The 114,814-nt window shown below is 38.5% G+C and overlaps 7 protein-coding genes across 9 annotated transcripts; 2 read left to right on the forward strand and 5 right to left on the reverse strand.

Annotated features, from left to right (window-relative positions):
* Window positions 1–26,391: 26,391 nt before the first annotated feature.
* Window positions 26,392–27,840, reverse strand: LOC122024228. Its single transcript, XM_042582793.1, has 3 exons — window positions 27,560–27,840; window positions 26,936–27,397; window positions 26,392–26,572 (listed from the first exon to the last, which is right to left on the reverse strand). Exons 1-2 carry the CDS (start codon window positions 27,741–27,743, stop codon window positions 26,949–26,951), a joined length of 633 nt encoding a protein of 210 aa, XP_042438727.1. The 5' UTR covers window positions 27,744–27,840; the 3' UTR covers window positions 26,392–26,572; window positions 26,936–26,948.
* A 592-nt stretch (window positions 27,841–28,432) lies between these two features.
* LOC122023430 (pentatricopeptide repeat-containing protein At4g20740-like) lies at window positions 28,433–34,050 on the reverse strand. 2 transcript variants are annotated; one of them, XM_042581541.1, is made up of 3 exons: window positions 31,751–34,050; window positions 29,009–29,120; window positions 28,433–28,886 (listed from the first exon to the last, which is right to left on the reverse strand). In XM_042581541.1, exon 1 carries the CDS (start codon window positions 33,907–33,909, stop codon window positions 31,771–31,773), a length of 2,139 nt encoding a protein of 712 aa, XP_042437475.1. In that variant the 5' UTR covers window positions 33,910–34,050; the 3' UTR covers window positions 28,433–28,886; window positions 29,009–29,120; window positions 31,751–31,770. The 2 variants fall into 2 exon arrangements, with proteins under 2 accessions (XP_042437475.1, XP_042437474.1); XM_042581540.1 differs by having other exon boundaries at window positions 29,009–34,050.
* A 27,434-nt stretch (window positions 34,051–61,484) lies between these two features.
* On the reverse strand, window positions 61,485–63,703 carry LOC122025047 (beta-1,4-mannosyl-glycoprotein 4-beta-N-acetylglucosaminyltransferase-like). The gene is made up of 2 exons (XM_042583802.1): window positions 63,233–63,703; window positions 61,485–62,931 (listed from the first exon to the last, which is right to left on the reverse strand). The coding sequence occupies exons 1-2, from the start codon at window positions 63,296–63,298 to the stop codon at window positions 61,834–61,836; spliced, it is 1,164 nt and encodes a 387-aa protein (XP_042439736.1). The 5' UTR covers window positions 63,299–63,703; the 3' UTR covers window positions 61,485–61,833.
* Window positions 63,704–70,425: 6,722 nt separating this feature from the next.
* On the reverse strand, window positions 70,426–80,225 carry LOC122025151 (protein-tyrosine-phosphatase MKP1-like). Of its 2 annotated transcripts, XM_042583918.1 has the most exons (3): window positions 78,032–80,225; window positions 71,298–71,393; window positions 70,426–71,165 (listed from the first exon to the last, which is right to left on the reverse strand). In XM_042583918.1, exons 1-2 carry the CDS (start codon window positions 80,054–80,056, stop codon window positions 71,313–71,315), a joined length of 2,106 nt encoding a protein of 701 aa, XP_042439852.1. In that variant the 5' UTR covers window positions 80,057–80,225; the 3' UTR covers window positions 70,426–71,165; window positions 71,298–71,312. The 2 variants fall into 2 exon arrangements, with proteins under 2 accessions (XP_042439852.1, XP_042439851.1); XM_042583917.1 differs by having other exon boundaries at window positions 70,426–71,393.
* Window positions 80,226–88,051: 7,826 nt separating this feature from the next.
* On the forward strand, window positions 88,052–88,940 carry LOC122024456 (high-affinity nitrate transporter-activating protein 2.1-like). Its single transcript, XM_042583089.1, has 2 exons — window positions 88,052–88,223; window positions 88,292–88,940. The coding sequence occupies exons 1-2, from the start codon at window positions 88,091–88,093 to the stop codon at window positions 88,762–88,764; spliced, it is 606 nt and encodes a 201-aa protein (XP_042439023.1). The 5' UTR covers window positions 88,052–88,090; the 3' UTR covers window positions 88,765–88,940.
* Window positions 88,941–89,611: 671 nt separating this feature from the next.
* Window positions 89,612–100,335, forward strand: LOC122023661. Its single transcript, XM_042581910.1, has 6 exons — window positions 89,612–90,062; window positions 90,423–90,752; window positions 90,859–90,964; window positions 91,257–91,377; window positions 91,475–92,206; window positions 98,242–100,335. The coding sequence occupies exons 2-6, from the start codon at window positions 90,554–90,556 to the stop codon at window positions 100,270–100,272; spliced, it is 3,189 nt and encodes a 1,062-aa protein (XP_042437844.1). The 5' UTR covers window positions 89,612–90,062; window positions 90,423–90,553; the 3' UTR covers window positions 100,273–100,335.
* Window positions 100,336–103,148: 2,813 nt separating this feature from the next.
* LOC122022704 (protein-tyrosine-phosphatase MKP1-like) lies at window positions 103,149–109,187 on the reverse strand. The gene has a single exon (XM_042580773.1). The coding sequence runs from the start codon at window positions 109,005–109,007 to the stop codon at window positions 106,953–106,955; it is 2,055 nt and encodes a 684-aa protein (XP_042436707.1). The 5' UTR covers window positions 109,008–109,187; the 3' UTR covers window positions 103,149–106,952.
* Window positions 109,188–114,814: the final 5,627 nt, after the last annotated feature.

Raw genomic sequence — 114,814 nt, forward strand, 5'->3', positions numbered from 1 at the left:
GTTTCGGATTTCCGTTTCGGATTTATTTGGATTTCCGACGATGTTTCTCGGAGTTTTGAGGTCAGAGGTTGGGGACTGGACAGCGATGGAACATCTCCAGACGACAAATAGGTATGATGTTTATTTTATGATAGTTATGACATGTATTAGCACTTTATCTTTAGTACCTGTCTGGTTGTTGTAGCCATATTACATGTGATGGGTTAGCCACTGATCTGGGTCGACTCTCATAGAGATCAAGGATTATAGTCTCTGGTGATTTTTCATATCATACCATCAGTAGTTTTAGCTTCTGTTACTACTACTAGGAGATGAAGGCACATATCAGCCTCTGCTATTGTTAGCTGGGTAATGCATGATACCTATATATTCCTGTGGACTTAGCCAGTAGAGTTTCTTTATACTCGTATCTTTTGGATAATAGGGTATCCGATACGATGAAAATTGGGCATTGGAGAGTTATCATGTTTGATCATTGTTGAGAATGATTTGAGGTTGAGGGATATTGGAAGATAAGATATTGTGATGTGTTGATTTCTAATGATTTATGAGAGTAAATGTTATGTGGTTGTTTGATGATCCATTATTAGATATTTGTTTTGATGATCTATTAGTGGATAACTATTTTGATGATTTATATTTGGGTTGTCATTGATGGTGACATAGTGAGTGTCATTTATGATATTCACAGGTTTGATGATTATGGTTGGTGATCAGATTATAAATTGGGTGCTAGAGAGTTTATGGTGGAGTGTGCCTATGAGATTTTAATAATCTGGTTAGTTGTGGTTAGTTAAAAGGATGATAAAATGATATATGCTTCCTCTGATATTGGACTTCGTGGATAAATAATGATTTGATGTTTTGAATGCTAACTTGCCCTCATGGGGAGTAGAGACTGATTCATCTGATATTATGTGGGCTGATATTTTTGAGGATGAAAATGAGAGTGTCTTGATGTTCCTAAATATTGACTTTTTCTTTTGGGTTGTACACATTTATACATATGATATTATGTGGTTGAATATACCTTAGTTGCTTGTGGAGGATTAAGGTATTCTTGATTAGTTAGTAGATGAATGATTTAGTTTTATTGGGTGATCGGTAGAGGATTGCCATATTCTATTTTTAGAGGTTCAAACCTTTAGGTTATTTGTGCTTAGTTATGTATCTAGAGCACATTTGAGTACATGTTTTGTACTGACGTGAAAATGACTGATTTAGCCATATATCATTATCGGCTTGGATAGGTTATAAAGGATCGATGTATCCTATTCCATGAAGATTTTGACCGTGGATTGTATATACCTGGTGGGATAACTTAGAGGGTGCTTTGGGATATGTGACCCCGCTGGTGTAAGGAAGTGTAGAGCTAATTGCTTAACACTTATGGGATACAATCGTTACTAGTGTAAACTGGGAGAGTACATTTGGATTTATGATGATAAAATTTTTCCCATTGGATATAATCTTGGTAGTGTATGACATTGACTGGCAATGTTATACCACGGTGTGTATATTTTTCTTGTCCGATACCAGTTCCTTTGAACCTAGAGCAGGGTTGTTACTGGATGATTAGGCTGCTTTATTTTGGGTTGCCTTTGATTGATGTATTCATGCTTGATACATATGCATGAATTTTGTTTAGATATACCGGTAACCCATGAGTGTTGGTAGCATAAGGTTGGTCTCTTTGATTGAGCTGGTGTGCTGATTTTGCATGTCTATGTTACATGTATATTATGATTGTTATGTGTTGTAGGAGTCATGTGGTAGACTGCCCATTTGCAAGTAGTATATGTATCCATGTTCTGATATGGTTTGAAGTTTCCTTGTGGATCATAGCTATGTAGTTCGGTGTATGTATCTGGATGTATTATTGAAGATATCTTATTGATTAAATCCGAGTTGTAGTATAAGTACATCGGTGGTGTTTTGATGGAGGCATTTTGTCGATTTAATCTGAGTTATGATATGTACATATGTGTTTGGTGTGGTATCTGAGGTATCTTTTTGATTATATTTGATTTGTGAGTGCGTCTGGGTTTAGTATGTTTTATTGGAAGTATATGTTGATTATACTATATGTTATGTGAGTGTTGTTTGAGCTGTATTGTTGATTTGATCTATGTTGATTTTGCACACGGGTTCGGTATGCATTGATGGAGATATCATGATAATTTATACCTATGTTGTGAGTATGTTTGGTGTGTACTATTGGAGGATTATGTCGATCTACATATGCTGTGTGAGCACGTGTGCCAGGTATATATATATATTGGTAGCAGCATGATGATTCTACTTATGCTGAATGCAGGATGTGGAGTGTCTGCATTATGTCATTTGTTGGATTTACCCATCAACTAATTTTCCTATCAGTGGATGACCCACTAGGATGCTGATAGAGATGATGATGGATTTGATTAGTTTACTAGGTTGTTATAGCCTAGGTTAACCATAGTGATTTGTGGTAGAGAAATCTTGTACAGTCTCTAGCTGGATAGTTAGGTGCCTTGGGGCACTTATGTATTGTTTTGTGGTGGAGCGTTGCTCCCACATATTATGGATTGCTGGTAGCGGAGCATAGCTCCTATATTTATTGCGATACATATTTCAGTCTATTTGTGGTAGAGCGTTGCTCCCACATATGTGATGTTTCTGTGATGGAGCGTTGCTCTCACACTGGAGGATTTATTCTTTAGTGATTTATGTTATTGATGATCAGATTTTTCGACTTATTATCGTAGATCTTATGTATAGGAATGTCTGTGATACGGACATTATGCGTCTTGGTTTTGCCCTATAGGTTTTCAGTGCCTTAGATATTTTCAGGGACTCGATGATCCTGGTATGTCGAGGATGTTTGGATCGGTTTCCATTGTCTTTGTGGACGATGATGTGATCTAATTCGGATCCGCGGTGAGTCACGCACATCACCTTTGCATAGATCTAGAGATGTTTCGATGAGAACGTCTATATGTGATTATCAGTAGTGCTGATTTAGTTGTCTCCTACGAGATGTTTGAGACACACGGTCACCAGTAGTAGTATACCGTGGTTCCACAGGAGATAGAGGTTGTTACCGTTGGGATTAGACAGAATCTGTACAGGAAGCTCGCAACTTCCTCTGTTTGGTTCGATATTTCCGGAGATACGTTGAGGGTTTCTCACAGATTGCTATGTTACTTACACGCTTGACCATGAAGGGCGTGAAGTTTACTTGGATTGAGGATTGCAAGACCAGTTTCTAGGAGCTGAAGCGGAGATTAGTGTCGGCTCTGGTTTTGGTTTTACCCTTCAAAGAGGACAGATTTGTCCTCTACACCGACACGTTTTTACAGGATATGGGTGTTGTTCTGATGCAGCACGGTAGAGTATTCTCATATGTTTCTCGATAGTTGAAGGAGCATGAGAAGAAATAACCAGTTCATGATCTGGTGTTGGCCGCTATTATTTTTGCTATGAAGATTTAGCGGCATTACCTGTATGATATTACATTGAGGTTCTCACTGACCATCCGAATCTCAAATATATGTTTACTCGGAAGGAACTTAATCTTCGATAGAGGAGATGGTTGGAGTTCCTGAAAGATTATGATTTGTACCATTAGCTATCACTGGGGAAAAGCTAATGTGGTTGCCGATTCACTTAGCCAGAAGTCCATAGGGACTTTAGCTTGCCACCGAGTTGTGGTCACAGACTTGATTCAGAGTTTCTCCGAGTTAGACCTTGAGGAGCAGGGATAGACAGAGCAGGGTATTCTTGTTACCATAGTTGCTCAGTCGTCGATCAGGACGAGAATCTGAGAGACCCAGTTGTTGAAACCTCATAGAGCTCAATGTGAGGCAAAGTGGTCCATATTATCAGACAGAGGATGTCAGAGGCATAAGACTGCCAGAAGTGTTATGCTGACCAGAGTCGGAGACCCTTAGAGTTCTCCATTTGCGACCATGTATTTCTGTGAGTTTCACCCACGAAAGGGGTGAAAAGATTGGCCTCAGAGGTAAGCTAGCTCCGCGATACATTGGACCTTTCCAGATCTCGGAAAGGATTGGAGCAGTAGCTTATCGGTGGGCACTATTGCCATCCTTGGCAGGCGTTCACGCTGTATTCCACGTATCTACGTTGAGGAGATACGTACCCGATCTGATACATGTGTTGATAGATAATCTAAGTTCTCCTTTCAGCCTGACGTCACCTATGAGGAGGTTCCGGTATGGATTCTAGACCGGAAAGAATGTCAGTTACGGAACAAGACTATCCGGCTGGTTAAAGTCGGATGGCAGCATCATTCGGACGAGGAGGCTACTTGGGAGCCCGAGGATACGATCCGAGCTCGATATCCCCATCTTTTCACTTGAGGTGTGTGATTTAATTCACCGTTCAGCATTTATAATCGTTACCGGTTATTAGTACTTGCTGATGGTAGATACTGAAATTTGGGGACCAAATTTTTATTAGTGGGGGAGAATGTAAAATACCGGAAATAGGCAAATATTAATAAGGGAATTTTTCGAAATTTTTAGAAATTTTTTCGGGAATTTTTCGGAGCTCGTATGGACGAGTTAACGGGGATAAAAATGAGGTCCAGAAAAGCCTGTTTAGGCTACCCCATTTAAATGAGGAAAAATTGAATTTTCTTAATTCCTTTTTCTTTATTTATTTTGCCTTTTCTTATATTTTTTCGCCGTTCTCTCTTTCTCGCCGAACCCGAGCGCCGAACCCTTTTCTCCCCGACGCCGCTCGCGCCCTCTCCGAGCCCTAACCGCCGGAGCTCTAACCGCCGGCCGCGGCGGTTTTTCCTTCCTTCCTCGTGCTTAAGCGGAGAAGCCGACGCCTCCTCAGCCTCCCGATACTTCTCTTCTATTGTGCCCTAGCGAGCCGTGAGTCACCACTGCCGCACCGGCGCCCTCTCCGATCTCCTCACGGCGCCACCTTTCCTCTGTGCCCTAGCCAGCCCCGGCCGACCAGCGACTTCTCCTCCCTTCCTCTGGTCCGACGAGTTACCGACTCCTTCTGCTCTAGCGCCGGCTGCCACCACCATTGTGGTGCCGACGCCCTCACTGATCCTCACTGTGCCCTAGATTTTCTGCCGGCACAGTTTTGCTTGGGTTGTTTCCGGTCAGGAGCAAGGAGGATTCAAGATATCGCTTCTTCCTCTCTGCCACCTCTCGGCACAGCGCCGCTGGCCACAAGAAACCCTAGTTGAGGTGGGGTGGGGAATTAGGGTTGAGGTATGATTTTGGTTATTGATTTCCAGTTCATGTTCTTCCTCAGTTCTTCTTGTTGCTATTGCCAGTGTAGCCCTAGCCAGTGGTCAACAGCCGCTGGAACCTGTCGCCGAAGAAGGAACTGCTGACTCGAGGAAGCCACAGGGTTCCTGGCAGCAACTTCGCTGTGATTTCGGCAACAAATTTCTAGCAGCAATAGGGGACTGTGATAAATTTAGGTAAGGTGTAGTGTAAATGTTTTCTTATGTTGTAGTGTGTACTGATGTGAAGGAAAGGTTAGGAATGAGATTCGACTCAAAGTTTTATTGAGTTCAGGTTGACTAGGTTAGTAGCAAGATCTAATTTGGAAGGTGAAATGGATTAGGTTTGGAATTAAATTAATGGTATGATTGGGGTTAAAGCTATTAACCCTAAATAATCGTTGGATTTAATTTTGGTAGGATTAATGCTATATGATTAGGGTTTTGCCCTAATTTAGTGTTAGAGATTTTTATTTAGCTATTTATATGAGATGTAGCTAAATAAAAATGTATGTATGTTTGATATCACAGGACCTTGTCGCGAGACGAGTTTCTCGACGTCCGGATTTGGACGGATTGGACCATTTCTTTTGGAGGCGGGTACTTTTGACTTATTGTCTTTGATATGCTTAGTAATTAAATTAACAAGATGCATTAATTGTGTTTCTTACTTGTTTCGGTTAATCACTGCCCAATATATGCTACCTGTTGATTGATTGTTTGTTTGTTTACATCTTGTATGGATATGTACCTGATTCCACATGCTCATGGGTAGTGATATAACCATATTTTACCATGTCAGGACCTAGGTTTGATACCTTATATGATCAGATACCTTGATATGATTCATTCGCTTTGGTGCACATTATGATATGTCCAGAGATTGGTTTAGTATATTACCATGTTTAGTGACATGCACCATTCGCATGATTGCATGCTGAGTGATTGATTGCTCCTTTATTGTCGAGCACTTTGCCAGTTTCATCACTGTTCGGTGCTCCGTTGTGACGCTCATGGGTAGCGGGACACAGCGTGGTAGCACGTCAGTTTGACTCTTCCGGTGCTCCGTTGATCCGCTCATGGGTAGTGTGACGCGTGTAGCACGTTAGAGATTCCTCTCCGTCATAGTGTACCGGGAGATGAGAGCATTGCGCTCCCCCATTTATGATTTGGGGTAGGAGTACGTATGTACTCCGACAGCATCCCGTCCACTCGGTCACTCATCAGGAGTAGTGATGCAGAGTGCACGGTCGTCACAGCCCTACCCACTCGGTCCCACTGTTGTTGTGAGTCGGCTGACTGGCGTCAGGGGTGACCATGACATTGGCATCATATGCATGATGCATTTATTGTTTGTGTTTGTGTTTGTTGCACTTATATGCTGCACATTGCTTGGATACCTTGATTGACATGCATACAGGTCTTCTATACCTTTCGGACTGTTTGTCCTTTTACCGGGTCCTAGTTAGTACAGTTTCTCTCCTGCTTACTTCAGTTTGGTATTTATTCTTTATTCATCAGGAGACTGTACGCATGATTAGTGCTAGGTGTTATTTCTTTACTTTGCATATCAATTGTACCTGCTGAGTGTTGGACTCACCCCGCCTCCATTGTTGATATTTTCAGGTTGATGCTGTCAGGAGGGAGTTCCAGTCGCTAGTCCTCACTGCACGTAGTGCTGGTCCCTGCATACCTCGAGTATATGTTTGGTTTTCTTTGGTTTCTTTTCTGTTCTAGACTGTTTTGAACATGATATGTTTTGGATTATTCTGTTTATGGATATTGTATGGATTTTATTATATCGATGGATTTGGATTTGGTTTTTATTCTACTACATGCCTGCCTGGATGGCAGAAGAGGTGAGTTCGTCGGATTTGAGCTTTACGAGTGTAGTGGAGTAGGGTGGATTTCGAGTCAGAGTATTACTATGTTGTTTTACTGTTTAATTATCTTAACTGCGTGGTTGTGACAGCCAGAGGCTGAATACATATATAAACTGCGTGGTGATTGATTTTATTTTCTGTTATTATTCCAGCCGCCTGTGGCTGAGGTATTTGTGAGATGTAGAAAAGTTTCAGATTGTCCACCGTACAGGGGAGATGCTGTCGAAATTTCTCGGACAGGGACTCCTCTGGGGCGTGACAATTTAGTGGTATCAGAGCACAGGTATACGATCTTTTGTTTTCGTATTTTTGATGTTTGGGATAACCTGATACCAATTTATTTACTTGGTATCAGAGCGCCAAGTTTGGCAATACTTGTTGGATTTTTGTATTTTGGATTTTCGGGATTTATCTGATACCAATTTATTGGTATCAGAGCAGGTTATGGATACCTTCTTTTGGTGTTTTGGAGATTTATCGGATACCTGTTGTTAGTATTCTGGATATTTGGGTTAGCCAGGTTTGCGAGTCAAACTGGGTATTTTCGGATTTTCGATATGGTTATGTTTCGGATTTCCGTTTCGGATTTATTTGGATTTCCGACGATGTTTCTCGTTCGGAGTTTGAGGTCAAAGGTTGGGGACAGGACAGCGACGGAACATCTCCAGACAGCAAATAGGTATGATGTTTATTTTATGATAGTTATGACATGTATTAGCACTTTATCTTTAGTACCTGTCTGGTTGTTGTAGCCATATTACATGTGATGGGTTAGCCACTGATCTGGGTCGACCCTCATAGAGATCAAGGATTATAGTCTCTGGTGATTTTTCATATCATACCATCAGTAGTTTTAGCTTCTGTTACTACTACTAGGAGATGAAGGCACATATCAGCCTCTGCTATTGTTAGCTGGGTAATGCATGATACCTATATATTCCTGTGGACTTAGCCAATAGAGTTTCTTTATACTCGTATCTTTTGGATAATAGGGTATCCGATACGATGAAAATTGGGCATTGGAGAGTTATCATGTTTGATCATTGTTGAGAATGATTTGAGGTTGAGGGATATTGGAAGATAAGATATTGTGATGTGTTGATTTCTAATGATTTATGAGAGTAAATGTTATGTGGTTGTTTGATGATCCATTATTAGATATTTGTTTTGATGATCTATTAGTGGATAACTATTTTGATGATTTATATTTGGGTTGTCATTGATGGTGACATAGTGAGTGTCATTTATGATATTCACAGGTTTGATGATTATGGTTGGTGATCAGATTATAAATTGGGTGCTAGAGAGTTTATGGTGGAGTGTGCCTATGAGATTTTAATAATCTGGTTAGTTGTGGTTAGTTAAAAGGATGATAAAATGATATATGCTTCCTCTGATATTGGACTTCGTGGATAAATAATGATTTGATGTTTTGAATGCTAACTTGCCCTCATGGGGAGTAGAGACTGATTCATCTGATATTATGTGGGCTGATATTTTTGAGGATGAAAATGAGAGTGTCTTGATGTTCCTAAATATTGACTTTTTCTTTTGGGTTGTACACATTTATACATATGATATTATGTGGTTGAATATACCTTAGTTGCTTGTGGAGGATTAAGGTATTCTTGATTAGTTAGTAGATGAATGATTTAGTTTTATTGGGTGATCGGTAGAGGATTGCCATATTCTATTTTTAGAGGTTCAAACCTTTAGGTTATTTGTGCTTAGTTATGTATCTAGAGCACATTTGAGTACATGTTTTGTACTGACGTGAAAATGACTGATTTAGCCATATATCATTATCGGCTTGGATAGGTTATAAAGGATCGATGTATCCTATTCCATGAAGATTTTGACCGTGGATTGTATATACCTGGTGGGATAACTTAGAGGGTGCTTTGGGATATGTGACCCCGCTGGTGTAAGGAAGTGTAGAGCTAATTGCTTAACACTTATGGGATACAATCGTTACTAGTGTAAACTGGGAGAGTACATTTGGATTTATGATGATAAAATTTTTCCCATTGGATATAATCTTGGTAGTGTATGACATTGACTGGCAATGTTATACCACGGTGTGTATATTTTTCTTGTCCGATACTCCTTTGAACCTAGAGCAGGGTTGTTACTGGATGATTAGGCTGCTTTATTTTGGGTTGCCTTTGATTGATGTATTCATGCTTGATACATATGCATGAATTTTGTTTAGATATACCGGTAACCCATGAGTGTTGGTAGCATAAGGTTGGTCTCTTTGATTGAGCTGGTGTGCTGATTTTGCATGTCTATGTTACATGTATATTATGATTGTTATGTGTTGTAGGAGTCATGTGGTAGACTGCCCATTTGCAAGTAGTATATGTATCCATGTTCTGATATGGTTTGAAGTTTCCTTGTGGATCATAGCTATGTAGTTCGGTGTATGTATCTGGATGTATTATTGAAGATATCTTATTGATTAAATCCGAGTTGTAGTATAAGTACATCGGTGGTGTTTTGATGGAGGCATTTTGTCGATTTAATCTGAGTTATGATATGTACATATGTGTTTGGTGTGGTATCTGAGGTATCTTTTTGATTATATTTGATTTGTGAGTGCGTCTGGGTTTAGTATGTTTTATTGGAAGTATATGTTGATTATACTATATGTTATGTGAGTGTTGTTTGAGCTGTATTGTTGATTTGATCTATGTTGATTTTGCACACGGGTTCGGTATGCATTGATGGAGATATCATGATAATTTATACCTATGTTGTGAGTATGTTTAGTGTGTACTATTGGAGGATTATGTCGATCTACATATGCTGTGTGAGCACGTGTGCCAGGTATATATATATATATTGGTAGCAGCATGATGATTCTACTTATGCTGAATGCAGGATGTGGAGTGCCTGCATTATGTCATTTGTTGGATTTACCCATCAACTAATTTTCCTATCAGTGGATGACCCACTAGGATGCTGATAGAGATGATGATGGATTTGATTAGTTTACTAGGTTGTTATAGCCTAGGTTAACCATAGTGATTTGTGGTAGAGAAATCTTGTACAGTCTCTAGCTGGATAGTTAGGTGCCTTGGGGCACTTATGTATTGTTTTGTGGTGGAGCGTTGCTCCCACATATTATGGATTGCTGGTAGCGGAGCATAGCTCCTATATTTATTGCGATACATATTTCAGTCTATTTGTGGTAGAGCGTTGCTCCCACATATGTGATGTTTCTGTGATGGAGCGTTGCTCTCACACTGGAGGATTTATTCTTTAGTGATTTATGTTATTGATGATCAGATTTTTTGACTTATTGTCATAGATCTTATGTATAGGAATGTCTGTGATACGGACATTATGCGTCTTGGTTTTGCCCTATAGGTTTTCAGTGCCTTAGATATTTTCAGGGACTCGATGATCCTGGTATGTCGAGGATGTTTGGATCGGTTTCCATTGTCTTTGTGGACGATGATGTGATCTAATTCGGATCCGCGGTGAGTCACGCACATCACCTTTGCATAGATCTAGAGATGTTTCGATGAGAACGTTTATATGTGATTATCAATAGTGCTGATTTAGTTGTCTCCTACGAGATGTTTGAGACACACGGTCACCAGTAATAGTATACCGTGGTTCCACAGGAGATAGAGGTTGTTACCGTTGGGATTAGACAAAATCTGTACAGGAAGCTCGCAACTTCCTCTGTTTGGTTCGATATTTCCGGAGATACGTTGAGGGTTTCTCACAGATTGCTATGTTACTTACACGCTTGACCATGAAGGGCGTGAAGTTTACTTGGATTGAGGATTGCAAGACCAGTTTCTAGGAGCTGAAGCGGAGATTAGTGTCGGCTCTGGTTTTGGTTTTACCCTTCAAAGAGGACAGATTTGTCCTCTACACCGACACGTTTTTACAGGATATGGGTGTTGTTCTGATGCAGCACGGTAGAGTATTCTCATATGTTTCTCGATAGTTGAAGGAGCATGAGAAGAAATAACCAGTTCATGATCTGGTGTTGGCCGCTATTATTTTTGCTATGAAGATTTAGCGGCATTACCTGTATGATATTACATTGAGGTTCTCACTGACCATCTGAATCTCAAATATATGTTTACTCGGAAGGAACTTAATCTTCGATAGAGGAGATGGTTGGAGTTCCTGAAAGATTATGATTTGTACCATTAGCTATCACTGGGGAAAAGCTAATGTGGTTGCCGATTCACTTAGCCAGAAGTCCATAGGGACTTTAGCTTGCCACCGAGTTGTGGTCACAGACTTGATTCAGAGTTTCTCCGAGTTAGACCTTGAGGAGCAGGGATAGACAGAGCAGGGTATTCTTGTTACCATAGTTGCTCAGTCGTCGATCAGGACGAGAATCTGAGAGACCCAGTTGTTGAGACCTCATAGAGCTCAATGTGAGGCAAAGTGGTCCATATTATCAGACAGAGGATGTCAGAGGCATAAGACTGCCAGAAGTGTTATGCTGACCAGAGTCGGAGACCCTTAGAGTTCTCCATTTGCGACCATGTATTTCTGTGAGTTTCACCCACGAAAGGGGTGAAAAGATTGGCCTCAGAGGTAAGCTAGCTCCGCGATACATTGGACCTTTCCAGATCTCGGAAAGGATTGGAGCAGTAGCTTATCGGTGGGCACTATTGCCATCCTTGGCAGGCGTTCACGCTGTATTCCACGTATCTACGTTGAGGAGATACGTACCCGATCTGATACATGTGTTGATAGATAATCTAAGTTCTCCTTTCAGCCTGACGTCACCTATGAGGAGGTTCCGGTATGGATTCTAGACCGGAAAGAATGTCAGTTACGGAACAAGACTATCCGGCTGGTTAAAGTCGGATGGCAGCATCATTCGGACGAGGAGGCTACTTGGGAGCCCGAGGATACGATCCGAGCTCGATATCCCCATCTTTTCACTTGAGGTGTGTGATTTAATTCACCGTTCAGCATTTATAATCGTTACCGGTTATTAGTACTTGCTGATGGTAGATACTGAAATTTGGGGACCAAATTTTTATTAGTGGGGGAGAATGTAAAATACCGGAAATAGGCAAATATTAATAAGGGAATTTTTCGAAATTTTTAGAAATTTTTTCGGGAATTTTTCGGAGCTCGTATGGACGAGTTAACGGGGATAAAAATGAGGTCCAGAAAAGCCTGTTTAGGCTACCCCATTTAAATGAGGAAAAATTGAATTTTCTTAATTCCTTTTTCTTTATTTATTTTGCCTTTTCTTATATTTTTTCGCCGTTCTCTCTTTCTCGCCGAACCCGAGCGCCGAACCCTTTTCTCCCCGACGCCGCTCGCGCCCTCTCCGAGCCTTAACCGCCGGAGCTCTAACCGCCGGCCGCGGCGGTTTTTCCTTCCTTCCTCGTGCTTAAGCGGAGAAGCCGACGCCTCCTCAGCCTCCCGATACTTCTCTTCTATTGTGCCCTAGCGAGCCGTGAGTCACCACTGCCGCACCGGCGCCCTCTCCGATCTCCTCACGGCGCCACCTTTCCTCTGTGCCCTAGCCAGCCCCGGCTGACCAGCGACTTCTCCTCCCTTCCTCTGGTCCGACGAGTTACCGACTCCTTCTGCTCTAGCGCCGGCTGCCACCACCATTGTGGTGCCGACGCCCTCACTGATCCTCACTGTGCCCTAAATTTTCTGCCGGCACAGTTTTGCTTGGGTTGTTTCCGGTCAGGAGCAAGGAGGATTCAAGATATCGCTTCTTCCTCTCTGCCACCTCTCGGCACAGCGCCGCTGGCCACAAGAAACCCTAGTTGAGGTGGGGAATTAGGGTTGAGGTATGATTTTGGTTATTGATTTCCAGTTCATGTTCTTCCTCAGTTCTTCTTGTTGCTATTGCCAGTGTAGCCCTAGCCAGTGGTCAACAGCCGCTGGAACCTGTCGCCGAAGAAGGAACTGCTGACTCGAGGAAGCCACAGGGTTCCTGGCAGCAACTTCGCTGTGATTTCGGCAACAAATTTCTAGCAGCAATAGGGGACTGTGATAAATTTAGGTAAGGTGTAGTGTAAATGTTTTCTTATGTTGTAGTGTGTACTGATGTGAAGGAAAGGTTAGGAATGAGATTCGACTCAAAGTTTTATTGAGTTCAGGTTGACTAGGTTAGTAGCAAGATCTAATTTGGAAGGTGAAATGGATTAGGTTTGGAATTAAATTAATGGTATGATTGGGGTTAAAGCTATTAACCCTAAATAATCGTTGGATTTAATTTTGGTAGGATTAATGCTATATGATTAGGGTTTTGCCCTAATTTAGTGTTAGAGATTTTTATTTAGCTATTTATATGAGATGTAGCTAAATAAAAATGTATGTATGTTTGATATCACAGGACCTTGTCGCGAGACGAGTTTCTCGATGTCCGGATTTGGACGGATTGGACCATTTCTTTTGGAGGCGGGTACTTTTGACTTATTGTCTTTGATATGCTTAGTAATTAAATTAACAAGATGCATTAATTGTGTTTCTTACTTGTTTCGGTTAATCACTGCCCAATATATGCTACCTGTTGATTGATTGTTTGTTTGTTTACATCTTGTATGGATATGTACCTGATTCCACATGCTCATGGGTAGTGATATAACCATATTTTACCATGTCAGGACCTAGGTTTGATACCTTATATGATCAGATACCTTGATATGATTCATTCGCTTTGGTGCACATTATGATATGTCCAGAGATTGGTTTAGTATATTACCATGTTTAGTGACATGCACCATTCGCATGATTGCATGCTGAGTGATTGATTGCTCCTTTATTGTCGAGCACTTTGCCAGTTTCATCACTGTTCGGTGCTCCGTTGTGACGCTCATGGGTAGCGGGACACAGCGTGGTAGCACGTCAGTTTGACTCTTCCGGTGCTCCGTTGATCCGCTCATGGGTAGTGTGACGCAGCGTGTAGCACGTTAGAGATCCCTCCCCGTCACAGTGTACCGGGAGATGAGAGCATGGCGCTCCCCCATTTATGATTTGGGGTAGGAGTACGTATGTACTCCGACAGCATCCCGTCCACTCGGTCACTCATCAGGAGTAGTGATGCAGAGTGCACGGTTGTCACAGCCCTACCCACTCGGTCCCACTGTTGTTGTGAGTCGGCTGACTGGCGTCAGGGGTGACCATGACATTGGCATCATATGCATGATGCATTTATTGTTTGTGTTTGTGTTTGTTGCACTTATATGCTGCACATTGCTTGGATACCTTGATTGACATGCATACAAGTCTTCTATACCTTTCGGACTGTTTGTCCTTTTACCGGGTCCTGGTTAGTACAGTTTCTCTCCTGCTTACTTCAGTTTGGTATTTATTCTTTATTCATCAGGAGACTGTACGCATGATTAGTGCTAGATGTTATTTCTTTACTTTGCATATCAATTGTACCTGCTGAGTGTTGGACTCGTCCCGCCTCCATTGTTGATATTTTCAGGTTGATGCTGTCAGGAGGGAGTTCCAGTCGCTAGTCCTCACTGCACGTAGTGCTGGTCCCTGCAGACCTCGAGTATATGTTTGGTTTTCTTTGGTTTCTTTTCTGTTCTAGACTGTTTTGAACATGATATGTTTTGGATTATTCTGTTTATGGATATTGTATGGATTTTATTATATCGATGGATTTTGATTTGGTTTTTATTCTACTATATGCCTGCCTGGATGGCAGAAGAGGTGAGTTCGTCGGATTTGAGCTTTACGAGTGTAGTGGAGTAGGGTGGATTTCGAGTCAGAGTATTACTATGTTGTTTTACTGTTTAATTATCTTAACTGCGTGGTTGTGATAGCCAGAGGCTGAATACATATATAAACTGCGTGGTGATTGATTTTATTTTCTGTTATTATTCCAGTCGCCTGTGGCTGAGGTATTTGTGAGATGTAGAAAAGTTTCAGATTGTCCACCGTACAGGGGAGATGCTGCCGAAATTTTCTCGGACAGGGACTCCTCTGGGGCGTGACACATTTGGAGCAGGGATCCTCTGATCTAGGATTCCTGGATCTATCCTAAACCTTTACATGTTCATTGGATAGGTGGATTGTACCCCACCTGTTAAATAGATAAGGTCCAATTCATCCTATCAATAAATATATAGAACCTCTTCTAATCTAAAAAATTTTGAACCAGAAAATCTCACCTCCTATTATTTGACAGCAAGAGGTGTCTTACAACCCAGTAATGAAATAACTATAGACATACCCGTGTACTGCACTACGAGTCTTGCTTGAAACCTGCACCAATAAAAGCATCATGCTGATCCTACAAGCTTCTGAACATGTCTTGTCCTTGTCAGAGTATCCGAGTGTCAGTTTTGACAGGACTAAGTTTTAGTGGCGATATCGTTGGCAGGCTTCCACATTCACATCTGGTATTTTTCACCTGTTTGCTCTTGTTTATGTGAAGTCTCGGGAAAGAACAGACTAACCTTGATTGACCGGATAGCTCACTCGTCATCCTAGCCAACAAAGTACTGATTACTGTAAAATGTACATGCATGTTTTGTCTGTCAAGTTGCTTCCATACTTGTGACACTTGTGAAAGTTTCAGAGAGGTAGTGATGAACAGACGAAAGGTGAACTGAGGTGTTGCTCAATTCTAAGTCTAACTTCACCTAACAATTCCTTATCTAAATCAGCATCCAATAAAAAATGTGATCTGAAACACGCCAAAATAGTCTCACATACGTGCATCAATAGGACAGTGAAGTTTTATCACACTACCATTCATAGAGAACTTTCCTTAAAAAAAACACGCTCTTCTCCCCTGAAAAAATATGATAATTTATCAAAAAAAAAACATATATAGAGATCTAAATTTATCAAAAGACGTATGCTACTTTGACATTTATAAAAAAACGCACCATTTTAAGTAGATTTCCTATTTTATCTTCCTGATAAATCTGATTTTTTTGTTTTTTATTATCGTTTCTCACTTTCTTTTCTATGTACTTTTTCCTATGCATGCAACTAATCTAATTTTTCCTCTCCGCTCTTCTCTTTCCTTTTTTTTTTCTATGGATGCATGCATAACATAGGATATCAGACCCACAATGTTTAGAGTTTAATTGATTTTTTGATAACATTAGAATCATATCAGACCTAATATATAAATCTCTCTTTCTTTCTTTCTTTTTATTCTTTTTTTCTGTTATTAGGTCTGATATCTCCCCATATCAGGCCCACATTGGGCTTGATATGAAGAGATATTAGGCCCACGTTGGGCTTGATATTTCTTTATATCAGGTCTAATAACAAAAAAAAGAAAAAAAAGGAGATATTTAAGTTTTTCAAAACCTCTGGTCTACCACTAGGAATGTCGAAAATAATAATGGAGAGCATATTTGGACTCCTTGAAATTTTAGAAATCCACAGGACCTGAAATGACTGCAATCTGAGGTCTCTGGGTCGATCAGTGAGTTTCGGTCAAAACCCACTGATGGACCTAGAGAGCTCTGATTGCACCCATTTCAGTTCCTGTGGATTTTTAATATTGCAAGAAGTTCAAATATGCTCTCCATTATTATTTTCGACATTCTTAGTGGTGGACCAGAGGTTTTGAAAAACCTAAAACGTATAGAGCTTATTTTGTTGATCTTTCTTATTATATTTTAACATATTTTAGAAGTTGAAATAAATAATAGATAGCATATTTAAACTCTTTGCAACATCAGAAATCTACATAAACTGAAATGGGTACAATCAGAGCTTTCTAGGTCCATCAGTGGGTTTTGACCGAAATCCACTAATCGACCTAGAGACCTCAAATTGCAGCCATTTCAGGTCATATGGATTTCTAAAATTGTAATGAGTCCAAATATGCTCTCCATTGTTATTTTTTGACATTCCTAGTGGTGGACCAGAGATTTAAGTTAGAGATTTTGAAAAACTTAAATCTCTCTCCCTCTTTCTTTCTTAAATCAAATAGAGTAAAAAATTCTTTAAAATTATTTCATGCTTACATAAAAAGTTATCTACTTCTGAAGACCTAATAAATGAACTTAGCAAAGAAAATGTAGAACTCAAAAGAACAAACTTAAATCAAACCCAACAACTAAACTAAGTTAATATGAAAATTCAACTCAAGTTGCTAAACTTGAAGAAGAAAACTCAACCATAAAATCTAAAGTTGTAAACCTTAAAACCTTACTTGAAAATTTTACAACAAGATCCAAAAACTTATACCTTATACTTGGATCACAAAGAGTTATCTATAACAAATCTGGATTCAAATATAAAAATATCTCAAATAAAATATTTAAATTATTTTTCAGTCAAAATAAAAAATAAACCAAAGCTAGGGTTTCAAAAACTTGTCTAACCAAGCAAGTAGGACTAAACTAATATTTTATACCTAAAAATGAAATTCACCACATGTAACAAAACGAATTAATCTAAAGTCAAACCTAAAAACAAAATTTAAACTTGTTAATCCTAATCTAAATCCAAACCTAAAATCTAAACCAAATAAATCAAATTCAAATAAAACCCCTAAATTTAAATAAAATAACTACAAATTTAACCTAAACCCAAGCTATACTCAAGTTTATTTCAATTATAAAATAAATTGACATAAACCTAAAACTTAAACCTTCATAAACCTTGAAGATACCCTCCTTAAGGCATGGAAGGTGCCTTCCATTTGCTTGAAGGCGCATTCCAAGCTTGATTTTAACAGTGAATAGAGGATCCTCTATTTACAAAAATCGATGCTTTCCAGCCTATTCCTACCAATTTTTCCACCTTTTTTCTCCACCCTTCACCTGTAAAACTCCAAATATGCCTCCTAGGTACCCTCTAACTTGATCTATATAGTTATGTCTTTATATTTGTGTGTTTTTCTTGAATAATTGCATGTAAATATTACTTTAGGAAATGACGGAACATTAATCCGTCCCTAGCTAGTTCTAGTGGGGAAGTAGTATCCCCTCTGCCGATGTCAAATTCCATATTGAGCTTCTTAGGCTAGATTTTTTGAATCGTACATATATTGCATTAAAATTTAGATACCTAAGTAGGATATTTTTTTCTCGTTATTGTACCCCTATTATAGAAGTTATGGACTACTATAAGTTAGATAGATTGGTTTAGTGTAGTTATTCAGTCAACTTAGACTTATGTGCCCAATTTTATAACAACTTAGTTAAAATAGATGACTTGACATACTCTACCAGAGTATGTGGTAAGGACTTTAGGTTCTCACCCACTCTACCGTATGATAGTTTGGGATTTAGGCAGTCTGCATGCCCGTTTTGGTATTACCCTAGTAGGAAACTACCATTTGACAAACCCTACTCCCATATTACATTGAATATCATCCATATGTATTTTTTTAGGGATGAGAGAGTACTTATTGTGACTGACTTCATATTTCTCTCTCAGGGTTCAGGACTATATCTTGTATAGAGTTCTTACCACTTGTTTTTTATCGATCACATCTTGCGATATTGCAATGATGTGACCCTCACATTCTTTCTTCTTTTATGCACTATGTCAGCAACTAGACATCGACATTGTATTACATATATTTCAGAATGACATTCATGCATCCAGTCTCATCACTAGGGGACGAGTTCATATGCCCTACTGTCACATTTTGACTTTTATATTTTCGACTATAGAGGTAGACATGACCCATGATACGCTTACTTCCCTTAGCTTGTATAATGAGATTGGTCAATGTCAGCTTGCATTAGTGCATATAGAGGTTATAGCTCAAGGGAGACTGACTTAGAGAGGGGTCCTCAGACAGTCGTTCTGGATGAGGTCGGTGAGGGCATCCCACCAGTCATTCCAGTCGAGGTCGACGAGGCAACAATGGCTACGGAGGAAGAGATGCCATAGTTTACATTTGATAAGTACTTTGCACCTCTTCCAACCATGACCCAACCTTCGACCTCACTTTCCATAGACGATCGTCTTGCTAGACTTGAGGAGTCTTTCGCACAGATCTGACAGTCAGTCTCAGACGAATTCACCTCTCTCTGGGGTGAGATGACCACTGGATTTAGGTAGTTAGACCTACATATGTATGTCATATCTCAGACTTTATGAGTGACTGATCAACCCCCACCTCCACCTGCCGATGATGACTACACATCATTTTGTTCAGTGCACTTGTATATATTGTTTATTTGCTTGACTTAATCTATCTATTCAGTTACTTATTGACTACTTTATTTAGATAATCTAGTAAATTTATTTTTAAAAATCTAATTTAAGGGTAGGATGTGTCTCTCCTCAAACAACTTTCAAATTCTAGAAAATTCATTAATTATATTTTCTCGGAATTCCTATTTCTCTAGTATTTTAAAATTTGTTCTGGCCTTAGTGTAAGATAAACCCCTAGAAAACATGATCCTATAGATCCAGGCAATGATCATCTTATAAATACACTAGGTCTAACTTAATTATGTATTCAAAAACTTAGAATGGCGTGAGATGCATAAGCATTTTACTTGGATTTCAGATGCTTATATCAATGCATCAATATAAGTATGGGTGAAAAATATAAAAAAAAATAGTGATCAAGTTAAATAGTCATTCTTAGTAGATAACTAACCGGATACATGTACTTAACTTGACTAACCAAGTGAACGTTATTATTGTTTGGTTGTCAGTTAGAAACTAAAGGTTAGACATTTAAGGATAATTTTTAGATGAAAATTATTTTTAAAATAATATCAGATTAAGGAAGAGGATCTAAAATTTGTGTTAAAAATACTTTGAAAATAACTTGTAAAAGTCCTTAAACATATTCGAAAAGCTTATTCAAAAACTTGCTTTAAAATTGCTTTGAAAAATCCTTGAAAAATGCTTACAAATATTTACAAAACACTTTGAAAAATGCTTTCTAATTTGCTTAATTTCTTTAAAAATTGTTTTACAAAATACTTACAAATTTTCAAAAAAATTGCTTTTGACTTTTTTTTAACGTGATCACTTTTAAAAATATTTTTTACATGGAAATATTTTACAAAATTATTTTTAAAAATACTTAAAATGAGTTTTGAAAATTACTTTGAAAACTTGAAAATCTCTTAATTATCTTCAAAATTATTTTGAAAAATACTTTGAAAAATTTTGAAGTTTTCACCCTTCCCTGAAATGGACCTATAAAAATTTATTGTTTTATAAATTTACTTGTTTATTTACACATTTCATACTTTTGGTATACTTATCTATATTTTTTTTTATGAATGTCAAAAGGGAAGGGTAAGGATTTAAGTAAGAAAAAGTAAGAAAACTAAAAGAGCGTTTGATTTGTATTTTCCACGTTATTCTCTATTTTCATTTTCTAAGAAAATGGAAAATATGAAAAAGTTATTTTTCAAAAAATTAGAAAATATAGTTTTCTGAAAATAAAAATAAAAATACAAATAAACCAAACGCTCCCTAAGAAATTCTAAAAGAGTTAACCCTGAAAATGATTTCTATTAAATCAATTTTTACTATTTCTTGTTGCATTATTTTTCTAACTTTAACCAATGTTGTCATTGCATCAAAGAGGGGGAGATTGTTGGTGCAGTTGGCACTAATGGTCAAACCTAAGTTTTGATGAATGACAAGTCGATTAAAGTTAAATGTGTTGTGATCTAACATTTTTACCAAGTGTGCAGGACTTGACTGGTCTGATACCAAGATGAAATCTAGCTAGATTTGGAGGACCTGATAGCTAATGTAGAAGTTCATATAGGTCAAGAAGTGACCCGATATCTGACAGAAAGTCTAGCTGGATCCATGGGACATGACAGCTGGCCGAAGTTCAGTTGAGTCTGTGGACTTGAGAACTGGCTGGTAGACCTGATGGACCATAAGGAACTCAAGTGATTCTATAAGGTAAGTAAGATAAGTCATTAGAGGAGAGAGTTCTAGTGAGGATGAGTCCTAATTAGGGATTTTAGGTGCAGGTCTAATTTAGGCCCATTTTGAAAATATAAATTGAGGGCGTGACTAAATCCTGGTCTTAGGAAGACAGAGTCTGGTTAATACTGTTGTTTTATAATTGTACTCACTCTGTTTTGCAGGTTAGATATTTTCTTGTTGAACTAACATGTTTTGCAGGAGCAAAAATAACAAGAAACCTCGAGTGAACATTGCTAGAGGCGCCTCCTATGCTGCTGGAGGTGCCTCGAAGGCTTGGTCGCAGACTCCATGCGGGAGGGCGCGGAGGCACCTTCAACACATTTGAAGGCGCCTTAAGCTTGGAGCTGGAAGGTGCCTTGGAGAGCTTTGAAGGTATCTTCCAGAGGATAAAAATCGAATGTCATGGAGGTTATCATTTCTAAAGATAAGGCGATTAAATTTGCTGATGGAGGCGCCTTGAAGGATGCTGAAGGCGCCTTCCACAACCTATATATGCCTTATTTGAGCAACACACAAGACACAACCCCTCTACGAACTGCAAAGACATTTCTGCTACTTAGAACACGTCCGACTGCTGTTGTACTGCTACTCTGCGACTTCCAACTGCTGGCAGTAGACCAACACCAACTCCTGAGCGCTTTCAGATCATCTTTCTACAAGTTGGTAACAAGTTAATTACTGCATTTTGTTTCTATTTGCAAAAAGGGAGTGTAGGCTATTACACTTCCCCTTCTTCGATATATTATATTCGATTCTCTTATCCAGTGGTTCTGGAAGAGGTTCTTAGTGGATTACTCGTCAATACGATTCGAAGGATCATGAGTCTTGGAGTAGGAATTGTCGAAGGCTTTGAACCAAGTAACTCCTCGTGTACTGTGTTTTTCTTATTTTAGTTGATTTTAATTCCGCCGCATACTCCTTTAAAAATAAAAAAAAAGATAGTTTTTAGAAAATCATGTGATTTACACCCCCCCTCTCATGTGCGCTACAATCCAACAGGTTCAACTCAATAATCAAAGGTTGTAAAAAAGCATCTATTTGTCCTTTTGGATTTTGAGGACCTATAATAAACATAGAAAAAATATGAATTCATCTTTCATGCATATCCTTGAAGGTAAGTTATATGGTCTTAATATAATTGACCAAGATGAAAATTGTTGTCCATAACTTTTAAATGGTTAAAATCCATCTACGAAAAGTCCAAGTCTCACATTACGCAGTTCTAATACAAAGGAGAAAAATATTGTATCAAGATATTTCCACGCTGGTGAGTCACAAGGATGACACATTATTTCTCCTTTGTGTACATGGTTTTGATGTTGTCATATGTGGCTTGCTGTTGCGGCAGATGCATACAAGCGTTGAAGCCTAGCATTTAACATAAACTAATATATGACTTTCAAGGAAATATTTTTCTTCTTCTCCCCATACATGCGACTACTCTACTTATAACGAGGGTGATTACACATTCTGCATTCCATCAATTCACTATCTTCATTCCAAAAGATCATGTAATTATTGATACAACAATGAATCTTCTCTACTAACAAACCTAAATCTCTAATTATTTTTTTTATATTGTAGAAGCTATCAGTCATGCAATTATCATTAGGGAGTAACTCCGACATCAATTGACGCATTTCATCTAAATACCATTCAGAAAAAATGATATTCTACCTTCATGTTCACTAATCTTGTAATAGCTGATAGGTGAGAATGGCCAAAAGGAATGTATTCCTACAATTCTCTCTCACTATCCTTCAATATGTCATACATTTTCTGAATTTTGGAAGTAGGTTTTTACTCTATATTTGATTGATCATATGTATTCATTGCATCATTAACTATTGATTGCATTGGATTCACATGCCTTGATGATTCCTCGAGAGCAATCAGACAAAATGACAATGTAAGGAACTATAGCACTAAACACGCAAAAAGTGCAGTGGAAAAAAAACTAGTTCCTTTCCAAAAGATCTATGCGAAGGAAAACCATATACTAAGTTTTGTTAAAGGGAGTTACCTTTGTTGCGTAAACACAAACTACCCATAGCAAGGATCTCAGCACGATCAAGTGTTCGCACCTCTAATGGTATCCATATGAACAAGCCTTCTGTCCACCTCACGAACTCATGAAGTGGAGAAGAAAACCAACATAGGTTGTGCTAACAACCCCAATGAAGGTTTCGGCCAAATGAAGAGAGCATAGAAGAAGAAGAACAAGAACACAAATCTTATCATGAAAATGAATCAAAACCCCTTTTGTACTCATTCATGAAATTGCCTTAATATCAATTACTAATTGACATTAATATTTGTTTTTATCCATGATCAATTCAAAATTGATCACATTTTTGCTCTTCATTTCAATACATGATCAATTCTAAATTGAATACTTCTCTTCCTTAATAAATTCAAATTCATCAAGTCACTTAATGAGTTTAACTTATTAATCATCATAAATTTGAATTGACTCAATAAATCCCATTCGAATTGGACTTATTCCAATAGTTACATCCAATTGAATCTAACTCAATGAGTCTAATTCTAATTAGACTTAATCTAATGATCCAACAAATGAACTCATCTTCAAATCAACTTATTCTTTGTGTGTGACCTAATAGGTTCTTGTAACGTTGGTAATGTCTCTAAAACTATTTTAGATATATAAACAATAAGTGACATCTAGCAAGACATCATTACTACTCAAGTGACGAGAATGTTGAGATCTGACTTAACCTTTCTGTGTCTATTATCTTGTATGACTCAATGCTTCTATCCTTGATATCTAGATTGATCAATAATGCATAGACCGTGTCATTTTCTTATCATTCTTTGTGTTTCTTGATCTCTAAGTAGGCATATTCAATCAAATAAGCTCAATATCGCATATTGACTCATTTGAGTATGGTCACGCATTCTTATATCTTACTAATTAAGGGGTCTACAGATATTACTTCCATCATATAGAAGGGATAGATCTCATTTACATCACTTACATCCCTCCGCATAACTTATTGCATACCCAGTGATCGACTTTATGGTCTACCCTGTTACAAGTGACGTTTGTCGATACCAAAGTATACAACTCCTTATGTAGGGAACCGTAGTGACTTCAGGTATAAGGACTATTTATACTAATAGTCACTATGAGAATATTTATAACGCTCATATAACGATCCATGAAATATTCTCATGGCGGGTCATGTAGTACATATTCTCTAATATATACTCATGTGTTAACTTGATATCTCATATCCATGACTTGTGAGATTAAGTCATCCGTTAAACTACATGATAGTCTCAACGCAATAATATTGTCCTTGTATATTAATGCTTGACTAGGAATAATTTAGAGAAGTGTTCTATATATCCACAATATCCTACTATCAATTCAACCAATTGATATGTTGTAGATTAAAATCTCATACTCTAGGACATTATTATATTTATTCATTCGACACTAAATTGAAGTAAATATAATAACCAACTTTACATTTTATTAATAAGTGAAATATAATACAAAAAGTGCTCTTGTCAATTATCTCATAACTAGTGCTAGGGCTAATACTAATAGATGAAGCAACAAAAGGTCCAATTTGTTCAAATACATATCTCTCCATGACAATACCAGTTATAATAATTTGGAACAAACTCATACCTACATATGTAGGTTTTCATTATATCATTATCACGGAAAGTTATAATTCTACATCTGCGCTGATTACATGGATACTTTAATTCGGCATCATTCAAGCATTCTGGATGAGACTTAACGAAGTTCACAGACTCTTCAACCCTAACAAAAAATTCATGACTGATAAATCCAGTCTAACCTATTGTACATCCAAGTCTTGTTCATGTACATTACATCATAACGGGAATAAAATTTTTAACATGATTAATTATGTCAAACTAAGCATAATTATATTTTTAAACATGGTTAATCATGCAAATAATATCAATATGGCTAATCATGCTAGTAATATCAATATGGACAAATATTAATAATAGTCAAAATCTGATAACTATATTTTTGAACTATGCAAACTTAATTATATTTTTGCCTGATCAATGCCAAATAAGGCCGAGCAGTGTCAGCGACAATCGAGCAATGTCGGTCGTGACCAATCAGTTGGTCGCGGCCTGGCACTACCAACCACGGCCTGGGACTATGATTGGCGGTGGCCTGGCACTACCAGCCGAGGGTAGTGGTCGCGACCTGGCACTGCCGGCCACACTTAGCATTGTGGGGCATTGCTGGCCACGACACTGCTTGGCCAGAGCAGGCCGGAAGAGGAGAAAAAGGAGGAGGAGAAGAAAGTACCTGAATGTTAGAGGAGGAAAAGCCGGAGGAGGAGAAGTCGATTGCTAGATCTGGGAGGAAATCGTCGGAGAATGAAGGAAAGCACAAGCGCAGTTTATGTAGGGAAGAGATTGAGCGCAGGATCCTTAATATCCCAAATTTAGCAACGTAAAAATTCGTCGCTAAATCAGTCACAAATTGCTTTTCCCGTCGACAACATACATGGATTGGCAATGGATAAATAAAAAATCCATCACTATTAGCGATGGATAAATAAAAAATCTATTGTTATTTGAGACGAATTATTAAATAATCTGTCGCTATTTGAAATGAATTATTAAATAATTCGTCGCTATGGTTTAAACGTCAAATTTGAAAATGCCGAACTATTAGCGATAAATTTTTATATAATCCGTCGCTAATAGCAATAGATTATTAAATAATCTGTCATTATTAGAGACCCATTATATAAAAAATCATCTATTAGTGGCTATTAGCAATAGTTATCAATCCGTCGCTAATTGTGTTCCAACGGCTAAATATACATGGAATAGCGATGGATACATTTAGTCCATCGCTAATTGCGATGACCAATAACATATCCATAGCCATATAGCTATGAAAATTTAATTGTCGCCTCCAATTTCATCACTATTAGCTGCTTTTTTTTATAGTATATTTCCGCTACTTAACTTGTGACTTCGAAATCACACAAATTTTATAGTTTCGTATATATAAATTTCATATAAAAAGCACAAAGATTAGAAACTATATAATCTTTTCATCATTAGCACTAACATGATCCTGCAGTTTTCAGTTGTCTTAGCAACTCTGATGTCAAACTGATAAAGAGCTTACAACTTCTTGAAAGTGAAGAAAAAACCTCAAGTTCGTAGATTAGCATTTGTTTTCTCAGTAATTGCGTTCCTATTAGTTTTCACATGGTTAATTTTCTTAATAATTTTGCACAGATGAGCAAAGGAAACCACACTCGGTGGAATGATACTTGACAATCCTCGTCTAACTTCTAAGCTCAACTACTATCATTTACAAGAACATGTAAAATGATTCTTAATCGACAAAGTTCTCGATAAGATAATAAAAATATTTATTAATATAAAATGTTTTTTTTCCTTTCACAAGATAAACATTGATATGTTTATTCTCCATCTACAATGTCTCTTATCTGCCGCAGATCTGTTCAAAAATTACATCCGCAACGCAAGAGGCAAATTAACAGAAGGCAATGACCAAAATCCGAGATCGATCAACCTGCAAGAACAAACGCAGAAGATTAATCAGTAACAGCTGAAAAAAAATTACATCAATCGATCGAACTAAAAGAAAGTGATGAATTAGTAAAGACAATCACCCGAAAGAAATCATGTGAACAGGAAGTTGATATTAAAATGTCTATTGATGATCAAAGACAAAGGCTTCGAATGGAAGATCAATCGAGATTTAATCAATTTTTCCTAATGATTGTGCCATTTCAATCTTTCAATTTCTTCAAGTTTTCTTGTGATGACATATAAATATAGGGAGGTGTATAGTTCTCTATCTCTCGTGGTTACAACTTACAATTCCATGAGGTTCCTAGAGAGTAGAGAGTGACTTTTTTCCTTCTCTTTTTACCTGGAACTGTTCACTACTGCCAGTGTCCCAAAGGATGCACGAGATCGTTGCAGGGTTTTGTGGCTCCATGGCCAAGAAGGTGGTAGTGGCCATGGATGCGAAGCTTTCTGGCTGCGGCGGATGATGCCGTGGGCTTCTCGTACCGAGCACAAAACCTAGCAGGCACAGAGTACTGACGGTTGCAGCGATCGGGGGCGGCGATCAAAGGACGAGAGACGAAGGGCAAAGGGATGGCCGGAGTTGTGGCAGAAGAATTGGAGGAGGGGAAGGATTGCGGGAGGAAGAGGAAGGCTCGGATCTTTAGAGGCGTCGTCCGTTCTCGGCCCGCGTACTCCTCCACGAGGTTGGCGAGGTCGTCGTCGGAGGTAACTGACACAAGGGCGTCCATGTCCTCCGTCGGAAGTTGGCACCGGAGGCTCGCCGTCTTCCACCCGCACAACTGGCTCAGCTTCACCTGCAGCTCTGCAGAGCACCGAAACAGAGCGCGCGCACACACACACCACAGCCCAAATTATACACCATGCACAAATTTCCAATGCTCTTTTCCATCTTTTGATCGATCCGTCGAGCAGATCGCGGACGCAACAAAAGCAAACAATGTTTGAAGGATAAATTAATACCGACCTGTGAAAGAGATAGATCTGGGGACGGAAAGGACGCGGGTGTGACCGCCGACGTAGCGGAGTTGGCCGTCGGGGCGACGAGGAAGGATCTTTCCGCCGTAGCTACAGAGAAACTTGATCGACGGCGTCGTCTTGGCGGAGATGTCATCGACGCGGCCAAGCGAAGCAGAGGAGGAGACCACCATGATTGGTCGTTCGATTTGTAGGAGAGGCGACGAAACTGAAGAGAAGAGAAGAGGAGGAGAAGAGGCGGCTGACCATTCGACTCGATTTGGGAAGTCGGCTGAACCATATATTTATATTGTATAGAAGGTTGTGGAAGAAATCTCAGTATTATTTATTATTCATTAATATTTTGAAAAATAAAAAACGGTTTCTTTGGTTAACTGATGTGAATACTACGTTGGTAACGTATGAGTGACGTGGCAATCATCCCGGCACACGCATGAGTTACGTGGCAGTCATCATTTGAGGACGGACGGATTATTGTTCTCATTTTTTTAAAAGTTGGATCATGTATGTTCTCCACGTGTAGATGACATCTTATTTTAATAAATTCTAAAATAAAGGCATCCTTTAAGCAAACCCTTTCAATTTTTTTTTAGTTTTATGTTATAAATTAATAATAATATTACAAATATTATTTAATAAAATTATTTTCAATAGCATTAATTTTAAGATTAAAAAAATATAAATTTAAATATCAAGCTTATAGTTAATTGTTTTATCTTGATTTTTTTTTTCAAAATTTTATTCTAGTTTTCAGATAATAATTTTTATTACTAGGCATGCAAACTCAGATTCGCACAGGTCACTCTAATCAGGGCATATACTAACTGGAGTTTAGGGTTTACCTACTTATTAGAAAAAACTATAATTGAAGTTTGAAATAATTCCTTAATAAATCAAATATGTTATACATCAACATTTTAATCAGTTAAAAACATTTAACTTTTATTTATCTAAAACATTTAAGTAAACTAATAAAATGATAGAATATCACAGGGCACAATTTTTCCATGATGGAGTTAAAGGATGTGCAACAAGGTGGTGATGACGCTGCAGTGTGGCTCTTTTATCCAGCCGAGTTTGCAGATAAGTATCTCCGCTTAATTAATAATTATCTACTAATGGCTGATGCTGGCATCCGATCCATGTAGCAGTTGCATCCATGTGCAAGATAATGAAGTGCGATAGATGTGGTTAAAAATTCTTTGGAGGAACAACAGTCCTAGAGCAACATTGATGCTCGGAGGAAACCAAGGGGATGCAGCCAAGTCAGCTGTCGAGCTCGAGAATCCCCAACCCCAAGCAGTTCAGAAATGTTCCTGTAGAGTGTGACCATTTAGCTATTAGTGCCAATAAGAGTAGCCATGCTGAAGCAGTGGGAAGAGGTAGGAAACACAAACAATGATGGGGAAGATAATACAAGTGACAGAGAAGAAGTCACCTAAGAAAATTTAGTAGTTGCACTTTTCCTTTGACTATGTGATTGACCATTTTTCTTCAGTGTCCTCGCTCCATCAAGAACACATTTGGAATCCCATATGACTTCTCCGTTTCTGTAGAAAAGTTGCAAAGCAAAGCAAAGCAGCAATAGTAAGATTATCCAACTGTATTTGGGTAGATGAGCATCTAATACATTTTCCGAAATGCCCTAATGGTTGTTTCTAAGGTTCTGAATTATTACAAAGGCAAAATATAAACACACCTTTTTTTGTCACCGAGACTTTCTATTAGTACACCTTAACAAAGAGGGAGAAAATATGCAGATCCATGATTTATCGGTACAAGGTTCATGATTTCAAACTGAAGGGACAAGACAGAAGCAAGCAAAATGTGGTGCCAAGCAAAGTTACTCTTACACAACACAAATAATCCCGAGACTGGAACTGGACTTGCTGGAGCTGCTTAACTCCGGAAAGGACAATGTGCCAAAGGAATATTAAAATTCATTTAGGAATTTGTGACCGAGGTTTGTTCGATAATAAGTAGAAACTACACAGGATATACTACAATTAAAATGTTATACTGAAATCTGTAATAAGTTGAACTATCTGGCATAATACTCAGCATTGCTTTGTGAGCTCTTATATATTTATTAACAAAATACTTTCCCAGTCTGAGATCCTCTAAAACATTATAAAAGTAGCAAAATACTCTGCTCAGTCTTTAAAGAAAAAGCAAATCCTCTAAAGAAAAATCATGTATCAAATTGAAATTCAGAGAATGATAAGTAATCAATCATATTAAACAAAGCTGTCGATGCCAAAATGAAGTTTTCCACTGGAAAAACAACACATCAAATTCATTAATTACCAAAGGAAGTTGAAAAGCCGAGCTTGTGTAGCAAGTAGATAAGGATGGATAATATTAACCTCAGGATAAGAAACATGAATGGAAATTAAATGAAACTTGATAGCATACATCAAAATGAACCATTCTGTAACTCATCACCATATGACAAATAGATTATAATTGTGCTCCTTTCCACTCTGCCAATTGTACCCGAAATCAAAACTAGAAGGCGCAGGCAATGATTACATGTTTTACTACTTCCAGAGAGCTGCCCACGGTGCAGGTAAGGATAAATTAAAAAGTTTTTAAAAACTAAAAATTCAATGAAATTACCAAGAAATGAATTAGAAACAACTAGAAAATTGATGAAAGCACTTAAACTTTGGTCAAATTGAGAGTGGAGATGGATAAAATAGGTTGAAAATTTGTCAAATTAGGTTGATTTAGAACTCAAAGATTTAGCAAACTTTTTGCATCTCCACTTGAATTATAGTAAATGCATACGAGAGGGCGAGAGGGTCTTTTTTAGCCACATGAATTTCAATTTCTTGACCTCGCCATCGCACGATATTGTCATGAGATCGATAGATCAACTTTGTTATTGCTTGTAAACATCTACTAAACCAAACGCGTCATCTATCTCTTTTAGATTTGGCTGTGAGAAATCCACAATGCCATTGTGATTTAAATCCCAAATACGCCATAGAACATGAAGAATTAAATAATAAACTAATTTTATAGAAATAATAATAATACAAAATTCGATACTAACATTTATTAAAATCTTGTTTGATTTTACTATTTATTATAATAGATTTTTGTTATTTATTGCTTTCATATTATAGATATTACTTATTAATTTATCAAAGACCCAGTAGATATAGTTTTCCATTTCCTAACAATTCTAAAATATAATTTTGTTATATTACAATAGTTATATCATACCATTAACTTGATAATGGTAATAATATGACATTACTAATATTGTGACAATATACTGTGTATTACTAATCTAATATTCATTATTTATAATATATGATGTTAATTATAATATTTGATAAGACACAATATACCTCTTTGATATGATTTAACACAATATGTCATCACATGTATGAATTCGTTTTAGTTATTTTTTTTAGTGTTTCTGATTCGTCAATCCTACTAATCCAATACAACTAATATTTATGTTCCCTGACCATTTGATCTTGACACCAATACCAATTTTGACAATACATGTGCTTACACAAGTTTTTGTGTTGTGCATGTAAGTTAAATCTAATTGCTAAGACATTGATGCAGTCTGCCCATTGGGAAATTTAGGTACACTTGATCGGGTACTAGCTAGCACCAACCTACTTAAGTCAAATCTGGGTACTTGGTTGGAATACATTTAGTTATATAGGTGAGTACAGGAAGTTATTTTCAAGATTTGGATAGATATTTAGTGTGTTGAATCCAAGTTCAGATATTAATAAAATTTTCATGTATTTGATCCATTGTCATCCCTACTCGAGAAGTTTTATTGCACTTTTTGAGTAATTTCTAAATAACTTTAATTCATTCCACTATGAAGTTGTTATATTATTGTTTTTGGAAGTAAACATACCAAATAGAAGAGGACCAAGAAGGTGAGTTCGGTCTAAAAACATGTGGACACAGTTTGGAGTGTTGTCATGGATTGGCACCAAGATTGTACCACTTAGGATTGATAACAAAAACTGTTACTGATGCCAAAATATTAAACATTGACACAGCAGAAGATAATTCTCCCAAGAATGCCCTAGCTTATAATTAACACAACAAAATGTTACAATGATAAAACACTTAAGTATTTCATCAAAAATATAAACAACAAAGTAGACTAAAATATGAAAATATATGAAAAAAAACATACCTGACATTTTCTTCAACCATTTACCTCCGTGTTACTTGTGATTTTATCTTAGATTCATGACCAAAAAACTTCCAGCTAGAGATCACCAAGGCTGTGGTAGCCTTCTTTAGGTGTTCCTTAAGTAACTCCTCATAAACTATAAAGTCTGCCTCTTTGAGGAACTTCCTATCTCTCATTGCTGTTAATACTTTTCTTGCCTCTTCCAAACTAGCATATTTACAGAAACCATAAATGACAGAACAGTAAATAATATCTTCTAATTGGCAGTTTTGATCAATTATCTCATGCAAAATTTTTATCACTTTCTCTGGACTCTTCATTCTGCAAGTGTTTATAATGGTCAATGAATACTTGAACTCCATAGGACCATTAGTTACATTTCCTAAACAATCCTTGACAAAAGTGATAGCTGTATTGATCTCTCCAATTTTGCATAGCCCTTTCACGAGCAAACAGTAAGCCTCAATACTAGGTGTCCAAGAATTTTCCTTCATTAGGTTGTAACAAGAGCATGCCTCTCTAATATGTCCTTCCTCTATGAAACATGAGATTATTAGAGAATAGGTATTGGAATCTGGTTGAAAAACTTCAGAATGCCTTATTTCATCAAACAGGGCCAATGCATGTTTCACATCTTTGATACTTTGAAGACGTTCAATAAGAATATTATAAATGACAATACTGCAGTGCCCTCTTGCTTTCAATTCTTCAAACACCTCCAGCGCTTTCATTTCTCTATCTGCATTAGTTACGAAGGATGAAAAGAAGTCTGCGATATGATTCAAAATTGACAATTTCAATGCTGCTAACTGATCAACCAATTGAAAAAAGTTTCCCTTGTCGGTTGAATCAGCATAAACAGATAGCATAGGGATCACAGTTTCAGAGCTAGGAATGATCCCCTCTTGGATGAGAACTTGAAAAAGCTTATGAGCCTTATCAACTCTACCAACAAGACATAAGCCTCTTATCAGGGAATTGTAAATACAGAGATCTCCACAGTACCCATCATTGATCATCTCATTCAACAGCTTGCAACCATCCCCAACTCTCCCCTCAGCTACAAACCCCTCGACCAGTGACCCATACACAGCACGGTCAATCACATACCCCTCTCTCTTTATCTCCAAAAACAGTTCATAGCCTTTCTCAACCCTCCCTGCCTTGGACAAACCTGAAACCATCGTTGAATATGCCATTGCATCAGCCTTGACTCCATCTTTCACCATTTCCTCCCACACCCTCAAACAACCATCCATGTTCCTCTCTGAAACTAGGGCCTTTAGCATTGCAGTGTATGCAAAAACATCCGGCTTGCACAGTTCTGTTCTCATTCGTTCCAGCAGTTGAAAAAGGTCATCCATCCTTCCAGCACGACAAAGTCCCTTAGCAAGGATTGTGAAAGTGATGGCTTCCTCCTGACAGCCATCGACCTTGAGGTCATCGTACACAGAAAGAGCAAGATCAAGATGTCCAGTTGCAACTAAAGCATCCAAGATGCGGTTGTATAGGTGGATACGAGGCTTGACACCAAATTTGCCCCGCATTTTCCGGAATATGCGGAAGATCCGAAGGCCGCGACCAGCATCAGCGTGCATTCGTATGAGGATCTCGAGCTGCTTCTCAGATGGTTGTTTCCCCTGGGCGTGCATCAGATCCGGGAGTTGGTCAGCCGCTGCAGGACGTGCGGCGGCATTAAGGGCATAGGCGAGAGCATTATATGAAGCGAAGGAGTGACGGAAACCCTTCTGCTTGCCAGCCCAATGAAAAAATTGGGTGGAGAGGGAGGGATCGATAAGGGGGCGAGAGCGGAGGACTTCGGCGACGAGGTCAGGAGGGAAACGACGAAGCTTTCGCAAATCGGACAAGACTTCGGGGCACCAGCGACGGTGGCGACGGAAGGAGTCGAGAACGTAACGAGCGAGAGGCGAGAGCCGACGGTCGATCGCAGGGACAGAAGGAGAGGGCGGCTTCGGTTGGGTAGGGCAATCGAAGTCCCATTCGCGGAAGTCCGTGGTGGGGAGGACGGCAGTGTCGATGGGGGCGGAAGCGACAACCTTTCGATTCGAGAAGAGGCCGCCGCGGACAACTGGGCGATTCTGTGAGGGCTTACGGTGGCCATAGAAGAAGTACTTCCGGCTGCCAGCGGCGACGGCCATGGTTAATAACCTCCTGCTCAGCGGACGAAGGAAATGGAGAAGCGTAACCCTTCTCCGGTGGTGGTTTTTCACCGCCCCCTTCTCACAGGGTCAGCTTATAACCGCGTCCGCCGAAACCTCTGATCATCCAATGGGCAGGGTCACTGCATCCAAGGAATTCGAATCTAAATAATGTGTTTTAATTGGAGGGATGAATCTAAAATATTATATATACTAGTGATGGGATGTATGTGTAATATAATACATTGAAATCATATTATTTCTTTATAATGAAATTATATTAATTAAAGTATTTTAGTATTAAAATACTAAAGTAGAGTCATTAGGGTTGAAAATCTGAATTATTTGGATGTTTAAAAATCTGAATTGTTTGGATTTTCGAGTGTCACCCTTACGGTTTTCCTATGAAAAAAATTAATTTAATTTAATATTATACTTATCTTAGTAAAAAAAATTAAGAAAAGTATATATTTTAACATTGTCGGCCTAAAATATTTATAGAAGTTTCTTTGATTATAGTGTTGTCAATTCTAAGATATGGAACTAAAGAGAACTATATTTTTTTATATAAAACAACCAGAGAAAATTAATGATAAGAAAAATTCATAATAATATACTGCAGCTGAATCTCGAACATCACTGATTGTTTCGCTTGTGGAATTACTAATAAACTTTAGAATTATTTTTAGTGTGAATAGAAAAAAAGATATTAACGTAAATTCATTTTATGCTTCACCAAAATTAGTTAGTAAAAGGGGGAGTTTTTTTAATAAAATAGTAAGATATATATATATATATAGAAGGTTGTATTTTATTCAGAAGTTGGTCTTTATCTGGTATTTTGTAGTCATCCTCCTGGCAATTATTATTTAGCCTTTTGTAATTAAATATCATTCGGGATTGACCTCGATTTTGCTCGACTCCTTTATTTAATATAAAAGTTGGGCTTCTATGTCTGGAGGTAGATCTTTGAATGACTCCTAAGTGTAGTAATTGTTGAATATGTGTTTTGCATTCTTCAGTTTCCCAGTTTGTGTATCTTAAGTCTTGAGCCTTAATAGTTAGGTCAGGGTTAATGATTGCTAATTTACAATAAATTTTATCTGGCTCCCAGTATTTAGTTGGGTTGTCGCCAATAATTTTTAGTTTTTCTAGTCGGGAGATAAGAGAGCCTATATCTGACTGATGGGTGTTGATAGTCTAAAGCAACTATTTAGGGAGAAGTAGATCATTAGGAATATCCCAGAAAGAAAGATCATTTAGTGGGCTTGTCCAGCCAAGTAAGTCTAGTTTTCCTGATATTCATAAAAGGCAAAGTCACAAGATGACATGAGAGGTGTCTGTTTGCATGTCCCTTTTATCGTACACTGACAAGTAGTGTACGTGACTGGGTTCGGGTTTCTGTTGTTTGTGATGAAGCTGTTAAAGACTTAACTACAGAGGGGTAATCTAAAACAATAGGTACGACTATTGGATTAGAGAAGAATAGAGCATAATCTTTTGTAAGCAAAAAGGCCCTATCTAGTGATATAAGAAAATTTAGTCCCAGGATAAGGTGGATATTCTGATGTAGTAAGAGTTTAACCCATAATTTGGAGAGAGTTTGGGGAGCACTATAGGTACCACAGTTATTATAAAATTTTATATGTATGTGACAAATTGGGTACTAGTAAGTTGTTGGCCATCAAATTGTGTACTAATTAAAGGTTGTAATAAAGTTTTGATCAAGTTTTTAGGTAAAATAGACAGAAGTGTAGCCTCATCTATAGTAGAATTAGTGGCTCCACTATCTAAAAATGCTTGTAATGTAAATTCATGGTCATATATATTTACTAAGCATTTTACCCTAACATCAAGAGTTCTATTTGTATTACAAATACTAGGAGTTTTTATAAAAACCGTATCAATGTTTGGTGAATCTGTTATTTGTAAACTTTTATCCTTGTTAGGTGGTGGCAACTCCTGTGATATCAGTTCTTCTATTTGGTTTGTTATTATATCCACATGAGTTTCTAGTTGATTTATTCTGGTTTCTAACGTTGATACTCTTGTTTCTAAAAGGATATTTCTAGTACTGCTTTTAGTGGGCTATGTTATTGGGATTAGAACATTAAAATGTTATGAAGACAAAGATTACAAGCATATTTTTTACAATTTATACAAGTACCTCTTTTATCAATGGCTGGATAATAACTACATCAATAGCAAGGTATATTATCTGTTCCTGTTTTTAATTTCCAATCATGTGTACAATTAGAGTCGCTTAAATTTGTATCTTATAAGAGGAAAGTCATCCCATAATTCTTGTTCTAGGTTTATTGATTTGTAGTCAAAGTCTGTATAATATGGAGGTTGTAGGAAGGAATTTACTAGACTATAGTCTGAAGAGGGGGGAATTTCTTCCATGCCATCTACGGAAATAATAGAGTAGATGGAAGATGTGTCTGAGACGTCTGATTGAATTTATACTAATCTAAATTTGTGCAGGTGACTAATTTAGCTTCTCTAGTATATAGGGCTTTTCTTATTTGGGTAGGCAGAAGACAAATGTCCTGGTTCATTACAAGCAAAATAAGTAATAGTGTTAGCATAAGTTTTCTTTAGTTTATATTTTCTGACATATTTTTCTTTATTTAAATATGGTTTATTTTCTCTGCTTTTTCGAGCATAATATGTTTTTCTTGGCCTGACATTTTTAGTTCTAGCTGGTTGTGTAGTTGCTTTAGTATTTCGATAATGCTTTTGTTTTTGTTTAGGTATCATTGAACCATACTGTCGGGGGGTATAAATTTGACTACAAAACCCATATTGTTGGTTTTTAAGTTGTTTTTGAATATGGATATAAGTACATTTTCCTTTTAATACAGAAATTATGTGTTGTATACGTATTCCTATATTGTCATATTGTGGTGCTACTTTCATGTCTGTCCAGACCTTGTGTATTTCCTTTCATAATTCCCCTGGAAGTTTACTAAATAGTCGTTCTCCTAATTCTGGGGTACAGTAATTTCCTGATACTGTTGTTAAGGCAAGGAAGTCATTGCAAAAAGGTTTAATCCAATTCCAATTAAAAAGTTGTAATTGTTCTAAATCTCTCATAACTTCTTTTTGTCTAATATATAATCTTGTATTAGCATCTCTTACTGTAAAAAGTCTGTGGATAGTATAACAAAAATTAAGTATATTATTACCTTGTGAAGCAATCCTAGCTATTTCTTCAGGATGAGTAGTTTTATAAGATTCTCATGCTGCTCTAGCTACATCACCAAAATAATTTTCTCCTACTCTTATCATAGCTTCACTAGATTCTATGTCTAATTCATGTTTTATCTAGTAGTCTATTTTGACAGAGACTATCTATTGTTCTAAATAAGTGTCATACATTTGTGGGTCATCATATTCTCCTATATTAAGTAAGACTTAATTCTTTCTGAAGTATATAATTTCTGGTGGTCTTCTTTTCCCTATAGTTCTTAACAAAGGATTATTGTTGGTATCAGGATGAATTTGTGTTCTTGGAGGATGTCCTTCTCCATAATCCATAGTTCTCATGGAACTTTCTGGGTATCTTACCTGTAAAGGTTGTGGTGTACTGGTAGCACTAGATTCTGTAGGATTTATTAAAGCAACGTTGGAAAAGTAGTCTTTCTTTTTAGCTATAATATTATGGTCATCATCAAAATATAACATCCAATCTTCATCTAGCTTATGATGCAGTATGCCAAAAGTTTCTAATTCTGTAAGATCTTCTTGTGTAAAATACTTAGCTATTTCAAATGGAAGGTAGACGTATTCATTTAAATATCGTAAAATAGAAAGTTGTCTTTTTCTTTTTCTGAGTGTGTACTGATCTCTATATTCATTAGATTTAAAGTAGGTTGGTTATTTTCCTGGTTGTCTTCTTAGGAAGTTGAGGCTTTGTAATTATGAAATTTTACTTTTGATTTACCATGTCTATCTTTATAGATTATGGATTCTCTTGGTTGTAGTGTTTATGGGGTAATATTTAGATCTAGGTTAAGATTCTAGTCTAATCCAGCAAGTAAGTCGGACGAAAAGTCTTTAGGTTTGATGAAATAAATTCCCCTTGTCGTGAGGGTTTCTATTATATTATTAATTTGTACTTTGAAACTGTTGTTTATGCTAGTCATTATTTTTCCGAGAAAGATTATGTCTATTTAAATATTATGTTTCTGAAAATCGCCATATCCCCTAGCTTGAACAGAAATTTTAATATGGTCGATAAAGTCTAGAATGGTCATATTAAAATTGGGACAAAAATACGTAATTCCTAGATTACTATTCATATCTACTTCTATAAGTCCAATAACCGCTTTGTCATTATCAGAGAACCTTGAGTCATATAGAACTAAAAAGACTTTAGCTCCTATGCTTTTTCGAGAAAGTCCTCTGAGGCCAAACACAATAAGTCCTAGGTGAATATAGTTATGTTTTCTTTGTAAGAGTAGTCTAGCTGATTCTACATTCATAAGGATAAATCTTTCTTCTCCCCCATCTGGTAGGTGTAATGGTTGGGTTCTATGAAGTTTATAAAGTGAAGTGGAAAAGGATAACAACCCTTGATGATATAATCATTTTGGGTTTAGTGTATTTAATTGCTCATTAGAGAAAGTGTCTAAGTTTTGGTCTATATCTATAAGTTCTGCTAATTGATAGGTAGCCTGAGTGCTTGTAGATTTTCTGGATATCATAGAGAGATTCTTTTGAGGTCTTAGTGTATGTGAGGAACCAGAAAAACTTTCCACTTGTGTTTTCATTTGTAGAGCCATTAGAAGTTGAATCTTGTATTTTTAAGAATTTATATGTGGTAGGTGGATGTTTAGTAATAGTTTTTCTTAGGAAAAGTTTACTAAGATCTTTATTTATATTTTCTAATGTTTGCTTTAGATCCTGTGTCTGAGTGTTGATCATGTTTGAATCGCCGAACCAAAGGACGCTGGGCACGTGGCGCGCTCCTAGTCGATGGAGTAGGCTTCCGAAGCTCCGGCGAACCTGCACAGAAGTCGGGCCGGGAAGGGATTCCCGGCGGCGACCCTCCGACGCTCAAGTCAGGCAAGCAAACAGTGGAAAAGAGTGGCTCCAGAGATGTTTTTCGCGTGCCTCCGGCGAAGTAAGAGGCTCTTTATATAGAGCGGTGAAAGAACCAATGCACGTCCACCGAGGCGCATACGTGTCCGCAGCTCATACCTCGGTATGCACCTGTCAGAAAGCTTACCTGACACCATACTGCTACAGTCCAAGCATGTCTTCGATGGGACAAGAGAACACCTGGCCGTCAGACTAGGAGTATGGCCTAGCTCTAGGACTTGACGGCTGTCAGCAGATGTTCCTGTCCCTATTTACCCCTAGCCGGCCAGGATGTCCGTCCGGCCGGCTGGACGAAGAGCGCCGTCCGGACGGCCCTTATTCCCTGCGCCGGCCGGGCGGCGCACCCTTCCGCTCGGTCATTATTTACTGTTCCATTGAGCGTCGGAACCCCGATCTCTGTCAGGGTGTCTTAGATGTTTACTGGCAGACAGATCGGTCTGCCCTTTTCTCATGAGTCCGATCGGCTCACCCTTCTTCGACGGACCACCTGGCCCTTTGACCTCCACGTGGCATTGACCCCTCGTTAGGGGGTCCCGGGCTCTTACCACCGGATCACTTGCCTTCCCCTCGAGTCTAGTCGAAGGAGGCGAAGTTCGACTGACTGGACTGCCGATCTGACTGAGCAGTGATCACTGCGTTAGGCCGCTCGGCCAAGCATAGGGATACTCATCCGTTCGGCGGTATCTTATCTGTGCCTTGTGTCCTCTTGGAATCCCTGTCCGATGCTCTCCCCCACTACCTAGCACGTGCGTTACGCACGGCAAGGGGAGCTCATTAAATGCGGCCAGTATCCTGCTGACACGTGGCGATCGTGCGTTTGTCAGCGTATGGCGGTGGCGTCACTTCCGATGGGACAGCCACCGTTTGAAATGGACGGATGGATGATGACCTCGTTATCGGCGACCTGGATCGGACGGTGGAGATTGCTTCCGGGCGGCGATATAAAGCCCGCGACTCCGCTTCCGCGGCATTGTTGCTTCATCCTCCTCCGACGCCCCTCTGCTCGTTTTCTTCTCCGGCGACCTTGCCCCTCAACTCTTCGGCAACCCCCAGGCCCTCGGCGATCCTCTCTCTTGCTCGTAAGATCCTCTTTCCCGCTCCCAACGTTTTCTTCTTTCTGTTAATTGCTTCCTTCAATCGGTCTTCCTCCATTCTTTGCTTGAACCTTCCCTTTTGGTCCCGTATTTTTGTCTTTCGATCATGACTAGCACCTCGCAGTCGACCGGCGGCGCTCCGGGTCTGTGGTACACGACCATGGAGAGCCGTTTTGACGAGGAGGATGCGTTGCGTCTCGCTCGGGCTTACGACATTCCTTCCGACCACCAAATAGTATTAGCCACACCGGCCGATCGGCCTCATGAACCGCCGTCCGGCACCGTTCTTTTCTTCCGAGACCAATTTTTGGCCGGGCTGCGTTTCCCCCCTCACAAGTTCTTCTTACAAATCTGCAATTACTTTCGCATTCCGCTCGGCCAGGTAGTCCCCAACTCCATTAGGCTGCTGAGTGGAGTAGTAGTCCTTTTCAAACTGAACAACATCCCCCTCGAGCCTAAGATTTTTCACTACTTTTTTTATCCCAAGCAAGCCGAGTGGGGTACTTTTATCTTCCAGTCTAGGATAGGCTTCGTCCTCTTTGACAATATGCCGAGCTCCAACAAACATTGGAAGGAGCACTTTTTCTATGTGTGTTTTCCCGAGCGGCCAACTTTTCGTACCAAGTGGCAGACGGCGATGCCGGCGCAACCGGAGCTTGGCAAATTTAGAGGCGATGCGGCCTACCTTCATGCGGCCGAGCGGTTGGTGGGTCAACGCTATCACATTGACAAGCTACTCCTCCCAGGAGTAATGTATATATTCGGCCTGTCTTCCACCGCAGCCGATCTGCCCTGCAGCATGAGTAAGCAATTCTCGTCTCTCCTTTTTCTTTTGTTCTAATTGATTTAATCTTTGTTTCTGCAGCTGAAGTTATGTGGTGTGCTAAGGCGACCGAGAAGCTCAAATTGAAAGCCGCTCAGATTGAGGCGGTGAAGAACAAGGAGGTCGCCGAGCGGGGCCTTGATCCAGCCGATCCGACCGGCGAATTAGGTGAGGGGACTCAGGATGCCCCTGAAGCCTTAGCTGCTGCTACCTCTCACGACGAAGCAGCGGGCGGCACTGAAACTTCTAACCAAGCTGAGGTAGAGGGCCGCTCGGCCGATGATGTTCCGCTAGTCACTCGGAAGCGCCGACGACCGGAATCTGCCACTGCCTCAACTCCACTTGATGAGCCACAGCCCGAGCGGGGCGCGGATGCTCCGGTGCTGTCCGGGACGGTTTCCCTAGAGAGTACCCCCGACCCCACATGGCTCTCCGAGGGCAAGCTCTGAGGTGCCGCCGTCCAACCCTTCAAGAACTCTGCGCCGTATCAGGCGTTTGGGTGAGCTTCCTTCCTCGTCCACCGGTGGGCCATCCGGTAAGGCCGCTGCTTCTCAGAGCGAGCCGAGCGGCCAGAATTTAATTAAAACCGTTCTGCGCCTTCCTTCGGAGGCGTACATGGCTGCTGCTGATCGGCCAATGGTCCCTGAGCAGCAGATCACCTTGACGGACCCTCTTGCCCAAGCTTGGGTGGATGCTCGGCGTCGAATAGCCATGCTGAGTCCCGGGCAGCTCGGTGACAGCAATCTACAACAGGCCACAGGGGTATGCTCTTTTTCTTTGTTTGCGTATTTGAGTTATGTTTTTAACCTGTTCACACTTGCTAGCAGAACTGGGTGGAGCAGATCGCCATTAGCGATCGGTTGGCCGAGCTGGAGGATGAGTTGAAAAAACTCAAGGCCGCGGGGGACAGCCAACAGTCGACGACCGCTCTAGAGAAAGCCAAAAAATTACTGGAAGCCGAACGGAAACGGGCTTCCGATCTGGCGAGCAAGGTTGTTCGGCTTGAAGCGATGATCAATCAACGAGATAAGGAGATCAAGACGGCGACCACCCGGAAGCGCCAGACCATCGATGATATGGACCGAATGAAGGTGGAGATCAGGGGGCTGGAGCAACGCATCAAGGACCTGGATGCTCTGCTGGCCACCGAGAAGGAGAGCCGCTCGACCGATCTCCAAAGGTTTGATGGAGACTTGAAGGATCTCCAAGCCGCCAGCGACGCTGCCCACGCCGCGCTCAAAGAATATCAAGAGGGGGAGTCGGCTCGTTCTGACGAAGTGAGGAAGGCGTATCTCCGCTCGGAAGATTTCGGAGAGAAGTTTACCGACAAGATGTCCCTCACTTTCGAAGAAGCGATTAAGGCGGCGATGGATTACCTGAAGACCAAGGGCCATCTACCCGCCGAGCTGGCCATCCCCCCCGAGGACCTCGCGACCGTGATGGGCGCCATCCCTGACAATCTTTTTGACTTTGACGCGTGAAAAGCGTTTTTTTTTCTTTTTATGAACTTTTTTGTATTCCGGCCGTTCGGCCCAACCTATTTTGTAGTAACCTTTCCGGTTCACCCAGTGCATAATAGATAATCTTTTCCGTTCCTTCAACTTTTGTTTTGGCAAGAAATTTTTCTCTCGTCATATCTAGTGTTCTTTATATCCACTCCGCTCGGTACCATGCTTCTGTCAGACTCAATTTGATCGTCTTTAATGTCTTTTATAATGCGACTAAGCAGCCGCTCGGCGTTCTAACGAAGCCGCTCGGCGTTCTAACGAAGCCGCTTGGCATTTACATGCTAATATCTCTAACTTCTGCTGATCAATTTTTGTTCTGTGCCTTACCCCAAAGGGGTTTTCCATATATTTTTGATAAGCGAACTGCTCAGTCGTATGTTGATCTTAACGACCAGGCTATCGTTGATTGTATCATGTGGATGGCTATCCGCTCGGGCGTTTATAGACGTCGGCTCGTCTCTCGATATTTAACGTCGGAGCTCGACGGTCTTCCGCTCGGACGTTTATAGACGCCGGCTCGTCTCTCGATATTTAACGTCGGAGCTCGACGGTCTTCCGCTCGGACGTTTATAGACGCCGGCTCGTCTCTCGATATTTAACGTCGGAGCTTGACGGCCTTCAAGGCTAATTTTGACGCTGCCGATCGGCGGATCCATTGGCCATCCTTTGCATTAATTTTGCTTCCTGCATTACAAGGACATGGGCAACTTAACATATACAAAAATGATTTACATTCGTGCACCTTTCACCCCGCTCGATAAGGCTGGAGATGATTTGCACTCCACGGTCGATCCAACTGCCGCCCGTCTTCATCCTCCAAATAATATGCGCCCGAGAGGAGCTTTTCAATAACCTTAAAGGGGCCCGCCCACGGTGCCTCCAATTTGCCGACGTCGCCGACCGGCTTGACTTTCTTCCAGACAAGATCGCCGACCTGGAATGATCTGGGGATTACACGGCGGTTGTAATTTTGCTTCATCCGTTGCCGATACGCCATCAGCCGGACGGACGCCTTGACTCTTTCTTCTTCGACCAGGTCTAGCTCTATGTTCCTCCGCTCGGCGTTGCCCTCATCATAGCTTTGGATCCGAGCGGATTCGACTCCAACTTCAACAGGAATGACCGCTTCGCCGCCATACACCAGGTGGAAAGGCGTGACGCCCGCCCCTTCCTTTGGAGTCGTTCGGATGGCCCATAAGACGCCCGGCACTTCATCTGGCCAACTTCCTCCCAAATGGTCGAGCCGAGCACGCAGAATGCGAAGATTTCCTGATTGGCTACTTCGGCTTGACCGTTGCTCTGGGGATAAGGCACGGACGTAAAGTGTTGCTCGATGCCGTAGCTTTTGCACCAATCCTCTAGCATCTTCCCTGTGAATTGCCGCCCATTGTCGGAAACCAATCGGCGAGGGATGCCGAACCGACAGATGATGTGTTGCCAGATAAATTTTTTGACCATCTGTTCGGTGATCTTGGCTAGCGGCTCGACCTCCACCCACTTGGAAAAATAATCAACCGCCACTAACAAAAATTTCTGCTGCCCGGTCGCCATCGGAAATGGACCAACAATATCCATTCCTCATTGATCGAACGGACATGAAACTGTTGATGCCTTCATTTCCTCTGCCGGTCGGTGGTTGAAGTTATGGTACTTCTGGCATGAAAGGCATGTCGACACGGTCCGAGCGGCGTCTGCTTGCAAAGTTGGCCAAAAGTATCCAGCTAGCAGGATCTTCTTAACTAGTGCTCGTCCGCCCGGATGTCCTCCGTACGATCCTTGATGTACTTCTTGGAGGATGTAAGCCGAGTCCTCCGAGCTCACGCATTTCAACAACGGGCGTGAGAAAGCCTTTTTGTAAAGCTGATCGCCGATGAGTGTGAACCGACCGACCCTCCTCCTTAACAGCTGGGCTTCGTTCCGGTTGGACGGTGTGGCTCCTGAGCGCAAAAACTCCGCGAGGGGTGTTCTCCAGTCACTTGGAAACGTGAGGCCTGCCATCCGGTCAACGTGCGCCACCAACAATACTTTTTCAATTGGCTGCTGAATGGCTACCGGCGTTATTGAGCTCACAAGTTTGGCTAACTCATCAGCTGTTTGATTTTCTGCTCGGGGTATCTTCTGGACAATAACTTCTCTAAAATCGGCTTTGAGCTTCTCGAAGGCTTCAGCGTAGAGCTTGAGCCGAGCACTATTGATTTCGAAGGTACCAGAGAGCTGCTGAGCGGCCAACTGCGAATCCGAGTGAAGCGTTACCCGACCGGCTCCCACATGCCGGGCAGCTTGCAAGCCAGCTATGAGGGCCTCATACTCTGCTTCATTGTTGGTAGCTTTATAATCCAGCCGGACGGATAAGTGCATCTTTTCTTCTTGAGGGGAGAGCAACAATATTCCAATTCCGCTTCCGAGCTGAGTGGACGACCCATCCACATATATTCTCCACATGGCTTCCGGCTCCGGCCTTTGCACCTCAGTCACAAAATCGGCCAAGGATTGTGCTTTGATCGCCGAGCGGGGCTGGTATTGAATATCAAATTCACTTAACTCCGTCGTCCATTTGATGAGCCGACCGGACGCTTCTGGATTCAGCAACACATGCCCCAGCGGGCTATTGGTCTTGACGATGATAGTATGTGCCAGGAAGTATGGACGGAGGCGCCGAGCGGCGAGGACCAGAGCGAAAGCTAATTTTTCGAGCCCAGTGTAGCGAGATTCAGCATCTTTTAAAATGTGACTAAGGAAATATACAGGCTCCTCCCCGCTCGCCCTCACCAGTGCTGAGCCGATTGCCTGCTCGGTCGAGGACAAATAAATACAAAGTGGTTCACCAATAGTCGGCTTGGATAATACCGGAAGCAAATTCAAATATGCCTTTAAATCTTCGAACGCCAGTGAAATTTTGTAGCCTTGCTTAAGATCTTGAAAAAAGGAAGGCTCCAGACGGCGCCAAATTGATCCTGTCCGAATCGCCGAACCAAAGGACGTTGGGCACGTGGCGCGCTCCTAGTCGATGGAGTAGGCTTCCGAAGCTCCGGCGAACCTGCACAGAAGTCGGGCCGGGAAGGGATTCCCGGCGGCGACCCTCCGACGCTCAAGTCAGGCAAGCAAACAGTGGAAAAGAGTGGCTCCAGAGATGTTTTTCGCGTGCCTCCGACGAAGTAAGAGGCTCTTTATATAGAGCGGTGAAAGAACCAATGCACGTCCACCGAGGCGCATACGTGTCCGCAGCCCATACCTCGGTATGCACCTGTCAGAAAGCTTACCTGACACCATACTGCTATAGTCCAAGCATGTCTTCGATGGGACAAGAGAACACCTGGCCGTCAGACTAGGAGTATGGCCTAGCTCTAGGACTTGACGGCTGTCAGCAGATGTTCCTGTCCCTATTTACCCCTAGCCAGCCAGGATGTCCGTCCGGCCGGCTGGACGAAGAGCGCCGTCCGGACGGCCCTTATTCCCTGCGCCGGCCGGGCGGCGCACCCTTCCGCTCGGTCATTATTTACTGTTCCATTGAGCGTCGGAACCCCGATCTCTGTCAGGGTGTCTTAGATGTTTACTGGCAGACAGATCGGTCTGCCCTTTTCTCATGAGTCTGATCGGCTCACCCTTCTTCGACGGACCACCTGGCCCTTTGACCTCCATGTGGCGTTGACCCCTCGTTAGGGGGTCCCGGGCTCTTACCACCGGATCAAGTTATGTTTTCTTTGTAAGAGTAGTCTAGCTGATTCTACATTCATAAGGATAAATCTTTCTTCTCCCCCATCTGGTAGGTGTAATGGTTGGGTTCTATGATGTTTATAAAGTGAAGTGGAAAAGGATAACAACCCTTGATGATATAATCATTTTGGGTTTAGTGTATTTAATTGCTCATTAGAGAAAGTGTCTAAGTTTTGGTCTATATCTATAAGTTCTGCTAATTGATAGGTAGCCTGAGTGCTTGTAGATTTTCTGGATATCATAGAGAGATTCTTTTGAGGTCTTAGTGTATGTGAGGAACCAGAAAAACTTTCCACTTGTGTTTTCGTTTGTAGAGCCATTAGAAGTTGAATCTTGTATTTTTAAGAATTTATATGTGGTAGGTGGATGTTTAGTAATAGTTTTTCTTAGAAAAAGTTTACTAAGATCTTTATTTATATTTTCTAATGTTTGCTTTAGATCCTGTGTCTGAGTGTTTTTATGTTTGTGATTTTCCAAAGTAAGAATTTGATTTTCTAGGACAGTAAGTCTATAATGTAAAGAAGTAAGTAAGGCTAGAATCGTGTTATTATGTTGTACTAGAATTTGGTCTCCTTGGCTTATTAAGGCAAAATTGCTATATGTCTTTGGATTTAGCAAATTGTTGGGAATAGTCTAAAGCTTCCTCGTAATGGGAATTAGAAAATTGAAGCTTGTTCATAAACTAGTCCGAAGAGAATCTTAAGGCTCTGATACCATTTATACTTTTTATACTTTTTTTAGGTTCTTCTAGTGAGACTCACCTGTAAAAGAACTATAAGAAAACCAAATACCCCGGCTATGTAGAATGATACTTAATAGCCTTTCTGATCCAACACAAGTCTTATTTTGGTTTACTTTCTTTTACAGTTATTGTTCACCTTTGAGTGACTTGGATAAAGACTAAAGAAGATCTGGAAGAGAGAAATAAGAGTACATTTTATTAAGCCAGGTATTTTACAGATGCATACATGGTTTAAATAGCAGAACTATCTTACAGATTGACAAGCAAACTTTTACATACTGAAACAGAAATAGTTAAAAAGACATTACATACTGAAACATACTAAAATTGACTTATTTTACATACTTACAGAAATAAAGGGCTTTGAGAGGAAGCTGGAGAGAGAAGTTGAGAGAGTGTGACGAGGCAAAGAGGGAGAGAAAGTTGCGCGTAGGGGATGCCTTGGAAGGCAGAGGAAGATGACCTTTTATAGGCAAGAGGGGAGAGATGTCTTCGGGAGGAAGAAAACATTTGCTTGGGAGTGAAGGAAACATCTTAGAAAGTAAGACAGGTGGAAGGAAGGTGTTGTTTAGGGTTAAAGGAAGGCATCTACAAAAGAGATAGGTGGAAAGTAGTATTGGTTTTAGCAGTGGCACTGGTGAGTGGCGGTGGCACTGTTGAGTAGTGGTGACACTATTGAGTACTGTTGTTATAGTAGTGGTGGCACTGTTGAGTATGATTGTTGTCATTCTTAGTTGTCCATCATATTATCAATGTTGTCTTCTCTGGTTGAGTCTAAAGATGGTGCTTGTGAGCTGGAAGCTTGGTTTGGTGCTCTGTGTCTGGCTAAGGCAGCTCGATAGGCTCTAGCTGAAAGGGCGGAACTTGCTAACCTCTTGTTACTCATTCTCTCTATCTTCTTCTGGTAATGTTGAAATATGGTAGTATGCTGTGTAGTAAAGTGAAAAGGAAAAAACCTGGTACCCATATCTTTTGGTCAATAAATTTTTTCAGTAAATGATTCTCCAACCAGGAGATAAGTATCAGGATCTTCAAGTCTGTCCCAACCCCAATGCGTCCCTTGGACTGAAGCTCTCTAGTGTTTGAGTTGGTCGGAAAAGGAGGGAGGAGCTTCCCAATCATAATCTGGGTCTGTAGGATAGTCTTATAGCTCGGCTTGGTAACCACCAACTTCATTTACGTCAATATTAACTAAATGTCGGGCTGGCTTGATTTTGAGGTCCAGCCATTCTAGAGGAGTACTGTCAAATGTGCATACTACAAACGTTTCTTCTTCTTCCAAAGCAGTAGAAATAACCGTACCAAGTTTCTTTGGGAAATCTTTAACTGAATCTAGGTCATAAATCCATAATTTATGTAAGAGGTCATAGTCAAGAAGAGTAAAAGGGGTAATTTGTCTCCCTTTGTAAGCCGTAATAATGTAGGATTCATAATCTGTTGGATCAAAAAGAATTTATATATTTCCACAATGAAATGATATTATCCACTTTGGGCCTAAACCCTCATGGTTTTGCTCTTGGGCTCTACCCAAAAGGCATCATGCCAATGGAGATATCTTTCTCTTATAAACCCATGATCATTCCCATGTGTTTCCAATGTGAGACTATTTTTGCAACCTTGCAACCCCAACAATCTCCCCCTCAAACAAAGGACCACATGCTTCCCATATTCAATCCTCAACCCACCAGGTCTTCCTGCCCCTCGGTCCACCCAACCTACTAGGACTTCCTTGCCTAGACGCAACTAGGACTTTCTGCCTGGTGTCTGGTCCTCTTGATCCAAACATAGGAGCCCCCACTTTCTTTGTTCAAGGTCAATATTGTATCCACATGGTTCAATCAGACCATAACTCTTGTGCACAGTCGACGGTTAAACCTTCTGGCAGTCCGGGCTCTGATACCACTAATTGGATCGAAAAGAATTTAGATATCTCCACAATGACATGATATTGTCCACTTTGGGCCTAAACCCTCATGGTTTTGTTCTTGGACTCTACCCAAAAGGCCTCATGCCAATGGAGATATCTTTCTCTTATAAACCCATGATCTTTCCCATGTGTTTTCAATGTGGGACTATGTTTGCAACCCCAACATAATCCATGTTAGCTCTTCTGAAAGCATAGAGAAACTGGCATTGACATCCATATTTATCTGATTCTATACAAGATGGTCCTTTCTTTTGGCATTTAGGCTTTGGGTTGAACTTAGCTTCATATACAATAGTCATTCCTTCAGGAGGTGTTTTGTGAAAAGATTTTAGGGCTTCACATAATTCGATAAACGTTTGTAAAGTAGATTTTTCAGCTAGACTGCGAATATAAATATGAATGTCCTCAGGAACAGTATTTGGGAAGCCTGCCAGGCGCATCTTAGATGCTCTTTGTAAAGCTGTAGTCTTATTTTGTTCTTTAAGTTGAGCCAAAGTTAGGTACTGTCGTCTGATAGGAGTAGTGGTGTGTTCTGTTGAAGGCTCTGTCAGGCTATTCTCAGGAGTATGTTGTACAACTTGAGCATAAGTAAAAGTATTTGTATCAGGGCTAGTAGCTTGTATTGGTGTTGTTTGCAGAGTTATACTAACAAAGAAATGTGGTCCTAGATGGGCTCTGGCTGTTGTAAAAGCCTCTTCAAAGTGAATAATAGCCCTTAAAGTATGGATGTTCTAGGTTTTGAATGGCTAAGTTGGTTATCAATTAGAAGAACTTATAGATATAGACCAAAACTTAGACACTTTCTTTAATGAACAATTAAATACACTAAACTCAAAACGATTATATCATCAAGGGTTGTTATCCTTTTCCACTTCACTTTATAGACATCATAGAACCCAACCATTACACCTACCAAATGAGGGAGAAGAAAGATTTACCCTTATGAATGAAGAATCAGCTAAACTACTCTTGCAAAGAAAACATAACTATATTCACCTAGGACTTATTATGTTTGGCCTCAGAGGACTTACTCGAAAAAGCATAGGAGCTAAAGTCTTTTTAGTTCTATATGACTCAAGGTTCTCTGACAATGACAAAGCGGTTATTGGACTTATAAAAGTAGATATGAATAGTAATCTAGGAATTACGTATTTTTGTACCAAATTTTAATATGATCATTCCAGACTTTATTGACCATATTAAAATTTCTGTTCAAGCCAGAGGATATGACAATTTTCAGAAACATAATATTTAAATAGACATAATATTTCTCGGAAAAATAATGACTAGCATAAACAACAATTTCAAAGTACAAATTAATAATATAATAGAAACCCTCACGTCAAGGGGAATCTATTTCATCAAACCCAAAGACTTTTCGTCCGACTTACTTGCTAGATTAGACTAGAATCTTAACCTAGATTTAAATATTACCCCATAAACACTACAACCAAGAGAATTCATAATCTATAAAGATAGGCATGGTAAATCAATAGTAAGATTTCATAATTACAAACCCTCAACTTCCCAAGAAGACAGCCAAGAAAACAACCAACCTACTTTAAATCTAATGAATATAGAGATCAATACACACTCACAAAAAGAAAAAGACAACTTCCTATTTTACGATGATTTAAATGAATACGTCTACCTTCCATTTGAAATAGCTAATTATTTTACACAAGAAGATCTTACAGAATTAGAAACTTTTGGCATTTTGCATCATAAGCTAGATGAAGATTGGATGTTATATTTTGATGATGACCATAATATTATAGCTAAAAAGAAAGACTACTTTTCCAACGTTGCTTTAATAAATCCTGCAGAATCTAGTGCTGCCAATACACCACAACCTTTACAGGTAAGATACCCAGAAAGTTCCATGAGAAATATGGATTATGGAGAAGGACATCCTCCAAGAACACAAATTCATCCTGATACCAACAATAATCCTTTGTTAAGAACTATAGGGAAAAGAAGACCACCAGAAATTACATACTTCAGAAAGAATTAAGTCTTACTTAATATAGGAGAATATGATGACCCACAAATGTATGACACTTATTTAGAACAATAGATAGTCTCTGTCAAAAGAGACTACCAGATAAAACATGAATTAGACATAGAATCTAGTGAAGCTATGATAAGAGTAGGAGAAAATTATTTTGGTGATGTAGCTAGAGCAGCATGAGAATCTTATAAAACTACTCATCCTGAAGAAATAGCTAGGATTGCTTCACAAGATAATAATATACTTAATTTTTGTTATACTATCCACAGACTTTTTACAGTAAGAGATGCTAATACAAGATTATATATTAGACAAAAAGAAGTTATGAGAGATTTAGAACAATTACAACTTTTTAATTGGAATTGGATTAAACCTTTTTGCAATGACTTCCTTGCCTTAACAACAGTATCAGGAAATTACTGTACCCCAGAATTAGGAGAACGACTATTTAGTAAACTTCCAGGGGAATTATGAAAGGAAATACACAAGGTCTGGACAGACATGAAAGTAGCACCACAATATGACAATATAGGAATACGTATACAACACATAATTTCTGTATTAAAAGGAAAATGTACTTATATCCATATTCAAAAACAACTTAAAAACCAACAATATGGGTTTCGTAGTCAAATTTATACCCCCCGACAGTATGGTTCAATGATACCTAAACAAAAACAAAAGCATTATCGAAATACTAAAGCAACTACACAACCAGCTAGAACTAAAAATGTTAGGCCAAGAAAAATATATTATGTTCGAAAAAGCAGAGAAAAGAAACCATATTTAAATAAAGAAAAATATGTCAGAAAATACAAACAAAAAAAAACTTATGCTAACACTATTACTTGTTTTGCTTGTAATGAACCAGGACATTTGTCTTCTGCCTACCCAAATAAGAAAAGCACTATATACTAGAGAAGCTAAATTTGTCACTTGCACAAATTTAGATTTAGTATAAATTCAATCAGACGTCTCAGACACATCTTCCATCTACTCTATTATTTCCGTAGATGACATGGAAGAAATTCCCCCCTCTTCAGACTATAGTCTAGTAAATTCCTTCCTACAACCTCCATATTATACAGACTTTGACTACAAATCAATAAACCTAGAACAAGAATTATGGGATGACTTTCCTCTTATAAGATACAAATTTAATGCTTACACAACTAACTACAAATTTAAGCGACTCTATTGAATGCGTCTAAGTGTATACCATTACTTGATAGTTAGTCCATTAAATAGGATTGTGTCCCTTCAGTTGGAGAAGATCACATGCTCCTAAATAATTTCCTATAACCATCCATATAAAAGGAGTTTGATCTAGTGATCCGCAACAAACCCATCCGTTGTGGAGGAAGGCACTCAGAGCCAACACGTAAACTTGTTGCATCACTTACAAACTAGTAATGGAGACCGTGGAATTTATTTAAAAATCCCTTGCCCACTTAGTTATTTAAGATGAGGAATTTTAACATATGCTAATATACATCACATGCACATATACATCACAGTAAATAAAAGCATAAATATGGAAATTAATTTTTCAACTATTATGACCTTATCTGTCACTATTCTCCGTGTGCTCCAACCCTAACTGCTGTCATTTTTAGCCACCGTCATTGGGTCGAGTTGTCGCATCTATCTTGCTTCTTATTCCGCTGTGTCTCTGGTCCTCCAATAGCACCACGCCTCACAAAGATACGATCCGCGACAAAAATAGAATTTTACATATATCGATCCTATATTCCATAAAAGAATGTACATGTATTCTAGATCGAACAAAAAAGTAAAATTCTAAAACTAATATAGCTTCTGTTGTATTTAATACATACAATCATGCACACACAAAATAATGCCCTTGACATGTCCAAGGGTCCAATCACACACAATATCTATATGTCATAATAGTTGGAGTCTGCAACCACAAAGTTAGCACATCCTACTATTATCCTGCCTAAATTATGTATGACATGTGCATAATCTATTTGAAAACCAAACACACAGAGGCAAACCCTAGATCTGATATCAATTGTTGGTTAGTCTTAGGAAGATCGTACCGGTTCCACTGTACAAAAATTTTGTACAAGTGTCGAACCTTTCCTAATAACCTATTGTTCTTTAGAAGTTAAATTAGGAATCGCAAACGGAACTTAACATTATTGATTCCAAATTTAACTTATCTGTTCTTAATGGTTTAGACTTGGATCGCAAGCGGAACTTAACACTATTGATCCAAATCCACCTATGTTATAAATTCAATTAAATATTAATTTCTAAAATTGACTTCCAGGTTAAACATGGCGAGGCACTAGGCCTTCTTGGATATGGGAGCAACCACCACTTCCTAGACAAAGCCTTTTAAGGAAAGGTAGTATTTAATTTCCTTATATAACTCTAGGTTTAACCAAAAAGAACAATCGAATCACAAATTCGAAAAAAAAACACAACTTCGAAATAAATCCGAAAAACTAGAATCTAATGCCTCTTGTGTTTGGAATTCTTACAAAGAAAAATAACTAGCATGATGCGGAAGAAAATTACTAGTTATACATTCTCTTTGTATGCTAATAACCTCGAGATCTTGCCGTATTCCTCGCCTTGCCTTGGACATCGTGTGGGCGACGAACCTCCAAGATGAACACCACCCAAAAAACTTCTCCTTCTTCTCTATATTTCGGCCACCACCACCACCACCACCAAGGAGCAAAAGAGAGCAAAGGGAAAAGAGAGGGAGAGAGGGTCGGCCACAAGAGGATCACCAACAAGAGAATAAGAATTGTTATCTCATGAGGTCTCCCCTCCCCTTCTTTTATATTACTTGCCCAAGGCAAATAAGGGAAGACTTTTTACAAAAATTAAAATCTTTCTCTTGTTTTTCCTTTTCTTTCCTCTTGATTGATTCAATCATCAAACATGGTTTGATTGTCTTGATTGGCCGGCCCCTTGCTTGGGCACCAAGCAAGGGTGGCCGGCCACAATAATAAGGAAAGAAATAACCTTTGTAAAAATTTTATAAGCAAAGAAAAACTCTTATAAAATTTTACAAGCTCTCTTTTAATTTCCTAAAGTGAATATTAAAAAGGAAAATTTTAAAAATTAAAACCAAGTTTTAAAATTTAAAACTTCTCTTCTAAAATTTCCTTTTTTAACATGGTTAGAAAATTTTCAAATTTAAAACTTTTCTTCCTTTTTTCTTAAAACCATGAGGATGGTTAAAAAAGAAAAATTTTAAAACTTTTAAAATTTCTTTTAAACCATGTGACCTAATTCAAATAAGGAAAGTTTTATATTTTAAAACTCTCTTTTAAAACTTGTAGATATCTACAAAGAGAAGATTTTAAAAATTTAAAACACCCCTCCTTATTTGAAATATGTGGTCGGCCCCCTTAAAGAAGTATATGACCGGCCACCTCAAGGAGAATATGGCCGACCCCTTTGGCTTGGTCACCAAGCCATGGGTTGGGCCCTTCTTGGACACCAAGGTAGGTTTTTTATGAATGGATTTGAGACATTAATGAGGCTACGACAGGGACCTAGAGGATAAATTAGTTTTGACCTTCCGATGAGCTTGAGTATCCCGTATTCGCCCCGAACACACAACTCAAGTTCATCAATAATAACTCATTCCACTAGAGAGTTATTATTGCACTACCGCACCAATCTCAAATTACATTATGGACTCCTTCTTATCATGAGTATGTTAGTATCCCTGTGTTTAAGATAACAAATGTCCACTAATTAAGTAAGTTACTGACAACTCAATTAATATCTAGCTCCAAGAGTAGTACCACTCAACCTCATTGTCATGTTGGACTAAGTCCACCTACAAGGTTTAACATGATAATCTTTATGAGCTCCTCTTGGGGGCATTCTCAACCTAGGTAACTAGGACACAGTTTCCTTCTATAATCAACAACACCCACTATAAGTAATATCATTTCCCAACTTATCGGGCTTATTGATTTATTGAGTTAAATCTCACCCTTTGATAAGCTAAAGAAATAAATACTAAATATATGTGCTTGTTATTATATTAGGATTAAGAGCACACACTTCCATAATAACTAAGGTCTAGTTCTTTTATTAAGTCAGTATAAAAAGAACTTACCTAAAATGATCCTACTCAATACACTTAGAGTGTACTAGTATAATTTATTAGTCAAGATAAACTAATACCTAATTACACTACGACTATTCCAATGGTTTGTTCCTTTCCATCTTAGTCGTGAGCAACTGTTTATAATTCATAAAGAACTGATAACATGATCTTCTGTGTATGACACTACTCACCATGTTATCTACAATATAAATTAATTGAACAACTACACTTAACAAATAAAATGTAGACATTTGACCAATGTAATTCTTTTATTTCATAAATAAATATTTAAAAAATCTAGGCTTTTAGTATACACTCTAACATTGGATTTGGTTGAGCCCTATTCCGGTTGACCGCAATCACCCAAGTTATCAGATCTTCGGAAGTTGAAACAAAGTCAAAAGGAGCTAAAGAGTGAGCTATAGGCACCTTAAAGGAAGTGCTGGAGACGCCTGCGTAGTCCTCCACTTTGGAGGCGCCTGCGCAGTCCTCCACTTTGGAGGCGCCTTCAACAAGTGTTGAAGGCGCCTTCAACATTGGAGGCACCTTCAACACTGTTGGAGGCGCCTCCAAGCTGGTCAAAATGACCGTTCGAGCACCGGATAGAATTCTATCCACTCACCGAGTTGGAGGCGCCTTGAACCTTATTGGAGGTGTCTTGGACCCTTGGGATAGACTTTCCAGGAGCTATATAAAGGCCCCTGAAGCTAGGGATTCAACATCAACTCAGTATTCAACTCTGTAATCAATTCCTAGCAACTAGTGAGCATTCTAAGTGTGTAAAAAGGCTTCTCCGCCTACAGTAAAAGAGACTTTGCTAGTGCGATCTTCGACTGCCTTGGATTAACAACCGTCTTGGTTATAATCAAATTAAACTTCGGTCTCCTCTTTTATTTCTATTTTAATTTTATTATTGTTGCTGTATTTTTGAGTTGAAATCTTTGAGGAGAATATAGTTTAATTTTGCAGGCAATTCACCCCCTCTCTTGCCGGCCTCCGCTGCACCAACAACCACTACTACAACAACAGTACTCAACAGTGTCACCACTACTCAACAGCGCCACCACCACTCACCAGTGCCACCGTTAAAACCAATACTACTTTCCACCTGTCTCTTTTGCAGATGCCTTCCTTTAACTCTAAACAACACCTTACTTCCACCTGTCTTACTTTCCAAGATGCTTTCCTTCACTCCCAAGCAAATGTTTCCTTCCTCCCGAAGACATCTCTCCCCTCTTGCCTATAAAAGGTCATCTTCCTCTGCCTACCAAGGCATCCCCTACGTGCAACTTTCTCTCCCTCTTTGCCTCCTCACACTCTCTCAACCTCCCTCTCCAGCTTCCTCTCAAAGCCCTTTATTTCTGTAAGTATGTAAAATAAGTCAATTTTAGTATGTTTCAGTATGTAAAAGTTTACTTAAGTTTGCTTGTCAATCTATAAGATAGTTCTGCTGTTTAAATCATATATGCATCTGCAAAATACCTGGCTTAATAAAACGTACTCTTATTTCTCTCTTCCAGATCTTCTTCAGTCCTTATCTAAGTAACTCAAAGGTGAACAATAACTGTAAAAGAAAGTAAAGCAAAATAAGACATGTGCTGGCTCAGAAAGGCAGCCGGGGTATTTTGTTTTCTTATAATTCTTTTACAGATGAAATTCACTATAAGACTTAGAAAACCCTATATATATATATATATATATATATATATATATATATATATATATATAATTTAATTTATTTCGTCTTATTTTGTTTAAGTCTGTTTGATATTCAAAGTCTTTTGTAATCCATCTTTTTCATGCCAATCTTCTATTTTTATTTTTATTTTTATATAATTCATGTGTTCACTTTGCCCATATTTTTTTTTTACTTACGCTGATTAAACAATACTTTCCAGGATCACAATTCTCCAGCAGTATTTGTGCTATTGACTCTCTGCTTAGACAGAGGATGTTACTAATTCAGTTGTCAAGCTCATCCTGCTTGCCAGTAAGTTGAAAGCAAAAATGCTGATGACACGATGACCATTTGTTGAGCTACAACAGAAACAAACGGGTAATGACGTCGACGCAAAGGGAAGTGAGTCCCGACCGGAGTAGCATCTAGGCACACGGGGAGGTGGAATCCTGAGCAATGATGGAGAGGAGAATGCAGAAGGAGAAAACTTATCCTCTTAGAAGAAATCTAGCATCCAAATCCAACTTTGTAGCAGTTGTACAATGACAAGGACGAACAATCTAACGACGAGGGAACAAGGGAGCAAAATTGATTTTAAATGGCTGTTATCAGTTTCTTCATGCTGCAAAAGACAATACGTTCCAACACAAGAACCATGCATAAAGTTTCCTGTTTACATCATGCTCCTGCAATATGAAGCTTGCTTGAACTGAATCACTCCTCCAATATTTCAGTTATCTTTCGTAAGCATTGAAAAGCAAATTAAACAACAAACAATCCCATGTACATCATAGGTTATGAATTTGAATTCGAAGAGGGCCGCCCATAGGTTGATACCAAACAAGGAGCATACTGTTGGTTACTATTCGGAATATCGTTCTAATTTCCCTATACAAAAATTTGTACAAGCATAGAACTATCCTAGCTACCCATGTGTTCTATCAAAGTTAAATTTGGATTGCAAACGATGCTTAACATTATTAATACAAATTTCCTTTTAAAAATTAAACTTGGATTGAGAACGGAACTTAACATTTTTACTTCAAGTTCAACCAATGTGATTTTCCTAAGTTAAACCATATTACAGAAATTATCAAATATCTATTTCTAAGATCGGCTTCCAGGTTAAACATGACGAATTACTAGGCCTTCTTGGTTATGATCATCCACCACTTCCTAGACAAAGGCTCACAGAGAAATTGGATATTTAACTTCTTACAGTAAACTAGGTTTAACTATAGAGATCTCAATAGAAGCACAATATCGAAACATGAAATCGAAACGAAAATCGATAACAAAAATGATAATTAAAATCGATAACCGCTTGTGTTTGATTTTTTAAGATCTATACAAAAGATGAACTAATTATGATGCGGAAATTAATAACTAGTTATACCTTTTGTAGCTTATAGACCTTTTGATCTTCTATTGTATTCCTCTTCTTCTCTTGGACGTCATGTGGGCGACAATCTATCAAGATGAAATCCACCCAAGTCTTCTCTTATTGCTTTCAAGTTTCAACCACCAACAATCTTCAAGGATAATGAGTTCCGACCACCAAACAATCTCCAAGGAATGTTAGAAAACAATACCTCCTTTCTCTACTCCTCCTTAAGCATAGGTCGACCACCAATATCTCCACAAAGGTTGATGTCGCCGGCCACCAATATCTCCACAAAGGTTGATGCTGCCAGCCACCAAAGAAGAAGAAAAGGGGAAGAGGAAGGGTCGACCACAAGGAATAAAAGAGGAGGAATAGAAGATGTATTGTTAGGTGAGACACCCCCTCCTCCTCTTTTATATTCCTTGATCTTGGCAAATAAGGAAAGTTTTAAATATAATTAAAACTTCCTTATATTCCTTGCCAATAACTAAAAAAGAAAGTTTTAAAACAAAAAATTAAAACTTCCTTTTCTTCTTGTCATTGCCGGGAAAAATTTAAAACATGAAATTAAAACTTCTTTATTTGTTTCCAATAAGAAATTTTAATTAAAAAATATTTTTCTTTAAATCCCTTGGTGGTTGTAAAAGGAAAATTATATAAATTAAAAAAAAAAATTTAAAACATGTGGATGTTTGCTAAAAGGAAAATTTTATCAAAAATTAAAATCTTACTTTTAACTACAAATAAGGAAAGATATCAAACCTTTCTCTTAATCCTTTGTAGAAATGTATAAAAGGAAAGATTTAAAATTTTTAAAACTCTCTTTTACAACCATGGCTTCCACATAAGGAAAGATTTAAAATTTAAAATCTCCTTTTAATCTATATGTGGCTGGCCACCCTTGCTTGGACTCCAAGCTAGGGTCGGCCACAACTTGACTCACAACTTGGTTTGGTTTGGCCGACCATAGCTTGGGCTCCAAGCTAGGCTTGGCCGGCCACCAAGAAGTGGGTAAGAAGTTGGGTTTTTGATGGATATAAGATTTTATAAATAAGAGGCTACAATAGGGATCGAGAGGAGGAATTGGTTTTGGTCTCCCGATGAGCTTGAGCTTCCCGTGTTCGTCCCGAACACTCAACTCAAGTTCATCAATAATATCTCATTCTACTAAAGAGTTATTATTGCACTACCGCATCAATCGCATATTACTATTTGAGCTCCTTCTTATCATGAGTGTGTTAATCTCTCTGTGTTTAAGATATTGAATGTCCACTAATTAAATGAGTTACTGACAACTCACTTAATTAATATCTAGCTCCAAGAGTAGTACCATTCAACCTTATCGTCATGTCGGACTAAGTCCACCTGCAGGGTTTACATGACAATCCTTATGAGCTCCTCAAGGGGACATCATCAACCTAGATTACTAGGACACAGTTTCATTCTATAATCAATAACACACCATATAAATAATATCATTTATCAACTTATCGGGTCTATTGATTTAACGAGCTAAATCGCACCCTTTGATAAATTAAAAAAATAAATATTAAATATATGTGCTTGTTATTATATCATGATTAAAAGTACACACTTCCATAATAACAGAGGTATTGTTCTTTTATATAATCAGTATAAAAAGAAACTACCTCAAATGATCCTGCTCAATACACTCATAGTGTACTAGTGTAATTTATTAGTCAAGATAAACTAATACTTAATTACACTACAACCACTCCAATGGTTTGTCTCATTCCATCTTAGTCGTGAGCGACTATTTATAATTTATAAGGAACTGATAACATAAATTTCTGTATGTCTCCTCACACTATGTTATCTACAATATAAATTAAACAAATATCTATATTTAATATAAATGTAGATATTTGACCAATACGATTTTTATTTCTAAATAAATGTTTATAAAAAAATTAAGTTTTTAGTATATATTCTAATATATACATCAGAAGCTAGGCTTCCAAAACGATTACCATCTAGAGCACAAACATTACATCAAATCGTAAATAGAGTTGATAGGAAGAATTCATGCCGACATTTGCTATTTATTTCCAATTTCCTAAATACAGGTTGCATCATCACTTCAAAAGTAGTTTCAACTGCACGACGAACCTGGGTACGGAGTGCAGTCTGAAACGATTAACTAAAAAGCCTCGAGAGGAAATCAAGTAAACCTTAAGTCAAACGCATAGTTCTGGAAATGAATCTTAACCTCAAAGTTGAAATAAAAAACAAATAATACTTGTGCTTATTCTCTTCATTTAACATAGTCACTGCTTATTAGCTGCAGATTCTATATCGTTAGGTAAATAGGAATTAATGCTTGGAATATGACTGAAAAATTAACAATAGAAACTGCATATGGTCCACAAGAGTCCCAGATACATAGATGAGAAGTGGGACATTTTTTGTTTTGGTTCAATCCTAATGGAGAACCAAATAAACTTTTTTGATTATCATGAGTAACCTAATTGGAATTATTTTGGTGAAATTGACTCTAAAAATAAACCTTGGAAGCTAAATTGAGGTTCCTAAATTTTTAGGGAGAAAAAGGTCATATTTCAGAACTCACCAAATCAAACTTTCAGTTTAACGAATAAACAAACAAGCAATACGTTGAACGACTCGTCATGACATAGATCGACAAGTGATTAATAGAAGAGAGGAATCAATTTCGAAATGAAAACTTCCAAAGGAATAACCAAAAGGAACAAGATATTTGAATGACTGATCATGTTGCATATTAATGGATAACAAATAAAACGAGCATGAATAACACAAATTAAAAGAGAGAAATGATACAAACTTCTTTGCTACAACCATATCAACACCAATGCTTCAAGTAGCAAGATAAGTTCAGAAGCTCAACAGTTCAATGCAACAAGTAAACAACCTATTCACAGGAATGCATGCTGTTAACCTCATGATTGATAACAGAAATAGAAGATAAAACAAATTCTCAACTCTCAAGTAATCAAACACAATCACAAATTGAAATGATTCATCTGGTAACTCATCAGAGATCACCATACTACAACAGGTATTATTCAACCATAGTAGGAATTGGAAGCAATAGAATGATGATATCATATATCATAAGATTGGTAGCATAACTCCTAGAGGAGCTGAGAGTTAGATCAAAATCCATGCGGTGGTCATAAGCATCTCATACATAAAGTTTCAGCGGATATAATTTAATAGCATGAAAACCCAGGCAGCTTTCACTAAGGACTGATGGCAAAGAAAAGCTTGAAAGAGATCCAGGATGTAATGAGTTTCGTTTAGCTCCATTTTCATGCCCTTGCCTCTGCATTACCACCATGCAGGGAGCTAAGACCTTAGCCCATTCACATTTATTATTAGAAATCAAAAGCCACCTCCACAATCCTATCCAGTAGCCATCATCTAATAGAGAAGTAACACAAGACATGTAATGATGAGGTTGATAAATTTCTAGAGAACTTTGAAGAAAATACATGAATAAATTAGTTTTCAAAAATCCACCAATCAAACATTCCTCAATTTCCTTTCTACAATAACTGGTATAATATTATATATCAATGAGGTAAGTAGAGTCGAACCTCCAGTGCTACTAAATTTTCCTGACCTCCCTCGACTAATAAATAGCGATGGAACCAGGAAAACTTGTAGAAATACAATCAGCTTCACTAACATTATATCACATCACAATAAAACTCCACTGCTTGCAGTTCATCCCGGAGGCATCATCCAACAGTTTTAGATACTCATCAATTTTCTCAACAAGACCCTGTAGCATATGCAAGCAATCAGAAGTACCATCAACGAAAACTCACTCACTTTCTCGCCTGCAATTGCCAGGCAAGAGGTACCGATACTGGTCAACATGCTGAAGTAGATAAGAAGGAAGACCAACAGCAGAATATGAACTACGTATTGAACCCAACTTAGCAATAATTTGTTGAAATGTGTATTCCTCTGGAAGCATGTCAAACAGGTCTGCTCCTCGACATATCACATCTTGAATTCTGCTAGGATTCAAGTAGTAGGCAAATCTCACACGGTCGACATGGCTATATGCCTTCATCTTAAATATGAATTGACTTATATGACGGAAACAGAAGCTACAATGCCAACCGGAATCAGCAAACAGATCATCAGTCTGACGGAAATGGGCATATCTGGTCTTCCCTAACCGGTACCTGTGAATGGAAGCCCTCCAACTCTTGTCATCAAGGTAAAACTCAAACGAGTAGAGATAATTACGGAGTTGCAGATGAAGTTTCTCAGGAATCTCATCACACCACCTCAGGAGGTCAATTGTATGGCCGCTTGGGATCTCATCGACATCAGACATGATCAACAAGTCATCATCCTCGATACCTGCTATCCTTAGAAGCTGATCCAGGGCCACTCGCTGGTACGACTCCTCAACAAAGGGATTCTCTCCCTTCACGAACCTTCCCCCAATATTACCATAGGTTAGCCGTGACTCAGCAAACTTAAATCGTTGCCGATTGTTGTCAAAAGAGAGGGGCTTTATCAGACCAGTGAAAGTAGAATTGGATTCAAGGAGGACAAACTCTGAGACGTACGGACTGAGCTCTTGCCACCGGATCTCGAGCATATCGAGTTCGTTGCTGAACAAGACAGCATCATAAACACGGCGAGGGGTGTCCCGAACGCCCCACCCATGAATCTGGCAGAGGCGCTCCATTGAGACGTTGTGATGATAGTAGTGGGGGATGGTGCGGAAGGGTTTGGGAGGGGACTCCCAGATGGGTCGGAGGAAGTAGGTGATCTTTTGCCCATGCAAGTAGATGATAACAACGAGGATAGGAACTCCGATGAGGAGGAGAAGCAATGCCTTGAAATCGAATCCTCGGAGAGCGCAACGGAGTCGCGACATGCTCAGACCTGCCTTCGACATCTGCGTGAGAGAAAATAAAGCGATGAAAAAGGGAAGCAGACTCGTACGAGATAATTCGCAGAAAGGCTGAACTTTGCGGTCCAATCTCTAAAGTTGAGACCTTTCCTTTTTCAAAATCAGCAATAATTTGAAACAAAGCAAACCAACAAGGCCAACATTATCTAGGTCACGGATGAAGAACCTGAAGAACAAACTAAAATCACGCAGAAAAAAAAAACGAAATAACCGATTCCAAACCCTAAAAAAGGTCTAAGAAAATAAGGATTACATCTCGAAAAAAGGGAAGCGAATCAAGAATCACCTCGCCGCAGACATCCTCGCAGATATCGTCCGTCTTCTTGGAACAATAGTAACCAGATTCCGGCATGATGGAAAGAAATGAAAAAAAAAAAAAAAAATCCCCCTCAAAAGGCACACTTTTTTCTGCCCCCAAAAGTCACGAAGCTCCACGGATCTTTCCGGCGATTCCTCCAGGCGCGGATCAGATCATAGCCGGTCGCCGTCTCGCGCGCGGCGATGGCCGGCCGCACTCCCCTCCGGCCCTCAAAGAATGTCCTCTCAATCTTCCTCGCCTTCTCCACGAATGGCGTGGTTTAATCGCAGCGCGAGCGCCTACAAAATAGCCGCGGCAGGAGGAATCGGAGAAGCGAGCAACGGAGAACCAGATTGGGAAATTTATTTTAACGGTGTTTCTCCACCCTCCCTCGTCTTCTTTTCTCGGCGTTCGTAGTTTTGCTTGGCTGTTGTGCTCTGGCTTCGTTGATGTGATGACAGATAATCATGCCTATTTTCGCCATCCCCCTTGATATTTATAAATATTACATAAATCAAAGTCTCTTCCTCTTCCGCTACCAAACTAAAACCTTCCAATTAATCATTTTGAAATACAAAAAAGAAATTTATGGTTCTCAATTTTAAGATGTAGAAAATAGATAAATCATTAAAATCACGATTATCGAACGGTTTTTGTTCAATACTCACTTGACTTTAACTGCCATCGTCAACGGTTGAGGGACAATTCAAATGGGATTGACTCAGAAATTTTCAATTTGTCACTGAAAGTTTGCTAATATCCCTGTTTCACCCCTTGTGTTACGTATCTTATTCTTTAGTCCAGATTCTTTAGTCCAGGGCGTGAGACGAACTGAGCCGAGTTCTCAGAGGGTGTTTGGTTAAATTTATTTAAAATAATTTATAAATTCGTACAGTTTAAAAATTATTTTAGAAACTTATAAGTTATTAGATCTTATTTTAAAAATAAATTGTTAAAGTATTTAGATGAACTTATTACAATCAACTTAAAGATATTAATGTGTTTGATATTATAAGATCTTTTTATTAATAAAATTATCAAAAAAAAGGTATAATACTATTAATAGAAGGTTTTGAGATTTTTATTAACAGAGGGTTTTAGGCGAATTCCTACACCGGGGAAGAGAAAATTAGAAAAAGACGTTGGCGGAAAAGATGACATAAAGTTGGAAGAAAAGTCGGAGATAAAAAAAATATTAGGCTTATAAAAATTTATGGAGAATAAGATGGGGATTTATGAAATTATATAAGGATATTTTAAAGAAAAAAATTATTAAAATAAGATTTTTTTTTTAAAATAGAGTCTTCAATACTTTTTTAAAAACAGCTTATAAGCTCCAAAACAACTTATTTTGACAGCCTATAAACTGTTTGAAAAAAATTTACAAAACAAATTTGAAGAACTTATAAGTTCCAAAACAATTTATAAGCTATTTTAGATAATTTATAAGCTCAGTCAAACACCCTCTTAAATTAAAACTCTGCTCAATTCGATTTATACTAATTCGACTCGAGCTTGAATTCACTCGAGCTCAAGCTCGAGTCTATAGAGTTGAGCTCGAGCCGGAGCTTGAACTCTCAATATTTAATTATGAGTTCAAATTTTATATTATTTTATTTTTTTAATAAATAAATTAATATATTATAAAAATATATATTATTATTGGCTGGATGGCTTGACCAATGACCGAGTCAATAATAATTAAGTTCAATTAAAGTTGACTCAAGCTCAATCATATTCAAGATGGAGTTAAATTTTGAGTCACCCGCGCGTAGCTGACCCCTACTTTAGTCTTAATCTATGCACGATTCTGCCATTGTTTGTTCGCGAGTGAAAATTTTCACTTTACCTCCTATAATTTACTAGCCTTTTGAAATCACTTCTACAATTTTACAATCAATATAAACCCTTAATTATTTTTTATTCTAATTCGTCCATCAAGTAAAAAATTAATCAGATGTCCAACCGTTCAATAATTTTTTATATAATTCAGGTGTCTAAATTTTATCATCTTTTTCGATAAATAATTTAAAGTAGAATTCATAAGTCAATTTATAAAATATTCATCTTTATTAAAATTAAAATTATGATCTTCTTATTTAAGTTAAAGATTTTTAAAAAAATCCTTGTGTATTTCCAAAGAAAATTCAGGAAGAAACGAATTACAAGATAGACATGACGATGACAATCATCTATTTCTAAAGAGCGTTGCAATCAAATTAAGGTTGTCCTCGTCAAAGAAGTAAACGGAGAAATTTATAGCAATTCATATCAACCACAAAAAGTAAACGGAGAAACTTTTTCCAACTCCCCATCACGCCACACGCTGCCACTCAAACAGAAGTTGATTCCAACTTTTTTTTATTTTTATTATTAATTTAGATATCTAACTTTTTAAAATCAAGTAATCAACTGATCTTGAAGTTGATTCCGTCCGTCTAAAAAATTGTTCCATCGAGCGTTCAGATAAATCTGAAAATACAAATAAATTTTAACGGACAATCCAATATTATAAGCGGTTCGAATACCACATACGCATAAAGTGTCCTGTATAAATTCTCCGTATCCTTGATCATCACATTATATTCAGGGGATCGTGAAAAATATTCATTGTGGCTCATCCAAGTAGATGAAAAATTTTATAATTAGAATTTGAATTTTAGATGTTTGATTTGAAAGACCTAATTGTTGCACCAAATTCTAGGATACTCTTTCTTCCTCAGAATATATGAAGGGAGGTAAATTATACGATCAATCTATAGTCGACCACTAAACGACGCTAAAGAGTAGGAATTTTCTTTTCCCTAGGTGAGAATTAATCCTATATTTTATTATAGTAAATTTATCATCCTCTAGTCAACTCAGTATCTCGTGAAAATCACCCTTTCCAAATCACGTATGATAGTAAAAGTAATTATACTCACCTCAAACATTCCTCACAGTTCGTCCCTAGATTATGTGAAATGAGGTAAATTACAGGATAAACTTATAGTCGATCGTCAAATTCACTAGAGCACGGAAAAAGTTTTTTTTTCTCCGAAAACATATATCTATCATAAATTAATCCTTTATCTTATTATAATAAATATGTCATCCTCAAATCAACTAGGTAAATCTGATAACGACACAATTATGACAGACGAGATCCTCCGTCCCGGAATCCCCATGTCCCTGTGCCCCACTCACCTCAGCCTGCCCATCGCTGGCGGTGGCCGCCCCCTCCCAAGTATAGTTGGAATCGGGACGGCTCAAAAAAAAAAAAACAGAAAATAAATTGAATATTTAAGATAGAACTGAGATAGAGGTAAAGTAATTGGATTGGTTCCAATTTAAATGAATGTGACTTGATCATATATTTAGGGTTTGAATTATGTGACATTGTCGTGGATGAAGAACGTGCGCAGATGGAAATGCATTCACAACTCACTAACTCAGTGAGTGCCCCACAAACGAGGTCAACGTCATCTCAACTTGTCCTTTTCAACTTTACAATAAGAAAAATTAATTTGTAAAATGATTTACTAATCAAGTTGTTATATAAATTGATTTGCGTTAAAGTGTCTCTCGCTCTTCACGAATTGAGATAAATGATCCACTATAAATTAATTATATAATTTATCTTTTTTTTTATATAATTTACAAGAGACGTTTAGAAGGAACATAATCATCTTTATTGCTACAATGATTTACAAATCAAATTGAAATATAATTTAATATGGTCATTTTAAAATTCAATTATATCTTAATTTTACATCGGCTAATTGTTTATACCCTTCTTATCTTATATTTCATTATAAAAATACTTTTATTTTTGTGTTATTGCTATAATATCTCGAATAAAGATATTTTTGTGATAAAAAAATAATATCTTTCTAATATATTTTAAAATGAAATGTCATTTTAATTATAATAAAAATAAAGGATACCTTTTAAAAAAAAAATTCAAAACCTTATTACTAATTTCCATAAAGGGAAATTTACATATGAAAATTTATATCCATTAAAATGGCCCTAGGGTTTCAATATACTATCAAAAACGCCCTTAAAATTTCCAGACCTGTTTATTTTACCTTCTAATTAATTAAGAAGGCAGTTTGCTCTACTTGTGATAGATACATGCCATTAATTCATCAGTCCATTAAGCTGAATAATAATGGCAACAATTGAAATGTCAGTCGCTGAGTTCAAATACTTTTTGATAATTATAATTTAGGTTACACAAGTTGATTTTAAAAAATCAATTTGTAAATCATTCTATGCAATTAGATCCACATATCTACTATTTGCCTTTTAGCTTGAAAACTGTTTGAGGTTCAATCAGAATTTAGTCAACTGCCCAATTTGGATTTATATTGCTTAGTCACTAAATCAATTTGTAAATCGTTCTATGCAATTAGATCCACATATATACAATTTGACTTTTAGCAACTGTTTGAGGTTCGATTATAATTTAGTCAAACTGCCTAATTTGGATTTATATCGATTAGTCACTAAATCATATTTATATTAAGGGTGAATTAGTTAAGGGGAGGTGAATTAGTTGAGGGATTTTTGAAATTAAATGCCAAAATGAGAAGGAAAAGAAAACTAATAGAGAGAGGCGTGATTGGGGAAGAAGAATAAATATTGGGATGCATTTTGGTAAATATCAATATAAAGTGGGTGATTATTTTAATATGTTTAAAATGTAAATATCTTACTGTTTCATTGATGGCTTTTGTTTTCTACTGCCAAATGTTTTTATTTAGTTAGTTATTTATGGACAGCTTTCTCCTTTTAATTTGTTCTATTTTTTCGTGAAGAGTGGGATCATTTATTTGAAAAGACGACAATTAGAATTGTCAAAAGGATATTTTTTCAGTTGTCATCAAAATGGCTCCTCATTATTTTTATTTTATTATTTAAATTACTCCTCCGGGTAGTGTTACTATGAATATGATGATAAAAGATGAATACGTTCGCCCCCAGTACCCCCATCAACCTGCCTCAGGATCAACACAAAAGAGATAAACAACTACGAATATAGATGTTATAATATATTGTTAATCACGTACTGTAATAATTATTAATTATAATTGTTACAATTAATAATTATTACAATATTATAATAGCAACATGTACCTAAGTAAGTGAGATCATGTTCAACTCAAATCAATAATAGTCAACATCATATTGAAATAATTATATATCATAGTTGTTTAAATGTATAACAGCTGCAATTCAAAATTAAGATCTTATTCAACTTAATTCAATATCGATCAATAATATGCTATAGTAACTAAAATTCATAGTTACTATAATCCTTGCGCAAGTGTTAGTCAATAATATATTATAATCAAACCTATTGTAATGTTATAATAACTTCAAATCGTAATGCAAGGTGATTTAGTTTCCATGGATTTGGATTGACTGAACAAGGAGGCGGTAATTCAAATATAAAAAAGTGAAATGGGACGTTCCCTTTATGATTAATGAAAAAGAGAACCTCGATTTCAATAAAAGAGGAGCGCTTTTTAAATTTTTTTTTTCTCTATATCCTTTATGACACCCAAGTTAGACTCGTGCATAGCGAGCAAGAGATCAGTGTCCTTTCAAAATGCTAGATCAAAATCAAAATAGTTCATAGCCGACAACATGAAGTGTATGCAGAATCCATTAGGATGCTCCGAGAAATGTTGATATTAGTCAAGCATTGATCCATCGAAAAAGTATCAAATGTGATTCATGAGCCTTAGAACTGTTACTCTCATCCCAAACCAATCAAGAAGGAAGAAGGATAGGCCCATGCCTCACTGTAACTGAAAGCCTCAGGCACATGATGGTTGGAAGCCAACTGGTCCAAGCTGGTGTGGTTTGTTCCTCCACCAACCACACTTCCCCTCTTAATTCTCAAATTCATCTTACTTCTCACTCACTTCCACTGGAGTCGAAGGAACGGCCATTGCCCCTCTCATCTGGTTCTTATCCACCTGCACCAGCCCATTCCTTGTGCCACGCTCGAACCATTTCTGAGTTTTTCAATCTCAACTCTGCTTGACAGCACACTGGTTTGGCAATTTAACCCTTAAAAATGATGATGAGGCTTTGATCATCTGAGAGTTATCCAACCGCTGCAGCCAATTCTCAGTCTGGTCCAGGTCACATCAACCAGCCACCTAAACCCAGAGATAGCCTTTGCAGATCGCTTAATTAAATGCTTATGGTTTCTGTCCTCTGTTTTACCCGGTGGAAGTTGTCTCATCTGGTGAAGGTGACACTTCAAACCTTAAACGATAAGGGATGTTTGAGTTTACTTTACAACTCATTTGACTTGACTTCTAGCTGCAAACGTATAAAATAAGAACTTTGGAAGCTTAGAATATTGGATATCGGAACTCAGTCTTGATATCTTTTTGCACTTGATGGGAAAGAGAGACTAAGTCTTAGTTGACTTCGTACCAGGGCTTTTTGTCAATATTGGATCAAACATTAATGTGTCATCAGCATATTCGATCATCATGGGAGACGAATGCGAAGGCAAGTTATTCAAGTGAAGCCAACTGTTGGATCATGGAGTATCAATATCAAATTTGACCAGTTCACCTTGTCAAAAGCCTTTTGGAAGTCAACTTTGATGATGCGTGCGCAATTAGGAAATGCCAAACAATTAGAAAACGTCAGTTTTGATGATATTCTGACAGCTTTGAATGAAGTCAGAGTCGAAACCATCTCCAACCCTGAAGATTTTAGTTTGCCAAGACTTTTCATAGCATATTAAATTTCTGCTTTTGTGGAAGGTGCCGGCAAATGCTACAGGCCCAGTGTTTATGATAGAATTGCCCCTTCGCGAAGCTTGATTACGAAATTGCATTCATTACCCGTTAAACCTTTGAATGATTTATAAACTCGTGCATGATTTCTATCTGATTACTGATCGGTGTAGTCCTTGAGTTAAAACTGCTTGTGTTTAGTGTTCAAAACATCCAAATAAGCCTATACATAAAAAAAATCTTAGTTAAGTGAATCACATGGAGCCTTCATCTTAATCTCTCAACTCAAATGTCCACATTTTACTACCTGTCACATTATATGTATGCATGTGGCTTTGATGAAGGCTCCACATGATTCTCTCTGGAGACCTCTATAGATTTTTATTCCAACCGTGATATCTTTTAAAAAGTTAAACAATCATACATTACACATAATTAACAATGATATCTTTCTTGAACAAAAAACCAAGAGTAGTAGATATCTAACTTGCAAACTTTTATTATAATAAACACACTAATGCAGGTATGATTCAATTAGAGATGTCAAATAGGTTAGGCTGCTCAACATGAGCAATTGTGCTATGGTAGGATCATGCTCGGCATGCCCAACGCTTTTGGACATGGCCTTGAACCTAAGTGGTTATGGCCCATGGCTGTTCTTAGAATAGGCCGAGCGTAGGGTACAATCCAAGCTTGGAACACTACTTTTATCTTTAAAATGGTCATTTGAACCTTTTGTACTTGTCATTCTCACGAATACAGGAGTGACAAATTAGTCAAATGCAAAATAAACCTGAAAATGACAACTGTTGTAAGAAACTAGAGAGCAGAGGGTGAGAGAGTACCTTTTGCCATAGAGTGCTATTTTCACCTAAAAATTATTTCCCATAATTTCCAACGTCCAGCTCCATACACATCATGGTGATGGCTGATGATACTAGAGGTTCTAATTACCATGTTACACAGTTGCCCCTGGGACAACAGTATAACAAAAGGATGACAAGTTGTCACCCAAGTATCCGTATTTCAATCTCAGCTATAGCGTATTTATAAGAATTTTTCCTTCAAAGAACACATGGAATGCTGAGCTTTCCGCAAGCACTTCCTAATTTACCTTAACGATCGGGGGAAACTTCCGTGGGACCAAGCCGGTCACTCGGGTTCGGTGTTACCTGGTTTACCATTTTTTTATCATGTTATACCGTTTTCCTAATGAATTAAATCGCAAAAAAAAAAATTATGCACATCTTCCATCAGGAATTATGAATTGCTAATGGTTGCAAAGAACGTTAGATCTCACTTACACATTCTCTGCGTCTTCAATGAATGACTTCCTTAGCTTGGTGGAAAGAGAATAAGTGATTTAAGAACTGTTCTGGCTCCTCGCCCTCTCTAATTACCTGTGAAGACAACACCAAGTATTGTCAAGTTTTAGGAGACACGTAAACTAATGAGAAGAATGTACTTATTGTAGAACAAAACTTTGGAAGTTATTGGCAAGCCGTCAGGATCCTTCCAACAAACTTCACGAGAGTTTTGTTTGTTATAGCAGATTATACATGTCACAAGCAAGTAAGCATGTAAGAAATCTGTAAATCATCACAGCAAATCTTGGGTGGGTAAAAGGCAAGTAAGCTTGTAATAAATCCCTTTCAGAAAAAGTACTCTTGCGTTCCTTCTTCATAACTAATTACATGGACGAGATCCATCCACTGCCAGGTTAATATATCAACCATAAATTGATGATAAAGCAAGAAGAATATATAGAGTTAAAAACCAAGGGTTCAATAAGACTTGAGAGAATATATTAGGATGTTTAAATGATATTATTCAGTGTAAGGTTCATCAAAATGACAATTAACAAGGAAAAGGAGGAAAGTCTTTTGTACAACTTGTCAAGAGCTCTGACACATGTTATGGCACAAGTTTTTCAGAAGGATGAGTTCACCAATAAATAAAACATAAACCTTCACTCTTTCAGAGATGGTTTAACCTTGGGAATCACAACGGAAATCTTGTCACCCAAATTCCCTATAAACGAAAAAACAAGGGCAAATTTTGCAAACACCATTGAGCCTATCTAGTTATAGAAACTGAAATTGTTTAAAGAGTCAGAATTGTAGTCGATTACGTTAAAAATTTACAAAGGCATGAAGGTGAAGGACCAAGGAACATCACAATAAATCAAGGAACCTGAGAAAGAAATGAAGGGTAAATCAAAATATCTTTGCCTCTGTTTCAGCCAACAACAATATTTTGCATCAATATAAAACACTCAGATTGTCTAAATAAACAATTATTATGCCAAACTTGGACTCACCTCGTGTGTGTGCGCGCGTGCGCGCCTATATATATATGAATTTTGTTACTCTACTTATCTTATGGCGCTCACCATGTGTGCATCATGTATTTTTTTTTCCTTTATTTTTTTAGAGCTTAGGGTTTAGAATTTATAATTTAGGGTTTAGATTATAGTATTTAAGCTTTTTTTTTAAAAAAACAATTACACATGGTGCTCACAAGGTAACTAGGGTAACAACCCTTATATATATATATATATATATATACAGACACACTATTGATCTACCATTTGAGCTCCATTCTGACTTTAGAACCAATTTATATGATTTGGAACACTATGCACCTGCAATGGCACAATTCAGTCCTATACTAGTTTGCAACCAATAAATATGATTGTGAAAACCATTTGAAAGGCACGGGAACATACTTATCATCTTTTTGAAAATTTTCTAACCAAAGAAAGGTTGAATCTGCTAGATTGTTTAAAATGACCCCACAATCATCAGTTACCTTTAGCAATTATGTAGGATTGAAAGCGCTAGAGGGAGGGGGTTGAATAGCGCTCATGACTTTTTCACTTTTTTTTCGTAAAGTGTTCGAGAAAGCAGAGCGGAAAGAGAATTAAGAGAACAAATAAAGCAATACTAACACTTTGTTTTCTACTTGGTTCGAAACCTTTGACGACTTCTACTCCAAGGCCCACATTGGTTGAGTGCTTTCGTTGGACAATCCACTAAAACTTCGAATGATTACAAATGTATGGAATTGAAAGTACAATAAACAAAATGATTATACCAATAACTTGGAGTGGTATCTTAGGCATTGTTGTTGGAGCAGCATTTGAGCGGGAGCTTTTCGAAGCAATGCGCAAGAACAGAAGTTGTAGAAGGTGTTGTGAGTATTGTTCAGCATTGTACTTATATAGGTGAACTGAGGCGCCTCCAAGCAATTGGAGGCATCTCCAACTCAATCAAGATCAGCGTCAAAAAGCCTGGTTCTTATTGACCGGAGGCACCTCCATCCAAATGGAGACGCCACGAGTCCTCCATGCGGCAAGCGTTGAAGCAAAGTCTATCCTTGAATCTAATTTGCACGGAGGCGCATCCTCGAACTGAGGCGCCTTTGCGCCTTCTGCATTGAAGCGTCTCCATCGCACAGGAGGTGCCTCTGCGCCTCAAACGCAGAGGGCTTCGGCCAGCCTCTTCAATTTTGCTTTTGCAACCAATGTTAGTCTAACACAAATAATATTTCCAGCACCAAAGAGTTAGCAGAGTCAAAATAAAGATAATTTGAAAGTCTAGAGATTGTCTAGATCTGACTTTTGAATTTCCTTGAAATCTTATGCCTACTGTTCCTTCTACGGGGAATGCACCCTCACCTAGTCCACTCATGAGAGTTTACCTGGTGCCAAATTGGTCCTCTCAACCATTTGGAATTTTGCTCAGCATCCGGGAGACTTTAGGATTTTCCACCTGATGTCCTCGACCTGCTAAGACTTTTGTCCAATCTCTCGGACTTCCTTGCTTAACCGCAACTAGGACTTTCCACCTGCTTAATATTCACTAGGACTTTTACCTTGTCTAAGATCACTTAGGACTTTTCTGCACATTTGTTCAACCTCATCAATATAACAATAAGAGTTAACTTTGAACTCTTTGCCAATATCAAAACTCAGGTTCAATCATCTAGTGCTCCTTGCACCAACAAATTATTATCTATCCTTTTATTTCTCTAGAAGTTTGAAAATTTACTTAGATGCCAAGAATGGCGGCATATTTAGATAAACACTTGGAAGTATTCACACGGTGCCAAAAAGAACAACTAAAAGCGAGCATAATAATGTGGAGAATAAAAATGAGATTGAAACTTTTGAACCATGATGTTTAATTTTTCAAAACTTTGAATTTGTTTATTTATAAGTAGTCAAAACAAAATAGGATTCTTGTTTTTAGTTGGCACCAGGTATCCCGCCTACGTTGACTAATTTTGGGGTGACAGACCGGCTCCACAGAAGTTTCCCACCAGCCACCATGATAAATCGGAAAGCGCTTGCAGCGGACGACCAAGCAAACCAGCGTTCTTAGGTCAACCGTCCATTAAGAGAAATTCATATGCTAGAATAAGTTATTTTAGGAATTGATTATTATAAAGTACTTAGTGATGATATAATATATCCTCTTATATTCATGTAGTTGAATTATCTCATAAAAATTACTCCAAGGGCCTTCTTATTAATTTATTTAGTCATATTTTGAGAAAAAATAGTTCTAATGTATATTTACTTATCTTACAAACTATTTTAACCATTAGTTCAAATTTGTAATTAAAATTTATACTAATTGGAGATGTTTGACCATCTGTTCTTGCATGTTAACTTTGTTACAAGAGAGCCACATGGAGCATTTTTACATCATAATAAGTTGCATTGCTTCCTGATTAGAAGGGACAACCAACGAAAAAACATTGCAAAAATTGTATTCCTCGAAGATTAAGACCGAAATGGTGTTAATATTACTCCTTAGCTATTGGAAAGGACATCCAAATTCAGATATTGACAAGTTGACTAGAGTCAAGTTCTCCTTGGTGAGAGAGAATTGAGCACTTTAAAATATATATATATATATAAATTTGGATGTGTTGTTTTATAAATTGATTATTTGTTTATGAAGTGATATGATAGGTTGATTTATCATTAAAAATGAGCCATAATTGGACCTTTAAAAGAGACTCTAACCCCCCTCGTTGCATTTTCTTTCAACTTAAAATTTTGAATTTCTACAATCATTTTTTCTTGCAAGACACTAAAGCATATATGTCTATGAAATTTGCCAACTAAAGCACTTGGATTTATCGACTTCTTGCTTGTGATGCATAACATGGCACTAAATCTATTTCCACAAATATATACGTCACTTTTAATGCTAGTAGACTATATGATGTTAACTTCATGAATAAAATAATATGATGACAAACATAGTAAAATCTTCAACAACTACAAATACATCTCTTACATGGAGCCAAGTTCCTATTTAAGCTAGTCTAAATAAATTCTACTAATCCACTTAGGAAATGGCCAAGTTATTTAAATCCTTTTAATTATATTTAGTAACTATATCAAATAGTATCCCTCACTCCTTCAACTCTAATTGTTTAACTTCCCAACTATAGACTAATATATGGTCATTTAGGAGGATAAATTCTGATTCCACAGGAAGGGAGAATATGGATGCCCCTTTCGGTCTCAGCATACTTACTCTTACAGACCCATCATAAGGAGTAGTGGTGAATTGGCAACGAGAATAGGAATTAGATCCACTAACTCCATTATTGCTCTTTCTCTCTCTTTATTTCTTGTATGAAATTTTACTAGAGATTGGTTGTAAAAGAAAAAATTTCTTCGTTCACATAGGAAGTTTCTTGAAGAGTCCCTACTACTGAGTCTCATAGCATGATCGAGACTATAAATGATGTTTTTCTAAAAGAAAAAAAGTCATGCACATTTCTAAGACTTATCTATGCAATCAAGTAATATGGAATAATGGAAATGACATCTTAGAGGAGTAACTGGTATCCTGAGTCTCATTTTTTTTTTTTTATAGAAACACTAACATATTATGAATTGAAAGGAGTTAACAAATTATTTTACATAAAGGATTTAGGCTAATTTGGCTTTCACCCAAATATAAGTGCAATGGCAGAAAGAGTCACCTAATAGGCAAAAGGGCCATAATGTCCTTTGCCACCATGGCCCAATATGGTGCTCATCACTGAGGATATGGACCTTCTAGAGTTGAGGAAGTCGAGGGCAACAATGAACTCCATGGCCATAAATGATGGTGTGGAGGTGGAGGATGTTGGTGATAATATGAATGTTGTGATTGCAAAAGGTTGTAAGGAGGTCAAATGGTTTCCAAGAAGTGACAAAAGGAGACAAATTTGGAAGAGAAGGTGATGGATCATCAACAGAGTATTTTTTTTCATTTCATCACCAAGTAATCAATCTCATGGCTTCTTCCTATCCCCTTATCCCTCCTTTCCACCTCCTCTCTCCTTCCTTTCTAAGTAATCTAAAGGACAAATTTTGACTTTCTATTACGTATTCGAACAAGGAACTCAATAGAATTCTTCTCAAGTGGTCAAAGGACATTTTCCCTTAGCCTTTGATTGCAATGGCTCTTTCCAAATATACAGAGTAATACAGTATGATAAAAAATATAGTGGTGTGAGGTTTAGAAGATTTTTTTCAAATGAGAATTGGGTATGTACTCAAAAGATAATTGATCAATTGACGTTAACGAATTAATAATATAATTCCATGGTGAATTTACATTAAGTGGATTTTTTTTCCATGTTCAAATTCTTGGTAATTATTAGAAATCGAAAATAGCCCATGAAGCTTATTTATCTAAACTATTTTCGACGAATTTTCTTTCGAAGTAATTAAATGATTCATGGTCGTATGTGAATAGAATTTGTTTATTTTTCCACGATATGTGCCATTCAAAAGAGGATAATATGCTTTTGGCAAGTATTCTTGTTTATTCTCATCATTGCATAATCTGGTCTTTTTTCTAGTATATCTAGAGTAAGAGATACTTTTTCTTTTTCTATAATTTTTATTCTACTTATTAATTCATTACTCAAGTTGTACTTTTTTTGCTCAGTCACCTCATCAGAATTTCCATGGATTACACAAAGTAACCATGACATGCTACTTATTTAACAAGCCATACTCAACTGAGGAATAGGATGATTGATCCAAAGTCAGACATGATAGAGGAATTGATGTATCCATCAAGTACTACTAAAGCCTTACACTTCGAATATTGGTAGCAGAAAACAATAGCAACTATAAACCTTTAATGTGTCTAAGTGATCCCTATGAAAAACTCACAATATAATAAAACTGGATAAAGCTCTGGGCTATCATAGGGCATCAGTGCAACTTCAACCACAGGAAAAGACAACAATGTGTACAATGACAACGATAAACCACTAAGTGGCCTAGAAACTTTTATGAAACTCTATGATATGTATAATCCCATAATTCAACATTAGTATTTTTTTTACTCCTTTACAAACCCAAATCTGACAAAAAAAATATATTTGAGCACAAATCAGAAGTAGGATGGACATGAAACGCAGAAATTTCACAACGAAGATTAAATGATGATTGGATATGAAGTATAAAAAGTCGTGCTTTGAGGAAATGGCAAAATGTTCCTTGTTATTTTAGCTTAGCCAGTTTTCATCTATTTAAGTTAATAAATGGTACCCAGCCCATATATAAGTGTGAACAAACTTTAAGGTGCAGAAAACTAGCTCAAGACTGAGAAAAATCTTGACATATTACATACTTTTCGTTGACTATTAAAAGGAAATAAGAAATACTATAGTTTATTCAATCATACACCATTGTCTTGCTAAAAAAAGGTCTTCTCTTGGTCGAGTATAAATAGAATTATAGAAATAGTTTATGCTTAGAAATAGATTTTCAAACAGAGATCTTTCTTAATTAAAAACAAAAGGATATAAAGTGTATAAACACTGCTAAAGCATTAGATGATGTTTCAGTCAAATTCATCTCAAGAGTTTAAAAGATCATTATAAATTCATTGAAGATATATATATTTCCTAAATAGAGAACTGAGAATGATTTCTGGTAAGTATACAATTCCGATTTAGCATATAGGTCCAAGAAGCTAATTTAGTATGGCAAAAGAAAAATATAACATACCTGTATAGTAGTATCCAATGGAATACCCATGAGCTCGATAAACTTGGTGCCAATTCTATCAACGTGTGCAGTCTCTTTTTCTTCCTCCTCTCCTAGAATGTTATGCCTACTATTTCTTCCTAGCCAAACATACATTTTTATCATTGGCTTCCTAGAACCTGCTTTCGATTCTGATGTTAGCAATAAGAACACTGAGTCAGAGTTAAGAACTCCATGATGCGCATCCTCCACTTTATCCATATCAGGCCACCTGAAAAGAACTGGATGAATTAATTCAGTATCCTCATCAGCACCAGAAGGTGCATCCTCGGCAGAGACATCTTTGTCTGAAGCATCCAAAGAGAGTTGTCCTATATCTAATGCTTCTTGGTCTTCTTCCACTTCTGAAATAAATGGAGGAGATGGGCACCAATCCATTACTAATTCTGTTGAAGAAAGCCTCCCCGAGGCATCAGCAGATGATGGTAACAGAACCAGAGGAGCATTATCTCGTCTACGTTCAACTAAAGTTCTTGAGCCCATCCACTTTACATTCCCAGTAACAGATGATTGCAAATCCGAGTTCAGTTCAGTTTGGCGCGTCCTATATAATTCTGAGCTTGGTGGTGACAAATTATACCAATCAGAAGAAGAGAAGGAATTTGGCGAGAAGGTAGAAATAACTGAAGCAGTGTCGGCAGTAGACGATGATGGCGTGGCGCTTGACTCCATAGAGAAAGATCCTGGAGATCGAATTGTATCGCTTACCCGCAGGCCCTCGTCGTCAAAAACCCTGCTCTCTAACACAGCTTTCGTTAGTTCCTTCAAACCCTTGATTGCGAATTCGCGTCTTAAACGGGTCCAACCACTCTCCTTCGCCGGTGACTTCGCCGGAAGTGGCGGTGTCCCTCGAGCTCTAGGGATGGCCCTGCGGAAGATGTCGTAGTCGAGATCATAGAGCTCTACTCTCCGCTTACCTACGAACTCATCAGTGTTAGGAGGCGAAGGGTCGTTGTTTAAGGAGGCCCAGAAGGCTGCAGATTCGGAACCCTCGTGCACTGTGATAATTGGACCGTCAGCACGCTCATAGCGGACGAGCTGGAGAGCAGAGGTAGCCGCGGCGGCGGTCATGGAGGGTTCGCAACCTTGACCAAGCCAGACGTAGATGGCGGCAGGCGTGTGAATGATGAATACGCCTCGGGAATCAAGAATGTTTGCACCGGTGGCGGAGAGGTCGACCGATTTGGGGACGAGGTAGAGGGGGTCGCAGGGGGATTGCGGAGCCATGCGGTATGCACGGATTGCAGAGGAGACAGATGTCGGCGGAAGGGTAAGGAAGCGGCGTTGGCAGTGGAGGAGCTGAGCGGCGAAGCCGAGGTTTGGGTCTGCGGACGGACGCGCTACGCGAACGGCGCGGAGCGCGCGGTCAAAGGTCAATGCGCGGCGCCACATCAGGTACGCGACGACAAGGGCGGCAGATCTGGATGCTCCGCGGCGGCAGTGGACAAGCGCGCGGCCCCGGGGAGCAGCGCGCGCCCGCTCGAGGAAGTCGAACGCGTCGTACAGCACAGGGGCGAGATCCTCGGCGGGGGAGTCGCGGAGCCACAGAGTGCTATACTCGAGCTCTCCGCGGAAGTGGTCGGGACAAGCGGCGCCGGCGCAGTTGAGCACGTGAGTGATGCCGTGGCGGCGGAGGGTCGCGCGGTCGCGGGCGGCCGCGTCGCCCCCGAGGAAGACGTGGTCGTCGACGCGGGAGATGTCTGGGTCGCCGTCATCTGCAGCCGGGTTGGAGGAGGAAGAGGCGGAGGGGGTAGTGGGCCAGTGGCGGCAGTCATCGGAGGCGGGGCGGGGCCAGGCGGTGAGGGGAGGGGGAGGGGGGAGGGCCAGGCGGCCGGGTTTGGGGGGCCGATTAGGGTTAGCGCTCGAATTCGGATTTGAGTTGTGATTAGGATGCGGTTGAGAGCGGGCGTTCCATGTGGCGGAGCGTAGGAGGGACTTACGCGGAGTGCCAGAGGCAGAGGAGGAAGGAGACTCCGGCTCTTCCATTTCCCTTTTCCTTTCCTTCCTTCCAAATTTGGGAGGAAAACGAAGGAGATCGCTCGGATTAGAGGAGGAAGAAGGCGAAGAGGAAGAAAGAAGGAAGAAGATTTCTTATTCAAGGGAAGAAAAGAGTAAAATTTGGCGGCTGAGACTGAGCTAAGCAGCCGTGTAACACAGGAATAAAAGAAAGGAGAAGAAGGGAAGTAGTTGGAATCGGCTGACCGTTTGACCCACCACTGTGGGTCAATTCAATTGTACGTCGGCAATGACAGCCCTGTTTTGTGCAGGCTTGGGCCCGGCCTGGACCGGCTAGGTCCACCACCAAGGCTAGTCCAATAACCCATTCGTTCCTTTCGCAGATGCGCTGTTTCTTTCCAAACACCTTCCATGGATTGTCGCAGTCATCGTAGACTATAATGCATACATACACTTCCAACGCGGCGAAATATTAAGCAATAGGACAATCGAGCCTGTCCTTTGAAAGCCAGGTGATCTGAACGTAAAATAAACAGGAAGATCGAGATGGACCGGTTCTAAACTTCTTAGTTTGTTGAATAACCCTAGTGGGCCCCACACGCTCACGCTGCGGGTAGAAGAGGGGGACGGCGAGCAGGCGTCGGGTTAGTAGTCGTGGATCATTAGGTAACCACAGAACGAGGGCGGGAGGTTGGAAGGATTAGTTCGTGCTTCTGATATTTTTCTCAGGAGGATCGTATTAAAATATTTTTAAATTTAGTTTCGAATTCAAATTTAATTTAAAAATCATTCTGGGGTTGCTGACTGCAACAACTTCCAATCAGTCATTTGGGGCAGCAAGTAGGAAGGCACAAATAGACCAAATAAGTTGTTCTGGAGTTCAATGAGAAATACTTAAATACCTCAAAGGAGAGATTCCTGTCAATGGGAGGCAGGTAAACCTAAGCCATAAAATGATATACCAAACAGAGTGTGTGATCTTATTGCCTGCTTGGGTGATTAAAGCAGTTGACAAGATCAGTAAGCTTTTTTGTGGTACGATCAGTTTCATAATCAGCAGGGAGCACACTTAGCTAGCTGCTTGGTTGAACTGCATTACACCAAGCAGATTGGGAGGTTTGGGAGTCATTGATTTACAGAGACACAATCAAGCACTGTAATGTGTTTGGTGGTGGAACCTCTCAAAAGGAACGACCATCAGAACTGCACTCGAGTGGAGATAAGGATCATCATAGGCTCTCGATAAGGGCTGGGACGGTAAACACTGACTAATTTTAGCATAGTTTCTTGCAAATGTTGGTATCATAGGATATCTTGTAAATAAGAAATATGACTTATCTGTTTAAATTTTTAAGCATTGGCATAGTTTCTTGCAAATGTTGATAACTTTACTGTTTGTTGCTCGTTAACTATGCCTAAGCTACTCGATCGATATCCGATGCATTTAGATCAAATGCTTGGCCTTGCAAACGGGGGATTAGAACTTCTCACTCTTTAATTCTTGCTAAAAGTCAATCTTTTATGTGTTTTCTTAACTAATGTATATATTACTCACTATATTGTCTATCTTTTTTCAAGTAATTTCAAGTTGAAAATCGACTTTGCCTGAAATCTAAGAAGATGTACACTGTAGCCATACTGTTGATTGGGAGAAGACTTTGAACTGAGGAGGAAAGGGCTTCTTCCACTCTGCGCACACCAAAGAGAGTAAACAAAACATTAGAGCTAGAACTAGAGAGGGGATCCTTAGCGCAGACACTCCGACGCTCAAGTCAGTAAAGTGACCAAGAGAAAGTTGAAGGAAATAAACAGTACTAGATGTGTGCATAATAAAAGATGTGAACATATGTAAAACATATTACCAGAGCCGGCTCTGGGCCAGGGCTACCAGAGCTGGCCCTGGGCCAGGGCTACCAGAGCTGGCCCTGGGCCAGGGCTACCAGAGCTGGCCCTGGGCCAGGGCTACCAGGGCCCTGCCCAAGGCCCAAAAATTCCAAGGGCCCCATGATATATATATATATATATATATATATATATATATATATATATATATATATATGTTTTTTTTAAATCATATTTTCCTCTTTTCCTCGCCAAAACCGTCTCTTGCCCTAGCTCTCTCAACTCTCGCCTCGGCCCCTCGCGATTCTCCTCGCCGAACCTCCCTCGCCGCGCCCTGCCCTTGTTGACGACGACAAGCCCTGTCTTCAAGGTGCCCTCCCTCGGCTACGGCGAGACGAGCCCTCTCTAGCTCTCTCCCCACCCTCTCGTGAACTAGGTTTTCTTTCTGGCCCTCTCTTGCGGCGGATAACTTAATTCTTTTCCTTTTATGTAGTTTCCTTATTTCCTAATGCTAGAGCTTCCTTGATTTTATTGCAATCTGGAATATCATTTTAGAGGAAATGAAGATTATTTGATCTCTGTATAAATTGATCTTACTATAATAGATTAAAAGAGTTGAAATCAATTTAGTAGAATAGATTAATCATATTCTAACTAGCTTTGCTCTTACATTCTACCCAAATTGATCTTCCTTTCTTTTTAGAGAAACATAGACACGGATCAAGTGAAGACTGCCATTAAACCAAAGCAAGACCAGCAAATTGATAAAGTATATATAATTTCTTCTCAATTTGTTTTTCTAGTAGATCCTTTTTCATCTTGTTGAGCTTAATTATATTTTTCATAAACGGTTCTGACTTGCAAACAATAAGTTATCTAAATCTTTTGATGTTGATGAAATGTCATTTCACAGTAGGCCTGTTCACTAGTTAGTATTAATATAAATACCATGGTTACTTCTGAAATCTTTTTTATTTTTATTTCCTTTTTCAATCAAGTTTTTACATGTACCTTAATAAACGCCTTTCAGTTGTAAAGGATTTGATTATATGGGCTTCGAATGCAAAAAAAAAAAAAAACATCCTATACAGTTAATTGATGCATATTAAACTATTCTTGCCAAGTACTTGTGTAGAAATTAAATTTGTAGATGTAATTTGAACCCTTAAATTTGTATAAAATATCAGATGAATTTCTAATTTAAACTAGTGTATTAAAAAACTTTGTAACTTCTTAGGTTATATATAGTAAACAGTCACTTCATATCAAAGAACTTCAATATTTTTATAATCTTGAGCCCCCTTTGATACGGTAAAAATTGACGTACTGTAGAAATACACTGGAACCTCCGTTTGATTGCTTTTTTTAGTAAATAATCAAAATCCTTAGTATAAGAACTGAATTCAAATGTCTTGAATAACAAATATGACATGCCATTATTTATAGTAACTCCAACTTATGTAAGTATTGCTTCTTTGAAAGATTATTCAATTCATAACATTTTAGTTCAAAATCATTTTACATTTTAGTTTAAAATCATTTTACATTTTAGTTTAAAATCTTTTTGTTTGGCGGACAAGCAAGGGGAGCTTAACAGATGCAGAATGACTCCAATATTAGTTCTAATCATCATACAAAGTGGTATGTCATTACCTTTTGTTCTAATGTACATTATCGACTTCGAGGCTCTACAATAGACGCTTCACATGTAAATATTGAGTTATTGGTTCCAGTGCAGGGCATTTATGGTGATCTTTTTTGCCTTAGTATTTGAAATGAGATAGTTACACAGGGAGCAGACTGCCATATATTGTTCAGTGCAATGTTTTCAATTCATAGATTTTATCTTGATTTGATGATTAAATTTATATTGACAATTTAGCTACTCAAGTTATCAATGCAATATTTAAGATTCATATATTTATTTTGATTTGATGATGCTTTATCTTATATTTAGATAGAGTGTCTAATGGTGGATCATAAAGCATAAGATTTCCCTTCCTAGATAAAGATTTTTTTAAAAAAAAAATAGAATTTGAAAGTTAAGTAAGTAAATAAATCTGTAACATTAATTTTTTTATATATTTTAAAATTTATTGAATGTGGATAGTGTCATAAATATATATTTTATTTTATATATATTTTAAAATTTATTGAATGTGAATAGTGTCATAAATATATATTTTATTTTATTTTATTTTGGGATATGTTTCCTTATCTTATTTTTGGAAATAAAATTTTATATATTAAAATAATAGTCACTAAATAAGGACTATCTAATTAACAATGTTGCTCCTTGATATTGCACCTTATTGAGTGCTCTATGCATTTGATGATTTAGAAGTAATACTTGTAAGATAAAATTAGGGCATAATTTATAATTTCGCCCAGGACCTTTAAACAATGAGGATCGGCTCTGCATATTACATATGTCGCCAATGGAGAAAACTCTTTTTTATATCACCTCTTATAATCTCCGTAGTAATGAGGTAACAAGAAATATTTAGTGCGAGAATATGTCGGATGAGGGAAGATGTACAACCTAAAAGATGTGCAATCATCCTTCGAGCAATCTTTCGTTATCTGTATTTTAACTGCTTCTTATAACCTCCGTCATCAACAAGAGGGTTAAGAGAATATGCTGTCAAGATATGTTAAGTGATGGAAGGTGTGTATAGTCACCCTTCGAGGAATGTTCCATTGCATGTGCTATAGCCTCAGAACATTCTCTGGCAAGTAGTTGTTAGTCCCTGTAGAGTTGTTGTGATTCTCTAATAATATTGTCACCTAGAGATAGCCAAACTAAAACTTTTAGTCGGACGCTTGTATCATGTGATACTTGTCTTTGAAGAGGTGGGAGCCAAGCCCCGAAAGATCCGATCGGCACTTTGTATCATGTGATACTATGAGACGCACTCGAAATGTTCACCTGGGAGTTCGACTGGCCCTATATCTGGTCGTGGGGGTGATGAACCTTAAAACTCTGACTAGTGTTACGACTGACTGATCATAGTCCTGAAAGTCCTGCAGCCGCGGGTCATTGCCGGAGAAGAAGATGCTCCATCTCCTCTTCCTCCTTGAGTCGCACGTTGCCCGGTCTCCTTTTCTCTCCCAAGCCGCACCGTCGAGCCAAGGCAGCCGACCCCTCTTCCTCCCGTGGAGGTATGCCCTAACTGATCCGGCAAGTAGTTCCTTCATAGATATGTATGGATGGGTAGGCTAGCAGTGAGGTTTGGGCACTAATTTTGTATCCGTGCAAGGTTTTTGCTTGATTTCTAAATGGGTTTTGAAAGATTTTGTTTAGGTTCAGTGGACATCTTTGTTCCTTTGTTTGGGTTTGATTCTTCGAAATGGATTTAGTGTTGGCAGACTCGGTATATTGATTGATCTGGAATTTTAACGATGATTGGCAGGAAGTATTTTGTTTAGTTTGCTGAAGGTTCTGTGGGATTGCTTGATTCAAGTAACATATATCTTTTGTTAAATTTAATTCAGTGAGGATTAGTTCTTCAACTAATAGGGGATTAGTAGATGTGTAGATAAGTAAAGGATTAATTAATTTATGATGTAGGGTTGATGTAGATGATTACATGATCATTTATAGGATTATGAGATTAGTATTATGATTTGTTATGATCGATTGTTAGCTAAATTGATATTATGATTAATAGAATCACTAAGTTGATGTGGTGATTTAGTTGGGTGGATTTCCATATATGGATCAGTTGATGAAAGGGTGATTAATAGAAGTTTTCATGATCGATATAAAAGACCATTGGATTGATTATGAGATGTGGAGTGTTTCAGAAAGATGTGAGGATTCATGGATGAGTTGGATTAGGGTTTTTCCCTAATTAAGTTGAGTTTCGGTTTAGCTAATGTTGTTTATGAAATTAAGCTAAATTGTACATCACGTGATTTGCAGGACGTTGATTGAAGATGGTGGATACGATCTCTATTTTAAAGGCGGGTACTTCTTACTTTGTTTTCTTTTAGTACTTTGACCTTAGTGCATGAATTATTTTGGATAAGGACTGTTTACCTTGACTCCACTCTTATTTTTCCGGTGCTTGATACTTCCACGTTATCTTTGAGATATTCGTTTCCATATCTATACAGTCTCGTTTGTTGTCCATGATCCGTAGCAGATACTAGATACCATATTTGTATGCTTTAACTGTTGTTTGTTTATGTACGATATTGAGCATGCTGGCTTCATGTAGCAGACCTATTTCTGCTTATATATATATATGATGACTGTTGCATTGTTCGCATCATGTCATTGCATGTATGCTGCATCCTCGACCACTCAAGAGAGTGGTAGTTGGAGTAGATGCCGCTTGTCCTGTCGTGCCGCACTCGGCCACGCGTGGGTAGTGGTAGCTGGAGTTGCGAGCAGCAGGGATCCCTTCGCTGTGTAGCTAGTTAGCTACTCAGCACCTGTCCATCCGGTCACTCGCGGGAGTGGCGGCCTTTGGGTGGTACAGTTGTCATTGATCCGGCCTCTCGACCATACAGGGGTCATGGTGCAGAGAGGTGGGCGGGGTGACCATTCGTGCATACGCTGTTATTATGCCTGCTTTGGATGCTGCTGTTTACTTATATTGTTATTGCTTACTTATGCTGCTGTGGTATATTTATGTTGCCGTTGCTTCTTGCTGTTGTTCACTTATGCTGATATGCTGTCTTATGTTAAGATATGCTCACGTTGTAGGTGATTAAACCTTGGTTTAGTAATTGGAAATGTTTATATACCTTACACATTACCTCTGTAGTTATGAGCAGTACTGTAGCAGATTAGTACCATTTCTGACTTTCTATATCTAGCCTAGGATATCGTTCCAGGTATGAACCTTTATCATGGTTTTATTTTTGTATCTGCTATTCTCTTATGAGACTGTATTCCTTTTGGGTATTATTTATTGGTTGATTATGTTCATGCACTATCTTTTCTATACCCGCTGAGTTCCAATACTCACCACCCCGTAAAATGGTTTTCTTTCGCCAGGTAACAGATAGATGAGTCATGGATGCTTGGAGAGATGCCGGCTGCCAATCCTGGGTCCCGCGTCATATTCGAAAATTGATTTTGGTTCTATTTCTCTTTACTTGCATTTCGTATTCGTGGGATTTGGTGTTGTGAGAACTAGGTTTTGATACTTGTGGTGTGGACTTGGTATTTGTGATGTTTTGATAACTTTGCAATTTGTGGGTTTTCTCTTCGTTTTCTTTCCGCTGTGCTTATTTTATTTTTTTTGTCCCGCCGAGTAGGCTGAGTATATTAAACTACGTGGTTGTGTTGTTTCCATTTTCTATGGTATATATATATTCCAGCCGAGTGTGGCTGATGTATATTTTGTATGTAAATGCTTCAGATTGTCACTCATACAGGGGAGATGCTGCCGAAATTTCTTCGGACAAGGACTCCTCTGGGGCGTGACATATTAGGCCAACCAATTATATACTGAAAGATTGTAGCAATAAGTTAGATCTAGCTCATATGCTTGACCAGGGTTAGTCTATACATCCTGGCACTGGGTGGAATGACGAATCTCTTAAGTCTGACCAACTCTAGGGTTGCCTGAACATGTGCTCCGGATAGAAGCTAGGTCTCATAAGTCCAATCAATTTTTTGATCGACCGACTATAAACTGAATGTCTAGATACATGGAGTACTATATCCCTCCAGTCCGATCAACTCTTAAGCCGACCGTCCTCATATCGAAAATCTTAACACTGAATGAGAAGCTAAGCTGATTACAAATGAGGCTTAACTATTATCTCATCTTAATTTTAACTACCATCTTTTCTTAAATTTGACGGTCGCATCACCTTTAAATTTACTCACAGCAGTATAAAAAATGATCATAACTCACAGCAGTAGATTGATATTGTTTAGTTTAAACAACAGCAGAATGAGTTCCACTGGATAACACAAATTGACTCTTAATCCATGTGTGAATGTCACAATGCAAGTAAAAGCAGCCGGTAAGAACACGACAACTACCATTAAACTCGTGCATTGATTTTCCTGCATGCATCTCTATCAGCTGCCAAGTAAGTCAACTTCTGACCTTTCTCAGCTGAACGCAAAAGTCTCCAAGGCCTGAAACAAAGATTCTCTTTCAGTCCCCATTGCCCACTATTCGCTTGGAACTATATTATTTAAGGACACCTCTCTTCCACAATCTTTTTCTCCATGAAGAAGTAGAGTCAATCAAAATGCCTTCTTCCCTCCTGCATCAAATTGCAACTTTTCTTCTCCTCCTCTGTTTTCTGAGGACTTCTTCTGCAGTGCTGTTCTCCTCCCTGCACCAGGCTCTCATAGTCACTGCATCACCAAGACCAGGCCAAGGTTAGTGCTTTCTCCTCGTACAAGTTTGGAACTGTAACTTCATAGAGATTTCTTGGTTGGGCGTGCAGTGTTGTATGCCGGCGTGGATCAGATCAGAGTGAGCTGGGCTCTTAACGGGAGCCTCCCCGCCGGCACCGGCGCGGCCTACGCAAAGGTGAAGATAAGCCTGTGCTACGCGCCGGTGAGCCAGGTCGACCGCAGGTGGCGCAAGACCCGAGACGACCTCAAGAAGGACAAGACGTGTCCGTTCAAGATCACCACCACGCCCTACGCCTCCGTCGGCGGCTCCTACGACTACGCCGTGGAGCGGAGCATCCCCACGGCGACCTACTTCGTGAGGGCCTACGCGCTCGACTCCTCCGACGTCGAGGTCGCCTACGGGCAGACCACCGATGCCAAGAAAACCACCAACCTGTTCCACATCATCGGGATCTCCGGCCGGCACGCGTCGCTGGATATAGCTGCTGCATGCTTCTCGGCCTTCTCCGTTCTCGCGCTTACTTTCTTCCTAGTGGCTGAGAAGAGGAAGGCCAAGCAATGAGAAAGGTCAAAGTTTTCATAAGAGCTTCGTCCTCGATTGAAAAAAGTTAGCCGAGGAAGATGAAGATCGAAGAGCACAGCCGACTTTAGTAGAATCGGAGGCTCAATTCTGTCAATCCCTGTGCAAGAAAAAATTATTATTAAAAATAAAATAATTCAGGAATATGTATTTATCTATTTTTTTTTAATTTGGCGGATATGAATACAATTCGTAAGAAATAATTCACAGGAATAATCAATTCTAGTCCTACTTTATCGACAAATAGTCGACTTGGGTGACAAGCCATTTTTTTCTTCTAAAATTTTAAATATTTTTTTATAATTGTTCTGTTTATTATTATTTTTTAAATACAACTCTTGATCTAATAAGCTCAAGTTAGTTGGGCACGACTCAATTAAACTAATGCATGTGCTAGACGAGCCAGTGTGACGTCGCCAGTTATATCTAACACTATAGATATCACACGTGTACATCGATTTCAATATATCATGATAAATGGATAGACTCATACCTATCCTTAGCCCAACTCATTAATACCTAGAAATGTCGTCAATAACAAAAATAATATTTTTTTTTAAAAAAATTAAAGACTCATACAATTAAATAAAGAAGTAATATTATTAAATTTGACACAAAAATTAAATAACTCAAGTTATAGTACTATCACATGAGTATAATCTAAAAAGTAAGTTAATTGTTTCCAGTGTACAATAATGATAAGTTCATTGTTCCATTGTACAATAATTATAAGTTAATTGTTTTTATGGTACAATAATTATAAGTTAATTGTTTTTTAGGAAGAGCGCCAGTGGCATTCGTGTAATTTTAATACTTGAGAGGGAAAAGAGAGTGGTTGTTCGTATGTGTGTCTGCGAGCAAAGCGTGGTTCAGAGGAAAGCACGGTGGGGGTGGGGTGAAGAAGGCGAAAAGCTAAAACGAAAGATCGGAGAAAGAGAAACCCTAATTTCTCTCCTTTGAATCCACTCTAAATCTCTGCAGTCATCCCCTTACCCGACTCGCCCAACCTTCGAATTGTGAGAAAGCTGGCCCTTGTGCTTCCGCCACGAATCCGCCGCCGGATTCTGGCTTTGGTGGCCCAATGCCGTTCTTTCCTACCAATAATTCGTTCCTTGTGGAGGATAAGGGTCTTGAAGAGGCTGGTTTGGCCGCTTAGGTTGGCAGTTGGTGCAGATGCTCTAAGCGGAGGGCTCGGAGAGAAGCAGATCGGAGGTTTCGGGAGGAAAAGAATGAAAACGGGGGATTCTACTTGTCGGCATCCTGTAGCTTGAATGCGGGAGGTAGGAGTTCATTGATGTTCCTTGTCTCTTCTTTTTGCTTGTTCTGCTGTAGCGTTGAGAGAATTGTCTGTGAAAAAAAAATGAATTTTGATGTAGTAGGTCAGTTCGACGCTTAGTTTTGTACTTCGATGACCTTACCTCATAATTCATGCATTATACGCTCTTTTCTGATGATTCCTTGTTCCTTGCTGATCAGTCTAACAAACATGTGTTTGTTACGATTTGGCATTATGTGTTGAAAGTTTCACGACAGTTAGCAAAAAGGCCGAGGATTCTCTAGATTTGAGTGTTTGCCCGGAAACATTTTTTTTTTTTCCGTTTCTCTATCTTAACGTTATTAATTGCAAGCTCGATCCGCAGGTAGTCACATTAACATTGATCCAATCTGGATGAAGGTCCTAAGCAACTGGTTTTATTGCGCACCTATTGAACATTAATATGTGAGGATCTAGAAGCAATTTTGTCTGCAAGAAGAACTAGAAGATTATAAGATGCCTTCTTCACCTTTGACCAGGCGCTCCCTAGTGACAGAGCTTAAAGCAGAAAGCGCCCACAAACGGGGCCACAGTTTTGAGAGAAAATATTCTCTCAAGGCCAAGGATGATGATCTATTCCTGTTTAACGAGTTGCAGAACCGTGAAAGAGACAACTTCTTGCTGCACTCCTGTGACGACTTTGATGAATCTATATGTAATATCAATATTCTGCTTTTGATTTCCTGATCTATAGACTTTATTCTTTAGATTTCTCATCTGTGTTTAAGTACTGATTTATACAAATTTGTCACTCATCTCAGCAAAATTGAGATATGTTTCGGATTTTAATCTTGGGATCACCATACCAGTTCGAACAGAGAGAAATGGCCTACTTGATGCAGATGGTGAGAAGAATGATTATGACTGGTATGTTCCCTTATGTAAGAGGCTTTGTTCATTGGCTCGATGACAATGTTAATAGTCACTCCACTATGTTGTAAAGAGACACTTAGGTGCTAAGAATCTGGAATAGACTATTGTTATATTTTTCCCGAGCATGAAGCATGTAATGTGAAGTTTCTGTTGGTTCCTTAGCTGTTATGTTTTGAGCTTGCCTTTGTTTGTTATCCAATTATGGTATAAGAAGATAACAGTTTTGTACCTTCTCTTGGAAATTTAGCTATATCAAATCATGACTAATAAATTGCTTTCCATTCAGGTTGTTAACTCCTCCTGATACTCCTCTATTTCCTTCGCTGGATGATGATGTGTCACAATCTCCAAATTCTTCTAGAGGCAGGACAAGAAGTCAACCTATTCCAATCTCGAATATATCAATGGTATGAATTCCCTTTTCTGACAACATTTCATGTATGGGAAGTTTCATTTTATCCCCCTTTCTTTCAAGTATATTTTTTTTGATTATTCTTCTTACAGTCTGCAAGGCCTAAAAGAAGCAGTGAGAGTCCACATAGATTAAGTTCATCTCCTAGCTCTAACTATAGTGTCTCCCGTCCAAGAAGTAGGCCATCCTCAGTTCCTCACTCAAGCCCACCTCCAATTCTTCGATCTGCAACACACTTGCGGAGGCCTTCCACACCTCCAACCAAATCATTGCCATCAGCTCAAATGTCTTCGACTCCACCATCACGGAGGATAAGCACTGGTTCCAGTATGCAGAAATTCACTGGTAAAGGGGGCATGTCACCTGTAAAGGCAAATCGTGGGAATTCTGCCTCACCAAAACTGCGAGGATGGCCATCAAATCTTCCTGGTTTCTCCACTGATGTGCCACCTAACCTTCGAACTTCCCTAACAGACCAGTCAGCAACACGTGTCCGTGGTTCATCACCGATATCTGGTAATGGAAGGGGGTCTATGTCGAAATATGGAAGGCAGTCAATGTCACCATCTTCTTCTAGAAGTACAATATCACCACGTAACAGTGAAGGTGACAAATTTAGCTATATTAGCAAGCCATCTGCATCATCTTCCCAGGAAGATGATGCTCAATCACATGCTTCTGCAGGAGTTTTGGTTAATACAGCTACAAGGAAATATCAAAATTTTGCACACAACAGAGCTCTGGGATTTTCCAAGAAACCTTCAGGATCTCTCTCTGCAAGTTTTGCTCCAAAAAGATCCTTTGATTTTGCTTGTAGGCAAACGGTAAAGTGCTGTACATTGCTTTATTACTGCTACAATCTTTTGTTTAGGAGCATGTATACTCTTGAACACTCTTCAACCCTTGGCCCTCTGAAAATACTGGAAATTTGTTTGAGTTGGATTTTTGTTAAAAATGACTTTTTTGCGCTTCAACCATTCCTATACTAGTGCTGATTTTGTGAAATTACTCATTGTTAGTAAATTCTTTATTCATTTCTCTCTAAAAACAAACTGAACTACTTTTGTTTGTCATGCTACCAAAATTTTGAGGTTGGTGGAATTGGTAAATCTAATACTTGAAAAGAATGGAGATTGTTGCATAGGAGCAATCCGGTGCACGAAGCTCCTGCCATGTGGGATCCCGGGGAAGGATTCATTGTACGCAGCCTTACCCTGCTTTTTGCAAGAGGTTGTTTTCAGGATTCGAACCCGTGACCTTTTGGTCACATGATAACAACTTTACTGTTGCGCCAAGGCTCCCCTTCAAATTGTTGCATAGGAACTGAATAATAATCCTTTGGGTACATGAGGAACATGCATTTTTGTTATGCATGGTTATCAACTATCTTTATTCTTTATCATTTAGAAACTGACACTTGTAATTTGTTCATATGGAGCCATAAGTGTGAACTGATTGTCTACCTGTGTGTTTTTTAGCTTCAAAGTCAAGTGTAGTTTTCTACTAATTGCATATCTGTTAACTGCCTTTGTCTCATGAATTCTTGTTTTGTATATATTTTTTGCATACTTATATTATTATATTTGGAAAACTGTTGTTGTATTGCAAAGCTTTACAGAGACAATAATTGTGAGTATGAAATCGGAGTCAGTCATCATGATATATGAAGTACTTTTACAGAATGTTTCTCATTAGATACGACTATGTTCGTTGGTGATAGGACTTAGAAGTTACTTTTATGAGTTATTGGTGTTATAATAGTATATATGGGTATAATTCCACATGAGATATTTTACTAATGTGGTATTGTATTGAGTCCTTTATACAATATCTTTGTCTCAACTGTTGGAATATATATACATACATATAATTTACACATTGTGGCATACATACAGGAATATTTCATCATGTGTTCATCATCCTTGTGTGCTTCTTTTCTTTTATTTGCACTACCTTTGTGGTATTTCAGATTTTCTACCCCTTAAACCTTTTTTAATAAAAAAAGAATATGGTTTTGACTATGTTAGAATGATTTGATGCCTAAATGTTAGTTATATTACTAGCTAAATCAATTCACATTTTCTCTAAATTGCATAACAAGGGTTCCCTCCTTTTGTACTTTCTTTTTTTCCCTACTTTAATATTCTAAAGTTTCCGCGATACTGATTTCGATATAGTACCAACATTTTGATGTGTGGTGCCACTAGTGAGTTAGAGGTAGGACAAAGAAAATGAAGAAAAAGAAAAAAAAAGACAATTATATACTTAAGTTCAAACTTTGTTTTCCATCTGCCGTGGTACTATCTTGACATTATCTTGTATGACAACACACTAAAAAAAAAAACAACATTATCTCAATACATCTTGACCCGTGTTGTAATATATCAAGGGGTGTTGAGTGTTGGCATCATATAATATTTATCAACATCATTGGGACGACGACTTAGGAGACCTTGTATGTACTGAGTAGTATCAAATTTGATAATTTATTGGAATGATACATTTTGATTGTTTTGCCTACATGGTATGAGATTTTAAATCATGCTTTAATGCACTTCAAAGTTAACTTTATCAGCTATGCTGGCATGTAGCTTGCACCAATGCGCTTAGCTAGTTAAACATATTATGATAAAATAAAAATATAATTATTAAAGTCTAAGTACATGAATACACTGTGAGAGCTTCAAGCTATTGAAATATCAATAGAAAATTGCAGGACTTGGAAGCATCCTTGTGATGGAAGAGGTGGCAAGCATAAGTATTCTCCAGAAGTTTGAGTATGCATGTTCTCATAATTTATCATGGTTAAACTTGAAAGCTTTGGTGAATTTGATAGCCAAGGCTTCTTGCAGTCCATGAGAAATTGTGGAGAAATAAAATTCTTTAGCATTTAGTTATCCAATTTGATAAGTGATATGCTATACATGGAGATAAAGCTCTATTTTTCTACAAATGGTGATATCATAATCATGGAAGGAACATAAGTGGAATGAAAATGAATCGGAATGAATTGGGAATCAGAGTGAATCAATCAGGTAGAGCCTTAGGGGATGCCATGATATCACAACATCCAATACAACCAAGGATAACATATTAGTGTACCCTCAGCAATAGGGGATGCCATGATATCACAACATCCAATACAACCAAGGATAACATATTAGTGTACCCTCAGCAACATTTTTCGACTACCAAAGTCATGGTCATGGTGTCACAACAATGGGAGTAAGTGGGCTGCCTCTGTTGGTGGGTGGAGCAAGAAGCAAACAACTGACCTAGGCTGATGACTTCATATACTGAGGCCTAGCACCTATTTTGCCAAGGTGATGGAGGGGCAATTGTGGTGCAAGGTGTTGGTCCGCGTTGGCCGGCTAGAAGAGGGGTTGAATAGCCTTAAAAAAACACAAACACAAAACACCCTTCTTGAACTTATAACTTAAACACTTGCATATAATTAAATAAAGAAAGCAATAAACTACAAGAAGAGGCTCACAGACTTGACTTGGTTACAACCGGGGAGGTTGTTAATCCAAGGAATAAATCGCACACTAAAAGATCTCCTTCAGGCAGAGAAGCCTCTTACAGCAGTGAAAACGCAAAAAGAAAGAAGCTAAACTAACAAGGAAGTACACAAGTGTTGAATGCAAGAATTGCTTGTTGTTAGCTTCTTGGACCAAGGCTATATTTATAGCCTTGGTCGGGGGGTCTGGAAGCGTTCTAGGTGTCTAGAAGGGGATAAAACTTTATCCCTTTCGCATATATCGTGTTTGATTGCGATCTGGATAAAATCCAGGTCCGGGCCCTCTGCTCCGGTTCAGCTCGCCTCAGTCCGGGTCTTCCGCTCCGGCTCCGCTTGCTTGGGTGATCTCGACCATCCGGAATAGGGCTCACTCGAACCCAACTTCCGGTCTTCTCGAGCAACCTTCTGTTCCGACTTCTCGTCCCTCGGAAACGCCGCGCCCTCCTTCTCGTCCACCAGCGTACTCTTCCGCAGCACTTCGTCCCTCGGACGCACCGAGCCCGTCGGCTCTCTCCCGTGCCGTCCTTCTCGCTAGCTGCGTCTTTTGCTCGACCCTCTGTGCTCCTAAGCTCCTGCACACTTAGACACAAAGTTAAAACACTACAGGACTTAACTTAACTTGTTGATCACATCAAAATAACCTTGGGATTCCAACACAAGGGAGATATCCATTGATGATCCTCCAACAGAGTGAGAGGCAACTGAGCAACTTAGGGATGTTGACTATCCACCAAGGCTTGGTGTCAGCACAACTTTCTGGGAAGAGTGCTCGGGTTTGAAAGGCCGAGAAGTGCTGAAGACATGCACATTTTTGCATATCTTCTATGCAGATAATGGCTGGGCAGCTATAAAGGCTGTTCCCTTATCAGACTATTGTATATGGGACGGACACACAATTACAGACCACTAAAGCTACTCAATCAGATCCCTGGTCTGCATTGGTACAATGTTCAGGATGTTAGGACATAGATTGGGTACACCCATACATGATTGTGCACTTTTTTTGGATCATAATTTATTTACCTTATCCAATAAAAAAGATAACATATGATTAAATACCATAAAACTTGTCAAATTACCATCCAAAGCTAGATTAGATGACTTGCCTAGCCCCAAGGATGACCTTCATAATCTTCAGGAGGAGGGGATATTTGCAAATGGTCACAAATAAAAAAGATTTTAGGTTATCACCTAGTGTCATATCCAAAGGTTTACATTACCTATGGATGATTGCATTTTCAATGGGATGTCTAAGTGATTGACAGTATGATAGTATAACACACAACTCTTCAATTTGAGAGAAGCAATTTAGGCGTGGTAACCAAGGTGGAGGTGTTTACATAGGATAGTGCCTGCAATGTTGGTGAGTTACAAAAGTGTGTACGGATGTTGAATCATGGAACTCCATGAACAACCACTTATTAACAATGGAGAGCAGGAAGGTGGAGATTGTACAATAGTCGGTGGTGTCATTAGAGCGCAATCATAAGATGGCATGGATAATAGAGAGGCAAAGGGGTAAGAGGGAGGCTAGTGATTAGATGGAGGGAGGCCACAATCTCTATGTGCTCCCTCAAATTGATAGCTATGGAGGAGGATCAAGAAGATTTATTGATAACGTGTTAGAATTTATCAAAAAAATATTCTCTATTATTCAATGAGGATACATTGCCTTGCATAGAGCTCAATGGAGCAATGACATTCATGTAGTTGACTTGAATGAGGCCTTGATAGAGGCATTACTGAGAGAGGTGGTGTTTGGCACAAGATAAATATGGTGATATTGGAACTTCTCAGGTATTATCGGCTTTAGCAAAATTGCTAAGGAAATAGTGAGTCTCCTGTTGGAGTATCTGTTGTAGTTTTAAGAGAGGACTCATTCTCATTCAAAGTTTAATTGGAGAAGGAAATAATAGTATTGAATCAATAAGAGATACTATAGTTTGCCTTATAAAGTTTAACAATACAAGGCAAGAAAACAGCCTAGTTTAGCAAGGCAAGGCAAGAAAACAATCCATGTGGGATTATTATTACGATAACTATAATCTCCTTAAACAAAGCAGGAAGTTCTGGTTCTTATTTTTGATTGTTTGAGAATTTCAGAAATAGGTTGATAACTTTGTATGTCTTCTGCGCTTGTTGGCCTTACATAGACAAGTGATGTTCTACTATTTAATAAATCATATGATTCATGGTTCATATCATTTGATGGATTCTGATTCATATATAAAACGATACATTTTCTATATATGAACCAAAATATAAAAGAACAATGATGCTTTGGTTTAGATTAATATGATTTGATAAAATCTTATTTTATTCGATTCTTAAAATGAGAAATAAATCCATTAAACATTAAATTTGTCCAATTAAAAGGAACTCATTAAGGCATTAAATTAAACCCCATATATTACAAATCGAACTATATTCATTATAAAATAAGAAAAAAAAAGATGCATCTTATGTTACATCATAAAGGTATAAAAGTAAATCTCAATGTCAATGATAATATAAAAGAAGAAAAATTTTATCACCTGAAGCTATAGTTGACGATAACCAAGGTGGACTCATTATCATTAAGTCCATATTTGTGAATGCACAGGAAGACAATGAAGGCAAAATCAATGGTGATTTAAAAGCTGTATCATGTCTCTGTCACCCTTTATTTCTCTCATTACATAGCATGGTCATTGTCCGCCTCTCTTTATCTACTGCTGTGTTGACACAATTGAAACTCAAAGATTGACAACAAGGGTAGAGTCAAGGATGATATGTTAAAAGAATTTGACAAAGAAATTTTTGATTGCTCATCTCATTTCGATTCGTAATTGAATAAAATAAACAATTATTTATGAATCAGAGATATGATCCTATGTATTTTTATTCTGAATAAACATCAATTTACTCTATTTATAATGGTTTAATTTACTCCATTTATGAGAGTATGCTATTAAATAGCTTATTATTTAATTTTACATATTTAGAATCTCAAGAATAAAAGTAGAATGATTTTCTAAGATATTTTATAATTTTAAATTGAACCTTAGACTTATGATTTGAAATTCATCAAAGCTATTCATTACTCGAAATTTGATTTGATCAGCCTTGCTACTCTGTCATATGCAGTTATTGCTGTCGTGTTTTTTGGGGGTTAAACATAGTTGTTTCATTTTCTTAGTTCACTGTTTTCTTATGCAGTGTAAATTGATTCTTCATATGGCAGAAAACTTGGTGAATATTCAGCTTATGTTTGGTTCATACTTTCTTTTATGTGTGGAACTATTGCAATTTTTACATTTTTTAACTCACTGAAATCTCTATTTACAAAACTCTGTGTAGGATCACAATAGAACTCCTCAAAATATGTTCAGGCCGTTGTTATCTAGTGTTCCTGCCACCACATTTTACTCTACGAAAACAAGCAGTGTGCATGGGTCTATGCTTTCTAGGAATTCTTCACTCACAACCAGCAGTAATGCAACTTCTGAGCACAGGGCACATTTTCCTCTTGATTTAGAGGATGCTGACCATGATCAAAGTGATCTGGCTGGCAAATGGGATAGGAGAAAGATTACTGGATTCCAAGAGGAAGTGTTTATCTTAGATAAATTAGATGAGGTAAATGAAGATACTTGTCACAACACTTACTCTGGAAAATGCCAAAGTAGTATTGGGATTTTTGACGAGAGTATGCCCAGCAAAGTGGACTCAAAGTTGAACAAATCAATGGCTGATGATGGTGTTGCCGGAAATACTGTTGCTTGTCAAGATGCATCATTTGCTTATGAGATTTTAGATATTTATGCTGGTAAAAAAGTGAGCATTTGCTTGAAATGTGGAAAATATTTTGATTTGATGGATATGGATGTTTGTCAAGAATGTTTAGCATCATGTTGTTTGGTAAATTCCAAAGAATCTGAGACTAATGCTACTTCCCAGGAGATCAATTCTATTGAAAGATTATGCATTTGCTTGAAATGTGGAAAAAGCTTCATGGTCATGGATATGGTTGTGGATGTGTGTCAAGAATGCTATGCAATACACGGGGCGATAGCTTCTGAAGCTTCTGGGACCAGGCAAGTTGCATCCCGGGATGATCCTAATGGCGCACTGTGTCATCAGGTTCAAAGGGAAATGGGTATGCCTGTGCTGCATCACAGTAGACCTCATTCTACTCATGAACAGCATGGACAAATTAGGGAAATACCAGCAACTGATTTCTCCATGGATAGTGGAATAAACCTGATGATTCACAAAGAGAATCTTACTAAACAGGAAGTATTAATCCCAAATGAATCTAATGATCTAGACTCCTATTGTAAAAATGAATCATCACAGTCACTACAAACTCCTTGTCCAAATGACAGGGTTGATAACTCTGAGGGCATGGGTATTGCAATACTTCTAACAGACAGGTCCAGCAGCAGAAAACAGCATCTTGTGCTAGGAAACAACATTTCTCTCACAAATATTCTGTGCACAGAGCCGTCTTATGGAGTTGATGTGAACATCATGAAGCACAACGTTGGGAATGATAATTCTTTTGCTTCTTCCTCTGTTGAACTGGGATCATCTGGACAAAAGGACGCGCTCATTTTGCATCAGTTAAGTAATAGAAAGGATGAGATGGACAATGTGAGGTGTGGCAGTCACATTACTGCACATTCAGATTTGGAAAATTTTCCTGGCACATATAGACCACTTTATACTGAAATTGAAACTGAACAAGTTTCTTCTTGCATTAATTCAGGTCTTGAAAATGATGTGGAAAATAAAAGATTGAATGCTGAAATGTCTGAAAATTCTTCTGGATACTCGTGTTTGAGTGGTTTAAAACATGCATATGCAGATCAAGCTGCCGTATGCACAGATGAATCTTGCTCTGCTAGTTCAACTTTGGCATCTGGTGGCATGTTACTGCAGTTGGGTGAAGAAGATACTCTCGAAATGCATGATACTTCTATTTCAGGTAATCCAGGTAGAAGCTGTATCTCTTGTCAAAACATGGATGAAGTTTGTTTTCATTACAGTGAAGGGGGCAATGAGAAAATTGAGAAACCTACTTCTAACCAAGGTGCACCTTTAATTGAAGACAACTATATGGTAACTGATGTTGAAACAAGTAGCTTGCCTATTGTAACCTTACGTCAGCAAAATGAAATAGTCAGTTATCAGGATGCACAAATCGATTGTACAACTGCTGAAATGATTCTATGCCGGGAGGCTTTCTTAGAAGATTCCATTTCCAAATCTCTGGTCAAGGATGTGTTGCCTTCTGAATTGGAATCTAAATTTTCCCAGGATTTTTCCTATGGTATGTGGAAACACCTATTAAATAATTATTATTTGTCATTTAATGACCATGATTAGCTTTTGTTTGACATTTTCAAACCTTATATTCATTGAGGCTTCTAATGATATTTGCTTTTTCTCAGCCGTAAACATGGTTTTTCTGTTATGCACATTCACTCTGTGTTTGATGACTACTTTTATCTGCAAAAACCTTTTTGTCATATTGCACTTAATGTAGATGCTGCAATTTTTGTTTATCAGGATCCTTCAACAAATCACGAGAGTTTTGTTTGTTATAGCAGATTATACATGTCACAAGCAAGTAAGCATGTAAGAAATCTGTAAATCATCACAGCAAATCTTGGGTGGGTAAAAGGCAAGTAAGCTTGTAATAAATCCCTTTCAGAAAAAGTACTCTTGCGTTCCTTCTTCATAACTAATTACATGGACGAGATCCATCCACTGCCAGGTTAATATATCAACCATAAATTGATGATAAAGCAAGAAGAATATATAGAGTTAAAAACCAAGGGTTCAATAAGACTTGAGAGAATATATTAGGATGTTTAAATGATATTATTCAGTGTAAGGTTCATCAAAATGACAATTAACAAGGAAAAGGAGGAAAGTCTTTTGTACAACTTGTCAAGAGCTCTGACACATGTTATGGCACAAGTTTTTCAGAAGGATGAGTTCACCAATAAATAAAACATAAACCTTCACTCTTTCAGAGATGGTTTAACCTTGGGAATCACAACGGAAATCTTGTCACCCAAATTCCCTATAAACGAAAAAACAAGGGCAAATTTTGCAAACACCATTGAGCCTATCTAGTTATAGAAACTGAAATTGTTTAAAGAGTCAGAATTGTAGTCGATTACGTTAAAAATTTACAAAGGCATGAAGGTGAAGGACCAAGGAACATCACAATAAATCAAGGAACCTGAGAAAGAAATGAAGGGTAAATCAAAATATCTTTGCCTCTGTTTCAGCCAACAACAATATTTTGCATCAATATAAAACACTCAGATTGTCTAAATAAACAATTATTATGCCAAACTTGGACTCACCTCGTGTGTGTGCGCGCGTGCGCGCCTATATATATATGAATTTTGTTACTCTACTTATCTTATGGCGCTCACCATGTGTGCATCATGTATTTTTTTTTCCTTTATTTTTTTAGAGCTTAGGGTTTAGAATTTATAATTTAGGGTTTAGATTATAGTATTTAAGCTTTTTTTTTAAAAAAACAATTACACATGGTGCTCACAAGGTAACTAGGGTAACAACCCTTATATATATATATATATATATATACAGACACACTATTGATCTACCATTTGAGCTCCATTCTGACTTTAGAACCAATTTATATGATTTGGAACACTATGCACCTGCAATGGCACAATTCAGTCCTATACTAGTTTGCAACCAATAAATATGATTGTGAAAACCATTTGAAAGGCACGGGAACATACTTATCATCTTTTTGAAAATTTTCTAACCAAAGAAAGGTTGAATCTGCTAGATTGTTTAAAATGACCCCACAATCATCAGTTACCTTTAGCAATTATGTAGGATTGAAAGCGCTAGAGGGAGGGGGTTGAATAGCGCTCATGACTTTTTCACTTTTTTTTCGTAAAGTGTTCGAGAAAGCAGAGCGGAAAGAGAATTAAGAGAACAAATAAAGCAATACTAACACTTTGTTTTCTACTTGGTTCGAAACCTTTGACGACTTCTACTCCAAGGCCCACATTGGTTGAGTGCTTTCGTTGGACAATCCACTAAAACTTCGAATGATTACAAATGTATGGAATTGAAAGTACAATAAACAAAATGATTATACCAATAACTTGGAGTGGTATCTTAGGCATTGTTGTTGGAGCAGCATTTGAGCGGGAGCTTTTCGAAGCAATGCGCAAGAACAGAAGTTGTAGAAGGTGTTGTGAGTATTGTTCAGCATTGTACTTATATAGGTGAACTGAGGCGCCTCCAAGCAATTGGAGGCATCTCCAACTCAATCAAGATCAGCGTCAAAAAGCCTGGTTCTTATTGACCGGAGGCACCTCCATCCAAATGGAGACGCCACGAGTCCTCCATGCGGCAAGCGTTGAAGCAAAGTCTATCCTTGAATCTAATTTGCACGGAGGCGCATCCTCGAACTGAGGCGCCTTTGCGCCTTCTGCATTGAAGCGTCTCCATCGCACAGGAGGTGCCTCTGCGCCTCAAACGCAGAGGGCTTCGGCCAGCCTCTTCAATTTTGCTTTTGCAACCAATGTTAGTCTAACACAAATAATATTTCCAGCACCAAAGAGTTAGCAGAGTCAAAATAAAGATAATTTGAAAGTCTAGAGATTGTCTAGATCTGACTTTTGAATTTCCTTGAAATCTTATGCCTACTGTTCCTTCTACGGGGAATGCACCCTCACCTAGTCCACTCATGAGAGTTTACCTGGTGCCAAATTGGTCCTCTCAACCATTTGGAATTTTGCTCAGCATCCGGGAGACTTTAGGATTTTCCACCTGATGTCCTCGACCTGCTAAGACTTTTGTCCAATCTCTCGGACTTCCTTGCTTAACCGCAACTAGGACTTTCCACCTGCTTAATATTCACTAGGACTTTTACCTTGTCTAAGATCACTTAGGACTTTTCTGCACATTTGTTCAACCTCATCAATATAACAATAAGAGTTAACTTTGAACTCTTTGCCAATATCAAAACTCAGGTTCAATCATCTAGTGCTCCTTGCACCAACAAATTATTATCTATCCTTTTATTTCTCTAGAAGTTTGAAAATTTACTTAGATGCCAAGAATGGCGGCATATTTAGATAAACACTTGGAAGTATTCACACGGTGCCAAAAAGAACAACTAAAAGCGAGCATAATAATGTGGAGAATAAAAATGAGATTGAAACTTTTGAACCATGATGTTTAATTTTTCAAAACTTTGAATTTGTTTATTTATAAGTAGTCAAAACAAAATAGGATTCTTGTTTTTAGTTGGCACCAGGTATCCCGCCTACGTTGACTAATTTTGGGGTGACAGACCGGCTCCACAGAAGTTTCCCACCAGCCACCATGATAAATCGGAAAGCGCTTGCAGCGGACGACCAAGCAAACCAGCGTTCTTAGGTCAACCGTCCATTAAGAGAAATTCATATGCTAGAATAAGTTATTTTAGGAATTGATTATTATAAAGTACTTAGTGATGATATAATATATCCTCTTATATTCATGTAGTTGAATTATCTCATAAAAATTACTCCAAGGGCCTTCTTATTAATTTATTTAGTCATATTTTGAGAAAAAATAGTTCTAATGTATATTTACTTATCTTACAAACTATTTTAACCATTAGTTCAAATTTGTAATTAAAATTTATACTAATTGGAGATGTTTGACCATCTGTTCTTGCATGTTAACTTTGTTACAAGAGAGCCACATGGAGCATTTTTACATCATAATAAGTTGCATTGCTTCCTGATTAGAAGGGACAACCAACGAAAAAACATTGCAAAAATTGTATTCCTCGAAGATTAAGACCGAAATGGTGTTAATATTACTCCTTAGCTATTGGAAAGGACATCCAAATTCAGATATTGACAAGTTGACTAGAGTCAAGTTCTCCTTGGTGAGAGAGAATTGAGCACTTTAAAATATATATATATATATAAATTTGGATGTGTTGTTTTATAAATTGATTATTTGTTTATGAAGTGATATGATAGGTTGATTTATCATTAAAAATGAGCCATAATTGGACCTTTAAAAGAGACTCTAACCCCCCTCGTTGCATTTTCTTTCAACTTAAAATTTTGAATTTCTACAATCATTTTTTCTTGCAAGACACTAAAGCATATATGTCTATGAAATTTGCCAACTAAAGCACTTGGATTTATCGACTTCTTGCTTGTGATGCATAACATGGCACTAAATCTATTTCCACAAATATATACGTCACTTTTAATGCTAGTAGACTATATGATGTTAACTTCATGAATAAAATAATATGATGACAAACATAGTAAAATCTTCAACAACTACAAATACATCTCTTACATGGAGCCAAGTTCCTATTTAAGCTAGTCTAAATAAATTCTACTAATCCACTTAGGAAATGGCCAAGTTATTTAAATCCTTTTAATTATATTTAGTAACTATATCAAATAGTATCCCTCACTCCTTCAACTCTAATTGTTTAACTTCCCAACTATAGACTAATATATGGTCATTTAGGAGGATAAATTCTGATTCCACAGGAAGGGAGAATATGGATGCCCCTTTCGGTCTCAGCATACTTACTCTTACAGACCCATCATAAGGAGTAGTGGTGAATTGGCAACGAGAATAGGAATTAGATCCACTAACTCCATTATTGCTCTTTCTCTCTCTTTATTTCTTGTATGAAATTTTACTAGAGATTGGTTGTAAAAGAAAAAATTTCTTCGTTCACATAGGAAGTTTCTTGAAGAGTCCCTACTACTGAGTCTCATAGCATGATCGAGACTATAAATGATGTTTTTCTAAAAGAAAAAAAGTCATGCACATTTCTAAGACTTATCTATGCAATCAAGTAATATGGAATAATGGAAATGACATCTTAGAGGAGTAACTGGTATCCTGAGTCTCATTTTTTTTTTTTTATAGAAACACTAACATATTATGAATTGAAAGGAGTTAACAAATTATTTTACATAAAGGATTTAGGCTAATTTGGCTTTCACCCAAATATAAGTGCAATGGCAGAAAGAGTCACCTAATAGGCAAAAGGGCCATAATGTCCTTTGCCACCATGGCCCAATATGGTGCTCATCACTGAGGATATGGACCTTCTAGAGTTGAGGAAGTCGAGGGCAACAATGAACTCCATGGCCATAAATGATGGTGTGGAGGTGGAGGATGTTGGTGATAATATGAATGTTGTGATTGCAAAAGGTTGTAAGGAGGTCAAATGGTTTCCAAGAAGTGACAAAAGGAGACAAATTTGGAAGAGAAGGTGATGGATCATCAACAGAGTATTTTTTTTCATTTCATCACCAAGTAATCAATCTCATGGCTTCTTCCTATCCCCTTATCCCTCCTTTCCACCTCCTCTCTCCTTCCTTTCTAAGTAATCTAAAGGACAAATTTTGACTTTCTATTACGTATTCGAACAAGGAACTCAATAGAATTCTTCTCAAGTGGTCAAAGGACATTTTCCCTTAGCCTTTGATTGCAATGGCTCTTTCCAAATATACAGAGTAATACAGTATGATAAAAAATATAGTGGTGTGAGGTTTAGAAGATTTTTTTCAAATGAGAATTGGGTATGTACTCAAAAGATAATTGATCAATTGACGTTAACGAATTAATAATATAATTCCATGGTGAATTTACATTAAGTGGATTTTTTTTCCATGTTCAAATTCTTGGTAATTATTAGAAATCGAAAATAGCCCATGAAGCTTATTTATCTAAACTATTTTCGACGAATTTTCTTTCGAAGTAATTAAATGATTCATGGTCGTATGTGAATAGAATTTGTTTATTTTTCCACGATATGTGCCATTCAAAAGAGGATAATATGCTTTTGGCAAGTATTCTTGTTTATTCTCATCATTGCATAATCTGGTCTTTTTTCTAGTATATCTAGAGTAAGAGATACTTTTTCTTTTTCTATAATTTTTATTCTACTTATTAATTCATTACTCAAGTTGTACTTTTTTTGCTCAGTCACCTCATCAGAATTTCCATGGATTACACAAAGTAACCATGACATGCTACTTATTTAACAAGCCATACTCAACTGAGGAATAGGATGATTGATCCAAAGTCAGACATGATAGAGGAATTGATGTATCCATCAAGTACTACTAAAGCCTTACACTTCGAATATTGGTAGCAGAAAACAATAGCAACTATAAACCTTTAATGTGTCTAAGTGATCCCTATGAAAAACTCACAATATAATAAAACTGGATAAAGCTCTGGGCTATCATAGGGCATCAGTGCAACTTCAACCACAGGAAAAGACAACAATGTGTACAATGACAACGATAAACCACTAAGTGGCCTAGAAACTTTTATGAAACTCTATGATATGTATAATCCCATAATTCAACATTAGTATTTTTTTTACTCCTTTACAAACCCAAATCTGACAAAAAAAATATATTTGAGCACAAATCAGAAGTAGGATGGACATGAAACGCAGAAATTTCACAACGAAGATTAAATGATGATTGGATATGAAGTATAAAAAGTCGTGCTTTGAGGAAATGGCAAAATGTTCCTTGTTATTTTAGCTTAGCCAGTTTTCATCTATTTAAGTTAATAAATGGTACCCAGCCCATATATAAGTGTGAACAAACTTTAAGGTGCAGAAAACTAGCTCAAGACTGAGAAAAATCTTGACATATTACATACTTTTCGTTGACTATTAAAAGGAAATAAGAAATACTATAGTTTATTCAATCATACACCATTGTCTTGCTAAAAAAAGGTCTTCTCTTGGTCGAGTATAAATAGAATTATAGAAATAGTTTATGCTTAGAAATAGATTTTCAAACAGAGATCTTTCTTAATTAAAAACAAAAGGATATAAAGTGTATAAACACTGCTAAAGCATTAGATGATGTTTCAGTCAAATTCATCTCAAGAGTTTAAAAGATCATTATAAATTCATTGAAGATATATATATTTCCTAAATAGAGAACTGAGAATGATTTCTGGTAAGTATACAATTCCGATTTAGCATATAGGTCCAAGAAGCTAATTTAGTATGGCAAAAGAAAAATATAACATACCTGTATAGTAGTATCCAATGGAATACCCATGAGCTCGATAAACTTGGTGCCAATTCTATCAACGTGTGCAGTCTCTTTTTCTTCCTCCTCTCCTAGAATGTTATGCCTACTATTTCTTCCTAGCCAAACATACATTTTTATCATTGGCTTCCTAGAACCTGCTTTCGATTCTGATGTTAGCAATAAGAACACTGAGTCAGAGTTAAGAACTCCATGATGCGCATCCTCCACTTTATCCATATCAGGCCACCTGAAAAGAACTGGATGAATTAATTCAGTATCCTCATCAGCACCAGAAGGTGCATCCTCGGCAGAGACATCTTTGTCTGAAGCATCCAAAGAGAGTTGTCCTATATCTAATGCTTCTTGGTCTTCTTCCACTTCTGAAATAAATGGAGGAGATGGGCACCAATCCATTACTAATTCTGTTGAAGAAAGCCTCCCCGAGGCATCAGCAGATGATGGTAACAGAACCAGAGGAGCATTATCTCGTCTACGTTCAACTAAAGTTCTTGAGCCCATCCACTTTACATTCCCAGTAACAGATGATTGCAAATCCGAGTTCAGTTCAGTTTGGCGCGTCCTATATAATTCTGAGCTTGGTGGTGACAAATTATACCAATCAGAAGAAGAGAAGGAATTTGGCGAGAAGGTAGAAATAACTGAAGCAGTGTCGGCAGTAGACGATGATGGCGTGGCGCTTGACTCCATAGAGAAAGATCCTGGAGATCGAATTGTATCGCTTACCCGCAGGCCCTCGTCGTCAAAAACCCTGCTCTCTAACACAGCTTTCGTTAGTTCCTTCAAACCCTTGATTGCGAATTCGCGTCTTAAACGGGTCCAACCACTCTCCTTCGCCGGTGACTTCGCCGGAAGTGGCGGTGTCCCTCGAGCTCTAGGGATGGCCCTGCGGAAGATGTCGTAGTCGAGATCATAGAGCTCTACTCTCCGCTTACCTACGAACTCATCAGTGTTAGGAGGCGAAGGGTCGTTGTTTAAGGAGGCCCAGAAGGCTGCAGATTCGGAACCCTCGTGCACTGTGATAATTGGACCGTCAGCACGCTCATAGCGGACGAGCTGGAGAGCAGAGGTAGCCGCGGCGGCGGTCATGGAGGGTTCGCAACCTTGACCAAGCCAGACGTAGATGGCGGCAGGCGTGTGAATGATGAATACGCCTCGGGAATCAAGAATGTTTGCACCGGTGGCGGAGAGGTCGACCGATTTGGGGACGAGGTAGAGGGGGTCGCAGGGGGATTGCGGAGCCATGCGGTATGCACGGATTGCAGAGGAGACAGATGTCGGCGGAAGGGTAAGGAAGCGGCGTTGGCAGTGGAGGAGCTGAGCGGCGAAGCCGAGGTTTGGGTCTGCGGACGGACGCGCTACGCGAACGGCGCGGAGCGCGCGGTCAAAGGTCAATGCGCGGCGCCACATCAGGTACGCGACGACAAGGGCGGCAGATCTGGATGCTCCGCGGCGGCAGTGGACAAGCGCGCGGCCCCGGGGAGCAGCGCGCGCCCGCTCGAGGAAGTCGAACGCGTCGTACAGCACAGGGGCGAGATCCTCGGCGGGGGAGTCGCGGAGCCACAGAGTGCTATACTCGAGCTCTCCGCGGAAGTGGTCGGGACAAGCGGCGCCGGCGCAGTTGAGCACGTGAGTGATGCCGTGGCGGCGGAGGGTCGCGCGGTCGCGGGCGGCCGCGTCGCCCCCGAGGAAGACGTGGTCGTCGACGCGGGAGATGTCTGGGTCGCCGTCATCTGCAGCCGGGTTGGAGGAGGAAGAGGCGGAGGGGGTAGTGGGCCAGTGGCGGCAGTCATCGGAGGCGGGGCGGGGCCAGGCAGTGAGGGGAGGGGGAAGGGGGAGGGCGAGGCGGCCGGGTTTGGGGGGCCGATTAGGGTTAGCGCTCGGATTCAGATTTGAGTTGTGATTAGGATGCGGTTGAGAGCGGGCGTTCCATGTGGCGGAGCGTAGGAGGGACTTACGCGGAGTGCCAGAGGCAGAGGAGGAAGGAGACTCCGGTTCCTCCATTTCCCTTTTCCTTTCCTTCCTTCCAAATTTGGGAGGAAAACGAAGGAGATCGCTCGGATTAGAGGAGGAAGAAGGCGAAGAGGAAGAAAGAAGGAAGAAGAATTCTTATTCAAGGGAAGAAAAGAGTAAAATTTGGCGGCTGAGACTGAGCTAAGCAGCCGTGTAACACAGGAATAAAAGAAAGGAGAAGAAGGGAAGTAGTTGGAATCGGCTGACCGTTTGACCCACCACTGTGGGTCAATTCAATTGTACGTCGGCAATGACAGCCCTGTTTTGTGCAGGCTTGGGCCCGGCCTGGACCGGCTAGGTCCACCACCAAGGCTAGTCCAATAACCCATTCGTTCCTTTCGCAGATGCGCTGTTTCTTTCCAAACACCTTCCATGGATTGTCGCAGTCATCGTAGACTATAATGCATACATACACTTCCAACGCGGCGAAATATTAAGCAATAGGACAATCGAGCCTGTCCTTTGAAAGCCAGGTGATCTGAACGTAAAATAAACAGGAAGATCGAGATGGACCGGTTCTAAACTTCTTAGTTTGTTGAATAACCCTAGTGGGCCCCACACGCTCACGCTGCGGGTAGAAGAGGGGGACGGCGAGCAGGCGTCGGGTTAGTAGTCGTGGATCATTAGGTAACCACAGAACGAGGGCGGGAGGTTGGAAGGATTAGTTCGTGCTTCTGATATTTTTCTCAGGAGGATCGTATTAAAATATTTTTAAATTTAGTTTCGAATTCAAATTTAATTTAAAAATCATTCTGGGGTTGCTGACTGCAACAACTTCCAATCAGTCATTTGGGGCAGCAAGTAGGAAGGCACAAATAGACCAAATAAGTTGTTCTGGAGTTCAATGAGAAATACTTAAATACCTCAAAGGAGAGATTCCTGTCAATGGGAGGCAGGTAAACCTAAGCCATAAAATGATATACCAAACAGAGTGTGTGATCTTATTGCCTGCTTGGGTGATTAAAGCAGTTGACAAGATCAGTAAGCTTTTTTGTGGTACGATCAGTTTCATAATCAGCAGGGAGCACACTTAGCTAGCTGCTTGGTTGAACTGCATTACACCAAGCAGATTGGGAGGTTTGGGAGTCATTGATTTACAGAGACACAATCAAGCACTGTAATGTGTTTGGTGGTGGAACCTCTCAAAAGGAACGACCATCAGAACTGCACTCGAGTGGAGATAAGGATCATCATAGGCTCTCGATAAGGGCTGGGACGGTAAACACTGACTAATTTTAGCATAGTTTCTTGCAAATGTTGGTATCATAGGATATCTTGTAAATAAGAAATATGACTTATCTGTTTAAATTTTTAAGCATTGGCATAGTTTCTTGCAAATGTTGATAACTTTACTGTTTGTTGCTCGTTAACTATGCCTAAGCTACTCGATCGATATCCGATGCATTTAGATCAAATGCTTGGCCTTGCAAACGGGGGATTAGAACTTCTCACTCTTTAATTCTTGCTAAAAGTCAATCTTTTATGTGTTTTCTTAACTAATGTATATATTACTCACTATATTGTCTATCTTTTTTCAAGTAATTTCAAGTTGAAAATCGACTTTGCCTGAAATCTAAGAAGATGTACACTGTAGCCATACTGTTGATTGGGAGAAGACTTTGAACTGAGGAGGAAAGGGCTTCTTCCACTCTGCGCACACCAAAGAGAGTAAACAAAACATTAGAGCTAGAACTAGAGAGGGGATCCTTAGCGCAGACACTCCGACGCTCAAGTCAGTAAAGTGACCAAGAGAAAGTTGAAGGAAATAAACAGTACTAGATGTGTGCATAATAAAAGATGTGAACATATGTAAAACATATTACCAGAGCCGGCTCTGGGCCAGGGCTACCAGAGCTGGCCCTGGGCCAGGGCTACCAGAGCTGGCCCTGGGCCAGGGCTACCAGAGCTGGCCCTGGGCCAAGGCTTCAAGGGCCCCATGATATATATATATATATATATATATATATATATATATATATATATATATATATGTTTTTTTTAAATCATATTTTCCTCTTTTCCTCGCCAAAACCGTCTCTTGCCCTAGCTCTCTCAACTCTCGCCTCGGCCCCTCGCGATTCTCCTCGCCGAACCTCCCTCGCCGCGCCCTGCCCTTGTTGACGACGACAAGCCCTGTCTTCAAGGTGCCCTCCCTCGGCTACGGCGAGACGAGCCCTCTCTAGCTCTCTCCCCACCCTCTCGTGAACTAGGTTTTCTTTCTGGCCCTCTCTTGCGGCGGATAACTTAATTCTTTTCCTTTTATGTAGTTTCCTTATTTCCTAATGCTAGAGCTTCCTTGATTTTATTGCAATCTGGAATATCATTTTAGAGGAAATGAAGATTATTTGATCTCTGTATAAATTGATCTTACTATAATAGATTAAAAGAGTTGAAATCAATTTAGTAGAATAGATTAATCATATTCTAACTAGCTTTGCTCTTACATTCTACCCAAATTGATCTTCCTTTCTTTTTAGAGAAACATAGACACGGATCAAGTGAAGACTGCCATTAAACCAAAGCAAGACCAGCAAATTGATAAAGTATATATAATTTCTTCTCAATTTGTTTTTCTAGTAGATCCTTTTTCATCTTGTTGAGCTTAATTATATTTTTCATAAACGGTTCTGACTTGCAAACAATAAGTTATCTAAATCTTTTGATGTTGATGAAATGTCATTTCACAGTAGGCCTGTTCACTAGTTAGTATTAATATAAATACCATGGTTACTTCTGAAATCTTTTTTATTTTTATTTCCTTTTTCAATCAAGTTTTTACATGTACCTTAATAAACGCCTTTCAGTTGTAAAGGATTTGATTATATGGGCTTCGAATGCAAAAAAAAAAAAAAACATCCTATACAGTTAATTGATGCATATTAAACTATTCTTGCCAAGTACTTGTGTAGAAATTAAATTTGTAGATGTAATTTGAACCCTTAAATTTGTATAAAATATCAGATGAATTTCTAATTTAAACTAGTGTATTAAAAAACTTTGTAACTTCTTAGGTTATATATAGTAAACAGTCACTTCATATCAAAGAACTTCAATATTTTTATAATCTTGAGCCCCCTTTGATACGGTAAAAATTGACGTACTGTAGAAATACACTGGAACCTCCGTTTGATTGCTTTTTTTAGTAAATAATCAAAATCCTTAGTATAAGAACTGAATTCAAATGTCTTGAATAACAAATATGACATGCCATTATTTATAGTAACTCCAACTTATGTAAGTATTGCTTCTTTGAAAGATTATTCAATTCATAACATTTTAGTTCAAAATCATTTTACATTTTAGTTTAAAATCATTTTACATTTTAGTTTAAAATCTTTTTGTTTGGCGGACAAGCAAGGGGAGCTTAACAGATGCAGAATGACTCCAATATTAGTTCTAATCATCATACAAAGTGGTATGTCATTACCTTTTGTTCTAATGTACATTATCGACTTCGAGGCTCTACAATAGACGCTTCACATGTAAATATTGAGTTATTGGTTCCAGTGCAGGGCATTTATGGTGATCTTTTTTGCCTTAGTATTTGAAATGAGATAGTTACACAGGGAGCAGACTGCCATATATTGTTCAGTGCAATGTTTTCAATTCATAGATTTTATCTTGATTTGATGATTAAATTTATATTGACAATTTAGCTACTCAAGTTATCAATGCAATATTTAAGATTCATATATTTATTTTGATTTGATGATGCTTTATCTTATATTTAGATAGAGTGTCTAATGGTGGATCATAAAGCATAAGATTTCCCTTCCTAGATAAAGATTTTTTTAAAAAAAAAATAGAATTTGAAAGTTAAGTAAGTAAATAAATCTGTAACATTAATTTTTTTATATATTTTAAAATTTATTGAATGTGGATAGTGTCATAAATATATATTTTATTTTATATATATTTTAAAATTTATTGAATGTGAATAGTGTCATAAATATATATTTTATTTTATTTTATTTTGGGATATGTTTCCTTATCTTATTTTTGGAAATAAAATTTTATATATTAAAATAATAGTCACTAAATAAGGACTATCTAATTAACAATGTTGCTCCTTGATATTGCACCTTATTGAGTGCTCTATGCATTTGATGATTTAGAAGTAATACTTGTAAGATAAAATTAGGGCATAATTTATAATTTCGCCCAGGACCTTTAAACAATGAGGATCGGCTCTGCATATTACATATGTCGCCAATGGAGAAAACTCTTTTTTATATCACCTCTTATAATCTCCGTAGTAATGAGGTAACAAGAAATATTTAGTGCGAGAATATGTCGGATGAGGGAAGATGTACAACCTAAAAGATGTGCAATCATCCTTCGAGCAATCTTTCGTTATCTGTATTTTAACTGCTTCTTATAACCTCCGTCATCAACAAGAGGGTTAAGAGAATATGCTGTCAAGATATGTTAAGTGATGGAAGGTGTGTATAGTCACCCTTCGAGGAATGTTCCATTGCATGTGCTATAGCCTCAGAACATTCTCTGGCAAGTAGTTGTTAGTCCCTGTAGAGTTGTTGTGATTCTCTAATAATATTGTCACCTAGAGATAGCCAAACTAAAACTTTTAGTCGGACGCTTGTATCATGTGATACTTGTCTTTGAAGAGGTGGGAGCCAAGCCCCGAAAGATCCGATCGGCACTTTGTATCATGTGATACTATGAGACGCACTCGAAATGTTCACCTGGGAGTTCGACTGGCCCTATATCTGGTCGTGGGGGTGATGAACCTTAAAACTCTGACTAGTGTTACGACTGACTGATCATAGTCCTGAAAGTCCTGCAGCCGCGGGTCATTGCCGGAGAAGAAGATGCTCCATCTCCTCTTCCTCCTTGAGTCGCACGTTGCCCGGTCTCCTTTTCTCTCCCAAGCCGCACCGTCGAGCCAAGGCAGCCGACCCCTCTTCCTCCCGTGGAGGTATGCCCTAACTGATCCGGCAAGTAGTTCCTTCATAGATATGTATGGATGGGTAGGCTAGCAGTGAGGTTTGGGCACTAATTTTGTATCCGTGCAAGGTTTTTGCTTGATTTCTAAATGGGTTTTGAAAGATTTTGTTTAGGTTCAGTGGACATCTTTGTTCCTTTGTTTGGGTTTGATTCTTCGAAATGGATTTAGTGTTGGCAGACTCGGTATATTGATTGATCTGGAATTTTAACGATGATTGGCAGGAAGTATTTTGTTTAGTTTGCTGAAGGTTCTGTGGGATTGCTTGATTCAAGTAACATATATCTTTTGTTAAATTTAATTCAGTGAGGATTAGTTCTTCAACTAATAGGGGATTAGTAGATGTGTAGATAAGTAAAGGATTAATTAATTTATGATGTAGGGTTGATGTAGATGATTACATGATCATTTATAGGATTATGAGATTAGTATTATGATTTGTTATGATCGATTGTTAGCTAAATTGATATTATGATTAATAGAATCACTAAGTTGATGTGGTGATTTAGTTGGGTGGATTTCCATATATGGATCAGTTGATGAAAGGGTGATTAATAGAAGTTTTCATGATCGATATAAAAGACCATTGGATTGATTATGAGATGTGGAGTGTTTCAGAAAGATGTGAGGATTCATGGATGAGTTGGATTAGGGTTTTTCCCTAATTAAGTTGAGTTTCGGTTTAGCTAATGTTGTTTATGAAATTAAGCTAAATTGTACATCACGTGATTTGCAGGACGTTGATTGAAGATGGTGGATACGATCTCTATTTTAAAGGCGGGTACTTCTTACTTTGTTTTCTTTTAGTACTTTGACCTTAGTGCATGAATTATTT

Source organism: Zingiber officinale, chromosome 9B (assembly GCF_018446385.1).
Source record: "Zingiber officinale cultivar Zhangliang chromosome 9B, Zo_v1.1, whole genome shotgun sequence".
NCBI lineage: Eukaryota > Viridiplantae > Streptophyta > Magnoliopsida > Zingiberales > Zingiberaceae > Zingiber > Zingiber officinale.

What these genes read in the sequence shown, in the direction of transcription:
- LOC122022704 (XM_042580773.1), bottom strand. Translation starts at nt 109,007, where the DNA reads ATGGAGGAACCGGAGTCTCCTTCCTCCTCTGCCTCTGGCACTCCGCGT.
- LOC122025151 (XM_042583918.1), bottom strand. Translation starts at nt 80,056, where the DNA reads ATGGAAGAGCCGGAGTCTCCTTCCTCCTCTGCCTCTGGCACTCCGCGT. An exon ending in CATTGGATACTACTATACAG is followed by an intron (nt 71,394 to 78,031) that starts GTATGTTATATT and finishes TTGTCTTCACAG; the next exon opens with GTAATTAGAGAGGGCGAGGA.
- LOC122023661 (XM_042581910.1), top strand. Translation starts at nt 90,554, where the DNA reads ATGCCTTCTTCACCTTTGACCAGGCGCTCCCTAGTGACAGAGCTTAAA. An exon ending in GAGAAGAATGATTATGACTG is followed by an intron (nt 90,965 to 91,256) that starts GTATGTTCCCTT and finishes CTTTCCATTCAG; the next exon opens with GTTGTTAACTCCTCCTGATA. An exon ending in CAATCTCGAATATATCAATG is followed by an intron (nt 91,378 to 91,474) that starts GTATGAATTCCC and finishes TTCTTCTTACAG; the next exon opens with TCTGCAAGGCCTAAAAGAAG.
- LOC122023430 (XM_042581541.1), bottom strand. Translation starts at nt 33,909, where the DNA reads ATGGCCGTCGCCGCTGGCAGCCGGAAGTACTTCTTCTATGGCCACCGT.
- LOC122024228 (XM_042582793.1), bottom strand. Translation starts at nt 27,743, where the DNA reads ATGGTGGTCTCCTCCTCTGCTTCGCTTGGCCGCGTCGATGACATCTCC. An exon ending in CAGATCTATCTCTTTCACAG is followed by an intron (nt 27,398 to 27,559) that starts GTCGGTATTAAT and finishes GGTGCTCTGCAG; the next exon opens with AGCTGCAGGTGAAGCTGAGC.
- LOC122025047 (XM_042583802.1), bottom strand. Translation starts at nt 63,298, where the DNA reads ATGCCGGAATCTGGTTACTATTGTTCCAAGAAGACGGACGATATCTGC. An exon ending in GCGAGGATGTCTGCGGCGAG is followed by an intron (nt 62,932 to 63,232) that starts GTGATTCTTGAT and finishes TCTCTCACGCAG; the next exon opens with ATGTCGAAGGCAGGTCTGAG.
- LOC122024456 (XM_042583089.1), top strand. Translation starts at nt 88,091, where the DNA reads ATGCCTTCTTCCCTCCTGCATCAAATTGCAACTTTTCTTCTCCTCCTC. An exon ending in ATCACCAAGACCAGGCCAAG is followed by an intron (nt 88,224 to 88,291) that starts GTTAGTGCTTTC and finishes TTGGGCGTGCAG; the next exon opens with TGTTGTATGCCGGCGTGGAT.